The sequence below is a fragment of the Salmo salar genome, chromosome ssa25 (assembly GCF_905237065.1).
Source record: "Salmo salar chromosome ssa25, Ssal_v3.1, whole genome shotgun sequence".
Classification (NCBI taxonomy): domain Eukaryota; kingdom Metazoa; phylum Chordata; class Actinopteri; order Salmoniformes; family Salmonidae; genus Salmo; species Salmo salar.
The window spans coordinates 35,859,082-35,980,977 of NC_059466.1; the positions used below are offsets into that span (position 1 = coordinate 35,859,082).

General features: G+C 43.1%; 6 protein-coding genes, 1 long non-coding RNA gene and 1 other non-coding gene across 12 annotated transcripts; 5 read left to right on the forward strand and 3 right to left on the reverse strand.

The window, feature by feature from the left end:
• Positions 1-16,031: 16,031 nt before the first annotated feature.
• LOC106586673 (ATP-dependent (S)-NAD(P)H-hydrate dehydratase) lies at positions 16,032-24,884 on the forward strand. Of its 3 annotated transcripts, none has more exons than XM_014174193.2 (12): positions 17,324-17,610; positions 19,400-19,487; positions 21,426-21,884; positions 22,085-22,232; positions 22,401-22,446; positions 22,541-22,629; positions 22,723-22,831; positions 22,923-22,973; positions 23,066-23,170; positions 23,244-23,364; positions 23,464-23,584; positions 23,749-24,884. In XM_014174193.2, the coding sequence occupies exons 2-12, from the start codon at positions 19,472-19,474 to the stop codon at positions 23,897-23,899; spliced, it is 1,416 nt and encodes a 471-aa protein (XP_014029668.1). In that variant the 5' UTR covers positions 17,324-17,610; positions 19,400-19,471; the 3' UTR covers positions 23,900-24,884. The 3 variants fall into 3 exon arrangements, with proteins under 3 accessions (XP_014029666.1, XP_014029668.1, XP_014029669.1); XM_014174194.2 differs by having other exon boundaries at positions 17,355-17,610; positions 19,426-19,487; XM_014174191.2 differs by lacking the exon at positions 19,400-19,487 and having other exon boundaries at positions 16,032-17,610.
• On the forward strand, positions 19,497-20,926 carry LOC106586676 (uncharacterized). Its single transcript, XR_001324235.2, has 2 exons — positions 19,497-20,041; positions 20,218-20,926. It is a non-coding gene; the product is annotated as an uncharacterized lncRNA (long non-coding RNA).
• Positions 24,885-25,165: 281 nt separating the features above from the next.
• Positions 25,166-31,147, forward strand: LOC106586674 (inhibitor of growth protein 1). Of its 2 annotated transcripts, none has more exons than XM_014174197.2 (4): positions 25,166-25,443; positions 25,762-25,906; positions 26,306-26,454; positions 30,261-31,147. In XM_014174197.2, the coding sequence occupies exons 2-4, from the start codon at positions 25,768-25,770 to the stop codon at positions 30,888-30,890; spliced, it is 918 nt and encodes a 305-aa protein (XP_014029672.1). In that variant the 5' UTR covers positions 25,166-25,443; positions 25,762-25,767; the 3' UTR covers positions 30,891-31,147. The 2 variants fall into 2 exon arrangements, with proteins under 2 accessions (XP_014029672.1, XP_014029671.1); XM_014174196.2 differs by lacking the exon at positions 25,166-25,443 and adding an exon at positions 25,450-25,604.
• A 645-nt stretch (positions 31,148-31,792) lies between these two features.
• On the reverse strand, positions 31,793-41,708 carry LOC106586675 (ubiquitin-conjugating enzyme E2 A). The gene is made up of 6 exons (XM_014174199.2): positions 41,404-41,708; positions 40,665-40,745; positions 33,334-33,359; positions 33,007-33,096; positions 32,824-32,912; positions 31,793-32,596 (listed from the first exon to the last, which is right to left on the reverse strand). Exons 1-6 carry the CDS (start codon positions 41,445-41,447, stop codon positions 32,468-32,470), a joined length of 459 nt encoding a protein of 152 aa, XP_014029674.1. The 5' UTR covers positions 41,448-41,708; the 3' UTR covers positions 31,793-32,467.
• Positions 41,709-44,885: 3,177 nt separating this feature from the next.
• Positions 44,886-71,065, reverse strand: ankrd10b (ankyrin repeat domain 10b). 2 transcript variants are annotated; one of them, XM_014174200.2, is made up of 6 exons: positions 70,675-71,065; positions 67,981-68,133; positions 65,976-66,067; positions 49,794-50,062; positions 49,038-49,160; positions 44,886-45,718 (listed from the first exon to the last, which is right to left on the reverse strand). In XM_014174200.2, the coding sequence occupies exons 1-6, from the start codon at positions 70,870-70,872 to the stop codon at positions 45,447-45,449; spliced, it is 1,107 nt and encodes a 368-aa protein (XP_014029675.1). In that variant the 5' UTR covers positions 70,873-71,065; the 3' UTR covers positions 44,886-45,446. The 2 variants fall into 2 exon arrangements, with proteins under 2 accessions (XP_014029675.1, XP_014029676.1); XM_014174201.2 differs by lacking the exon at positions 44,886-45,718 and having other exon boundaries at positions 47,331-49,160; positions 70,675-71,062.
• A 1,537-nt stretch (positions 71,066-72,602) lies between these two features.
• On the forward strand, positions 72,603-72,766 carry LOC123730686 (U1 spliceosomal RNA). The gene has a single exon (XR_006762121.1). It is a non-coding gene; the product is annotated as a U1 spliceosomal RNA (small nuclear RNA).
• An 11,981-nt stretch (positions 72,767-84,747) lies between these two features.
• On the reverse strand, positions 84,748-91,243 carry otc (ornithine transcarbamylase). The gene is made up of 10 exons (XM_014174203.2): positions 90,964-91,243; positions 90,603-90,741; positions 90,414-90,495; positions 89,759-89,846; positions 89,505-89,658; positions 87,483-87,605; positions 86,741-86,794; positions 86,459-86,608; positions 86,148-86,285; positions 84,748-85,139 (listed from the first exon to the last, which is right to left on the reverse strand). The coding sequence occupies exons 1-10, from the start codon at positions 91,044-91,046 to the stop codon at positions 85,080-85,082; spliced, it is 1,071 nt and encodes a 356-aa protein (XP_014029678.1). The 5' UTR covers positions 91,047-91,243; the 3' UTR covers positions 84,748-85,079.
• Positions 91,244-94,028: 2,785 nt separating this feature from the next.
• Positions 94,029-119,821, forward strand: LOC106586668 (X-linked retinitis pigmentosa GTPase regulator). The gene is made up of 15 exons (XM_045707435.1): positions 94,029-94,035; positions 94,387-94,512; positions 94,819-94,911; positions 94,996-95,058; positions 95,157-95,315; positions 95,417-95,566; positions 95,680-95,838; positions 100,723-100,878; positions 100,997-101,121; positions 101,199-101,417; positions 102,923-103,424; positions 103,550-103,638; positions 115,278-115,343; positions 115,628-119,234; positions 119,661-119,821. Exons 1-15 carry the CDS (start codon positions 94,029-94,031, stop codon positions 119,819-119,821), a joined length of 5,682 nt encoding a protein of 1,893 aa, XP_045563391.1.
• Positions 119,822-121,896: the final 2,075 nt, after the last annotated feature.

Genomic DNA, 121,896 nt, shown 5'->3' on the forward strand with positions numbered 1-121,896 from the left:
TCTGAGTGTTGGAGTGTGCCTCTGGCTGTCAAAAACAGTAATAAACAAGGAAATGTTGGCGCCTGGTTTGCTTAATTTAAGGGATTTGATGTATAGCATTTACTTTTACTTTGTACTTTTACTCAAGTATGAAAATGGAGCACTTTTTCCACCACCGTACTTAAGTACATTTAAAATCGGATACTTATAGACTTTTACTCAAGTAGTATTTTATTGGGTTACTTTCACTTTTACTTGAGTCGCTTTATATTAAGGTATCTTTACTTTTACTCAAGTATGACAATTGAGTACTTTTTCCACCTCTGGTGGGTGGCATCTAACACACCCTCGGTAGATCAATGCTACGGTACATTGATCGATTGCATTTGCTTGGGCTGAGTTCAGTATGACAGAACGTGTTCAACGTTTAAAGGCCATGTTTCACATTTGTTACGGCCCCTCCTCTGCAGTGCAGGGGCGGTTCCTCCTGCAGGCAGAGGAGGGTCGTTAGTGATTGGAGCTGGCGTGATTGGAGCCACCTGGGCTCAGGGTATTAAAACCTCTCTCTCTCTCTCTCTCTCTCTCTCTCTCTCTCTCTCTCTCTCTCTCTCTCTCTCTCTCTCTCTCTCTCTCTCTCTCTCTCTCTCTCTCTCTCTCTCTCTCTCTCTCTCTCTCTCTCTCTCTCTCTCTCTCTCTCTCTCTCTCTCTCTCTCTCTCTCTCTCTCTCTCTCTCTCTCTCTCTCTCTCTCTCTCTCTCTCTCTCTCTCTCTCTCTCTCTCTCTCTCTCTACCGGTTGTTGATGTCCCCTCATTTTTTTTTTTGCCACAGGCTATGAGCCGGCCTGTAACACATTAGCAACATCGAACAACAATGTATCAATATGATATGAATTTTTTTTTTGGGGGGGGGATTGGAGATAAAATATATTATATGCTGCTGTGTCGCACACCCACCATATAAGCACACAAAAAATAACAAATGGAACATTGTCCTTGCTTGATGTAAACTCAGCAAAAAAAGAAACGTCCTCTCACTGTCAACTGTATTTATTTTCAGCAAACTTAACATGTGTAAATATTTGTATGAACATAACAAGATTCAACACCTGAGACATAAACTGAACAAGTTCCACAGACATGTGACTAACAGAAATTGAATAATGTGTCCCTGAACAAAGGGGGGGTCAAAATCAAAAGTAACAGTCAGTATCTGGTGTGGCCACCAGAAGCATTAAGTACTGCAGTGCATCTCCTCCTCGTGGACTGCACCAGATTTGCCAGTTCTGCTGTGAGATGTTACCCCACTCTTCCACCAAGGCACCTGCAAGTTCCCGGACATTTCTGGGGGGGAATGGCCCTGGCCATCACCCTCCAATCCAACAGGTCCCAGACGTGCTCAATGGGATAGAGATCCGGGCTCTTCGCTGGCCATGGCAGAACACTGACATTCCTGTCTTGCAGGAAATCACGCACAGAACGAGCAGTATGGCTGGTGGCATTGTCATGCTGGAGGGTCAGGTCAGGATGAGCCTGCAGGAAGGGTACTACATGAGGGAGGAGGAGGTCTTCCCTGTAACGCACAGCGTTGAGATTGCCTGCAATGACAACAAGCTCAGGCCGATGATGCTGTGACACACTGCCCCAGACCATGACGGACCCTCCACCTCCAAATCGATCCCGCTCCATAGTGCAGGCCTCGGTGTAACACTCGTTCATTTGACGATAAATGCGAATCCGACCATCACTCCTGGTGAGACAAAATCGAGACTCGTCAGTGAAGAGCACTTTTTTCCAGTCCTATCTGGTCCAGCGACGGTGGGTTTGTGCCCATAGGCGATGTTGTTGCCAGTGATACCTGTCCCGCAGGTATGATGTTCGGATGTACCGATCCTGTGCAGGTGTTGTTACACGTGGTCTGCCACTGCGAGGACGATCAGCTGTCCGTCCGGTCTCCCTGTAGCGCTGTCTTAGGCGTCTCACTGCATGGACATTGCAATTTATTGCCCTGGCCACATCTGCAGTCCTCATGCCTCCTTGCAGCATGCCTAAGGCACGTTCACGCAGATGAGCAGGGACCTGGGCATCTTTCTTTTGGTGTTTTCTAGTCAGTAGAAAGGCCTCTTTAGTGTCCTAAGTTTTCATAACTGTGACCTTAATTGCCAACCATCTGTAAGCTGTTCGTGTCTTAAGTTCGTTACCCTTTACAATGAAGATCTGTGAAGTTATTTGGATTTTTACGAATTATAATTGAAAGACAGGGTCCTGAAAAAGGGACGTTTCTTTTTTTGCTGAGTTTAGAAACAGGTGAACAGTTTTGGAACACTAAGCCCTTGACTGCCTTCACCAGGTGGGCTGTGTTACAAGTGGTTTGCTTTTGACAATAAGTCACCTGACTACAGCCATCTAGTTTTGAACCAAGAAGAAGACCAAGGAGTAGGCAAGAAGGAGTCGGCCGGGATGGGGGAGAAGAATGTTCAGTTGGCCCATTCTGCTAACCGCGGCCTGCTAGCTATCTAGAGCATATTGGACTGTTAGCTGATCCATCGGACAGTTTCTCGGACCACTATACCCATTTTGCCAATTGGACTTGGATCCCTCTGCTGCTTGGAACCCTACTAATTCCACGACTGGTCTATCGACGTCACCACACGAGGCGGCAAAAACAGACTTTTCCCCCATCGCGACGTCCCTCTAAGGCCCTTTTGCTAGCTTGCTAGCTCCGGCCTGCTAACTGCTAGCTTGCTAGCCCCGGCCTGCTAACTGTCTGAATCGCTGTGTCCCCAGCCAGACCAACCACTCACTGGACCCATACGATCACTTGGCTGCGCATGCCTCTCCCTAATATCAATATGCCTTGTCCATTACTGTCCTGGTTAGTGATTACTGTCTCATTTCACTGTAGAGCTCAATATGCCTTAACCAACCATGTTGTTCCACCTCCCACATATGCGATGACATCACCTGGTTTAAACGTCTCCAGAGACTATATCTCTCTCATCATTACTCAATGCCCAGAAACCTGCTCCTTTTACTCTCTGTTCGTTCCCGAACGTGCTAGACGGCCAGTTCTTATAGCCGAAAAGCATGGTAAATGAACGTTACTGAGTGTCAAGCCAGCTAGCTTGGCTGCAATGGATAAAGTCGAGTTGGCTATCTAGCAGCGTTTTACAGCCATACTATCAGTTTTACACTTAGCTAGCTAGATAATGAACTAAACTGTAATTATCATAAACCATTATTATCTATCTAGCTACAGTAGCTAAATATCTGTCAGATGTAAAGCAAGCAGGATCGTGGCATGTCAGAAGCAATGCATGGTACTTAATTAATAAGCTAGCAGTTAGCTGACTACAATCAAATAAGGAGGAACATGTTGTCATGATGGAGTAAGTCACCCATGTGAAGCTAGCCACAATACAGATAAACCACAATAATGGAATTTGCTGTTTGTCTTAGCAATTGTTATGATGAGACGTGGTGCAATAAAATAAGTATCTTTTCTAGTTATAAAGTCATTATGTAATGAAACAGCAGGGAGCAGGTCTCGAACCCTCGACCTCCTAGCCCGAAGTCCAGCGTGCTATCGACTGTACCGCAAAAGCATGCTCAAGCGGCAGAGTCGATATCCGCGTTTATAAACCCAGGGTCGTTACACTATGTATGCCACGTAATTTGTCATAGCCGTTATTACAAAACGGCATGCATACTTTATATAGGATCAATTGTTGTCATTTACAGACATTAATGTAAAATAGGCAAACTGATACATGAATCCTAAATACAGTTTAGATTTTCTTTTGTTAATCTCTGTAGGTTTGTCATCTGATTTCTTGGAGCCTGTTGGAGATAGATGCAACTATACTACAAGGCAGGAGATTTCTCTGCATCCAGGTTGAGGCATGCTACCAGCAGGAACATGGAGCACTCTGTCAGTAAGTCATGATATTGTTTTCCTTTACATTGCATGATACTAGGCAGGAGGCCCTGGGCCAGTGGGATGTCACGTGTGCAGGCTCTCACTACCTCTCTCCATGTGCTACAGAAACAGAATGGTCCTAGGACCTCCAGAGCCTTGACCTGCGACCTCTCCAGAGCACAGAGAAGTAAGCTCCACTCATAATAGTAAACATGATGCACCACGTAAACCTCCTTCACTGTGGCAGTCTGCCTGTGTGATGACATAGCATATTATCCAGAGCCACTGGTTGGATTGGATTTACTGTACTTATGCCAAAACTCATGCTCCCTGTAAAACTTTTCCATAGCCCAGCAGACTTATCAAAACTAACATGCCTATCCGGAAGTGAGTCTGCTGGGCTATGGAACTGTAGAACAGCACATAATAAAACCTGCCACTCTGTTGTCAGCTATAGGCAGACAGTTCCCAGAGGAAGGATACAACTATCAAGGCTTTCAAGGCCACATTTTGTGGATGACCAAATGCAATAGTTTTAAAGAAACTAATTTAAACGTTTTTGTTAGATTACAAAACAATAACTTTTTCATAGCATGTTTGTCACACTAACTTTCACTAACTTCTGTGGTAACTTAAACACAAAGACAACACTTGGAGCTTATGATTCAAAAGGTCTAAAGGAAATGTAAGTCTCATGTCCAGGGTGAATACATATTTATTCATGTATATCAGACATCACACAGGTGTGTCAACTAAAATATATATAAATCCCAGGCAAGATTGAAGAATAGGACAAGTAGACAAAGTGAATATAAGTCAGTGCTTGCGTCTGTAGCTGTTGGTATGAATTTGAGTGGTTACATACAATACATGTTGACAGAATGGCTGTGAGACAGAGGGAGACTTTTGCTGTGCTTCCAGGTAAGGCCCCTGCTTCCGGTACCACTGAAGGCCACAGTCTTCATGCACTGGCCTGTTAGGAAGATGACAATAAATGCATGATGTACCTTTCATCACCAAAGCCATGTTTCAATCCAAGATGGCGTAGCAGTCAGACATCTTTGTCTTTGTCTTGTCCAATGTATATATCTTTTTAGATCCTTTTCTTCGCATTCTTTTTAATATTTTTCCTAAACCTCAACTTCAAAATACTTTCCTGCAAACCACCTCACCCAATGTGGTGTGGATCTGGGGTTTTTTCTAAAGTATTTCTACTTACATCGGAACTCAACTGAAGCTAACTAGCTACCAGCTATCAGTCAGCCAACCACTGCTAGCGCGCATCAGCTAACCTTTAGCTCGGAAAGCTCTCGCCAGTTCGTACAACGCGTTTCAAACCAGAGCATATCGGACCTATTTTTATCTCCATATCCCCGGATTCCTACCGCAAACTCTGAACCTTTTCATCTGGACCATTGAAGCTAGCTAACCGCAACCCGGGTTGACTACTCCTGGCTAACTTTTCCGTCCCGGCGCAAGCACCAATTAGCCTGGAGCTAGCCCATGCTAGGCCAATCTCGCGGCGAGGGCTCCTGGGCTACTCCTGAAGCCCACTCCTCGGCTACAATATCCAGACCCCTTCTACTGCCGGTACGGGGCACGGAACCCCTCCGATCCTTCACGACTGGAAACCCGACATAATCTGCCCGAGGATTCCAACAGGCCCCTCAGGCGCGACATCCCCTGAAGGCCCATTCTGCTAACCGCGGCCTGCTAGCTATCTAGAGCATATTGGACTGTTAGCTGATCCATCGGACAGTTTCTCGGACCACTATACCCATTTTGCCAATTGGACTTGGACCCCACTGCTACTTGGAACCCTACTAATTCCACGACTGGTCTATCGACGTCACCACACGAGGAGGCAAAAACAGACTTTTCCCCCATTGCGACGTCCCTCTAAGGCCCTTTTGCTAGCTCCGGCCTGCTAACTGCTAGCTTGCTAGCTCCGGCCTGCTAACTGCTAGCTTGCTAGCCCCGACCTGCTAACTGTCTGAATCGCTGTGTCCCCAGCCAGACCAACCACTCACTGGACCCATACGATCACTTGGCTGCGCATGCCTCTCCCTAATATCAATATGCCTTGTCCATTACTGTCCTGGTAGGTGATTACTGTCTTATTTCACTGTAGAGCCTCTAGCCCTGCTCAATATGCCTTAACCAACCATGTTGTTCCACCTCCCACATATGCGATGACATCACCTGGTTTAAATGTCTCCAGAGACTATATCTCTCTCATCATTACTCAATGCCTAGGTTTACCTCCAATGTACGCTCTTCCTACCATACCTTTGTCTATACATTATGCCTTGAATCTATGCTATCGTGCCTAGAAACCTGCTCCTTTTACTCTCTGTTCCCGAACGTGCTAGACGGCCAGTTCTTATAGCCTTTAGCCATACCCTTATCCTACTTCTCCTCTGTTCCTCTGGTGATGTAGAGGTTAATCCAGGACCTGCAGTACCTAGCTCCACTCCTACTACCCAGGTGCTCTCATTTGTTGACTTCTGTAACTGTAAAAGCCTTGGTTTCATGCATGTTAACATTAGAAGCCTACTCCCTAAGTTTGCTTTATTCACTGCTTTAGCACATTCTGCCAATCCGGATGTCTTAGCCGTGTCTGAATCCTGGCTTAGGAAAACCACCAAAAACCCTGAAATTTCTATCCCTAACTACAACATTTTCCGACAAGATAGAACTGCCAAAGGGGGTGGTGTTGCAATCTACTGCAGAGATAGCCTGCAGAGTTCTGTCTTACTATCCAGGTCTGTACCAATACAATTTGAGCCTCTACTTCTAAAAATTCACCGTTCCAGAAACATGTCTCTCACCGTTGCCGCTTGCTATAGACCACCCTCTGCCCTGGACACCATATGTGAATTGTGCTGCTAGGTGACCTAAACTGGGACATGCTCAACACCCCGGCCATCCTACAATCTAAGCTTGATGCCCTCAATCTCACACAAATGATCAATGAACCTACTAGGTACAACCCCAAATCCGTAAACAGGGGCACCCTCATAGGATGATATCTAACTAACTCGCTCTCCAAATACACCTCTGCTGTTTTCAACCAAAATCTCAGCGATCACTGCCTCATTGCCTGCATCCGTAATGGGTCTGCGGTCAAACGAACACCCCTCATCACTGTCAAACGCTCCCTAAAACACTTCAGCGAACAGGACTTTGTAATCGACCTGGCCGGGGTATCCTGGAATGACATTTACCTCATCATGTCAGTAGAGGATGCCTGGTTATTCTTTAAAAGTGCCTTCCTCACCATCTTTAAATAAGCATGCCCCATTCAAAAAATGTAGAACTAGGAATAGATATAGCCCTTGGTTCACTCCAGACCTGTCTGCCCTTGACCAGCACAAAAACATCCTGTGGTGTTCTGCATTAGCATCGAATAGCCCCCGTGATATGCAACTTTTCAGGGAAGTTAGGAACCAATATACACAGGCAGTTAGGAAAGCCAAGGCTAGCTTTTTCAAACAGAAATTTGCATCCTGTAGTACAAACTCAAAGAGTTTCTGGAACACTATAAAGTCCATGGAGAATAAGAGCACCTCCTCCCAGCTGCCCACTGCACTGAGGCTAGGAAACACTGTCACTACCGATAAATCCACAATAATTGAGAATTTCAATAAGCATTTTTCTACGGCTGGCCATGCTTTCCACCTGGCTACCCCTACCCCGGTCAACAGCCCTGCACTCCCCACAGCAACTCGCCCAAACCTCCCCCACTTCTCCTTCACCCAAATCCAGACAGCTGATGTTCTGAAAGAGCTGCAAAATCTGGACCCCTACAAGTCAGCCGGGCTAGACAATCTGGACCCTCTCTAAAATTATCTGCCGCAATTGTTGCAACCCCTATTACTAGTCTCTTCAACCTCTTTCGTATCGTCTGAGATTCCCATAGATTGGAAAGCTGCTGCGGTCAACCCCTTCTTCAAAGGGGGAGACACTCTAGACCCAAACTGCTACAGACCTATATCTATTCTACCCTGCCTTTCTAAGGTCTTTCAAGGCCAAGTTAACAAACAGATTACCGACCATTTCGAATCTCACCGTACCTTCTCTGCTATGCAATCTGGTTTCAGAGCTGGTCATGGGTGCACCTCAGCCACGCTCAAGGTCCTAAACGATATCATAACCGCCATCGATATAAGACATTACTGTGCAGCCGTCTTCATCGACCTGGCTAAGGCTTTCGACTCTGTCAATCATAACATTCGTATTGGCAGACTCAACAGCCTTGGTTTCTCAAATGATTGCCTCGCTTGGTTCACCAACTACTTCTCCGATAGAGTTCAGTATGTCAAATCGGAGGGTCTGTTGTCCGGACCTCTGGCAGTCTCTATGGGGGTGCCACAGGGTTCAATTCTCGGGCCGACTCTCTTCTCTGTGTACATCAATGATGTCGCTCTCGCTGCTGGTGATTCTCTGATCCACCTCTATGCAGACGACACCATTCTGTATACCTCTGGCCCTTCTTTGGACACTGTGTTAACTAACCTCCAGATGAGCTTCAATGCCATACAACCCTCCTTCCGTGGCCTCCAACTGCTCTTAAATGCAAGTAAAATGAAATGCATGCACTTCAACCGTTCGCTGCCTGCACCTGCCCGCCCATCCAGCTTCACTACTCTGGACGGTTCTGACTTAGAATATGTGGACAACTACAAATACCTAGGTGTCTGGTTAGACTGTAAACTCTCCTTCCAGACTCACATTAAGCATCTCCAATCCAAAATTAAATCTAGAATCGGCTTCCTATTTCGCAACAAAGCATCCTTCACTCATGCTGCCAAACATACCCTCGTAAAACTGACCATCCTACCGATCCTCGACTTCGGTGATGTCATTTACAAAATAGCCTCCAACACACATCCAATTTGTTGAGTAGTCTATCACAGTGCCATCCATTTTGTCACCAAAGCCCCATATACTACCCACCACTGCGACCTGTATGCTCTCGTTGGCTGGCCCTCGCTTCATACTCGTCGCCAAACCCACTGGCTCCAGGTCATCTACAAGTCTCTGCTAGGTAAAGCCCCGCCTTATCTCAGCTCACTGGTCACCATAGCAGCACCCACCCTTAGCACACGCTCCAGCAGGTATACCTAACTGGTCACCCCCAAAGCCAATTCTTCCTTTGGCTGCCTCTCCTTCCAGTTCTCTGCTGCCAATGACTGGAACGAACTGCAAAAGTCTCTAAAGCTGGAGACTCTTACCTCCCTCCCTCACTAGCTTTAAGCACCAGCTGCCAGAGCAGCTCACAGATCACTGTACCTGTACATAGCTCATCTGTAAATAGCCCATCCAATCTACCTCATCCCCATACTGTATTTATTTATCTTGCTCCTTTGCACCCCAGTATCTCTACTTGCACATTCATCTTCTGCACACCCTACCACTCCAGTTTTTAATTGCTATATTGTAATTACTTCGCCACCATGGCCTATTTATAGCCTTACCTCTCTTATCCTACCTCATTTGCACATGCTGTATATAGATTTTTCTACTGTATTACTGATTGTATGTTTGTTTATTCCATGTGTATGTGTCGCACTGCTTTGCTTTATCTTGGCCAGGTCGCAGTTGCAAATGAGAACTTCTTCTCAACTAGCCTACTTGGTTAAATAAATAAAATAAATGTTAGAATTTCCTGCACATGTTGCTGAACAATTCAACCCTTTTGTTAGTGTTCTTCAGGAAGTGTATAGGGAATGTTGTTCCTACTGTGACTATTAAAACCTACCCAAACCAAGAACAGTGGATAGATGGCAGCATTCAGGCAAAACTGAAAGCGCGAACCACCGCATTTAACCACGGCAAGGTGACTGGGAATATGGTCGAATACAAACAGTGCAATTATTCCCTCCGTAAGGCACTCAAACAGGCAAAATGTCAGTACAGAGACAAAGAGGAATTCAACAGCTCAGACACGAGACCTATGTGGCAGGGTCTACAGACAATCATGTACTACAAAGGAAAAACCAGTCGGTGTCCACGACAAGCTAAACACCTTTGCCTGCTTTGAGGATAACACAGTGCCACTGACACGGCCAGCTACCAAGGACTGTGGGCTCTCCTTCTCCGTGGCCAACGTGAGTAAGACATTTATGCGTGTAATCCCTCACAAGGCTACCGGCCCATGCGGCATCCCTAGCCGCGTCCACAGAGCATGCGCAGACCAGCTGGCTGGAGTGTTTACAGACATATTCAATCTCTCCCTATCCCAGTCTGCTGTCCCCACTTGCTTCAAGATGTTCACCATTGTTCCTGTACCCAAGAAAGCAAAGGTAACTGAACTAAATGATTATCGCTCCGTAGCACTCACTTTTGTCATCATCATGAAGTGCTTTGAGAGGCTAGTTAAGGATCATTTCACCTACACCATACATGACACCCTAGACCCACTTCAATTTGCATACCGCCCCAATACATCCACAGATGATGTAATCACCATTGCACTGCACACTGCCCTATCCAAACTGGACAAGAGGAATACCTATGTAAGAATGCTGTTCATTGACTATAGCTCAGCATTCAACGCCATAGTACTCTCCAAGCTCATCATTAAGCTCGTGGGCCTTGGGTCTAAACCCCGCCCTGTGCAACTGGGTCCTGGACTTCCTGACGGGCCGCCCCCAGGCGGTGAAGGTAGCAAACAACACCTCCACTATGCTGATCCTCAACACAGGAGCCCCACAAGGGTGCGTACTCAGCCCCCTCCTGTGCTCCCTATTCACCCATGTCTGCGTGGCCACGCACACCTCCAACTCGATCATCAAGTTTGCAGATGACACAACAGTAGTAGGCCGGATTACCAACAATGACGAGACAGTCTACAGGGAGGAGGTGAGAACCCTGGCGTAGGGGTGCCAGGAAAATAACCTCTCCCTCAACAAATTGAAGGAGCAAATTCTTATTTACAATGACGGCCTACAGATGTACAATTGAGAGCATCATGTCAGGCTGTATCACCACCTGGTACGGCAACTGCACTGCCCGCAACCGCAAGGCTCTCCAGTGGGTGGTGCGGTCTGCCCAACGGCAAGACCGCGTGTCAACGGCAGACCGCGTGTCCTGAAGGGCACACTGCCTGCCCTTCAGGACACCTACAGCACCCAATGTCACAGGAAGGCCAAAAGATCACCAAGGACATCAACCACCCAAACCACAGCCTGCTCACCCCACTATCATTCAGAAGGCGAGGTCAGTACAGGTGCATCAAAGCTGGGACCGAGATAATCTGTTTTTCAGTCTATCTCAAGGCCATAAGATTGTTAAATAGCCATCACTAGCCGGTTACCACCTGGTTACTCAACCCTGCACCTTATAGGCTGCTGCCCTATGTACATGGACATGGAATCACTGGTCACTTTAAATGGAACGCTGGTCACTTTAATAATGTTTACATACTGTTTTACTCATTTCATATGTATATACTGTACTGTATTTTAGTCAATACCACTCTGACAATGCTCATCCTAATATTTACGTATTTCTTAATTCCATTCTTTTACTTTAGATTTGGTTGTATTGTTAGATATTACTGCACTGTTGGATATAGGAACACAAGCATTTCGCTACACCCGCAATAACATCAGCTAAATAGGCGTATGTGACCAATAGAATTTGATTTGATAGATTGAAATTCACATACAATATTCAGTTCATAAGCATTGACTAATACCTCTAGGGCCTGTATTAGTCAATGATTGATTTAACCAACCTGGAAGACCAGGTGTGTTGAATTTATCCAGTCGCTGATCAATTAGCTGAGTTGGTCAGGGCTGCGTTCAGCACATAAAAACTTAATAGAACATTCAGTTGAACGGAAATGTTGCTGTACTGAACGACCAGTTGAAAAACAGGGAGGGGTGGGGTTGTGGGTTCAAAATGCACCGCTGCCCTTTTAAAATACCTCACTCATTGCTTCAAGCCACACCCTGGCACACCCACCCAACGGAGCAAACGTATCTCAAAGTCTGTTCAAGAACGTTTTGGGAAAGCGTGGCATTCAGTACAAACCGTTCCGCAACGTAGCAAACATTCAAGCGAACTAAAATCCTGCAGTACCTGTGGCACTCCAAGAACAGGGTTGCCGACCCCCTGCTCTAGGGTCCTGTGGTGAAACGACTGCTGTGCAAGGTATTTGGCAACAGCTTTCTTCCAAGGCCCATATTCACAAAGCGTCTGAGTAGGGATAGTTATCTAGGATAACCTCCCCCTTGACAATGTAATTGTACTCAGTGTGAAGGCAAAACTGATCCTAAAATTAGTACTCCTACTCTGAGATTCTTTGTCAATATGGCCCCTGGCCTATCAGCATGCTGGCCTGTCAGCAATGCCACCACCTGAAATACAACAAAAACAAGAATAATGTTAAAGTTGCGTCAATTCAATTCTGGTATCAGAACAAAATAGTCAGCACATAGTAACTTCTGATTTTATTTGTACTTTAATTAATGCAAACACGTGTGTGGTAAATGGGTGGTTCGTATATATACGGTTTCTCTGTGACACCTCGCAGGGCAGACAGAGAAGAGAATGACACATCCTTTGTTTCTCTCTTATATACTCTGACAGAGATAGTTCCCGCTCAATGCTGGCCTGTCAGAGGGGGGAGGAGCGTGGTTTAAACTTGCTCCTCCTATCGTCGGCGTGCAGGCTGGTCCCAGCCTCGTGACGCACCTCCTGTCTCCGGGTGTAGTTCTTCTTGTCTTCAGCAGTTGATTTATCCGTAGTTCATATACTTAATATTGTAGCATAGCTTCCCCAGTATATTATATAAGTTATGCAAACAAATAGCCAGTTCAACCCTAACAATAAGAATGATCTTAGCCAGTAACACATGTAAATGTGCACAAGCCCCATAAACAGCCAAATTATATGAAAACAACAGCCTATTTGCAGTAAAATTATGAGGCGCATTTTTCTTGCCAACTTTAGGTCACACATACATCAATAAACAGGCAGGGGAACAAAGTATGACAAAAATAGTAATCGTCAGTAACTGGCTAGTCTTTAGAATATAGCTACCAATTATGTAGCTAGTTTGTTTTTTTGAAACCTAGCTGGAGTCCACCTTGCTTGTTTGCTTGCTAGCTAGCTAAGGTGAACTCTGTTGGTAGGAGTAAGCTACCGTTAGCTAGCTTTCCACCAGAAGTTTCAAGATAGATGGCTGGTTAATGGAATTTTTTTATCAACTTTAGCAATCAGATGAATAGCTACGAAATATATTTGTTGACCTATGTGTCCCTTGCAGTAGCTGTGTGTGGGTAAAATCACTGGGGAAGCCACCTTGATATGCACTACATGAGCAAAAGTATGTGGACCTGCTCGTCGAACATCTCATTCCAAAATCATGTGCATTAATATGGAGTTGGCCCCGCCTTTGCTGCTATAACAGCTTCCACTCTTCTGGGAAGGCTTTCCACTAGATGTTGGAACATGGCTACGGGGACATGCTTCCATTCAGCTGCAAGAGTGTTAGTGAGGTTGGGCGATTTAAGCCTGGCTCGCAGTCGGTGTTCCAATTCATCCCAAAGGTGTTCGATGGGGTTGAGGTCAGGGCTCTGTGCAGGCCAGTCAAGTTCTTCCACACCGATCTCATCAAACCATTTCTGTATGGTCCTCGCTTTGTGCACGGGGGCATTGTCATGCTGAAACAGGAAAGTGGCTTCCCCAAACTGTTGCCACAAAGTTGGAAGCACAGAATCGTCTAGAATGTCATTGTATGCTGTAGCGTTAAGATTTCCCTACACTGGAACTAAGGGGCCTAGCCCGAACCATGAAAAACAGCCCCTGTCTTGTTAGACTTCAGTGCAGCTTTTGACATTATCGATCACAGTCTGCTGCTGAAAAAACGTATGTGTTATAGCAGGGGGTGTAAAGCCATAATGTGGATAAAGAGTTACTTGTCTAACAGAACACAGAGGGTTCTTTGCTTTTTTCAATCTTTACTAAAGACATGCCACTGGCTTTGAGTAAGGCAAGTGTTCCTATGTATGCGGGTGACTCAACACTATAAATGTCAGCTACTACAGTGACTGAAAGGACTGCAACACTTAACAAAGAGCTGCAGTTAGTTTCGGAATGGGTTGCAAGGAATAAGTTAGTCCTAAATATTTTCTAAACTAAAAGCATTGTATTTGGGACAAATCATTCACTAAACCCTAAACCTCAACTACATCCCGTAATGAATAATGTGGAAATTGAGCAAGTTGAGGTGACTAAACTGCCTGGAGTAACCCTGGAATGTAAACTGTCATGGTCAAAACATACAACAGTAGCTAAGATGGGGAGAAGTCTGTCCATAATAAAGTGCTGCTCTGCCTTAACGACACTATCAACAAGGCATGTCCTACAGGCCCTGGTTTTGTCGCACCTTGACTACTGTTCAGTCGTGTGGTCAGGTGCCACAAAGAGGGACTTGGGAACTTGCAGTTAGCTCAGAACAGGGCAGCATGGCTGGCCCTTAAAAGTACATGGAGAGCTAACATTAATGACATGCATGTCAATCTCTCATGGCTCAAAGTGGAAGAGAGATTGACTTCCTCATTTCTTGTTTTTTGTAAGAGGTGTTGACAAGCTGCAGGTACAGAGCTGTCTGTTTTTAAAATACTAGCAAACAGCTCGGACACACATGCATACCCCACAAGACATGCCACCAGAGGTCTCTTCACAGTCACCAAGTCCAGAACAGACTATGGGAGGCGCACAGTACTAGATAGAGCTATGACTACATGAAACTCTATTCCACATCAGGTAACTAATGCAAGCAATAGAATTAGATTTAAAAAGCAGGTAAAAATACACATTATGGAACAGCGGGACTGTGAAGTAACACAAACAGACACATGCATACACACACACAATAACATACGCACTATACACACACATACACATGGACTTTGCATTGTAGATATCTGGTAGTGGAGTATGGGCCTGAGGGCACACATTTAGTGTGTTGTGAATTCTGTAATGAATGTATTGTAATGTTTTTTAAATTGTATAACTGCCTTAATTTTGCTGGACCCCAGGAAGAGTACCTACTGCCTTGGCAGCAGCTAATAGGGATCCATAATAAATACAAAAAATACCTTGTCACAACAGAACTTATTCCCTCAAACTCATTAAGAAGGAAAGAAATTACACAAATTAACTTTTAACAAGGCACACCTGTTAATTGAAATGCATTCCAGGTGACTACCTCATGAAGCTGGTTGAGAGAATGCCAAGAGTGTGCAAAGCTGTCATCAAGGCAAAGGGTGGCTACTTTGAAGAATCTCAAATCTCAAATATATTTTGATTTGTTTAACACTTTTTTTGTGGGGGGGGGGGTTATTACATGATTCCGTATGTGTTATTTCATAGTTTTGATGTCTTCACTATTATTCTGCAATGTAAAAATAAAGAAAAACCCTGGAATCAGTAGGTGTGTCCAAACTTTTGACTGGTACTTGTATATTCCCCCTCAGGAGACTGAAAAGATTTGGCATGGGTCCCCAGATCCTCTAAAGGTTCTACAGCTGCACCATCGAGAGCATCCTGACTGGTTGCATCACTGCCTGGTATGGCAACTGCTCGGCCTCCGACCGCAAGGCACTACTGAGGGTAGACTGTACGGCCCAGGACATCACTGGGGCCAAGCTTCCTGCCATCCAGGACCTTTATACCAAGCGGTGTCAGAGGAAGGCCCTAAAAATTGTCAAAGACTCCAGCCACCCTAGTCATAGACTATTCTCTCTGCTACCGCACGGCAAGCGGTACCGGAGCGCCAAGTCTAGGTCCAAGAGGCTTCTAAACAACTTCTACCCCCAAGCCATAAGACTCCTGAACATCTAGTCAAATGTCTACCCAGACTATTCACATTGCCCCCTCTCCACACCACTCTATGTTGTCATCTATGCATGGTCATTTCAATTATCTCTACCTACATGTACATACTACCTCAACTAACCGGTGCCCCCGCACATTGACTCTGTACCGGCACCCCAGTATATATTATTTTATTTACTGCTTGTTACATTTTATATCTTATATTATATAGCTCTGGAGGCCTCTAGTGGCTTTCAGGCCATTTTAGCATGAAAAGTGCCATCGAGGGCTTCCACCATTTTAATGTAGTCAACTGGGTGGAATGTCCGACTTTATTGGCTGATCCCTCCCGATAACCCTGTTGGAGTCATGTCCAACGGCTCATCAGGAGAGATCAGCCAATCGTGAAGAAGAAAATTAACTACTTCAAAATGGAGATCGCTGCCAGACCTATAATGACACAGATATAAAGATAAGTCCGTTATCTAGTTCTATGATCCTCTCAACACACTTTCTGTTTTTGTTTGGATCTTTTAGCGCCTCTCGTCCCAGTGAAGCGTCTATTTATCCTATTTTCAGCAGTAACTCACAATTCGTGTCTAAGTAAGAACTGCCAGTGTGTGCGGGCCACCTCTCATTACACGATTTACCTACGGCCTCTAATAGGCTCGCAAGAGGACGACCGAATCATGCAAACTTGGATATTTGGTTGTCTTTTGCCTCTACTGTTGTACTGTTGATTGCTGTAACCTATATGAACGATGACGGTAAAGTGGAAACAACAAATACTGTACTGCTTTTTTATTTCTATTTTTACGTCGCTGTCACTTTTTATACACCACAATCCCTGAAGCGAACTATTTCCTTTAGGACCCAGTGGAGCTCTGCGAGCTAATCCCTGTGATGTAGTACACATGCTGTCCCTGACGGTGGTCTTAGGTCAGTGCTATTCGGAATCGTTGGGATGTCCCTACCTTAAACCCTAACCCTAACTTAAACCCTAACCTTACCTTAACCATTTTGCGTTTCAACTTCAATGGGGGTAGTGACGTCCCAAGGATTCCGGATATCAAGGACCGTTTGTGTTGCGGTACTCGAGTGTATGGTAGGGGCCCATAATCAGTTTTGCAGACACTAATCTCCATTGTATGAAAGTGCACTGTCTGAAAAACAACATCTGGCTGCTGAATGTGCGCCATCCATGTCCAGGTAAAATGTTACCTGGTCGTTATAGCCTTTCTTAATCAGGCTCTGAATGTCGAGGTTTGATACCGGTTCCTGCTGCTAGCTAGCTAGTCTTGTTCACCAGCTGACTTGCCAACCTTTCTTGGTGTTCTGACTGTACTGCGTGCTTTAAAAGATAAGTTACGCATCAGTTGTTCTCGCACCTGATAATTATGCTCGCCAATTCAACACGGGGCTTTCTCTGGTCGGATGTCGAAACCAGAACCTTGCTGAATATCTGGGGGGAGCGGGACATCCAGACGGCGTTGGGCGGAAACTTCCGAAACAGTCATGTCTACCGCGACGTCGCCCGAAGGTTGGGAATTATGGGGTTCGAAAGAACCCCAGAGCAGTGTAGGGTGCGAATCAAAAGCCTGAAAAGGCAGTTTATCCTGGCCAAGGAGGGCAACCTGAGGAACAATGGACAATACCACAAAATCTGCAAGTTCTACGATGCCATGGAGAGGATACTAAGCAGCCGTCCCCAGATTGACCCCCAGGAGTTGTTAGACAGTGGGGCCGTGGGGGATGAGACCGAGGAGGAAGTGGACACAGACCCTCCACAGGACCCATACTTGGAGAGCACAGGGGAATGCTCCTACCCAGAGACCCAAGTGAAGGTCGAATACCCTCCCATCCCTGTGACAGTGGGAAATAGTAAGTACCATTAGTATGGCATGACATTACATTGTTATTATGTTTTATTTTGCAAATACGGGCCTTTTTGTGTCACAGGGTTAGATTTAAGTTACAATGTTAGTTTAGATTTATTATTTCACATCCATTAAGTAGAGACTAAAATTACCTTAACCTATTTTTCAGCTTTCAGTGTTTCATTTTATTTTTGCCCTGTCTCACACTGACTTTTGGCATTCTGCTATGTATTACACTTACAGAAGTCTTGATAATTAGAAAATATTTAATGCACCTGATTAAAAAAAGAGTAAAATAGAAACTATATAAACTCAGTAAAAAAAGAAGCGTCCTCTCACTGTCAACTGCGTTTATTTTCAGCAAAGTTAATGTGTAAATATTTGTATGAACATAACAAGATTCAACAACTGAGACATAAACTGAACAAGTTCCACAGACGTGTCTAACAGAAATTGAATAATGTGTCCCTGAACAAAGGGGGGATCAAAATCAAAAGTAACAGCCAGTATCTGGTGTGGCCACCAGCTGCATTAAGTACTGCAGTGCATCTCCTTCTCGTGGACTGCACCAGATTTGCCAGTTTTTGCTGTGAGATGTTACCCCACTCTTCCACCAAGGCACCTGCAAGTTCCCGGTCATTTCTGGGGGGAATGGCCCTGGTCCCAGATGTGCTCATTTGGGATTGAGATCCAGGCTCTTCACTGGCCATGACAGAACACTGACATTCTTGTCTTGCAGGAAATCACGCACAGAACGAGCAGTATGGCTGGTGGCATTGTCATGCTGGAGGGTCATGTCAGGATGAGCCTGCAGGAAGGGTACTACATGAGGGAGGAGGATGTCTCCCCTTTAACGCACAACATTGAGACTGCCTGCAATGACAACAAGCTCAGTCCGATGATGCTGTGACACACCGCCCCAGACCATGACGGACCCTCCACCTCCAAATCGATCCCGCTCCAGAGTACAGGCCTCGGTGTAACGCTCGTTCCTTAGACGATAAACGCGAATCCGACCATCACCCCTGGTGAGACAAAACCGCAACTCGTCAGTGAAGAGCACTTTTTTCCAGTCCTGTCTGGTCCAGCGATGGTGGGTTTGTGCCCATAGGCGACGTTGTTGCCCTTGATGTCTGGTGAGGACCTGCCTTACAACAGGCCTACAAGCCCTCAGTCCCGCAGGTGGGATGTTCAGATGTACCGATCCAGTGCAGGTGTTATTACATGTGGTCTGCCACTGCGAGGACGATCAGCTGTCCGTCCGGTCTCCCTGTAGCGCTGTCTTAGGCATCTCGCAGCACGGTCATTGCAATTTATTGCCCTGGCCACATCTGCAGTCCTCATGCCTCCTTGCAGCATGCCTATGGCACGTTTACGCAGATGAGCAGGGACCCTGAGCATCTTTCAGTTGGTGTTTTTCAGAGTCAGTTCAAAGCCCTCTTTTTAGTGTCCTAAGTTTTCCTAACTGTGACCTTAATTGCCTACCATCTGTAAGCTGTTAGTGTCTTAACGACCGTTCCACAGGTGCATGTTCATTAATTGTTTATGGTTCATTGAACAAGCATGGTACACAGTGTTTAAACCCTTTACAATGAAGATATTTTGATTTTTTTTATGAATGATCTTTGATAGACAGGGTCTTGAAAAAGGGACGTTTCTTTTTTGCTGAGTTTACATATTAGATGGGCATAAGCCATTTGCTACTTTTAAAAAAAACACTACAGTAGTCTCTAAGTATTGTGTCATTACCACCATGACAAGAAAATTACATGAGTTTTTTTTTTTTTTCTTAGTTTGTGTACTTGGTTATTATGAATAGAGACAGTGGAGCTCATGGAGGGAGATTCAGAGTTTGATGCCAGGAAATGACAGAAAATAAAGGTAAATATGTTTTGAGATATTGTACGTCATTACCAAATTGGCTGTAATTTCATCAAATAATTATTTAGGATACATTGTATGCTTGCTGTTCAACTTCATGCTAGAATCCCTGCTATTTATGACCAAATACTGTAAAAATGTAATTCCCACCACATGTCATTACCACCACATAATGAACTGTGATGGTAAGGACAATGTGGTGGTAATGACTAAATGTATTAGTCATCTCTCCAAAGTTCTCTCCCACCTTCATGAGTTGAATCCATCTGCCACTGTCTTCCATGTTGTAAGTGATGGACCAACCACACAGTACAGATCCAAGAATAATTTATTCTACCTGAGCACAATTGAAGGCTGGACGCAGCTGTGAAGAGAAGTTGATTCCATGGTGGCAAGAGGAATGGACCTTCAGAATGGAAGGGTTCTACGAGGAACTTTCCCAAGAGCAGTCAAATGTGAAGCTATTTTACGTCACAGAGCAAGAGATTGAGAAAATTGATCTCCTGCTTCCAGATCGTATTGAGATGACCCGTGGAACAATGAAAATACACCAGGTAATATGTATAATGTAAAACTATAGATTTGTAATTACAAAATGTAGATCAAATTGTAGATTTTCAAATCACTATCTTTTCATTCTAACATTTAAGTGTTTACTGAAGGTGTTAACAGAATGTGTTAGATTTCCTGTATATTCATCAATTTAAGAAATCTTCTATGTTGTTTACAGATCGTCACTGCCATTCCAGGACAAATCACATGGAGAGTTCTAAGTTGTTGGTGCTCAACTCCACATCTGTGATTGTTTTGGCCCACAGACTGAGATAATTCAACAAACAGAGGCAGACAAAGCACAATCTTCACCTCAACCTGCACAGCACCACAACTATTTCCTAGTGCAAAACTGCCCATTGCAGACATACATGAGAGACTGATTGGAAAGTGGTGTGTTGTGAAATATGATGACGACCCTTACCTTGGTATTATACAAGGTGTTGATGCAGAGAGCAGTGCTCTAGTCAAGACGATGAGTCGTGTGAGAGCAAACAGATTCTTTTGGCCAAGGAGAGAGGAAATTGTATGGTACCAACCAGAGAATGTGCTTGGGCTTGTCCCTGAGCCTCATCCAGTGACCAAATGGCATATGATGCCTGATGGCGCAGTCTGGGAGGACATTTGCTCTCTCGTTAAGCAATAGAGAGCATAATCTTGAGTGAGTCTGAATCAATAGACTGCAGCCAGTGAACAACAATTTGTTTAATGTCACCTAGTGTTTACAACCTTATAGATGTATTTCTGCCTAATGCATTGAATCCAACAATTGTTCTGAAATATGCTTTAAGTTCTTGAGGCATGTAACCTTTTTGTTTTTTGAGGTTTTTAATGTTGTGTTCTATATCTTCAATAAAATGAAACATGTACACCTGTGACGTTCAAAATGTTTAATGGTATTTTTCATCAGTTTTATATGAAATGTAATTTCCACCACACTGTCATTACCACAACGCTAAGTCATTACCATTACGGTACATGTTTTTTAGGAAAATGTGTATTAAATTACTATAGATGATGATTCCCATATGTGAACCTTATATGCTTGTTCTTAAGATAATTCCTAAAATGTCAAATATTAAGATTTTGATGTGGTAAATGCATGTTTCTGAGTATCATCAAGGCATATATGGATAATTTTATGTGGTGGTAATGACATTTCATCTCTGGTATTTGGGGAAACCTATAAAAAAAATATATATTCTTAAATAATATGGTCTCAGCTACTATTTGATCTTGTTTCCAGATAGATTAAAAAAACAGTTTCAAGAGGTTTCATTTTCAAAAACATCCAAAAAGTGCCCGTATTTGTAAAATCAACCATATCTAGTATACCGATACTACCACAGTGGCAGCTCTCAAACTCCATCCACTCCTCGTCAACAGGCACTACAGTCAGACAGATCAGCAGCCAGTCAGCTGGTGGACCGTCCTCCAAGCGGCCCAAGAAGCGGCACGTCGACCTGGCCCTGGACAGTGTGACGAAGCGGCTCCTGGAGCAGAGTGCCGAGGCTGAGCAGAGCTTCTACCAGATGGAGGAGCAGCGTCTGCAGGCCGAGGACCACCGGCGAGAAGCCGAACATGCCCGCGAGCTCCACATGCTCCAGGTGTTGGGACAGATGTTCTCCAGCATCGCCACCAGGAACCCCGTCGCCACAGCTACCGCAAACACAGCAATGCCGCCTGCTCTGAATACCATGGAGTCCAACATGCAGCCCGGTGTGCCCATGTCCGCCTCCGGCCAAATGAGGCGTGGTCGGTCGTGTCACCGCCGAGTCCGCTCGCCCCAGTCCCAGGCTGAGTGGCCCAGCTACCACAGTCAACCACAGTCCAACGCAGGTTTAGGTATTTGCTTCTCTTACTCAGTTGGCCTGTGTTTAACCATGGCCAGCTCTGGTGAGACTGCTTGTCGACAAGAAGGTCAAACAGAACTGAATAAGGCTGAAACAGACCCACAAAGACATCTAGGCTGAACTAAATGCACACACAAGCAGGTAAGCGACAAGTTTTAAGTAAACTCTGAATACTTCTCTCTCCTTTTTCAGTCCTCGAGCGCTCCTTCTCCCTTGGGACAGCAGCACGCCGAGGAATGGATGATATCCTTCCGCTGGTGAAGAATATAGTCCCTCCGCTGACGTCTAAAAAGCACAAAGGCCAAGATGGGCGGATTGGGATTATTGGGGGATGTCAGGAGTAAGTTATCCAAGTGACCCAGCCCCACCTTTAACTTGGATTTCTAAATGAAGGTTTTCTGGAGTATACCCATATTGTGTGAGGTACCAAAGATATTCTAAAATGTTCTTCTTTGTATCCTTCTTTCGTTCCATCCTTCTTTCTAATTATTTTTCTTGTCATGGTAAGGTATACAGGAGCTCCGTACTTTGCTGCTATCTCTGCATTGAAAGTGGTAAGCACAAAGTAGCTTTCTTGGTCCTGTGTCATTTTTTACTCTGGTGGAGACATTGATATGACGACAAAACCTCTGCTGTATCACTTCCCAGGGAGCCGACCTGTCACACGTATTCTGCACTAAAGCTGCAGTGACAGTGATCAAATCCTACAGTCCGGAGCTCATAGTTCATCCTGTGCTGTAAGTTCTGTCTCGGAATGGAAGCCTATTTGTAAGCAGTGTGCATATAATGGATGTCTTTGTTGATGATAACTGTGTTAATATTATCTATAGGGACAGCCCCAATGCAGTGGAGGAGATGGAGAAATGGCTCCCCAGACTCCACTGCCTGGTGGTGGGCCCAGGGCTGGGCAGAGACGAAATGCTGCTGAAAAACGCCAAGGCACATGGGACACTGAACACACACAGTCAATTTTAGTTGACAGTTGACATATTACCAATGTTTTCATGACTCTTTTTTTTTCTCTCTTCAGGAAGTAATTGAGAAGTCCAAAGCAAGAGATATCCCTATTGTTATTGATGCAGTAAGTACTGTACACAAAACATATTTTCACTTTGTTAATAGATTTTAGATTTCTTCACAAAGATGTGCAGTGATTGTGTGTTCCACCAATAGGACGGGCTGTGGCTGGTTGCTCAGCAACCATCAGTCATCCAAGGGTACCAGAAGGGCATCCTCACTCCCAACTACATGGAATTCACCCGGTTGTATGAGGCTATGGTGAGTCTGCCAGTTCAGCTCTGTGTGTGTGTGTGTGTTTATCATTATCCTACTGTCTGTCTGTCTTTTTCAGCACCATGAGCCTCTGGATAGCAGTGACCATCAGAGGAGTGCCATGGAGCTCAGTGTTGCCATGGGCAACCTGACTGTGGTGCTCAAGGGGGAGGAAGACCTTATCACTGACGGCAACAAGGGTTAGTGTCTGTCATGCACACACGCACAGCTACACTTAGACTAAATGCTACATTCACACATATTCCTGTAAAGCTCTGACTGTGTCCTGTGGTGTCCAGTGATCTTGTGCAGACAGGAGGGCAGCGGGCGTAGGTGTGGGGGGCAAGGAGACCTCCTATCTGGCTCTCTGGGAGTGCTGGCACACTGGGCATATACCTCCTCAGCAGACATGACTAAAAGGTACCATATTCATTAACATTATGTGCTTATACACTGACATGGCCAAAATGAATATAGTTCTATGAGAACATTAGAAGGGGCTGCCATTGTTACTTAGTTGGCCTAATTTTACAGTTTATTTGTCATTGCTGTAACTGTAATGTGTTCTCCAATCTCTGCCTCAGTGTGAACCCATCAGTGGTGGCAGCGTTCGGGGCCTGTTCTCTGACCAGACAGTGTAACAGACAGGCCTTTCACAAACATGGCCGAGCCACCACCACCACAGACATGATCCAGGAGATCAGCTCCGCCTTCAAAAAACTATTTGAGAGCTGAGAACGGTCTACAGGGAGGGGTCCAAGATACTCACATACGTACTATACATACACTTACATACATACTGTACATACACTTACATACATGCATACATACTGTACATACACTTATATACATGCATACATACTGTACATACACTTGCATACATGCATACATACTGTACATACACTTACATACATGCATACAGTACATAGACATAACGACACGCTCTTCCATGGGAATCCTGAAAATCCATTCTCTATAATCATTGACATTGGGCCAAAGAGCCCAACTATCAAAACGTTTCAGATCTTTTAGCTGTAGCTAGTCTGTTCCTCCAGACAGGAAAGCTAAGGCCGGGATTCAATCCGTAATTTCCAATTGAGCCGACGTTGCAGTTTATTTTTACCACGATTGCAATTTCCATGAACGCAGTAACATTGCCTTAAAAAGCTGCATTGTTCGAGAACCTGTGATCGTTATTGAATCTCGACCTAAGACTTTGTTTAATCAACAAGAAATAATACAAGAAGTAGGGCTCCAACATATGAAACCACGTCTATTGGTGCTAAATAAACTAGACTTTAATGATTTTTAAATGGATAAAGAAAAGGTGTCTATGAAATATTCCCTCTGCACTGGAGTCTATTTTATTTTCCTCAAAGTGCCTCGTTGGCTTTTAAAAATGTTGACAGCCAGCACTTCAGTATTAAAGGGGCACACAAGGCTGAGCTGAGATGATTATACATCAATATTATCAGACTACCTAACAGACTTCAAACAGTACACATACTATGTAACACATTTAATAATACTTGATGATTTACAGCATAGAATTCTCTGTGATTTCCTTCCAGACAGTTCATCCTATTCCATCATGACATTCCTATCTTTACTGTCATCCAGAATAGAATCTTACAGTGACAGTGTGGCACCGGTGTGGTCTCCTGTTTTTGTCAGAAACATCTTTTACATTGTAAATATTAAAATGTTGATTGAGAGTTCACTTCTTTGTTCTGTCTTCTACCTTCCTCACAGTGTTGCACAGAGTTAGATTATCCAATGTATCAATGATAACTGTCAGCTCAAACAGTGTGAAATGTCTGCGATGGAGAGAAACTTTGTTTACATTTTAAATAATTGCCATTCTGTCATACTGCCACCAGAGGGCGCATACATTGTATTTCCGATATGGCGGGTTATCGCCTTCATAACATCAGAGCAAAACTGGAACTGTATCAAGCTAAGATGTAACATCAAGCATGTCAGGCATCAACCATTTTCACAAGATCTGCATAATTGTAAACTAAATGCATTAAAACAATAAACAAACAGACACAACAGATAAAAAACGTCGTTGCCAAAAAAGTATCTTCACAACAACAACAAAAATCGACACATGTCAAGTTTGTTTCACAGGATGCGCATGCTCAAAATAAACCGGTTTATTTGTTCAACTCAAGTTTACCGTTCTTCACGCTGCAATCAATGCACCGTTAGAATATTCTCCAGTTGGGTTGAATACATTGTATGAGCTTCAGTAAACGGAAAATACAACGTTTCTGGTGAGTAAAAATGGGTCGTTTGCGTGTTCAGACCGTAATCAGTGTGAAGGCTGTAAGCGACGTTACTGCTACTAGCTAGCTAATGGTAGCTGTTAGCTTAGCTTCCTCCTGTTAAACGTTAGATAGCGGAATTAGTTTTCATGGATACAGTAAGGGAAAAGGTCAGCTCAAACGTTAAAGAGATTGCAAATATGTTTTTTTTATTCGTCCAACGTGTACTGTAGGATTATGAGTTTCGGATGTTCTGTGTGCCATAATATTGTAGAAGAAGGATGTTCTGTGTAACAATTGTATTTCTTTTTTTGTGGACATTGACAGACGAGAATGCTAAATCCGGCTAACGGCGACCCGGTCCATGTCGTTACAAATTATGTGGAAGAATATTTGGACTTGGTCGAATCACTGCCTTTCGACCTACAGAGGAGTGTGTCGCTTATGAAGGAAATTGATGCTAAATATCAAGGTAAATCGTTCACGTTTCGTCCACTGACCATCTTTGCTAGCTACCTGCTAGGTAACGTTAATCAACATAGCTAGTTTACATAACTGTTACTAGTCTGTTAACATAGCTAGCTGAAGTTACGCTGTTAGTTTCTAGAAGTAGCTGGTTACTTGCATCCAGATACAAGCTAGCTAGCCTGTGCATCTTTTGATTAAGTTACAATTTGAATAAAAGGTGTCTACTATTCTATGTAAAATTAAAACAATATCCACGTCAAGTTATGTAAATGTATTTAGCTTACTAGCGTAATACACGCTTGTTTAGATCCATAATAAAACTGCCACTCCATCCACTTTACGCAATCTATGGGCCATGTTTGTTACATCTCTTGCATCTTCTTGTTTTTCCCCCCTGTCTCAGATGGCCTGCAAGAGCTGGATGATGCTTATGAGCGCTACAGTCTGGAGTCCGACCCTCTCCAGCGGCATAGACTTCAGCTGGCCATCCAGAGAGCTCTTATCCGCAGCCAGGAGCTGGGAGATGAGAAGATCCAGATTGCTGGGCAGATGGTGCGTGAACGTGGCTGGCTGCCTGTATTATTATTTATGGACAAAGGTGTCTTCCCTTTTTATATGAACTTTGCTTAAACCTCTTTTTCAATTTTCGCCTAAAATGACATACCTAAATCTAACTGCCTGTAGCTCAGGCCCTGAAGCAAAGATATGCATATTATTGATACCATTTGAATGGAAACACTTTGAAGTTTGTGGAAATGTGAAAGGAATGTAGGAGAATATAACACATTAGATCTGGTAAAAGATAATACAAAAGAAAAAAACAACCTTTTTTGGTATTTTTTTCTGTACCGTCTTTGAAATGCAATAGAAAGGGCATAATGAATTATTCTAGCCCAGGCACAATTTTGACTTTGGCCACTAGATGGCAGCACTGTATGTGCAAAGTTTGAGTGATGCAGTGAAATCTTGCATATCTATTCAAATATGCCCAAATGTGCCTTATTGGTTTATTGATACATTTTCAAGTTCATAGTTGTGCACTCTCCTCAAACAATAGCATGGTAATCTTTCACTCTATTAGCCACTGTAAATTGGACAGTGCAGTTAGATTAACAAGAATTTAAACTTTCTGTCCATATCAGATATGTACATGTCCTGGGAATCTTTTTTTGTTTCTTACAACCTCATGCTAATCACGTCAGCCTACGTTAGCTCAACCGTCCCGCGGACAGGACACCAATCCTGAAGAAGTTTGATTTTCCAACTTGAAAAGCAATAATATTGATGGATGAGGCTGTAACAAAGCCCATATTGGTCACTCTCCTTGACCAACTTGCAATACCAGTCAAAAGTTTGGACACTTACTCATTCAAGGGGTTTTCTTTTATTTTTACTATTTTCTGCATTGTAGAATAATAGTGAAGACATCAAAACTATGAAATAACACATCTGGAATCATGTAGTAACCAACAAAGTATTAAACAAATCTAAATATATTTGAGATACTTCAAAGTAGCCACCCTTTGCCTTGATGACAGCTTTGCACATGCTTGGCATTCTCTCAACAGCTTCACCTGGAATGCTTTTCCAACAGTCTTGAAGGAATTCCCACATAAGATGTGCACTTGTTGGCTGCTTTTCCTTAACTCTGCGGTCCAACTCGTCCCAAACCATATCAATTGGGTTGAGGTCCGGTGATTGTAGAGGCCAGGTCATCTGATGCAGCACTCTATCACTCTCCTTGGTGAAATAGCCCTTACATAGCCTGGAGGTGTGTTTTGTTGAAAATAAATGATAGTCCCACTTAGGGCTGAGCGATATGGCCAAAATATTATATCACATATATATATATCAAATTTCAGCACTTATCACTTCTGCATTTCCTGCACTCAGTTGCAGTGGTGGAAAAAGTACCCAATTATCATACTTGATTTAAGTAAAGATGCATTAATCGAAAATTACTCAAGTAAACGTGAGTCTCCCAATTAAAATACTACTTGAGTAAAAGTCTAAAAGTATTTGGTTTTAAATATACTTAAGTATCAAAAGTTAATATTTTATGAATAAAATGTACTTAAGTGTAAAAGTATAAATAATTCAAATTCCTTATATTAAGCAAACCAGATGGCACCATTTCACTTTTTTTTAAATTTTTTACAGATAGCCAGGGTCGCACTCCAACACTCAGACATCATTTACAAACAAATCATTTGTGTGTAGTGAATCCTCCAGATCAGAGGCATTAGATGATCAGGGATGTTCTCTTGACAATAGTGTGAATTGGACCATTTTCCTATCCTGCTAAGCATTCAAAATGTAACAAGCACTTTTAGGTGTCAGGGAAAATGTATGGAGTAAAAATTACAGTATTGTCTTTGGGAATGTAGTAAAATAAAGTACATATACCCCAAAAAAGACTTAAGTAGTACTTGAAAGTGTTTTTACTTAAGTACTTTACAACCTCTGCTCAATTGAGAATTGCCACATAGGGCTGCATGATATGGGCAAATAATCTAAGACTTATTTTTAACCAAACGTTGCAATTGGGATTTGACTTGCGAATTAGAGCAGAACTGCTGGAATCTTGGAAATAGAATGACTATTCTAATTCTATTGTTAGAATATAATAGTGGGCACTTTGAATAGTGTTTTGAGATGACAATTAATTAAAATGCCAGGGAGGAGTTATTGTGACAGGGTAGGAACTAAAGGTTTGATAAGTGTTTCCTAGGGGACCCTGTAAGCTTTGGCTACATTGCATGTTTTCTCTTAGCTACTTCATGTAGCTAACATTCTTGCTTTGCATATTCCTCTTTGATTTAGAAGATGCTGTTGCACAAACAACATGCTGATTTAGGTCTACACTATCACCTGTATTAGCTAGCTACGTTTGCTCTTACTCAGTAGCTATTAGCATTAGCGGCTAACAATTAGTCTCACAAGATTTAGGGCAACTTGCTAAGAAAAGACAAACTAGCTGTTTGCTGACGTAAGAAACAAACTAATAGTGTCATTATAGAACGCTAGTTGATTTATAAGCAAAGTGAAAGCAGCATTGACCATGCAGACTGAACGCAAGTGTCTCGTGGTTGAACGTCGAATGCGCTCCTTCAGTGACGGGGCGTGGAAAGTGGCATGGAGAAAATGGCGGAAAGAGATGACTTAAGTAGCGACGTAAACTATAAAAATTTGACATTACACATGGCGTATCACATTTTAACAAACCAAACATTCAAATACTGGTATAGAAGGTAAAGTAAAAACCCAAACTGGTCCCTGCATCAATACTGGTATATCATAAAATGCTGTATACGCCCTAGTCCCAATAAGTGCAAACCAGATGGGATGGCTTATCGCAGCAGAATGCTATGGAAGCCATGCTGGTTAAGTGTGCCTTGAATTCTAAGTAAATCAGTGTTACCAGCAAAGCACCATCACACCACCTCCTCCATGCTTCACTGTGGGAACCACACATGCGGAAATCATCCATTCACCTACTCTGCATCTCATAAACACACAAGGGTTGGAAACAAGAAATCTCAATTTTGGACTCATCACACCAAAGGACAGATTTCCATCTTGGCCCAAGCAAGTCTCTTATTGGTGTCCTTTTAGTAATTTCTTTGCAGCAATTGACAGTCTCTGAACAGTTGCTGTTGAGATGTGTCTGTTGAACTCTGAAGAATTTATTTGGGCTGCAATTTCTGAGGCTGGTAACTCTAGTGAACTTATCCTCTGCAGCAGAGGTCACTCTGGGTCTTCCTTTCCTGTGGCGGTCCTCATGAGAGACAGTTTCATCATGGCACTTGATGGTTTTTGCAACTGCACTTGAAGAAACTTTAAAAGTTCTTGACATTTTCTGCATTGACTAACCTTCACATCTTAAAGTAATGATGGACTGTCATTTCTCGTTGCTTATTTGAGCTGTTCTTGCCATAATATGGACCTGGTCTTTTTAGCTATATTTGGAAATCTTCTGCGTAACAACCCTATCTTGTCACAACACAACGGATTGGCCGAAATTAACTAACAAGGCACACCTGTTAATTGAAATTCATTCCAGTTAACTACCTCATTAACCTCGTTGAGAGATTGCCAATATTGTCCAAAGCAAAAGGTGGCTACTTTGAAGAATCTCATATATTTTGATTAAAAACTTTTTTGGTTACATGATTCCGTATGTGTTATTTCATAGTTTGTCTTTACTATTATTCTACAATGTAAAAATAAAGAAAAAAACCTGGAATGAGTGGGTGTATCCAAACTTTTGACTGGTACTGTATGTCACCCTTTTGATCAAAACCCACAGTGTGTGATATATATATATATATATATACACTCACTCTGTACTGTTCCAGGTGGAGTTGGTGGAGAACTGTAGCAGACAGGTGGACTGGCATTCTGAGCTCCTCCACGCCTCCAAGGAGAACCCTGATACCCATGTACCCACATCAACTGCCATGACGACCGCAGCCTCCATAGTGCCGTCGGCAGAAACAACTCCGGGCAAAGCAGGTCACCATGACAAGAGGCGTGACAAGGTGACGCTGTGCTCAGTCGGTGGGGGGGACAAGTCTGGCGGGAAACGGTCACGGCGGCAGAAAAGCGGAGAGAATTGGGAGAGCTATGGAAGCATGGGTCATGTTGATGAGGTGGGCATGGGGGTACCCAGAGAGAAGAGGGCCAAAACGTTGTCGTCCAAGAAGAAGAAGAGGTCAAAGGGGAAGTCAGAGAGGGAGGTGTCACCCCTAGATCTGCCCATCGACCCAGACGAGCCCACCTACTGCCTGTGTGAACAGGTATCCTACGGCGAGATGATTGGCTGTGATAACGACGAGTGTCTCATCGAGTGGTTCCACTTCTCCTGTGTGGCGCTGGATCACAAGCCTAAGGGGAAGTGGTTCTGCCCCAAATGCAGGGGCGAGAATGAGAAGACCATGGACAAGGCCCTAGAGAGGGCGAAGAAGGAAAGGGCCTACAACAGGTAGCTTCTCTACCTAGCCCAGTGGACATCGTGGTCATGTTAGGTTAGTTTTGTCTACTCCCAATGCTATTTGGAAAGAGGGACTTATTTTAGTAAATGCTGTACTGGAAGATGGACATCCTGGTTCACGACCACTGGTTTAGAGCAGATACAGCATAATGTAATAGATTATTTTATCAAATAGCCACACCAATGATTGACGCTGCTGTATCATGCATGCAACCATAATGCTCCTCCGAACAAATAAAACATTTCATCCAAGATTGTGCAATACATCTATGAACTTCCTCTGTTGAATTGTCATCACATGTGTATGTACTGATATGTGACTGCCCTTTGCTTGAAGTGCCATTACTGATAGGACTGCCCTAGCAAAATGCATTGGAGATGATCCAGTTGGAAATGTTTGACGGCGTGCGTGATGCCAAATCCCCTTGGCAACGGGCCTGTGTTCGTGAGGACTTTCACTTGACACCGGTAAGGTGAATTAAATGTATCTAGTCCAACGGTAGTATTAAATCAAATGTATTTATGAAAGCCCATTTTACAGAAACCTAGACTAAAACCCCAAACAGTCTTACCAAGGGGTTCTGCAAATGACATCTCCCCCTCTGCTCTTTGCGTACTGTCAGTCAATAGCAAAGCAATAACGTGTCATTTGGTGTTGTGTGTGTACACAATCACTCCATGCGGTTCTGCAATTGTGATTGGTTTTAGATGTGTAGAGTTCTCATTAAGGTTTGCTTCAATATTGTGTGTTGAAAGAGGTTAACAGATGCATGAACTTTGAAGCTAGTTTCACTGATATCACATTATTTGCCACAAATGCTAAATATAGAGTGGATTGATGAATACTGTAGGGAGCACATGGTTTACTGTCGGTGTCCAAGAGAAACAGTACTACAGTAAAGGTAGTTATGCCTTTATTTACAAGTGCTGGAAAAAATGACATGGACAACCAGTGCAAAATCTGTACATAAATCCAGATGTATGTTTTCCTATATACATTGAGGGTACTGAACAACATGAATGCACTCACTGTCATGCATGTAACAGCTCACAACACAGCAAAGACATGGGTTAAGCTTGTGGGTCTGATTCTCAATCAGGGTGTTTAGGATGAACACGGGCAGCAATTGTCCAAAGAAAGGTAGAGCTTGATAGCTCAGATGCTGCTTTGTAAAATGAGCTTGATATAAAGGGGAGCACACCAAAGAAGAAACCTACAAGCTAGGTTATCATAATTGATATTTCTTCCAAACATTAAACAAAATCAGTCCAACTCATTTGTTTCAGTGAAGGGATGAGGCAAGGTAATTGACATCCAAAAATGGTCCTCAATTGAAGAGCGTGGTGGCAAAGGCAAGATTCAGCACATACGTCCCAATAGGCCAAAATGAGAGGGGAAAATACAAAAAAAAGTAAAACAATCACTCCAAGCGTGTCAGAAAAAAAGGTTCTACAAGGGAAGGGAGAGGTAAAGTGCATAAAAGCTTAAAAGAAAAACTAAATGAAGATGTACTCCACTAGAACTCGAGTCACACACAGCTCAGTGCTGGGGACAGAAGGGAGAGGGTGTGGTCAACTGTCCCTCCAGCTTTGTTCTACAATGGCAGACACACGCTTCTCGTACTCCCTCTTGTTTTCCTGGTAAAGCTGGGCCGCCTGACTGTTGGCCGGACTGTTGGGGTTTGGTTCGTCTAGCAGGGACTGGAAGGAGGGAAGGGAGAGAGGGGTGATAGGCCAACAGAGTAGATGAGACAGGCATTCTACAGCACAGGGAGTGTGGCATAACAGTGGGAATATGCACCATGACTTATGGCACTTCAGGATGTTCAGTATGGGAAGTCTAAGGTCTGTTGTGGCTTATCTCTGCTCTGTCGCAGTAGGACTAAATGTTGACAGGAGGATGCATGGAAAACATGAAATTTGTCTACCTGGATAGAGGTAAGAATGGATGATACGTCATAGGTTGGACTCCATCGATTCTGTAGAATGTCCAGACATATACTCCCATCTGCATACACTAAATAAAATGGAAGGGTAAAAATAGTGTTAACCTTTGTAGGCAATACTAATCATTATCAGAATGTTTTGCTACTGTCGTTGTGACAACATACCATTTGGATGAAACATCTTTGACACAAATCGCACTGTGGGGGGTTTGTTGGGGTATTCTTCTGTGAACTCAACAGTGAGCTTAAATGTCCCTGGAACATATAAAAGATGGAGGGAGAATATGAATTAGAACCACGGCTAATATCACGCAACCAAGAATGTTAGAAAACGATTTTGCAATTACAGCTGTTGCATTGTCTGCAATACCGCCGTTAGATAAAACAGGGAGTTGATAAGTAATGTGGAATTTATCAATTCAACAATGTCACACAAACCTTAACTGCAGAGTATGCAAACACAAAGAATGGGGTGTACAGTGCTGTACTCACCATCCTCAAAAGGTGTCCCTTCTGGGCTGTAAAGGGAAATAAATACATTGAAAGTTTGTGTGTGCATGAAATATTAATGTGTCAGTTCCCCATTAACCTGTTAGGGCTAGGGGGCAGCATTTGCACGTCTGGATAAAAAAAATGTACCCGATTTAATCTGGTTACTAATCCTACCCAGTAACTAGAATATGCATATACTTATTATATATGGATAGAAAACACTCTAAAGTTTCTAAAACTGTTTGAATGGTGTCTGTGAGTATAACAGAACTCATTTGGCAGGCAAAACCCTGAGACATTTTCTGACAGGAAGTGGATACCTGATGTGTTGTATTGACTTTAAACCTATCCCATTGAAAAACACAGGGGCTGAGGAATATTTTGGCACTTCCTATTGCTTCCACTAGATGTCACCAGCCTTTACAAAGTGTTTTGAGCCTTCTGGAGGGAGATCTGACCGAACAAGAGCCATGGAACGATGATGTCCCATTAGACACCTGGCGCGCGAGTTCATGTTGGGTACCCTCGTTCCAATACGTTATAAAAGAGTATGCATTCGTCCACCTTGAATATTATTCATGTTCTGGTTAAAAAAGGCCCTAATGATTTATGCTATACAACGTTTGACATGTTTGAACGAACGTAAATATATTTTTTTCCCCTCGTTCATGACGAGAAGTCCGGCTGGCTTAGATCATGTGCTAACAAGACGGAGATTTTTGGACATAAATGATGAGCTTTTTTGAACAAAACTACATTCGTTATGGACCTGTGATACCTGGAAGTGACATCTGATGAAGAGAATCAAAGGTAATGGATTATTTACATAGTATTTTCGATTTTAGATCTCCCCAACATGACGTCTAGTCTGTATCGCAACGCGTATTTTTCTGGGCGCAGTGCTCAGATTATTGCAAAGTGTGATTTCCCAGTAAGGTTATTTTTAAATCTGGCAAGTTGATTGCGTTCAAGAGATGTAAATCTATAATTCTTTAAATGACAATATAATATTTTACCAATGTTTTCTAATTTTAATTATTTAATTTGTGACGCTGACTTGACTGCCGGTTGTTGGAGGGAAACGATTTCCTCAACATCAATGCCATAGTAAAACGCTGTTTTTGGATATAAATATGAACTTCATAGAACTAAAAATGCATGCATTGTCTAACATAATGTCCTAGGAGTGTCATCTGATGGAGATTGTAAAAGGTTAGTGCATCATTTTAGCTGGTTTTATGGTTTTGGTGACCCTGTCTTTGACTTGACAAAACATTACACACAACTCTTGTAAATGTACTGTCCTAACATACTCTAAATTTATGCTTTCGCCGTAAAACCTTTTTGAAATCGTAAAACGTGGTTAGATTAAGGAGATGTTTATCTTTCAAATGGTGTAAAATAGTTGTATTTTTGAAAAATTTGAATTTTGACATTTATTTGGATTCAAATTTGCCGCTCTTGAAATGCACCTGCTGTTGATGGAGTGCACCACGGGTGGCACGCTAGCGTCCCACCTAGCCCATAGAGGTTAAGTTATACGGATGAAGAAGGTACATTACAATGAGCAGATAATTCACTTGAAATTGTTGGCATCATTGGCCTAAAAAGGTCTTGACACGATCTGGCTCTCACAGAATGACCAATAACTAGCAACGGCTGTTTCAGAACCCAAACTCAGCTCTGAAATATTTGCTGATGGAGCATGGTGTTACATAGCCCTTTACCATGTCTCTCACCCAGTTCCATGATATTACACATAAGAGTCATTGGAAGAAGGCGTCTTCTGTAAAGGGGAGTTCTGTTAAGAGCCCTGGCGCTAAGTCTGAACATTAACATGCATCACTTGCGGTACCGTTTTGGGAGCATTAGGACTATCTTTCATATCGGCGAGAAAAACACAAATAGATACACACCTTTATAGGGTTAGAGTTCCCACACCGACATCTCTCCATGTTAGAGCCTGTGTTTACTTAAGACAGAGCGACAACTTGTGGTACTTAGCTATTTAGCATGCGCTGAACACCTGTGTATAACGAAAGGCCACCAGAAACGTGTTGTCACTGAAAAATACGGTCTGCTGCAACTGTGATAAAGTCGGTTAAAACAGTATATGTGTTTGTTTTTTTGCATTTGTGTTAATTGTGATATGAAAGTAAAGGGCTTTATATTTATTGAACCGTATCGCAGTTGTGAATCGATTCACGTTTAAAAATTTGAGTATTTGGCTGTTCTCTGCCAGTCTACTGTTACATCTGAAATGAACACAAGGTCCTTGGATCCTTAGGGATAGGGGGCAGTATTTTCACGGCCGGATGAAAAACGTGCCCAGGAGGTAGGATATGCATATTATTAGTAGATTTGGATAGAAAACACTGAAGTTTCTAAAACTGTTTGAATGATGTCTGAGTATGACAGAACTCATATGGCAGGCAAAAACCTGAGAAAAATCCAACCAGGAAGTGGGAAATCTGAGGTTGTAGTTTTTTCAAGTGATTGCCTTTACAGTATACAGTGACGTAGGGTTCATTTTCCACTTCCTAAAGCTTCCACTAGATGTCAACAGTCTTTAGAACCTTGTTTGAGGATTCTATGGTGAATTTGAAGGGAATAACAGCCCAAGGAAGTAGGTGTCCCATTATAAGGCATGGGTTCAGTCACGCGCAGAGACTTGGGAGCGAGCTAAGTTCATATTCATTCCTAAAGAGAACGGATAGGTCCGGTTGGAATTTTATTGAAGATATACCGTAATTTCTGGACTATTAAGCGCACCTGAATATAAGCTGCACCCACTGAATTAAAAAAATATATATTATTTTGAACATAAATAAGCCGCACATGTCTATAAGCCGCAGGTGCCTACCGGTACATTGAAACAAATTAACTTTACAGGCTTTAACGAAACACGGCTTGTAACAAAAAACAAATTAGCAGTAAGCTTTAGTTGTCTTTTTTCACTGAGTCAATTCCTCACGCTGCTGTTTCCAACGTCTTATTACCGACTCATTAAGACCAAGCTCCCGTGCAGCAGCTCTATTTCCTTTTCCAACAGCCAGATCAATCGCCTTCAACTTGAAAGCTGCATCATATGCATTTCTCCATGTCTTTGCCATGATGATGGTGACAAAATGACTACCGTAATCAGAATGATGGGAAGTTTGAGAGCGCTCGATTTAATCTAAACAGTAAACAAAAAAGTTGTTTGACCTTAACCCATTCGGCAATTTCATTGGTCTAATGAAAGCTTCATGCCGCCAAAAAACTGAGCACGTCACAGAATGTGTTTTTTTGGAAGAAAAAAAATTGAAAGCGGGAAAAATCCATCTATTAGCTGCGTCATTGTTTAAGCCGCGGAGTTCAAAGCGTGGGAAAAAAGTTGCGGCTTATAGTCCAGAATTTACGGTATGTTAAAAACAACCTAAAGATTGATTCTATACATCGTTTGACATGTTTCTACAAACTGTAGTATGACTTTTCGTCTGGACTAAGTAAGCACGTGCGTTGTGGATTTGGATAGTGAACCTAACGCGAACAAAATGGATGTATTTGGACATAAAGATAAACTTTATCGAACATTTATTGTGGAGCTGGGATTCCTGGGAGTGCATTCTGATGAAGATAATCAAAGGTAAGTGAATATTTATAATGTCATTTCTTAGTTTTATTGACTCCAAGATGGCGGGTTTCTGTTTGCTTGTTGTTGGTGTCTTCTGGGCTGTAATCATTATTGCAAATTGTGCTTTCGCCATGAACCTTTTTGAAATCTGACAAAGCGGTTGCATTTAGGAGAAGTGTATCTATAATTCTGTGCATAACACTTGTATATTGATCAAAGTTTATGATGAGTATTTCTGTAATATGTGTGCTCATTCACCGGAAAGTCTGGATGGAAAACATTTCTGAACATTACGCACCAATGTAAAATGGGGTTTTTGGATATAAATGTGAACTTTATCGAGCAAAACATACATGTATTGTGTAACATGAAGTCCTATGAGTGCCATCTGATGAAGATCATCAAAGGTTAGTGCTTAATTTTAGCTGTATTTCTGGTTTTTGTGACATCTCTCCTTGCTAGGAAAATGGCTGTGTGGCTTTTCTTGTTTAGGTGGTGTCCTAACATAATCTAATGTTTTGCTTTTGCCGTAAAGCCTTTTTGAAATCGGACAATGTGGTTAGATTAAGGAGAATCTTATCTTTAAAATGGTGTATAATACTTGTATGTGTGAGAAATTTTAATTGAGATTTTTGCTGTTTTGAATTTGGCGCTCTGCTAGTTCACTGGCTGTTGTCAAATCGATCCCGCTAACGGGATCCGCCTGTTAACCTGTTTGGGATAGGGGGCAGTATTTTCACGGCCGGATAAAAAAACGTACCCGATTTAATCTGGTTACTACTCCTGCCCAGAAACTAGAATATGCATATAATTAGTCGATTTGGATAGAAAACACTCAAGTTTCTAAAACTGTTTGAATGGTGTCTGTGAGTATAACAGAACTCATATGGCAGGCCCAAACCTGAGAAGATTCTATACAGGAAGTGCCCTGTCTGACAATTTGTTCTCCTTCTAGGGCATCTATCAAAAATACAGCATCTCTGCTGTAACGTGACATTTAAGGCTTCCATTGGCTCTAGGAAGGCGCCAGAAAGTGGAATGATAGCTCTCCAGTCTCTGGGCGAAAAACAGCAGGGGTTTTTGTGAGTGGTCCTGCTGAGAACAATGACACTGAGGCGCACGTGCACGAGACGACTCCATTTTTTTCTTTCAGTGTTTGAATGAACACAACGTCGCCCGGTTGGAATATTATCGCTATTTTACGAGAAAAATAGCATAAAAATGTATTTTAAACAGCGTTTGACATGCTTCGAAGTACGGTAATGGAATATTTAGAATTTTTTTGTCACGAAATGCGCCGGCGCGTCACCCTTCGGATAGTGACTTAAACGCACGAACAAAACGGAGCTATTTGGATATAACTATGTATTATTTCGAACCAAAACAACATTTGTTGTTGAAGTAGAAGTCCTGGGAGTGTATTCTGACGAAGAACAGCAAAGGTAATCCACTTTTTCTTATAGTAAATCTGAGTTTGATGAGTGCCAACCTTGGTGGGTGTCAAAATAGCTAGCCGTGATGGCTGGGCTATCTACTCAGAATATTGCAAAATGTGCTTTCACCGAAAAGCTATTTTAAAATCTGACACCGCGATTGCATAAAGGAGTTCTGTATCTATAATTCTTAAAATAATTGTTATGTTTTTTGTGAACGTTTATCGTGAGTAATTTAGTACATTCACCGGATGTTTGCGGTGGGTATGCTAGTTCTGAACATCACATGCTAATGTAAAAAGCTGTTTTTTGATATAAATATGAACTTGATTGAACAAAACATGCATGTATTGTATAACAATGTCCTAGGAGTGTCATCTGATGAAGATCAAAGGTTAGTGCTGCATTTAGCTGTGGTTTTGGTTTTTGTGACATATATGCTTGCTTTGAAAATGGCTGTGTGATTATTTTTGGGAGGGTACTCTCCTGACATAATCTAATGTTTTGCTTTCGTTGTAAAGCCTTTTTGAAATTGGACAATGTGGTTAGATAAAGGAGAGTCTTGTCTTTAAAATGGTGTAAAATAGTCATATGTTTGAGAAATTGAAGTTTTTGCATTTGAGGTATTTGTAATTCACGCCACGCTATACCATTGGATATTGGTGAGGCGTTCCGCTAGCGGAACGTCTGTCCCTAACAGGTTATGGGGTCACTAAGTTAACATGTCTGGGCTAGGGGGCAGTATTTTCACGGCCGGATGAAAAACGTACCCAATTTAAACAGGTTACTTCTCTGGCCCAGAAACTAGAATATGCATATTATTAGGAGATTTGGATGGAAAACACTGAAGTTTCTAAAACTGTTTGAATGGTGTCTGTGAGTATAACTGAACTCATATGGCAGGCAAAAACCTGAGAAAATTCCAAGCAGGAAGTGGAAAGTCTGAGAATTGTAGTTCTTTTGATTTTCTATCGAAGCTACAGTGTCTGTGGGGGACGTTGCACTTCCTAAGGCTTCCATTGACTGTCTAAAGCCTTCAGAAAGTGGTTTGAGCATTTTCACTGGGCAGATAATAGGAGCTCAGTTACTGAGTGGTCTGACTGGCAACAAAGGGATTGGATATGCGCGGTCACGCGAGCACGCCGTTCCTTCTTTTTCTTCCTGAATGAATATGTTATTGTCCGGTTGGAATATTATCGCAATTTTACGTAAAAAAATACCATAAAGATTGATTTTAAACAGCGTTTGACATGCTTCTAAGTAAGGTAATGGAACATTTTGACTTTGTCTCTCGTTCCGCGCTCGCGCGTTATGCCTTTGGATAAGTGATCTGTACGAACAAAACGGAGGTATTTGGTCATAAATATGGATTATTTCGAACAAAAACAACATTTCTTGTGGAAGTAGCAGTCCTGGGAGTGCATTCTGACGAAGATCAGCAAAGGTAAGAGAATATTTCTAATACTAATTCTGAGTTTATGTTGCCCCGAATTTGGCGGGTGTCTGAATAGCTCACAGTGATGGCTGAGCTATGTACTCAGAATATTGAAAAAAAATTGCTTTCTCCGTAAAGCTATTTTAAAATCTTACACAGCGGTTGCATCCAGGGGTAGTCCATCTATAATTCTTTAAATAATTGTTATATATTTTGTCAACGTTTATGATGAGTATTTTTGTAAATTGATGTGCACATTCACCGGACGTTTTGGTGGGAATACATTTTCTGAACATCACGCGCCAATGTAAAATGCTGTTTTTGGATATAAATATGAACTTGATTGAACAAAACATACATGTATTGTGTAACAATGTCCTAGGAGTGTCATCTGATGAAGATCGTCAGAGGTTAGTGCTTCATTTAGCTGTGTTTTATTGACACATGTCCTTGCTTGGAAAATGGCTGTGTGATTATTTTTGTCTATGTACTCTCCTAACATAATCTAATGTTTTGCTTTCGCTGTAAAGCCTTTTTGAAATCGGACAATGTGGTTACATCAAGGAGAAGTGTATATTTAAAATGGTGTAAAATAGTTGTATGTTTGAGAAAGTTGAATTATGACATTTTGTTGTTTTTGAATTTGTCGCCCTGATATTTCACTGGCTGTGTCCCTCAGGTCTAGCGTCCCACCTAGCCCATAGAAGTTAAGGAGTAAAGGTAAAGCTAGGCTCCTCCTTATGAGTAGATCTTTGGCTAGGTGTTAATGTAATATTTCTACTTAACATCTGTGACAGAACAACACAGTCAATGTGCACATCGGACCGGTTGCGCTTCACCTTCTTACCCGAATATGACTGCATTCCACACCATGATGTTGTTTTCGGAAGGGGCACCACTGACGCCAGCCGGAGGGTCTTCTTGTAGCCTATGGGGGTCCGAAGGGGAAAAAAACTTCCACGTTTCAAATTACTTGCTATCTAACTTAAGGACTTGTTAGCCCTATTTTCAAACTGATAGCTGTAGTATATTACAAGTCGAAAAATTACTGAATTAGTGAACTCTTAATTTACTTGCAATATTATCAACCAATGCATCAGCCCTAGATTAGTGTTTAGCTAAAAGTCATTCGTATTCATAAACGTTATGGTTTGATATAAAGTTCAAGGATGTCGCAAAAATATCCCTCGAAATATTAAACCCAACCTGAGTAATTTTATGACGTCTAGTTAATTTAACTCAGTTTCGTTTGCGAGTTAACTATGGTGACTCGCCTTGGAGAACGAGTTGTTTTCTTAGCTAGCCAAGTAACGTTAGCTGGCTAGTCAAGTATTGTAAGCAAGCTAGCTTGCTGACGAAATAAGTCGCTACTGTTTCAGGGTCGACTTTAGCGGCAGACTGTTGTGTAAAACATCCGCTATTTTCAATGCAACATTGCAAATTTGTTCAACTAGATAAAACCCCAAATATCATCAAATAGACGGCTGGATGACTTGGACGCGTTAGCTAGCTAGCCAAGTACCCTTAGCTGACAAGCTAGCTTCAGGCATATCATTAACACCACCCGTGAAAAATGTTCAACTCACCGCTTAAAATCTCTCATCAGTCGTCTTCTTGCAGGAGTAGACATCGTAAACTAAATATATAAAGGCAATACAAATAAATGTACTGTTTTGTTTACACAAAATGTATTTATAATATAGCTAACTGGTTAATGTTGTGTTTACAACAACATTCAGTTCCTTTTTCGCTGTCGCCTCTGAAATCCTATCCTCCTACCCTAGCCGCTAGTGCGTGGTTTATTAGGCGATACCACTTCAGCAAATAGGCGACGTATTTAGTGTATTCTTCTTAAGTAAAACGATACAGAGATAATTTAACTTTTAATGTATTTTTCCTTGAATGTGTTACTTCTTCCTTAAGTATGTGAATTGAATGGCGTATGATGTATCAAAAAACAATGATTAATACGTGTCCAATTACATAGTCTCACCCTATTTTTCTTTTTTTCCTTTAGCTTTGAGATCGTGTTTGACGGGGGGCGGGGTTACAATGACGTGGAATTTGTATAGTGAGGTCAATAAATGTCCAGCAATCAAGGTCGGCCAGGCTTGGGCGACAGGTGACAAACGGGTGTTCTGACACGTGAACAGTAAATGGAGAGATCAGTCGTCTTCTTTCCGGAGTAGCCATCGTAAACTAAATATATAAAGGTAATACAAATAAATGTACTGTTTTGTTCCAGGCTGTATCACAACCGGCCGTGATTGGGAGTCCCATAGGGCGGTGCACAATTGGCCCAGCGTCGTCCGGGTTTGGCCGGTACAGGCCGTCATTGTAAATACTAATTTGTTCTTAACTGACTTGCCTAGTTAAAATTTAAAAACAAGTTAGTGCTTGGCAAAGGAGTAAATCACTTTATACACCCAGCTATTCGGTAGCAGTTCAGTACAACATCATATTATAACTGCCTGCATATTGTTGCATTCTGTTATGCAATCTCACCTGTATTCTTTCTATCCTGCGGTGTGTGATAATAAGTTCTGAACATGTCAGGAGAATCATACCAGTGCCCCACCAAGGGAATTATACTGAACAAAAATAAACGCAACATGCAACAATATCCATCTTTTGTCACAGATAACTTTTTTTTTTAAATGGGGGGGGCGTGGATCAGAAAATCAGTCAGTATCTAATGTGACCACCATTTGCCTCATGTACTGCAAAACATCTCCTTTGCATCCAGTTGGTCAGGCTGTTGATTGTGGCCTGTGGAATGTTGTCACACTCATCTTCAATGGCTGTGCGAAGTTGTGGTACATGTTGATCCAGAGCACCCCCCCCCCCCCCAACAACAACAACAACAAAAAATCACGAACGTGAGTATGCAGGCCATGGAAGAACTGGGACAATTTCAGCTTCCAGGAATTGTGTACAGATTCTTGCGACATGGGGCGTGCATTATCATGCTAAAACATGAGATGATGGCGGTGGATGAATGGCACGACAATAGGACTCAGGGTCTCGTCACAGGATCTCTGTGCATTCAAAATACCATCAATAAAATGCAATTTATTGTCAGTAGCTTATGCCTACCCATACCATAACCCCACGCCACCATGGGGCACTCTGTTCACAACATTGACATCAGAAAACCGCTCGCCCGCACAACGCCATACACATGGTCTGCGGTTGTGTCCCGGTTGGACGTACTGCCAAATTCTCTACAACGAAGTTGGTGACTTATGGTAAAGAAATTAAAATTCAATGCTCTGGTGGACATTCCTGCAGTCAGCATGCCATTTGCGCACACCCTCAAAACTTGAGACATCTGTGGCATTGTGTTGTGACAATACTGCACATTTTAGTGGCCGTTTATTGTCCCCAGCACAAGGTGCACCTGTGTAATGATCATGCTTCCTAAAGATTGTTAAGCCCCCAGGTCCCCCCGTCTCTTCTAAGGGGGAGACACTCTAGACCCAAACTGCTACAGACCTATATCCATCCTGCCCTGCCTTTCTAAAGTCTTCGAAAGCCAAGTGAACAAACAGATCATCGACCATTTCGAATCCCGCCATACCTTCTCCGCTATGCAATCTGGTTTCCGAGCTTGTCATGGGTACACCTCAGCCACGTTCAAGGCCCTAAACAATATCATAACTGCCATCGATAAAAGACAGTACTGTGCAGCCATCTTCATCGACCTGGCCAAGGCTTTCGACTCTGTCAAATCACCGCATTCTTATCGGCAGACTCAACAGCCTTGGTTTCTCTAATGACTGCCTCGCCTGGTTCACGAACTACTTCTCAGATAGAGTTAAGTGTGTCAAATCAGAGGGTCTGTTGTCCGGACCTCTGGCAGTCTCTATGGGGGTGCCACAGGGTTCAATTCTCGGGCCAACTCTTTTCTCCGTATATATCAATGATGTTGCTCTTGCTGCAGGTAATTTGTTGATCCACCTCTACGCAGACAACACCATTCTGAAAACATCTGGCCCTTCTTTGGACACTGTGTTAACAAACCTCCAAATGAGCTTCAACGCCATACAAGAGTCCTTCCGTGGCCTCCAACTGCTCTTAAATGCTAGTAAAACTAAATGCATGCTCTTCAACCGATCGCTGCCCACACCCGCCCGCCCGACTAGCATCACTACTCTGGACGGTTCTGACTTAGAGTAAGTGGACATCTACAAATACCTAGGTGTCAGATTAGACTGTAAACTCTCCTTCCAGACTCACATTAAGCATCTCCAATCCAAAGTTAAATCTAGAATTGGCTTCCTATTTCGCAATAAAGCATCCTTCACTCATGCTGCCAAACATACCCTCGTAAAATGGACTATCCTACCGATCCTTGACTTTGTCAATTACAAAATAGCCTCCAACACTCTACTCAGCAAATTGGATGCAGTCTATCACAGTGCCATCCATTTTGTCACCAAAGCCCTATATACTACCCACCACTGCGACCTGTATGCTCTCGTTGGCTGGTCCTAGCTACATATTCGTCGCCAAACCCACTGGCTCCAGGTCATCTATAAGTCCTTGCTAGGTAAAGCTCCGCCTTATCTCAGCTCACTGGTCACCATAGCAACACCCACCCGTAGCACACGCTCCAGCAGATCCCGTGTGGCTCGCTTGGTAGAGCATGGCACTTGCAATGCCAGGGTTGTGGGTTCGATTCCCATGGGGGACCAGTATGAAAAATGTATGCACTCACTACTGTAAGTCGCTCTGGATAAGAGCGTCTGCTAAATGACTAAAATGTAAATGTAAATTTCACTGGTCATGTCATATGCAATCCAACAGAGGGTCCAGAGCACCCAGGGTCACTTCAGTCTGTACAAAAAGTACATTGAAATTCCAATCCCATGTGTACAATTTGGAAGTTAAATTTCAGTTTACTTGTTGAATAAACAGATCTTCAAATATTCAATCTTTATACGAGGCATAGAGGATAGTAGTTCAATATCCTATCTGTATTTCAATATCATAGCATACTGTATTGTTCCCCATCCATTAGTGCATAGTTACATCTTCTGACAATTAAAGAATAATCACATCTCAATGTGCTTTTAGGTCATTTAATTTTCATCAGGATACAGATGAACGAGGATGACAAAACAAAACCTGCATCATAGTTAAGACATTCTTTAAACAAACAAGGGTTTCAAAGGTTGAGGCATCATTTCATTACTCAGAAAAACCCATCTCATTTGAGACATCTGACATAACACTTTCATTTACATTCAGGCTAGTTTTGACCCAAGGATAACTGAACAAAAAGAGTTTAAAAAACATTTGTATAAGTTGAAAATAAAGAGAATGCCGTATATGCCTTTACTATAGCTTTTTCTTTAGCCACTCAAAAACGACTTTTCACATCACAAAAATGTATCACGAAACAAGTAACTGTTTTACAGAACATTTCATATCCATAAATTGGAAAGTAAACACTCCCTTTTAGGAGAGATGGCCCTTCCCTTTACATAAATAAACAACACAATGACCATATAAAGAAGCAGCCACTCAACTCACTTCATGGTTTTAAGGCGTATGAATGCTTGCTTATATCAAGCGTAAATGACAGGCAAACCGAGGGATGGCCTGACAACGGGATCCTTCCACCTTAGGAGCCGTGGTAGAGGAGCATGGTGCTGAACAGGGCATGGTTATACTGCTGATGGTTGTACTGCTGCTCTGCCTTCACCGATGTCTGGTGTTCCACCTGGCTGCCCGCGTTACCAGTGGCAACCATGTGCTCTGCTGCATCCCTGTAGACGTGGTGGGGGACGATGTCGGCAGGTGCGATGGTAGAGTCACACCCATTCAGGTGTGTTGGGGGGCAGTGCCTGTTTAAGGGGGTCCCCTCACACCCTAACCCTGCTTCTAGAGGGTCACCTGCCATTGGAAATGAGACACCTGGTCAAAATAATTTCAAATACTGTGTTTGCCAGTACGGGGCCACAACTTCATACTCAAAGAGATAAGCAAATATATACAAATTGATTTTGTTTTGCACAACTATTCCCCATAGAGATGAACATTTCAGAAACTGTAAACCTGTGACTCAATCTATGCAGGAATTCAAATCGATGTTGCCAAATGGGTTCCAGAAAATTTTACATAATCTCGGTATCTTTCACACTTGTACTTGATTGCACTGGGTCACATCCTGATTCACTGTACTCTTCCTGGTTATATTGACACACCAATCACTGCTCCTCCTTGGCACACTACCCTAGTTTCTCCCCCTTCCCCACTCCCATTGGTTCAGGCAAGATAAGACGATCAAAGTCCCTTATAAACGTCAACAGACAACAACGTCATAAAACACCACACTTAAGATGGTTTCTATGAGACATTATCATATAGTCCTAGAAACAAGATTTTAACTTGCTGTAATGGGGCATAATCCTAACAGGCTGACTACACCGCTCGCGTTGCGTGCGCGAGCATTGCAAAATAAATTTAGAAATCTATATTATTCAATTATTGCGCCAACGAGCGTCTGCATTGCCAAGGGCTAAAATAGAAGTCAGTTCTATTTCTGACACAGATCGCACTGCAAGTCCTGCCTCTCCCATCTTCTCATTGGTTTATAGAAGCAGGTACCCACGCGCCATCTCATCATTGTTATACCCACGTGGGTGACTGAAAGACGAACGAGGTCGGTGGCGGTAATGGGTTACCGAGGTAAAACCAGTAACCCAACTGTGCATAAATGTATTTTGTCCCCCCACACCAAACGCGATCACGACACGCAGGTTAAAATATCAAAACAAACTCTGAACCAATTACATTAATTTGGGGACAGTTCTAAAAGCATTAAACATTTATGGCAATTTAGCTAGCACTTGCTAGCTAATCTGTCCTATTTAGCTAGCTTGCTGTTGCTAGCTAATTTGTCCTGGAATATAAACATTGTGCATTTCAAGTAAAATAACTCAAGGTCCTCTACTCCGACAATTAATCCACACAAACAGTCAACCGAATCGTTTCTAGGCATCTCTCCTCCTAGGCTTTTTCTTCTCTTGACTTTATATTGCGATTGGCAACTTTCATAAATTAGGTGCATTACCGCTACTGACCTCGTTCGTCTTTCAGTCACCCACGTGTGTATAACCAATGAAGAGATGGCACGTGGGTACCTGCTTCTATAAACCAATGAGATGGGAGAGGCAGGACTTGCAGCGCAATTTGCATCACAAATAGAACTGACTTCTATTTTAGCCCTTGGCAACGCAGACGCTTGTTGGCGCGCGCGAGCAGTGGGTGCAATAATTGAATAATATAGATTTCTACATTTATTTTGCAACGCACTGTGTAGTCAGCCTGTTAGAAACAAACAGCACAACTGAGGGCCTGCCCAGACATGTCAATATCACTAGAGGGTGCCAAACCTCCCAATCATTCAGGGCACTTCAATTGAAAGATTAAATAGATTTCTCTGTGTTCAGACCAATGTTGAGATTCTTTCTCATGTACACAAAAAAAAAACAAAGCCACCATGTTATTCAAAGGAATGAACATTTAATGAGTTTAAAAGTATACAAAACTACTCAGCACTGAGCATCAGAAGCTCTAATAAATGCAATCTACTCGTTAACATTTGTGATTCTGTACAGACTGAATAGTAGTGCAGGGCAGATTCCTTGACAGAACAATTGTCCTTCATGTATGAAGCAGATGGATGGGAGGAGGGATTTTAAGTTTGAACAATATATTTACGAAGGTTCCTTTCTTTTTTTCTCAAAAAACGATTTCCAGCCTTAGGAAAGAGTAGCTTCCCCTTGTTTCGTGAAAATGGTAGCACTACTAATCACTCATCATATCAACATTTAACTTTTGTCATTAGTGAAGTCAGCAAAGCAATAGTACATTATAATACAACAAAACAAGCCAACACTTAGAAAAACAGTCAATATAAACTTACACCATTTTCAACACCACACACACAATAGGTACTAGACTATACAGAAAAGCGTACAAAGTCCTCTCCTAGAAAAGCAGAAAGAAGGGGCACTAGAAGTGTCTAACAGAACCAAAGTCTACAGTCTGCTAGCTAACAGGACAGTGTCAGTTCAAATAGCACCTTGGAAATACCTAAAAGCTCACATAATATAGAAAAGCTGCATAGCGAAGGTTTATGTACTTTATATATTTATGTAAAGATATGCTTTGGCATAAGAGTTCTTGTATAAAAAAAACTAAATAGCTTTATAGCTACAAGACGAGTTAATAAAAAAAATTCTCAGAGGGGGAAATGTAACTAATAAAACAAAATATGCTTCATCTTATTACACTGAGGGCAGGAACATTCTCTAGTGGCCTCTTCATTCTGACATGAGATGGACAAATTCTGTCTTTTGCCCCTTATTGGGCGGAGTGGCGTCACAATGGCACCACTAAATACAGTACTCAGTAAACACATCACTGTCTAACTCATCATCATAAAAAGGGCAGAATTCTGTCATTGCATATTCATGATGCAGAGGGAAACGTCAGTGCAGCCTCAGTGACTTGAACTCTAACCTTCTCCATAAACGGAGGCTTGTTTCAGTACATTGTCCACAAGGTGTGGGCATTTCTACATTAAAGAACTGTAATTATCATTTGACAACGTTATTACAGTTAACATTGTGCAATGTAGGGGAGGTGGAAGGATAATTGTGCAAAACAGAATTCACTCATCCTAAAGGGGCTTTGCCAAAAACACAAGAGATTTTTTAACAAGAATTTTGTGAATCATTCAAAGCTACCGGTAAAACAAAACAAACTCATGTTTCTCTAGCGATTATGGTAGCAAGGCAATGTTTTTCATAACATGTATGTACAATGTGTACAATACAAGTTATTTACACCCATATTTTTTAGAACTGCAAAAGTTTAACATTACCATGCCAAAAACCCAACAATACCATGCCAAAAACACCATGCCAAATAAGTAATGCCATCTGTTGGAAAACATGGCCAGGGGGCCTGGTGGACATTCTACCAAGATATAACCACTAGGAGGGTCAACACTCTTACTCAACACACTAAGGCCTCTACAGGTAGGCGTAGGAGTTAGTGCAGCGACAGGGGATCTGCATGGAGGCCACAGTGAAGATCTCTTGCTCCTTAGCGGCTGGGGTAGACACCTCCACTCCCCCCTGGCCCACCAGGCCTGGCACCGGCGCAGACCCATTCATCCCAAACGCAAAGGGTCCTGGCCCACCTGAGCTCACTGCCGGCGGCGCTGCTGACTCCATACTCTCCTGGTGCATGCTCTCCATCAGTACCTCTCCGACACCGCAGACCAACCCATTTCCGTTCAGCATCCCCAGCGGCAGGCACAGACCTGGTGAGAGCAGTGGATGAGCGTGTTGAACTACCATAAAGAACAGGACTAGATGAGAACACAACATACAGGGCAGAATACCCTACAGTCCCAAAGAGGCCATTCCATCATGCACAGCTGCCTGGGCATAAGGGGAGACTACTATTTAGCATGCTAGAATAATCAACCTTACTAAGTGAGTCCAAAGTCCAATTGTAGGTTTCATTCAGTAATAATCATCCACTGCCCCATTACCTGATACCCTGCAGCGTCAATCAACTTCCTGGCAACCGCTCACAATTCTACTCCAGAGTTTGCAGAAGTCCAATAAAACAAGCCATGCATTTACACATGTCAACATCAGAGCCCTGGCAAGCAGCCACTGGTAAGTCCCCTCCCATCCCCTTCTTCATACTGCTCATTGTAACGCTGCACAACTAAGGGAACAATAATGTATTCAACCAGATTCACAATAGGCCAGCACTCAAAGGTTAATCCTGGTTTTACAACAGGATTTTATGAGGTTTTGACACTTGATGCTTTATCACGTATAATTATGGAAAGTCATGAAAAACATTTATAACCTCCTCCCAGGTTTGATTAGGTTATTTTTTATAAAGTATAAAAAAATGCTAACAAATGCAAAAACCTAACCTTCAGTTCTGGCCTTCTTGATTTGATTGTCTTCCATGTTATCAAACGACCTCTTTCTATTTGGTGCCCCGTTAAGGAGGCTCCGCCCTTGAATGAGAGGGTGGGAGTGGCCTCCGTTCTGGATGGCACCGTTCAGACCAAAGCCATTAAGCTGGGTCAGGTTCTGGTACCGCTGCAGGTTCTGGGCATTGGATAGTATCTCGGCACACTCGCGAAACCCCTGGGCATGGGCCAGGTCAGCAGCGGACAGCCCACTAGCGTTCCTCATACTGTGCAATAAGAGAAGAGAGTGTTAGAGAAACCCACACCCTGCCATAGCCAGGGATCACACACACACACACACACATCTCACATACACAAACACACAGGTCCCTGACTGCCTCTGCTAGCCTATCATCACCATCATCATCTCTTTGAGGGAGAGATGACGACTGATCCTATTAGATCATTTTCCCCCCTTTATTTATTATAATTTAAGGTTTTGGAAATAAAATTAATTTTTAAATGACACGTAAATATGTCCACTGCAAGAGAACATGATAAACAACTGTTATACATACATTTGAATAATGCGTGAATCTCAAAACCCAAATCATTTCCACATCCCAGAAATAGATTGTTCAAAATGTCAAAATATTCCTTAGGTTGATTCCTGGTATCAAACGTCTGAAAGATTGAGCAGAAGAAATGTACGTCCTTGGAGATCATGGACTAGTTCAGTTCAAAGCCATCACAAAGAGGAATTTTTCGGTTTTGGATTGGTGACATCTCAAATTGGCACAAATTTCCAAAGGAAGACATTTCCTTCACATTAAAAGTTATGCAAGGTGGTGTCAATTCTTGACGTTCAGGTACAGCGATGTTGAGCAGGTTTAAAATCATGGTCAAGTCTATTTTCTGTGAAAATGTATGTATGAGAGAATTTAAGAAAAGTGCCTTTGAAACTTTAGGTCTAAAAAAGCTGAATAATGACAATCTTGACAAAGTGAGTAGAAGAGACTGGCAACAGGATCAATGTTCTCTTTCTAAATATGGTCCAACTGCAGGCCACAGGACAGGCTTTCAGAGGTCCTCCAACTCCTCATCGGTTAGGCACATATCAGGGGAAGCGGCCTTTTTCACTACATCCATGATGTCCATGTTTTGATGACAAAGAAAAAAAAAAGAAAAATAAAGGGAAAAGACAGGGAAAGGAAAAGCGAAAGAAGAAGCGAACAGAATGGCAGAGTAATCTTCAAGGAACAAGAATGACCAAAGATGTCTTCGTTCTTCCAGGATAGGAAAGTGAAAAAGACTGAGTTGGAGCTCAGTGCCACTCACTGTTTAAGAAGATTAAAAAATTACATGAAAACAGACATGTCATGGTGTCAAAGTGGCTGGCATCCAATCAGAAGGGCCCAATAAGGTTAAGAAAACACCATACCATCCACGTTGGTATCGCAACAGACAACATCAATACCAATGGGTGATTTGGTCTCAGATTCAGGCGTGTGCATAACAGTCTGTTTAGTCATTTTCTGTTGCCGCTATAAACCTGTAATAAACCTACAGTAGGACTTTATGAATGAGCAAACAGCAATGCAGTGAGCATGATTTCCATAATGCTTCTAGATATGCTATCAATAAGACAAGGATGTCACTGGGTGGGTAACACTTCAGCTTATTAGCGTCACTCTTGCATCAGTGTTTGGGCGGCTCTCGGCTTGGATTTTTAAATCATTGGGTAAAAAATGTGAAAGGGATAAGTGAGTGTCAAAGCAAATGAGTCTAAAATATAGTACTACTCTAACCTGGGTACGAAGCCAAATATAAAGCTATCAAATAGGGCCAGACCAAAAAGACCTGCTTCTAAGTAGGTCATAAACAAGTAAAGAATTTCCAGGTCACTGTTCCTGTCCTGGCACGCGTTGTAGCAGACCAAAAACATTCCCTTGTAAGGATAGAGGTCTGCGCTGCCATGGAACCGGTTCAATTCATTTCCTGGAAGTGTCTAGAAAAATACTCTAAGCAAACGGAGGCCATCAGCTTGACTGTCTGGAAGCCAATTGCCCAAAATTTCTGCTGGCTGGCGGGAGAACAGTTCCACACTTGTCTCTGAGGCTAAACACCATTGGATTCTGCGGCAAAATGATTGTGCAAGACGAACAACCAGGTCTTTGTGAGGGGAAGAGGGTTGAGGCAGGCCTGTGTGTCAAGGAATGAACTTCTATTTGGAAATGAGAAAATGGGAACACTTGACCTTCTGTGGGCAGTGTGTGCCTCTCTTAGATTCCAATGATGCACTAAGAACAAATGAAATCTGAGAAACTACCCCATTGTTTTGTGTTGCTGTACGTGGTCGTAGGATCATCTTATGGATGTACTGTAGAAATATCAATTGTAAATATACATAAAGTGAAAGGTGCAGCAACCCAGTGACATCCAGAAAGTTATATACACACACACTTCAGTTTAGATACGGTTCACTCATTCATAAACTCACTGCTTTGTCTCTCTTACACTCCCTATTACTATCTTAATGTGCAGTCAAACAAAAATACAAACACAACGCACTGTAAATAACGTGCTTGAGATCACATTTCTCTGTTGAATAAAAAAATAAAAAAATCACATGATTAACTTGCATACATATTCCCCCCCTTCTGACCAAGTTTGAAAAAACAAAAATTAACGCTTCCAAGAGATTCTACCTTCAAGCAACAGCTTTGTTTATATAGAATGTTGTTGTGAGCATGTAGACTGACGGGTCTCACTAAGAGGAGTAACAATCATTCAGGGTGCCAGAGAATCTGAGACAACCAGTGTGGGGAACACGATGTGCACAAAGAACAAGACGCCAAAGTATTCTGTTCTGGCTTCTCTGAGAAATATCCTATTTTTGTATAGGTAATCAGGTAACATTTCAACCCAACTCTGCAAGTGAATATGTTGAAGGGAGAAACAGGATATAGTTTATGATCAACCAAACTAAATGATACTATGTAGGTTATATGCAGTGTGTACACACACAGAGACCCATCTTTCAGTCTATTTATATCTGAACTATGACCCAAATAATGAGGCGCTGATGAAAGAATTGTCTCTTATTAGGAAGGGAAAGGTCAGAGTTTAGAAATAATCCCACCAATAATCTCCCATTCTGTCCCACTTTGTTAAGGAGGAACAGTCTACAGCCTAACCCCTAACCTTCTGATCCAATCCCAGGCCTGGACCCACCCCCTGCTGTAACTAACAAAGACCAGATGTCATTAAAATATAGGGATTAAAATAAAAGGTAGAAACTCCACCTCCTTGAATTTGACTGATTTATTATGGATAAATTACACCGACTAAAGATCCTTTTAAGTTTTTTTTATAAAGAAAAATAGCGAAGAGTTAAACTGCGAAAAAGTGTTCTTGTTTACATCAATAGTATTTTTTTTTAGAGCACATGGGCTTTAAGAAATCATGGAAATAAGATTTCAATACAATAATTTCTAACCTTTATTTAACTAGGCAAGTCAGTTAAGAACAAATTCTTATTTACAATGACCAAACCCGGACAACGCTGGCCAAACCCGGACAACGCTGGACCAAGTGTGTCGCCCTATGGGACTCCCAATCACGGCCGGATGTGATACAGCCTGAATTCAAACCAGGGTGTCTGTAGTGACGCTTCTAGCACTGAGATGCAGTGCCTTAGACTGCTGCGCCACTCGGGAGCCATAATTTGACCATAATGTGTAATCAGATCCTGGAGTAACCGATAGGATAGCATACACCCAAAAGTACCAATGGCTGGGGTTAGACAGGTAGCCCAATACTGATATTTTTTCCCCACTAATTGGTATTTTGACCAGTCAGTTCAGATCTTTTCACATTAGATCTTTTTCAGATCTGTTGGTCAAAAGACCAGTTAGTAAAAAGAGAGATTACAATAGGGCTGCCTGTGGAAACATATCCAAAGTGACAGGTTGCTCCTCAGACTACCTTATGACGTTACATTAATGAGTGACATGTGATGCGTAACGCTTTACCCATACACTTTTACCTGTACTATCATAATGGCCAAGCTTTCATCACCCCACACAGATCCTGTCAGTTATTGAGTGAAGAAAATAATGGAGCACTCAACATGATGTTATGAACAGACTGTAGCCCCCACCAATCTTCATTGAATATAACAGGGAAAGGTCTGAAAATAAAGGAAACACTAGAGTAAATGCCGGTACAAAGTATATTGTACACTAAGCATGTGTGGTTCCAGAGTTAAATAAGTAATTAACGTCCCATCATGTTTAGGGTCATGTATAAAAAGGCTGGGTAGGCCCCCATAGGATGACAATGTCCCCATCCACAGGGCACGAGTGGTCACAATGGTTTGATGAGCATGAAAACCATATGTCATGGCTGTCTCAGTCAACCCAATTGAACAGATTCTGGAGCGACGCCTGAGACAGCGTTTTCCTCCACCAACAAAACACCAAATGATGGAATTTCTCGTGGAAGAATGGTGTCACATCCCTCCAATAGAGTTCCAGACACTTGTATAATCTATGCCAAGGTGCATTGAAGCTGTTCTGGCTCGTGGTGGCCCAACGCCCTATTACGACACTTTATGTTGGCGTTTCCTTTATTTTTACCTGTATATGAAGTATATTAAAACATTTTCAGATAAACCACACGTTTACATAGTTTTTTCCCCTCAAATTTGATTACATTACATTCTGCATAATATGTAGAATAAATGTGACTGAAACACATGAAAGTAGTCAGAAAAAGAAGCCAACTACCAACATTTCTGGGAAACATTCTGTGATGCTCCTTTGTACACAAAGTGGTCCCCATTGCAAGGATGTCACCGTTTATCCTTTAACTACTCAGCCAACTGACATTTACTCCTGAGGTGCTGACCTGTTGCACCCTCTACAACCACTGTCATTGTTATTATTTGACCCTGCTGGTCATCTATGAACATTTGAACATCTTGGCCATGTACTTTTATAATCTCTACCTGGCACAGCCAGAAGAGGACTGGCCACCCCTCAGAGCCTGGTTCCTCTCTAGGTTTATTCCTAGGTTCCTGCCGTTCTAGGGAGTTTTTCCTAGCCACCGTGCGTCTACATCTGCATTGCTTGCTGTTTGGGGTTTTAGGCTGGGTTATTGTATAGCACTAACATCGGTTGATGTAAAAAGGGCTTTATAAATACATTTGATTGATTATCATTATGATGCCATGACAACGACAAAGGAGTTGGCTATAGCAGAAACAGACTGGCATCCAGTCTGAAAAACCCTCAGTGAGACTTTAATTGAAGTGTTGATGATAAATGTCCATTCACCAAAGGCAATTGAGGCATTGTGACCACCCCTTAAGTAAACTGTCACTACAACTTCATTAATGAACCCTCAAACTGAATATCAGCTACATACATGACCTCCAGCTACTGAAATACAACTGCTGAGACAGAGGGAAAATATATTTCACTGCCAATTTGACTTTAATGTTTCAATTAATTATTGCACTTGAATGAGTTGGTAGACGACATTAGAATCTCAGCATTATTAGATGTATTCATCAATTGGCATGTCAGTAATGGCCTTTGACTCAAACCCAGTAATGGACATCTAATCTAAACCCTCAACTTTGGATCCTCAGCTGGAGTTCTGTTGTTTCATTCTTAATTATGGAGATGGAGTAGGTTTTTCTTCTTCTTCTTGTCCCTCTCCAACTCTTATCAAAATCTCCAAGCGTCTCCATAGTAACCCTTCTATTTTGGCAACACTGTGCTCAGAATGCTGTTAAAGCTTGATAATAATGGTGTATTTCCCTTCACAGGATCCAAGCCCCACTGTAGTCTCTATTTTCTGTTACTCTTTCTGCATGTGTTGTCTTGTCTTTAAATAGGTCAATAAGCAATAGGAAATACCCCAGTCTCCTGTGAATTATATTTGGAGACAGGTCCCAAAAACATTGTTCCAGCACAATAAAAGGCATGTTTTGATTTGTATGCAGTTAGCCTATGTTCCTTTTCATGTACTGATTAAATACAACATGGCAAGATTGTTTTAGAAGTTTTGACTCAAACATCTACAGTAATCCATTAATAAACTATGGCTAGTAAGTCAAGAAGACAATGTATTTTGTGCATTTGAATCAGATCTCACGTCCCTGAATATTGTAAAGGTGCCTAGCGTTAAGACGGAATGTCCAATAAAAACACTTAGTTAAGTGGGTTTTTAATCCTGCAGTTTTCTTTTTGTTGCTTTTTTTCTGTCCCTGGTGTAACGCATCACATACCTCAGCAGGGGAGCCTATCGAATGACATGTCAGAGTCGGCATGGACAACGACAGGCTAATTGCTGTCTTGCTCAGGGAAAATCCTTTAGATAAGGGAGGCCTTGCATTTCCCCTCTTCCATCTCCAAACCTCTCACCACATCCCAGCACCTCTGCTCCCATTTGGTTCCTCTAGTGCAGCGGTTCCCAACCTTTTCTCTTACAGGGATGACTAAATCACCATCAAAAGCTTGAGTTTAATCATTTTTTCAACATAACATTTAGTGAATTTTAGCAATCAATGTAACAAATTAAAAGGCCTATTATTAATTTGCATTGTGAAAAGTAATGTAAAATTGCTTATAATACCACTAATACCCCCAACTGTTATAAATATGGAAGATATTTATTTTATTGCACAAAACCTGCTGTACACTGCTGCAGACCGCAGGTTGGAAACCAGTGCTCTAGTGACAAAGTAATCAATCCACTTAGATGTTTTGCTTTGCTGAAAAGTTTGATGAATCTATGGTTCAGGTCAGGTAGAGAGGGGGAAATTAAGGCCATCCTTATTTTAACCTCAACACACCCCATAATGATATCTACAATAATAAACAAAATCATAATGTCCTGTCAGTGAGACCCGTCATCTGTGTGTGAAATGCTGAAGAATGATACAGTACCTTGAAGAATCAGCCTGTTGGATTTGAAATGATCATGACCATGTCCGAATCTGAACAGTAAGTAAGGAAGCGTTAATTTCTCTTTTTAAATGCCTGGTATGCTTTGCTTTTGAGTTCTGAGCACACAGCCACTGTCTTCTGTTGCTAGCCTATCACCTTCAAGAGAGATCCTAAAATCATGCTGACCTGTGACTGATTAAAGCTCACTACTCATAAATGGGTCCTACGGTTAGTTTACAAACAGAAACAAACAAATAAATACAGGAACAGGTAATATTAAGCAAAGCATGCAGGTCTAAACATGTCTAAAGAAATTTACTTTTAAAAATATTCATAAATGTCCTAGCATTAAAACCAATCACCGCAAGAAATACCTCAACAGTTTGCCAGTGTGTAGATAGGAAGCGATAGTGAGAACACTCAATGCCACAACAGTACGGCTATCCCAGGGAACGGGGCAGACTCTGCAGTGTCTATTCTCCCCCTTTTCTAGGATTACTTGAAAAAATCAAGTCATTTCGAATTCAATGGCTGCAAAACATTGAGACGTGGAGGTTTCTGAGTCTTATTTGTTAACAGTACAAAAGAAGAAGAGATCATAAGATTTTTCTGGAGTATTTCTTTCTTAATGCCACTTTCATAAGGGAAAAGGTGACAGAAGATCAGATAATTAAAACAGATCTTATGGTATCATAGGGTTAATACTGAAGGTGACATTCAAAAACAGAACAGTTTCTCTTCTACGCAGCAGAAATAGTATAGGCCCTATAAAAGGTATAATATGACAGTTAAGAACCATTATGACAGAATTGTTAGCATTATACAGTTAAATAGTTCAGGCACTGTTTGACCCTAGAGACTGTGCTACTCTGAACTATTCACTACCCTACCCGGGAGGATTTATCAACTACCTATGCTGAGCTTTCCCCCTAGAGGAGCTCATTGTAAAATCCTGAATGTGCTTGAGGCTCATGACAAGAAATCCAAAAGGAGAACGCAAAAGTGAAATAAAATATTGTGTTAAACATCAAAACGATCTATGCATGTTTTTAGGTATTCGAGGTTGACTGAATGTTTGTCAAAATTGAAATGGATGACTATTTGAGTGAAACTAACTAATATAAATTTATATTTTAAGCATATATTTATACATTTTAATGAACTAGAATGTTTGACCTGAAATTCCCTGAACAGAATGCTGCCGCCACTTGCTGCTCTTCTGCATGTATTGACGAAGATCTCAGATCGATGATACCAAGAGATTAGGTCAATTGCCAAATGTCATCTGGAAAAAGGGCAGTAGTGTGTTAACGGGGAAATAAAAGGCCTGAATCAAAAACGATAGAATACAACCAAGTCTGCAGGCTGAGATGTTTGCGCCGGATTATTCAAGATGATCAGGGCACAAGAAAAGCACGTGTCCAGAATAACAAGCTACGGTTTTAATGTACTGCCACTATCGAACCCCCCCCCCAAAAAATAGGTCATAGTCTTGCTATGTTGAACTTGAGTCTTGAGATGCAGAAAACACTATGCTAGATGGTTGAGCTACTCTTCATTATGATAATCATGTTTCAGGCTCGTTGAGATGGTTCGGGGACAAACAAGGACACATTCCATGGCTTCAGAAAATGTCCATGGTCTGCATATTTGGGTCTATCTTAAAGAGAAGTCATTCTAGCTGCTCTTCATGTTGTGGTTTGAGAAGCTGAATAGGCTTGGCCTCTGAAGTAAATAGTGTAGCACAATGCAGCGGTATTGGTCAGTTAAATGGTAAGTCAGACTGGAAACAGAGGGGGAGCAGACAAGAGCTCAAATCAGATGGAAGCGAGAAATCTCCCTCATTTTTTCTGGTTCGTAGACCAGACCTAGCTGCTATCACATTGGTGTCTATGGGAGAACCACCCGTTAAGTAGACCAGAAATGTGAGAGAGAGAAAAAAATTCTATGGTAAACTGCCTGAGTTGGACATTTAATTTATTCACCATCTTCGCTCAAAATGGCCAAGGAGAAGGTCAATCTAAGGTCAGGTGAAAGTCACAGCAAAGATCAGGAGGGGTTCCTCTTGAGGGGCGAGAAGCAGGAAGGGGAAAGAGTACTGGAGTAAAGTGGCAAAGCAGAAAAAGCACAGCGCAACAGCAGCCATGACAGCGACTTCTGTGATTGGTCAAGGTTCAAATGTCCTCTTCAGAAGTGAGAGCTCTGTTCATGAGACGCAGAGAGAAGTATGGTACAATAAATATCTATTAACAATTTGTGTAGCAGCAGCAACAATGTAGCTATATCCCCAAATGGGGGACAAGTTTGACCAAGGAATATCAGATCAAATCCCTATTTGATTAAGAACAAAAAGGAAGTTATAGTATTAGTTCACCCATATTAGTTCTAATTATTTTGAAATACATTTCAAGATTGAGATGTTTTTGGCTCAACGACTGAATGCGTCACAGTGAAGGGAAAAGGGATGGACCGTTTAGGTAGACAGGAACATTTAAAAAAAAATCTCAGAATTGAATCCTCCTGGTGGAACTGTGCCATGCAACACATTAATGACAGAGGGCGTTGCTAATGGTGGCGCTTGGCATGGACGCCTTCCATCAATACAGCATCAAAACAAGGGAGTGTGCAATCATCTGATAGTTACACCAGATAACAGCTTAGACAAAGTATTTTGAGAGTAACAACTTTAAAATGGTTGGGTGCATTTGAAAGTTCAAAATGTAATGTACTATTCAATATCATGATAAACGTACAGTTGGCAACAGTAAGAAAATGCAATATTTATGCATATGATTCATACTGTAGGCTGTTCAATTGTATTTGCCGCCGGTCAAAATAAGTCTGTTTACATGCGGCTTAATCTTACAAAAATAAAACAAATTTCCTTTGTCAGCAGTTAATTTAAATTTAAAAAAGCTCCCCTCAAACAAACATTCATCTGGCTGGTGTAGACATAACTTCCAGAATTCAAAGGAAGCAGTCGTGTAAACCTGGCACCAGTCTGTGTGGGAACGTCTGCGTGCAACTGAGAGCTACGTTTACAGTAGAATTAGAGCTGGTGGGTGAACGGTAGGCCCAATAACACAGCCTAATGTTGTTTGTAGAGGTTATTTAAAGCTGAATGCATTTATGTAGCATTGCCATTTATAATAAATGTAAGTTTTCAAAAGGGCTTTAGTAATGTTCTATTTCAAACTAATACGCACATTTTATTTAGCCTGCATGCTTCAATGGGTCAATAGCACTAAAAAGGATAAACATGACTATTAGACTAGCGCATCGACGCCGTCTCCTCTACGTGGACATTGCCACCCATCTGATCAAGTTCAAATGAAGTGTTCAGCATTCTCTGATGATTCACAACATAAGCGAGAGAGCTTGCATACATGGCCAAAAGTATGTGGACAAGTGCTCATCGAATATGGAGTTGGTCCCCCTTTGCTGCTATAACAGCCTCCACTCCTCTGGGAAGGCTTTCCACTAGATGTTGGAACATTGCTGCAGGTCTTGCTTCCATTCAGCCACAAGAGCATTAGTGAGGTCATGCACAGATGTTGGGCGATTAGGCCTGGCTTCCAATCGGCGTTCCAATTCATTCCAAAGGTGTTCGATGGGGTTGAGGTCAGGGCTCTGTGCAGGCCAGTCAAGTTCTTCCACACCGATCGACAAACCATTTCTGTATGGCCCTCGCTTCGTGCACGGAGGCATTGTCATGCTGAAACAAGAAATGGCCTTCCCAAAACTGTTGCCACAAAGTTGGAAGCACAGAATCGTCTACAATGTCATTGTATGCTGTAGCGTTAAGATTTCCCTTCACAGGCCTCCCGAGTGGCGCAACGGTCTAAGGCACTGCAGTGCAGTGCTTGACGCGTCACTACAGCCCCGGGTTCGATCCCAGGCTTTGTCAAAGCCGGATGTGACTGGGAGACCCATGAGCTCGCGCACAATTGGCCCAGCATCGTCCGGGTCAGGGAAGGGTTTGGCCAGCTGGGATTTCCTTGTCCCATCACGATCTAGTGACTCCTTGTGGCGGGCCAGGCACCTGCAAGCTGACTCGGTTGCCAGCTGGACGGTGTTTCCTCCTGCACATTGGTGTGGCTGGCTTCCGGGTTAAACTAGCAGTGTGTCAAGAAGCAGCGCGGCTTGGCAGGGTCGTGTTTCGGAGGACGCATGGCCCTCGACCTTCGCCTCCCCAGAGTCCGTAGGGAGTTGCAGCAATGGGACAAGACTAACTACCAATTGGCTATCACAAAATTGGGGAGAAACGGGGGTAAAAGTACAACAAAAAAGAAAAAAAATAATACTTCCCTTCAACACAACTAAGGGGCCTTGCCCAAACCATGAAGAACAGCCCCAGATCATTATTCCTCATCCAAACTTTACAGTTGGCACTATGCATTCAGGCAGGTAGCGTTCTCCTGGCAGCCGCCAAACCCAGATTCATCCGTCAGACTGTCAGATGGTGAAGCGCGATTCATCACTCCAGAGAACACGTTTCCACTGCTCCAGAGTAATGGTGGCGAGCTTTACACCATTCCAGCAGACGCTTGGCATTGCGCATGGTGATCTTAGGCTTGTAACCGTTATTGTGCCGACATTGCTTATAGAGGCAGTTTGGAACTCGTAGTGTTGCTGCAACCGAGCACAGATGATTTTTACATGCGCTTCAGCACTCGGCAGTCCTGTTCTGTGAGCTTGTGTGGCCTACCACTTCGCAGCTGAGCCGCTGTTGCTCCTAGATGTTTCCACTTCACAATAACAGCACTTACAGTTGACCGGGGCAGCTCTAGCAGGGCAGAAACTTGACGAACTGACTTGTTGAAAAGGTGGCATCCTATGATGGTGCCATGTTGAAAGTTACTGAGCTCCTCCATACAAGCCATTCTACTGCAAATGTTTGTCTATGGAGATTGCATGGCTGTGTACTCAATTTTATACACCTGTCAGCAACGGGTGTGGCTGAAATAGCCGAAACCAATAATTTGAAGGGGTGTCCACATATACTTTTGGCCATGTAGTGTATTTTTTGCTCTTAATAGCATCGATATGCTAGATTTACTTAAACTATAGCTACCTTTAACACAGGACGAAAACTAAAGGCTATAACCTGAGCCATACATGTAAATCAATGGTCAAATGGGTTTCCATTTCAGTTTTATCAGCTCCATCTCTGGGAACTGAGCAGATGTGGAAGTAACCACGGAGCACAGGAGAAAATGGGTCCATCCAAAACCTGCGGAGATTAGTATTTTTACACCCTTTATAGTTTCTCTTTCAGAAGCCAAAATAAAAGCTAGTTTCACGTTGATTAGCCTACATTTTACAATCAGTTTGCTATTGGTTAAACCCTTGGGCCCTTTGAAGCACCATAGGTCAATGGAAGCATGCAGGGGACAAAACTACTGCTTGGTAATAACGAGACGAGGCTAACATTAATATATATTTAAGGTTGTGATTCATTTTATTTTCACCTATAATTTCTTAGGTCACTTTCTAGACGGGCAATATTTTTGAATTTGAGAATGTATTGTAAACAAAAAAGAATCTAATGCCATGAGCCTCCTGTCTGGTTTGCTTTCTCTGTTACTATAGAATGCTGGGCCATCAGAAACAGAACATGAGCTACAGCTGTCAAAGAAAACATGGTGACATCAAACAGTAACTCAAACAGCTGTACAATAGCATTTCTAGGACCTTTAGGGAAAAACAGTCATAAACAACTTTCAAAATAGTTCAGTGGCTGGTAACCAAATGCACATTTCATCAGAAGAATGAACATAATGTAGATGTTACCCCCCCCCCCCCCAACACCAGTGATTTTAAATGAAATTGACATACCAAGTTTTATTTTAGTTTTCTACCTGGGTTAACTATTACTATAACAATATTGTCTACATTTGTTGGCATTCGGGTTTATGTGTCGTTCAAAGACAAGCAAAACTATAGGCTCATTTAAGTAATACAACGTTTGGTTAGGTCGCAACTCTCTACTTGATGAGAATTATAAGAATTGTCATAATGCCTGCCAGAAACTAAAATACACTTCACCTCAATGCAGTATGGCATAACTCACTGCATGTCAGCTTAAATAAGGAGCAGAGTAGCTTATGACCACCTGCAATAAGAGATGTTACATTTCACTAGTTCAGGGATGTAGGCCTCCAACTCAAACCCTAAAGCGCTGCAGTGTCCTGCTGGTTTCTGTTTCTCCCTGGCAATACATGTCGTTTAGTTTCTTCCTAATCAGAAAGGTTCTAGTAACAGTTATATCGTAAACCCAGGCAGTGTTAAAATAACACATGGCATATAAACTCACTGGTAGTTTCTGGTGTGTGTTCGGGTTATGAATGACGGACAGCTGAAAATGTATACCGGTTGTCCCACAGATGAGACGAAGAGGATTTAAAAAACAACTATTTCTGCCTCAAATTCCCTTGACAGAATTAAACTATGAATGTTTGTGTGCAATTTGTCCTCGATCCAGAAAAACATAAATCAAAAATAAAATTATATATAGCAACTCATTCAAAATCTGCTGTGAAATAATTAGATCCCTGTCAAACAGACCATCTCTGCTGGCTGCTGTCAACAATGCGTCTTGTCCATGCAAACAGATGTGTTCTTGTCAAGGTTTTAAAACTACTCTTGTAGTAGGATTCTAGTATTGCCGTCTACCTAAACACGATGGCACTTGGTCATACAATGAGGAACATCCTAAAACTGTTGGAAGAGCCATATTTGCAGGGCATGGTAGTAGCCTTTACTAAATACATGTACTAACTTTTCACTATCTGTGTGTGACTAGTATAAATAATATCAATCAATGCAGTTTGCCTCAGGCAGCGTCTAACCTACAGAATAATTGACAGCAGAACAAATGCAGGCCTATATTAAAAATCCATCCGTTTTAAAAGGACAAAAAAAAAAGTTCTCCCTATGAGAGACTGTCCATTTTACATCCGTCATCTGTGGGACAGCGCAGGTACAGTCTACCCTCCCCATGAGATTCATCTCTGTTGACGTTTGGTGAGGCACTTTCTGTTTCAGACAACAATCAACCCATTTACTTGTAAGGAGATAAAGTAGCTGGCACTGAGAACGTTTAGGAGCACATCCACAGTATGGGGAGCAGAGCCTCTCCTGTATCCATTCTAATCACCTCAAACACACCTTTTAAGTCTTGCAAGTGAGTATGTAATCTTCACTTCATACTGCAATTCCTCAGGTATATCAAATAGCACTCAATCAAAAGACAACAAACAGGACTGGCTGGTTGTATGTTTCTGAATGTGTCCATTTAGAAGTCAGAGTCTCTGGAAAACATACTGAGGGCGTGAGGGATTAACAACTGTTGGCGTCAACAATAACTTTCTTTTATGGTTCCTTCTAGAGTTACACAAACCTAAAATACTGCTGAACCACAAAAACAGCTGTCTAGGGTGAGGTGTGTAGTTCACATCAGGTAAACCACTCACCAGCTACCTGGAACCTTGGCCACCGGAGCTGACTGGCTGGTGTAGTTTCACTACAAATCTGCGTGTTTGCCAAATCACCAAACAAGCTTTTAGAAAATGGCAACAGCTTCCATCCTTGGTTCAGATCATGGCAGCCATTGCACGGCATATCATTTTCTTCTCCATTACAAGGCTGGGAATCTCTCCTATTTATTTAAAATTTGAACTTATCTACTGACATTTTGAAAAGGGCAAGAACAGAGGAGGGAATTTAAGATAATTCATACTAATTCAGTAGGTCTCTCTTTGCTCCCTGTCCATCTCTCTGTCTGTATGCATCGTGACAAGCCCTTTTGTAGTGATGGGAGACTATGGCTGGCTACCTACAGATAATATTAACTTCCTCTCAACTATGTCTTCATTTATTTCCAATGGTGAGAAAGGACTGGATAGGTGACAAGTTCATTATGCGGTGTTTCTGCCACATTGCCTAATTTTTAACCGTTCCAATCCTTTCACATCGTTTGGGTCAAAGAAAATAAGATGAGGAGTGAGGGCAGAAACTCATTAAGGGATGATGGGTTTTCAGTGTCATCTCCAAGCAAGTAAAAAGGATGTTTTGTTCAGATTTACCAGGAATCAGCCCTTTCCCCTCTCTGCGTTCATTCAAGGAGGAAATGTGCATTTGGTCAGCCGCTACAACTATAGAAATACACTTACCAAATCAACATGTGAACAAAGAAGACAAAGGCTCTCAATTATACAAATCATAATCTACAGTTTAAACATAACATCCAAATAACATTTTCAATATGGTAAAGCTCACGGGTCACATTTGCAGGAGAACTCCATCAAAACTTGTTTTCCTGTAAAGGCACAGCTCCATGTTCAGATAGTGCCTAGTGCTGAAGAGTGAGGTTCTCTCAGACCAGTTTAAAGAGTAGGGTCTCAAACACCTGACTAGGTCCTGGAAAGGGACTGGGTATGCATGCTTTTGTTTCAGCCCTGAGTGCACACACTCAGTGCACCTAATCATGCTCCAAACAGAATACCATGATTAGTTGAGTCAGGTATGACTACAGGTCTGGAGCAAAAGCTTGCACCACAAGTAACTCTCCAGGAATAGTTAGAATCCCTTGGTGTAGGTAGTGTTGTGACTTCAGATGGCCCAAACAGAGGCACAGCCAAGGAGAGTGGAGCAACATGATGGGATTCAGATTGAAGTTAACATGAATCTTTTATTGTTTCTTCATTTATCTGGAAATGTGTATCTCTCCAATGAAATGAATGGTTCTGCTGTCCTGTCTGGTTGCTACAGTAACAGGACTTACACTGAGGTGGACATCTCAGCAACAACTTTTCATAGCCGCAATTCCTGAGTAACTACTGACTAAGGACATAACTCATGAAATGACCTTCTAACAAAGTGTAAGTACAGGCAGCTATAGCGCTTACCATTGTTAAAGTTTTGAAAATAAAAAGTTAAACATGGTATATCTATGCATGCAGTTACTAGCTTGATACAGGGTAACTACAGGGGTTATTCCACTGGTTGTGTAGTAATTCTACTTCCTTATCAGTCTAGAGAACCCAAGACCCATACAACAACAACAACAACATAGACCAATTTCCACCGTTTGAACATGGAGCACAGTGTCAAGCGTACCAGAAAGTACAGGTTGTTTGAGTTGATGGAGTCCTCCTGTAAACGTTGTAGATATGGGAGATGTTGGATGTTACAGTGAGTGGAAGACCGAGCACACAGGGGGTGCAGTAGCTCGACTTACTCAGCTTTCGCCCCCTGAATCAGGAGAGCGTTGACACAGTCCAGACTGCCTGCACGGGCAGCCTTATGGATAGGAGTCTCACCAACATAGTCCTGAGAGAGAGACAGGAGATACACAGACAGAAATAAACATGTTACACCGTATTTACACAAACTGAATGAGTTGCTCACATTGGTTTCTAGTGCGGCAATAATACGCAGCCGGTTAGCCTCACTCCCCCTCTCCCACACCAGGATAGAGTGCTCCAGGGGCAGACCCTGAACTCTTCACCCCAGCTACACAGCGGGCCACAGGCTGAGAGAAAGAGAGGGGGAGGGAGGAAGGTGGTAGAGAGGGAGGGCGGTGGCAAGGTAGTAAGAGCATTTTTCAAAATAGATCCCTCCTTCAGAAGAGAGAAAGTGAGGGAGGTGCTGGAGGAGACAGATTTTTTCAAAACAAAATCCCTCCTCCATCCATAGCCATATTTGTCCACACCCAGGGAATGTAGGGTGGCTCTATTAAAACCACACAAGGGAGGGAGGGGTTAAAGGGCAAATGCAGCTGTTTTTATCTCAATATCAAATCATTTCTGGGGAAAAATGTAAAAGGAGCTTACTGTGATTTATTTAAACATAATAATACATTTTTAAAAAATGTATAATGGTCACAGAAACAAAAATAGCTTCTTAGCAAAGAGCAATTTTCAAGCAAGAAATTTTGCTAGGACTGTCCGGGGAGGAGTGTGGAAATAAAAAAAAAAACACAGGAATATCACCTTTTTGACTGCATTGGGCCTTTAAAAGAGGGTGATGTGTTTAATGCAGGGGAAACTGGATGGCTAATTTTTAAACGTGTTGGATCAGGGACATTTTAAATGTAGGCTGTATTAGAAAAAACAGGGATGTGTTGCAGCAAGCCAAGAGGAGATGCAGCTAAGTGTTGTGTAATCGTGACCTACTAATCTGATTTCTCTGAGCGGTGCAGTGAAGCATCAGAGATGGTCAGTGAAGTGTGTGTACACAAGACAGGAGCAGAAACAAAAGAGCATGACAGAAGAACACACACATTCTCACACGTTGACGTCAAGTCTAAATGCAAACCCTATTGGCTTTTCACATGTAGATAAGCGTACGTGCACACATGCACACCAACTAGTGGCCTGGGGCTCAGACAGGCTTTTCAGTCTTTAATCCAACAACATGAGGGCAGAAGCAGGCTGTCTGGGGCTCTTCAAACGCAGCGTTGAACGGGTATTAAGGATTCAATAACGACGATAACCTCAAAACAGAATCTCTTGCAAGTGCCTTGGTATTTTTCCTCTCAACCGCCACATTGAATTTATTTTTGTGTAAACAGGCACTAGTCCAGAGGGGTCAAGGGTCAGGTCGAGTGGCCCAAAGCCAGGATGATCCCTCTGATAGGATCAGTCTGAGCTCAGCCTCACTCTCTCACACACACACACACACACACACACACACACACACACACACACGTCATTTTCACTAGGTCTGCCCCCCTTTCCTCTACATACGGACATGCGTCAGGGTTTCCGTTAGGAAAATGTGGTGCCGGACATTTGACCAGCAACATTTTCATTTAACGGACCTATATGCATTGGTTTTTTTCTTGCGCTGTCTGACAGATTTTCCAGTCAAAGGCTCTGTATCTGTATGCTGTACATGTGTGATAAATAAGATACATAATAAATATACTGTGTACACACGCCAATTTAATTCCACTAAAGTATGCTAATTAACATATAGACCGATAACCAGGACCAGTCAAATGCATTTCAATCAACTGAAATCAACTAAAATCAATGAATAGGCTAAAAAACATTTTACAATGGGATTTCTTCTCCCGGACAATTGGCCACAAGCATTTTATTTAATGGCTTTTCTATTAAATAAAGATTGGACAAAAGCCGGCTATTACCTGTTAACGGAAACCCTGCTGTGTGTGTGCGCACATAGACGTGTGTGTTTTGGTAAGTGTGTGTGTGTGTGTCCATCCATGTGCACTGTACCTGTCTGTTGATGTCAGCACCAGCTTGCAGCAGCCACAGCAGGCACTCTGGGTGGCCCCCAAATGCAGCGATGTGAGTGGGCGTCTGAGCAAACCTCGTGGTCACCGAGTTGACCCCACAGCCCACCTGCACCAGACGCATCACACACTCCAACTGTGTGTGTGAGAGAGAAATTAATTGTATTACTAAATACCAATACAGTAATAGAAAACACTCTGCTGTGTCTGTCCTGCCTTGATGAGGTAATCCACAGTCCTTCAAGCAAAACATTATAGTGTAACAATAAATCAAAAGACAAAGGCCTACAGTATGACTACTTCCTGTAATCAAATCCCGCCCTAGGGTTATTTTTACAGCCAGTACAATCACACCCAGTTAACCACCACCAGAGTAATATAATAATGCATCAATTCTAACTAGCCTAGATGAGGTTTCCCAAATTCAGTCCTGGGACCCCCCTGGGTGCACGTTTTGTTTTTTCCCTAGCACTACACAGCAGATAAAAATCAACCAACGATCAAAGGCAAAGTTTAGATTGGGAAGTTAGCTGGTAAGTTAACTGGCTAGACTATCTAAAACATTTGAGCAGACATGGGCTTATTTAGGTACTGTCAGTGACTGACATAAGAGAAAGTGCTGATGCACACCCACATTTTGAAATTGCACCTTGTTTATTCTACTATTCTACCTATCAACAGTAAGTTTAGACCCCACTGAGTTTCTAAACACACACACACATATATATATACAGTACCAGTCAAAAGTTTGGACACAAGTACTCATTCAAGGGTTTCTATTTTCTACATTGTAGAATAATAGTGAGGACATCAAAACTATGAAATAACACATATGGAATCATGTAGTAACCAAAAAAGTGTTAAAATCGAAATATATTTTATATGTTAGATTCTTCAACAACAACTGCTCGGAGGAGACTGCGTGAAATCGGGCCTTCGTGGTCTAATGGCTGAAAAGAAACCACTACTAAAGGACACCAATAAGAAGAAGAGACTTGTTTGGGCCAAGAAACATGAGCAATGGACATTAGACTGGTGAAAATCTGTCCTTTGGTCTGCTATATCAGCATGGCTACCACAGCATTCTGCAGAGATACGCCATCCCATCTGGTTTGCGCTTAGTGGGACTATCATTTGTTTTTCAACAGGACAATGACCCAACACATCTCCAGGCTGTGTAAAGGCTATTTGACCAAGAAGGAGAGTGATGAGTGCTGCATCAGATGACCTGGCCTCCACAATCACCCGAACTCAACACAATTGAGATGGTTTGGGATGAGTTGGACCGCAGAGTGAAGGAAAAGCAGCCAACAAGGGCTCAGCATGTGTGGGATTTGAACTCCTTCAAGACTGTTGGAAAAGCATTCCAGGTGAAGCTGGTTGAGAGAATGCCAAGAATGTGCAAAGCTGTCATCAAGGCTACTTTGAAGAATCTCAAATATATTTAGAATTGTTTAACACTGTTGGTTACTACAAGATTCCATTATTTCATAGTTTTGATGTCTTCACTATTATTCCACAATGTAGATAGATCCACACACACACACACACACACACCTTTATTGGATCCGAGGGCATTCCAAAAGGGGGCCCACAGGCCGATGATTACGCATCCCTGCCCCATGCAAATACAATCTCAAGGCTGACCCTCAGATTGGCTTGAACAAACGTGTTTTCCTCCAGCAGTGCTGTAGCAGTGTCTGATGTAGCAGGACATTTAACACAGCGGTGTAACCTGGACGTTGGCCATGCTCAATATAGTGTCGGTGTGAGTTCCTCTTTTATGATCAACACAAGTAAGACAACTGCTTCTCACAAACACAAAATGCCTTGTGGTCAGTCATTAAGTGAGGCAGACCATGCCTGTGCTATTTTTAAAACCCAGCTGTTTCATCTAAACATCCCTAATTCCCATCAGGATACAGTAACTCAGGGTGAATCATGTTCACCCAGCAGCACAGAGGAGACAGAGTCAATGGCTGATTGGATTTTAGAACCTATGCCTGGGGCTGAGATAGGCACACATCACTAACCAGGCAGGGACATGGACAGGGGGTGCTGTTCTCTGTTTGTTTGACATAGACGTTACAATTGATACAGTGTCGCTATTGTTGTTGTACTTTACTCTGCTCTCTCAAAATGCATTAGTATTTAGTCAGTGATGAGGCTGATTTAAAACCATGCACACATCGTCCTTCAGTCGACTTGTTTACTATGTTTACGTAAACACTTCCGCATGGGAAGGATCCCCGCGTGTTTATAAACTGCCTTTTTGGCGCGTTGCAGGTTATTGGTTCCCACCGCAACCAATAAACAATCGAGCCCGCCACAGATATAACAAATATTTGCCGTCGACGGCTGAACGATATTCGTTGATTGCTTGATGGAGTCTAGTCAGTCAGGCCATTACACTTTCTTCTGAGCTGGAGGCACACGTCTGTTCATTTTCAACAGTCCCAATGTCAAATTTCACATTACATTAGCCTATATAGAGAAAGAGTAGCCTACAAAGTACATGTTTCAAACCATTTCCTGGCAACAATTAATCAAATTATGGTACGTTAGCTAGCTTCGTGAATGTGTATCATTCAGTGTCAGCCTGTCTACTGAAAGTGGCTGGAGGCCTTGCCTCTTTTCGCTATAATTTCATTGTAAACAAAATAATAAATCATTTTACCTTTCCGAAATGAGCAGCCCAATGTATGGGTGTCCAGCCGTAGAAAGAGTCCTCCACTGCTAGGTCCGCCGGGTTTGAGGTACACTGAAGAAGCGAGCACAACGCACCGATATCTCCATCCCTGCACGCCCGGTGGAGTGGGAAGCGAACGTTCAGAACCTCCTCGCTTGAGAATCCCGACTCGATGCCCACCGACATTATCAAACGAATATAAAACACTATTTTTGCGAGAAAATAACTAGAAACGCCGTCGTCTGTTTCCAAATGTAGTGATTGTGGTAATGTTTCTTTGGGTGCCTTTTCGTGAAGGCACACGCCAACCTGCCTGCTTGCTGCTGCTAACAATGAACACACAAATGGAGAGCGATGACGTTCCAACCAACGCACTCAGAAATGAATCTTCTTGAGGCGAGTTGCAAATTCAGGAATGGACCTTTGTTCGCACGACCCACCACTAAATTCACGAGTACGATGCATTTTCAAAAGTTACAGTTAGCAACAGCAAGAGGGACTGACACAATTATAAGTAGGGGCTTTCATGTGGAACTGTCTCCAACGTTGCTTATTGGCCTACTTTCACTGATAATTTTAAACTTCTGTTCAAAAATTGTCCTACTATTAATTGTTTTCCAACCACATCTGAATTTACTTTATGATGAAAAGCAGAGTGGATTTGTCATACATACATTCATAGAATTGAAATAATACAAAATTCAACTGATACAAAAACGTATTAGACATTGGTATGATGTACTGCCACATTGTAAACCGTTTATATATATTTTTACAAAAATAGGCAACCCTTTTGGGTTTAGTTATTTATATATATTATTATTATTATTTTGTACAATTAGTAATTATAACATCTCGCGTGAGTAAAAAGACTACTTAGGCCAATGAGTGCACCCACCTGATGAAGGGGGATAGTTGAGAACTTAAAAGTGTTCTTCTATTTAGTTTGGATAAAGAGCTTTAATCTGCATGATAACAATTAGCCAAATGGTTGTATGTAGTCTAATGCATTTGTGGATGTGGTGGACAATTTAGGTGTACCCTACTTGTGGCCTGGCTATATCGACCTACCTGCAAAAACGTAAAGTGAGTGATGTGCATGGTTTATGCATAAATACATGTAACAGTTACTGCTAAGAAAAACGTTTATCCCGCGTACTATTACTGTAATTTAGCCCAGCCTCCTACTCTGTCTTGTTGTGGAGGAAGTAGTAGGCTACTGTGTCTCCACTGGGCTATGGGTCCTCTTCCCCATATCTGGGGGTCGCTACTAGCTTCCACATTCACAAAGTCAAAATGATGGCTAAACCCCACCTTTTTCTAAAATTACCTTCTTTAAATTTGATTTCAAATCTTAACCACAACCACATTGCTAACCGTATGCCTAACCTTCAATGAAGACCAACATTTTTACGATATAGACCATTTTGATTGTGTGGCTGTGGAATCTGGTGGAAACCGTATCTAGGGGCTGTATGCACATTGCCACCCTGTGGTCGATGGTCTAATTGCTACATGTTTTACTGAGCGCAGAACACAAGCGCAAGGAAACTACTATGCTTACAATGCCTGAATTGCTACGAAACATATATATTTGGTGTCATTCGTTTGGCTATGTGCACAAACGTAATTTCAGAATTTGGTACATCACCTTGTGATATTGTGATATTAGACAGCCGTTTAGATATTAAAAGGTAAACGTATCAATAATGTATACCGTGTTGCATCATGGGAAAAAACGCGATACTAATATAATCTCATAAACAAAATGAATCTCATTTGCACCGCTCATTCCACAACTGCATTCATAAATGTCACGAACCCCCTGGTCGATATGATGCGTTATTATCAGGATCCAAAGTGGTAACCGTTAGCCGATAACATTTGTACTGAAATCAGTAGCTCTTCACCAACCTATAAATCCCTGGCTAGGGCGATACCGTGATCAAAAAGACGGTTCACGCAGGGCGAGGATCAGCCATTGCACTCCGGCTGTACTGACCCCTGAGATTTTCCCAAATGTGGAATTCTCGATTGCATAATTTCTGGTAATGGGGGACTCCGTTCGCACTCTCACCTGATGAGTTTGTCAAATAAAATGTTATTGTCGGTGAGTGAGTACCTTATGTGACGCTACTTAAATCCTGAGTGTATCAATTCAAGGGGCTTTATTGGCATGGGAAACACATGTTAACATTGCCAAAGCAAGTGAAGTAGATAATATACGAAAGTGAAATGAACAATAAACATTACACTCACAGAAGTTCCAAAAGAATTAAGACATTTTCTTGTGGCAACAGGTCACAAATCTTGCTGCTGTGATGGAACACTGTGGTATTTCACCCAGAAAGATATGGGAGTTTATCAAAATCGGGTTTGTTTTCAAATTCTTTGTGGATCTGTGAATCTGGGGAAAATATGTGTCTCTAATATAGTCATACATTGGGCAGGAGTTTATTTTTATTTTTTTATTATTTCATCTTTATTTAACCAGGTAGGCCAGTTGAGAACAAGTTCTCATTTACAACTGCGACCTGGCCAAGATAAAGCAAAGCAGTGCGACACAAACAACAACACAGAGTTACACATGGAATAAACAAACATACACAAAAATAACACAATATAAAAAAATCTATATACAGTGTGTGCAAATGAGGTAAGATTAGGGAGGTAAGGCAACAAATAGGCCATAGTGGTGATTTAGCAATTAAACCGCGGAGTGATAGATGTGCAGAAGATGAATGTGGAAGTAGAGATACTGGGGTGCAAAGGAGCAAAATAAATAAATAACAATATGGGGATGAGGCAGTTGGATGGGCTATTTACAGATGAGCTATGTACAGGTGCAGTGATCTGTGAGCTACTCTAACAGCTGGTGCTTAAAGTTAGTGAGGGAGAAATGAGTCTCCAGCTTCAGTGATTTTTGCAATTTGTTCCAGTCATTGGCAGCAGAGAACTGTAAGGAAAGGCGACCAAAGGAGGAATTGTCTTTGGGGGTGACCAGTGAAATATACCTGCTGGAGCACGTGCTACGGGTGGGTGCTGCTATGGTGAGCAGTGAGCTGAGATAAGGTGGGGCTTTACCTAGCAAAGACTTATAGATGACCTGGACTCAGTGGGTTTGGCGACAAATATGACGAGAGAGTTCCAGCCAACGAGAGCATACAGGTCGCAGTGGTGGGTAGTATATGGGGCTTTGGTGACAAAACGGATGACACTGTTGTCATGACGTTGCCCTCTGGGTTTTCTATGCACCATCCCCCGACCTCTATACTTCTGACACAAGGCTGTGTGAAGGCGGTCGTAAATTCCAAAGGGAATGTCCTGCCTAACAGGCCACAGTAAAGAGACAGTGTGTTTTCATGGAGAGAACAAAGGATTCTTCCACCTCACAGAATTGGAGAACCGAACGACATTTTTGTTCTGGAGAAGGTATAAAAGATCAGTGAAGAATCCAGCTACGAACTGGTCCGCTTGGTACAATTTTATGAAACCCATGAGAGACAATATTGCCATATTACCATAATAATGTTTATATAATAGCCTCAGCTATGGGACTTACATCTAAATGGTTGTATCAAATGGATTAATAAGGATAAAGCTATTTGGAATATGTTGAGATGCTATGTACTGATGTTAATGTGAGAGAATTGTATTTCTGTTCAAAAGTTTAACTAAGTCATCGGCACGCCCCCAGGGACACAGACAGGACAAGGTGTCATGTGACAGGCTTTTCTATGTTCAGTATAAAACCCCCACCCAGAATTTCTTTCACCAGACCAGCTTACCTCAGAAGAGAGAGCCAAGGTTTGACCATGCATCCCTCTACTGAAGTTTAACCATACCACGTGGTTAAACATTTAGACTATCGATACCGACAGAATAATAACAAGTCTTTGATATTAATTACTAGTCTGCAGCTAGAAATCCGGTATCATTGAACGCGAAGACCGACGAAACATCCATTCTATAACGACATTAATGAATGTCGCTTTGAAAGATCCATCCTAACCGAGAGAGAGAGAGAACGTGGATAAAACTCTCCAACAGGACAAAAACTCTCCAACAAGGATCCCGACGACACACTGAGCGTAAATATATATTGATTGCAATTGTTCCCGAATGAGTGAGCGTTCACGTGCAAAGGATTCGCATATCAATTGTTAATATTTATCAACTCTGTTGTGCCTTCTACGCTGACCCCCCCACTACTCTTTTGTTTAACAAGCCGCCATGCCGGTTTAGCCCACTAGGGCACATTACTCTACCAATTCTTTGTAACGATAACTACTGTTTGTATGCTTTCTGTGAATTACTTAGTTTAGTAAATAAATCATTTTAAGACAATTGATGTATGGATGACTTAGTGAAGACTGGGTTCGTGCAGATAACAATTTATGACGTTTGGAATGAGACTGGACGAGGTAAAGAATACACCATTTAAACCAGAAGATAATCGGTCAGATAATATAATATAATATATAATGTTGTAATATAGGAAAGTTATATTAGGAAAATTATAACTTTGTAATCCCCGTCCCGTGTGGCTCAGTTGGTAGAGCATGGTGTTTGCAACGCCAGGGTTGTGGGTTTGATTCCCACGGGGGGCCAGTACGAACAAAAAAAATGTAATCTGAATATTTTCCTTGGTGCCCCAATCTCCTAGTTAATTACAGTTAAATGATTAATCAGTTTAATCGCGTAATAATAATTGCAGGGAGTTATTTGATAAACATGTCTTTAGTTTAATGGTGCCCCAAAGACACGACACTGTGATAGACTGCATCCAATTTGCTGAGTAGAGTGTTGAAGGCTATTTTGTAAATGACATCGCCGAAGTCAAGGATTGGTAGGATAGTCAGTTTTACAAGGGTATGTTTGGCAGCATGAGTGAAGGATGCTTTGTTGCGAAATAGGAAGCCAATTATAGATTTCATTTTGGATTGCTTAATGCGAGTCTGGAAGGAGAGTTTACAGTCTAACCAGACACCTAGGTATTTGTAGTTGTCCACATATTCTAAGTCAGAACCGTCCAGAGTAGTGATGCTGGACGGGCGGGCAGGTGTGGGCAGCGATCGGTTAAAGAGCATGCATTTAGTTTTACTTGCATTTAAGAGCAGTTGGAGGCCACGGAAGGAGAGTTGTATGGCATTGAAACTCGTCTGGAGGTTAGTTAACACAGTGTCCAATGAAGGGCCAGAAGTATACAGAATGGGGTCGTCTGCGTAGAGGTGGATCAGAGAATCACCAGCAGCAAGAGCGACATCATTGATGTATACAGAGAAAAGAGTTGGCCTGAGAATTGAACCCTGTGGCACCACCATAGAGACTGCTAGAGGTCCGGACAACAGGCCCTCTGATTTGACACACTGAACTCTGTCTGAGAAGTGACCAGACGAGGCAGCCATTTGAGAAACCAAGGCTGTTGAGTCTGCCAATAAGAATGTGGTGAATGACAGAGTTGAAAGCCTTGGCCAGGTTGATGAATACGGCTGCACAGTATTGTCTTATATCGATGGCAGTTATGATTTCGTTTAGGACATTGAGCATGGCTGAGGTGCACTCATGACCAGCTGTGAAACCAGATTGCATAGCGGAGAAGGTACGGTAGGATTCCAAATGGTCGGTGATATGTTTGTTAACTTGGCTTTCGAAGACCTTAGAAAGGCAGGGTAGAATAGATATAGGTCTGTAACAGTTTGGGTCTAGAGTATCTCCCCCTTTGAAGAGGGGGATGACCGCGGCAGCTTTCCAATCTTTGGGGATCTCAGACGATACGAAAGAGAGGTTGAGCAGGCTAGTAATAGGGGTTGCAACAATTGCAGCAGATCATTTTAGAAAGAGAGGGTCCAGATTGTCTAGCCCAGCTGATTTGTAGGGGTCCAGATTTTGCAGCTCTTTCAGAAAATCAGCTAACTGGATTTGGGTGAAGGAGAAATGGGGGAGGTTTGGGCAAGATGCTGTGGGGGGTGCAGGGCTGTTGACCGGGGTAGGAGTTGCCAGGTGGAAAGCATGGCAAGCCGTAGAAAAATGCTTATTGAAATTTTTCAATTATCGTGGATTTATCGGTGGTGGCAGTGTTTCCTAGCCTCAGTGCAGTGGGCAGCTGGGAGGAGATGCTCTTATTCTCCATGGACTTTACAGTGTCCCAGAACTTTTTGGAGTTTGTGCGACAGGTTAGGAAGTGCATCTCAGTTTCTACCTCATTTTGTGGGCAATGTGCACATAGTCTGTCTTCTCTTGAGAGCCAGGTCTGCCTACGGCGGCCTTTCTCAATAGCAAGGCTATGCTCACTGAGTCTGTACATAGTCAAACCTTTCCTTAAGTTTGGGTCAGTCACAGTGGTCAGGTATTCTGTCACTGTGTACTCTCTGTTTAGGGCCAAATAGCCTTCTAGGTTGCTCTCTTTTTTTGTTAATTCTTTCCAATGTATCTTTTAGTTTTCTCATGATTCGGTTGGGTCTAATTGTGTTGCTGTCCTGGGGCTCTGTGGGGTCTGTTTGTGTTTATGAACAGAGCCCCAGGGCCAGCTTGCCTATGGGACTCTTCTCCAGGTTCATCTCTCTGTAGGTGATGGCTTTGTTATGGAAGGTTTGGGAATTGCTTCCTTTTAGGTGGTTGTAGAATTTAAAGGCTCTTTTCTGGATTTTGATAATTAGCAGGTATCGGCCTAATTCTGCTCTGCATGCATTATTTGGTGTTCTACGTTGTACACAGAGGATATTCTTGCAGAATTCTGCATGCAGAATCTCAATTTGGTGTTTATCCCATTTTGTGAGTTCTTGTTTGGTGATCGGACCCCAGACCTCACAACCATGAAGAGCAATGGGTTCTATAACTGATTCAAGTATTTCTAGCCAAATCCTAATTTGTATGTCAAATTTTATGTTCCTTTTGATGGCATAGAATGCCCTTCTTGCCTTGTGTCTCAGGTCATTCACAGCTTTGTGGAAGTTACCTGTGGCACTGATGTTTAGGCCAAGGTATGTATTGTTTTTAGTGTGCTCTAGGGCAACGGTGTCTAGATGGAATATGTATTTGTGGTCCTGGCGACTGGACCTTTTTTGGAACACCATTATTTTGGTCTTACTGAGATTTACTGTCAGGGCCCAGGTCTGGCAGAATCTGTGCAAAAGATCTAGGTGCTGCTGTAGGCCTTGGTTAGTGACAGAAGCACCAGATCATCAGCAAACAGTAGACATTTGACTTCAGATTCTAGTAGAATGAGGCCAGGTGCTGCACACTTTTCTAGTGCCCTTGCCAATTCGTTGATATATATGTTGAAGAGGGTAGGGCTTAAGCTGCATCCCTGTTTCACCCCATGGCCCTGTGGGAAGAAATGTGTGTTTTTTGCCTATTTTAACTGCACACTTGTTTGTGTACATAGATTTTATAATTGTTTATGTTTTTCCCCCAACACCACTTTCCATCAATTTGTATTGCAGACCCTAATGCCAAATTGAGTTGAAGGCTTTTTTTAAATCAACAAAGAATGAGAAGACTTTGCCTTTGTTTTGGTTTGTTTGTTTGTCAATTAGGGTGTGCAGGGTGAATACGTGGTCTGTCGTACAATAATTTGGTAAAAAGCCAATTTGACATTTGCTCAGTACATTGTTTTCACTGAGGAAATGTACAAGTCTGCTGTTAATGAAAGTGCAGAGGATTTTCCCAAGGCTGCTGTTGACGCATATCCCACAGTCAAATTTGGGGTCAAATTTGTCTCCACTTTTATGGATTGGAGTGATCAGTCCTTGGTTCCAAATATTGGGGAAGATGCCAGAGCTAAGGATGATGTTAAAGAGTTTTAGTATATCCAATTGGAATTTGTTGTCTATATATTTCATCATTTCATTTAGGATACCATCAACACCACAGGCCTTTTTGGGTTGGAGGGTTTTTATTTTGTCCTGTAGTTCATTCAATGTAATTGGAGAATCCAGTGGGTTCTGGTAGTCTTTAATAGTTGATTCTAAGATTCGCATTTGATCATGTATATCTTTTTGCTGTTTGTTCTTTGTTATAGAGCCAAAAAGATTGGAGAAGTGGTTTACCTATACATCTCCATTTTGGATAGATAATTCTTTGTGTTGTTGTTTGTTTAGTGTTTTCCAATTTTCCCAGAAGTGGTTAGAGCTTATGGATTCTTCAATTACATTGAGGTGATCGATGACGTGCCGTTCCTTATTTTACCGTAATGTATTTCTGTATTGTTTAGTGATTCACCATAGTGAAGGCGTAGATTCAGGTTTTCCGGGTCTCTATGTTTTTGGTTGGACAGGTTTCTCAATTTCTTTGTTTGATTTTTGCATTCTTCATCAAACCATTTGTCATTGTTTCTCATTTTCTTCAGTTTTCTATTTGAGATTTTTAGATTTGATAGGGAAGCTGAGAGGTCAAATATACTGTTAAGATTTTCTACTGCCAAGTTTACACCTTCACTATTACAGTGGAACATTTTGTCCAGGAAGTTGTCTAAAAGGGATTGAATTTGTTGTTGCCTAATTGTTTTTTGGTAGGTTTCCAAACGACAATATGTCTTAGTATTACTCAGTTTCTTTGTCTTTGATGTCTCATGATTGAGTATTGCTCTGTTCAAGTAGACTGTGATTTTGCTGTGGTCTGATAGGGGTGTAAGTGGGCTGACTGTGAACGCTCTGAGAGACTCTGGGTTGAGGTCAGTGATAAAGTAGTCTACAGTACTACTGCCAAGAGATGAGCTATATGTGTACCATTAACTATGTACATACCCAGCGTGCGACAGAGCTGCAGGAGTTGTGACTTGTTTTTGTTGGTTATGATGTCATAGTTGTGCCTAGGGGGGCATATGGGGGAGGGAATGCTGTCACCTCCAGGCAGGTGTTTGTCCCCCTGTGTGCTGCGGGTGTCAGGTTCTTGTCCAGTTCTGGCATTTAGGTCGCCACAGACCAGTACATGTCACTGGGCCTGGAAATGATTGATTTCCCCCTCCAGGATGGAGAAGCTGTCTTCATTAAAGTATGGGGATTCTAGTCAGGGGATATAAACTCAGCAAAAAAAATAAACGTCCTCTCTCTTTCAACTGCATTATTTTCAGCAAACTTAACATGTGTAAATATTTGTATGAACATAAGATTCAACAACTGAGACATAAACTGAACAAGTTCCACAGACATGTGACTAACAGCAATGGAATAATGTGCCCCTGAACAAAGGGGGGGTCAAAATCAAAAGTAACAGTCAGTATCTGGTGTGGCCACCAGCTGTATTAAGTACTGCAGTGCATCTCCTCCTCATGGGCTGCACCAGATTTGCCAGTTCTTGCTGTGAGATGTTATCCCACTCTTCCACCAAGTCACCTGCCAGTTCCCGGACATTTCTGGGGGGAATGGCCCTTGACCTCACCCTCCAATCCAACAGGTCCCAGACGTGCTCAATAGGATTGAGATCCAGGCTCTTTGCTGGCCATGGCATAACACTGACATTCCTGTCTTGCAGGAAATCACACACAGAATGAGCAGTATGGCTGGTGGCATTGTCATGCTGGAGGGTCATGTCAGGATGAGTCTGCAGGAAGGGTACCAGATGAGGGAGGAGGATGTCTTCCCTGTAACGCACAGAGTTGAGATTGCCTGCAATGACAACAAGAACAGACTTTCCCCCATCGCGACGTCCCTCTAAGGCCCTTATACAAGCTTGCTAGCTCCGGCCTGCTAACTGATAGCTTGCCAGCCCCGGCCTGATAACTGTCTGAATCGCAGTGTCCCCAGCCAGCCCAACTACTCACTGGACACATACGATCACTTGGCTACGCATGCCTCTCCCTAATATCAATATGCCTTGTCCATTACTGTCCTGGTCAGTGATTACTGTCTCATTTCACTGTAGAGCCTATAGCCCTGCTCAATATGCCTTAACCAACCATGTTGTTCCACCTCCTACATATGCGATGACATCACCTGGTTTAAACGTCTCCAGAGACTATATCTCTCTCATCATTACTCAATGCCTAGGTTTACCTCCAATGTACTCTCTTCCTACCATACCTTTGTCTGTACATTATGCCTTGAATCTATGCTATCGTGCCCAGAAACCTGCTCCTTTTACTCTCTGTTCCCGAACGTGCTAGATGGCCAGATCTTATAGCCTTTAGCCATACCCTTATCCTAATTCTCCTCTGTTCCTCTGGTGATGTAGAGGTTAATCCAGGACCTGCAGTGCCTAGCTCCACTCCTACTGGACACCAGAGTTTAGACACACTGTGTTTGAGAAAACGTTTTTTTTTCTTGTATTTATTTCCCATTTGAGTCCATAAGGAGTACAATCTGTGTCTTGTGTATGTCCTCAGTGGGTGTGGGGGGGGTTGTCAGGAGGGCTATCAGGGTGGCTGACAGGGGGGGGTGCTCAGAGGGGGTCAGATCCCCTGGGCTTGGGGTTCTTCATTTGTCTGCTGTGATGTTAACGCTATGGTCAGGGTCTGGTGTGGACTGTTCTGCTGTGATGTCAAGACTTTTGTTGGGAGCTGAGAAGGGCTGGTCTGCTGGCTTCTCTGCAGGGGTGACCACCTCTCTAGTGGGTTGTTCTGTCACACGCCATCCCCCTCATCCTCTCCTCCAGCAGTCTGATCCTCTCCTCTAGTGCTCAGTTCTTCTCCTGCTCTTGCTTTTTATATTGAAGTTTTCTCACCACAGTCCAGAGTGCAGATATGTCTCTCTCCACCTCCAGCTCTCCGGGTCTGGTTAAGGGGGTGTTATTGTGCTGGACTGTTGTCTGGGTCGGTGCTGACTGGAGTGTAATCACCTGCTGTTCCAGCTCCACCTGCCATTTCCTCCAGCTGGGTAAATGTATCCTTCATTTCAATGAGGGAGTAGTACTCTGTGCTGGGAGGTTGACTTTCTGCTTGGGGTTGCTCGTCTGTGGGGTTATATAATGAAGAGGTCTGGTCTGACCCGCTCGGGGTATCTTTCTCAAAGGAGAGCTTCTCCTGCTGGGCTAATTCTTTGATTAGGTGAAGGTCCAGCTGAAACTGTTTGGGGTTGCCCTGTACCATTACTGTTCCAGACTTATAGAGATATATATTAGCTGACTCAGAGTCCTCGTTGTCTAGTATCCTGAGTTTTCAACCCTCGTTAACACCCCCTCTCTTAACTGAGGGGTAGTGTGCTAATATAGCACTGTGCCATGCCAGGGGATGGTCTGATTAATATAGCACTGTGCCATGCCAGGGGATGGTCTGGTTAATATAGCACTGTACCATGCCAGGGGATGGTCTGATTAATATAGCACTGTGCCATGCCAGGGGATGGTCTGGTTAATATAGCACTGTGCCATGCCAGGGGATGGTCTGGTTAATATAGCACTGTGCCATGCCAGGGGATGGTCTGGTTAATATAGCACTGTGCCATGCCAGGGGATGGTCTGGTTAATATAGCACTGTGCCATGCCAGGGGATGGTCTGGTTAATAAAGCACTGTGCCATGCCAGGGGATGGTCTGGTTAATATAGCACTGTGCCATGCCAGGGGATGGTCTGGTTAATATAGCACTGTGCCATGCCAGGGGATGGTCTGGTTAATATAGCACTGTGCCATGCCAGGGGATGGTCTGGTTAATAAAGCACTGTGCCATGCCAGGGGATGGTCTGGTTAATATAGCACTGTGCCATGCCAGGGGATGGTCTGGTTAATATAGCACTGTACCATGCCAGGGGATGGTCTGGTTAATATAGCACTGTGCCATGCCAGGGGATGGTCTGGTTAATATAGCACTGTACCATGCCAGGGGATGGTCTGGTTAATATAGCACTGTGCCATGCCAGGGGATGGTCTGGTTAATATAGCACTGTACCATGCCAGGGGATGGTCTGGTTAATATAGCACTGTGCCATGCCAGGGGATGGTCTGGTTAATATAGCACTGTGCCATGCCAGGGGATGGTCTGGTTAATATAGCACTGTGCCATGCCAGGGGATGGTCTGGTTAATATAGCACTGTGCCATGCCAGGGGATGGTCTGGTTAATATAGCACTGTGCCATGCCAGGGGATGGTCTGGTTAATATAGCACTGTGCCATGCCAGGGGATGGTCTGGTTAATATAGCACTGTGCCATGCCAGGGGATGGTTTGTGTGGAAGATGAGGTTGTTGATGTTCCCATTTTTATAATAGTCAGCAAAAAGTGTCTCTTGATTTTCCATAAGGAGCTTCATTTTGTGATCTTTTCTTGCCTTCTCATTCTTTACATACACAGGGTACTGTATTTAATTACCTCTGAACAGCAGGAGGCAGCTTCTAAGGCCTCTCCATTTGGTTTGAGCAGACTGTGCGACTCTCCTGCCATTGTTGGGCTGAAGGACTTTGACACCTCTCACCTGACACATCAGTGCTAATTGAAGTTGTATCAAGCTTGGCAGCCTTAATTTAGCGTTCAGTCCTTATAAAGTAATTGAATGTATTTTTCTTCTTGGCTTTAGGAAATAAAATAGAGCTTCAGACTAAACATTACTCACTCAGTACCAGGTTGGATGGTGTTCTCAGGTTTCTGTTGTTTTACAGAGCATTTGCTGTAAAGTGTTGGAATAATAATCTTTGGTAGTTGTAAGCCTTCCAGGTGATTCCGTAATTCCGTCCAAAATCAGGTTGTAGGTTTTGAGTTTTGATTTGGAGTGAAGGTTATGTTGTGGAGGGTAGCATCATGTATATGTTCCTGACAATAAATCCACGTTTATCTAACTCCAAATCTATCTTCTTTGTTTTTTTTATCTCACTCCTGTAGAAGTTAGGGGGTGTAGTGCTCTCTGAACCAAATGTTTCCATTGCTCTTTATGGAACACAGTAAACTGGAGAATATACACATTTTAATCAAAGACGGTGGGGTACACTGAGTATACCAAACATTAAGAACATATTCCTAACATTAAATGGCACCCCAGGATTTAACAAGTAACATCAATAAGGGACCATAGCTTTCACCTGATCAGTCTTGTCATGGAAAGAGCAGGCGTTCTTAATGTTTTGTATACTCATTGTATATGCTGACTTCACCTCTTCCTCTCTGGGTTCATTCAGCAGATAGCCACAAAGGGGAATGGGTCAAATACATTGGGGTTGCATTATTATTATTGTGCTTTTGATATTAGCTTGTTCTATATGCAATGTAATATACATATGTTGTTAGGCCGTGTCTAGACTTGACAGTTCATGCAGATTTTGTACTCTGATAATGGAGTTCTGATCATGACATTCCGAAAACACCTTGTGTCTACTTTTAAATGTGTCCACATTGTGTCTGTTCCCGGACTATATTCAAATGAAAGTATGCATTCTACAAACGATGGAACAGGAAAAATACAACACAACAGTAGTCGATGACAGAAGCTAACTTCTGTTGCTAAGTAACCAGCGAACCTCTAGCTAGCCAGCAAGCTAACATAGCAAGCATTGCTAAAGGGACTGCAAACGAGTTAGCATAAAATAGTTTTAGTTAGCACAAAAAAAACAGGTTTCCTAAATATTAGCTGGCTGGCTAGCATTTATGAGGCAAGCAAACACACGCTAGGAACATGTTTCAAAATACAAATACAAAAATCAAACTTGTTTCTGGAGACTTGTGGGAATAGTGCTGATGATGTCGCCCACTGTATGCGCTTTCGGTAGCCTGATTGCGTCCAGACTGAGGAGAAATCCACACACAATGCATCCCTTGACCACTTCTTAAAGTGGTCAGACAGATCTAAACACAAAGCGACTGACTTGTGCGTCTAGACCCGTCTTTTCAAATCGAGCTTCGTATTCTGATAGCAGAAGTCGTGTAGACATGACTTTTGTTGCAAATGGTGTGCTAAATTTCCTACATTCTACAAACGTTATTTGTGCATGACATTGTAATTCTGTTTATTTGGATGCAACCTGTATGTGGAAGGATACATTTAATATTCCCAGCCAAATCTGAGCAGGGTAACGTTAGGTGCACATGCTAGCTATCTCTGTGGTGCACCACATGGAATGCAGCATTTCCCCAAAGACTTGGTCAAATTTGCAGTTGTTGGTAAACTAAGAAAGTAGTGTTATAAGGACAGAAAACGCCTGTTCATATTGAGGCACTTTTATTTGTTTGTAACCACAAAATCAATTCCATAACATCTTAAACAAACTAGAATTGTGTATACAAATCACATGTCCAATACAAAGAAACAAGCTTTTATTCTCTCAGATTCAGACCTGGTTCAAATACATTTGTAAAATACTTTCATGCATTAAGTGCACATTTTAAGTTTGCACTTTTAAAACTGGCTCCAATGTACCTGGCAGGCTCCAATGTACCCGGCAGACTACAAAGTCAATCAAGTACTTGACCGAGCGCTGTTTTGTAGTATTACAAAACTGTAAACTTAGGATACCTTTGGCAAGTAGGGATAGAGTTAGAATCTGGGCATGGGGATCTGGGGGGAGTAGTCAGTCAGCAGAGAGACCATCAGACCCTGCAGAGATGGAGAGAAATAAATAATTAAAGAGAGCATGAGGCACAAATAAAAGAAGAGAAAGAATCTCTCCTTGAGAATAAAGAGGTCAAATTTGAATGGGGTGAGGGCCACAAAAAAGATCTGAACCCATCACGGGGCCGCAGTGGCTGGTGGGTCTGTGTATCCACATCCATATTACATTTATTTTTGAACCTTTATTTAACTAGGCAAGTCAGTTAAGAACAAATTGTTATTTACAATGACAGCCTACCGGGGAACAGTAGTGCCCCTGAACAACTGCCTTATTCAGGGGCAGAACGACAGATTTGTACCTCGTCAGCTTGGGGATTCGATTCAGCAACCTTTCAGTTACTGGCCCAACGCTCTAACCACTAGAATACCTGCCGCCCCTATATCCACACATGCAGTCAGAGCCGCCCCTAGCCTTTTGGGGGCCCTAAGTCATTTTTTGTTGGGGGCCCCCCCCCCATCTTGTGAGCAAAACAATTTGACAGCCCCGCTCTTGACAGCAGAGATTTAAAAAACTGTTAAGTTAATTTCCTACACATGGGACATAGAGAAAATATTGCAGTCTTAAAGCAAGTTGTAATTCTACACATTTTGCCATGGGGCGGATAGAAAAATGTGCAGTTTTAAAGCCAATTTCCTGCAATTCTACACATTTTGCTTTTAATAGGATATCTGAGTGAGAGTGACTAACAAAATCAATGGGGGCCCTCGGTCAGTAATTCGACCATGATTACTACAAGTTTAGATAGTCTAGCCAGCTAACTTACCAATCAAAAAATGTTTAACTGACATGGGCTTATTGAGTGACTGACATAAGAGAAAAACTGCTGATGCACAACCACATTTCTAAATTGCATCTGTTGTATTCTACTATTCTAACTCAACAGTAAGTTGAGACCCCGACTGAGTTCCTAAAAAGGCAACTTTAACTTCATTCAAATACTACTATTAGTCCACATTTAACTATATATTGTTACTGTATACAGCTTAGTTTACCATGATAGTCCACTTCCTGTTCTCAGCCTCAGGGAAGACAAGTGAGCGAGGGGAGTAGAACACCTGGTCGTCTACCTCTTCTTGTTTCCGTGGAAGACAGTGAAGGAAGGTCCAGTCTGGCTTCGCCACACTTCCTGTCTGGGGTGGACATAACCAGGAGAAATGATGATTGATTCATTCCAAATCTACCCCTAACCCCTAGGCACATACATAAAGGGATTAGAGGTAGGGGGGCTGCCTGGGGAGGGTTAGTATTCAGCAAGAGAATACTCATCAATTGATTCACTATTTGAGTCTATTGTTGTATGTACCTGCATGGTGATCTGGTAGCCAAGGAAGTCCTTGATCCTCTGTTTCTTCTCCTCCTCCTGGCCCATGCTGACCCAGGTGTCTGTCACCAGGACGTTACTGCCTCGAGCTGCCTCCACTGGGTCAGAGGTCAGGAGAAACTGGGTCCCATGCTGACACATAGCAGACAAAATGAAGGACATTGTGCTATTGGTATTGACACCATTAGTATGGATCAGAATAATAATAACCAGGTAATACAATCCTAATAAAGAGTCTGACGCCATAAGTCTAGAAATTCTCACCTGTTTGGAGAGTCTCTGTGCCTCCTGAATGATGCTGCTGTCTGGGTCATAACCCTGAGAGGGAGGCAGGGCAGAGTGATGGGGTTAGTTAGAGCTCAACTACCAGTACTATTCAGAGTGATGGGGTTAGTTAGAGCTCCACTACCAGTACTATACAGAGTGATGGGGTTAGTTAGAGCTCCACTACCAGTACTATACAGAGTGATGGGGTTAGTTAGAGCTCAACTACCAGTACTATACAGAGTGATGGGGTTAGTTAGAGCTCAACTACCAGTACTATACAGAGTGATGGGGTTAGTTAGAGCTCCACTACCAGTACTATACAGAGTGATGGGGTTAGTTAGAGCTCCAGTACTATACAGAGTGATGGGGTTAGTTAGAGCTCCAGTACTATACAGAGTGATGGGGTTAGTTAGAGCTCCACTACCAGTACTATACAGAGTGATGGGGTTAGTTAGAGCTCCACTACCAGTACTATACAGAGTGATGGGGTAGTTAGAGCTCCACTACCAGTACTATACAGAGTGATGGGGTTAGTTAGAGCTCCACTACCAGTACTATACAGAGTGATGGGGTTAGTTAGAGCTCCACTACCAGTACTATACAGGTCATAACCCTGAGAGTGAAGATACAGAGAGCTCCAGTACACGTCACAGGCCACAACACACAGTGGCTTGGCCACTAACAATAAACTGATATATAAAGGAGGAAAAGGGAGCGATGGGTAGGGGAGAATCTGTACCTTGGGCGTGGCGACTCTAAGATGGACACCCAGTTTGGCTGCGGTCATCATGAAGGAGTGCAGCACGTTGTTTCCGTCTCCGATCCAGCTTACAGTCAGCCCACTCAACGAACCATAATGCTCCTGTAAAACACAGAGCGGCGCCATTTTGAATCTGGCACAGTCGGAAAAGGCTATACAGACACTCCTGACCTGCAAAACGGTATTTACAGAATTGGTTAGAATTAGGTTGGGGTTAAAGGGCCAATGCAGTTGTTTTTATCTCAATATCAAATCATTTCTGGGTAACAATTAAGTACCTTACTGTGAATTTTTTATCAATTAAAATGGTAAAAAATAAACTATAATAGCTTAATCCCCCATCAGGGGCCTCCCAGGTGGGGGGCCTCCCGGGTGGCGCAGTGGTCTAAAACACTGCATCGCAGTGCTAGCTGTGCCACCAGAGATTCTGAGTTTGAGTCCAGACTGTTGCAGCCGGTCGCGACCGGGAGGCCCATGGGGCGGCGCACAATTGCCCAGCGTTGTCCGGGTTAGGGGAGGGTTTGGCTGGCAGGGACGTCCTTGTCTCATCGCACACTAGCGACTCCTATGGCGGGCCGGGCGCAGTGCACGCTGACCAGGTCGCCAGGTGTACGGTGTTTCCTTCGACACATTGGTGCGGCTGGCTTCCGGGTTATAGATGGGCATTGTGTCAAGAAGCAGTGCGGCTAGGTTGTGTTGTGTTTCGGAGGACGCATGGCTCTCGACCTTCACTTCTCCCGAGTCCGTACGGGAGTTGCAGCGATGAGACAAGACTAACTACTACCAATTGGATATCGCAAAATTGGGGAGAAAAAAAGGGGGTAAAAATAAATAAATAATAATAATCCCCCATCACTCACACACGCATTACTGTCAAATTCAACACAAAAAAACAATATCTTTGGGCTACACTGTACATTATTACATTGTACACTTTCTGCCTGTGGACATCTGTTCTACAATGTGCCAGCAGAGCATGATACCCTTTGTTGGCATAATTGATCTCTTTCAGGCAGAGAGTACACCTGGCATACCCCTTTTATCCACTGTATTGAAAAAGTGAGAAACAGGGAAAGTGTGTGGTGTTCCTTTCACCTCTAGTGGCATCCAGCTTAAACCAGGTCCAGCTCCAGCTACACTTGATCCCTGAATCCACTTGTTTAACAAGCAACTCCTCATTTTCACCTAATTTTCTCATTCTGAAAATTAACCACATACTGTAGAGAACTTTAGTTCACATATAGTAGTTAGTTCGTTAGCTAGTTAACGTTTCACAGATTGCCAGGGTCCAGTAAGCAACTAACGCGTTATAACTTGAGGAACGGCAAGGAGTCGAATTGGTTAGGTTACTAACGTTAGCTCATCTGATGTTGTAACGTTAGCTGTCTGACTTTATGAGCCAGCTCATTTTCACACCATAAACTAACTTATTTGATCAGTTAAGTTGGCTAATGTTGCTCAACATTTCTCTGGCTAGCTAACGGAGAATTCGATCAGCTAGCAAGATACTTAACAATGCTAACAATACTTGTTCCACCACACTTTCTCCCTCACCTCAAACTTTTCAAATGCCAGTTGTTTTTCGGTTACAGCTTATGAAGTACGCTTCACCTTTTCATCCCATCTCCGTGGTCAGGCTTCTCACCTACTTTACCTGTTCGTTATCGTTCAGGGGACGCGCTGCTGTAAATTAACTGGCAAACTGCTATTCCTCTCTCAGCTCTTTCCAGAGCGCGTGCTGATGCTGTAACTAGTAAATTGGTTGTCTCTTCTCTCTCCAGTCGCGTGCTGCATTCTGCTGTTATGTGAACGATTAGCTGAGCCTTGGATCCAGCCAGTATTGCTCCAAACATGGATCACTCTTTCGCATCCAGCCAGTAGTCATCCAAAGCCCCCCCCCCCAAAAAAAGGTTTCTCCTCCGATCTACACGAATCCCTTCAAAATGGCAAATATCACCGAAAGGTGACAAGTTTTCATCCCAGTTTGTTAGGCTTCAGTACCTGCAGGGTGAGGAAGTCTGCGAGGATCTGGATGGGGTGGTAGAGGTCAGACAGGCCGTTGATGATGGGGATGGAGGCATCCTTCACCAGCTCCTCCAGAGTAGTATGGCTGTACACCCGTGCCAGGACTATGTCTGACAGCCCAGAGAGAACCCTGCACACACACATTATAAAGTTTTATTTCAATGGTGATGATAAACTGGTGTCGTCAAGGAGCAAAAAGTTGGCCATTTCTGTGGCCTTGGCTGACTGACCTGGCTGTGTCTGTGCTGCTCTCGTTCACTCCCAGGTGGATGTCCTGAGACGTGAGGAAACAGGGGTGTCCTCCCAGCAGAGAAAAACCTGCAGGAAGTACACGTTATAACGGGCTTATTCAAACACACAAAATGTTACTATTGCTGATAGAAAGTAATTGCATATTCCACATGGAAGACAGTTGTGTCCATTCATCATGCATTTCTATCTGCAATGCAATGTTCCTCTTTACAAAACAGGGGAAAACTATGTGGTTGAGATAGATACAAATGTGAGGATAGCAAGGTGAAATAGTAGGGAGAAGTGAGTCTAACTGAGTTAAATTTGCCACAAATGGAGGGAGAGTGTCTTTTCAGCAGTTTTATTGTGTTCTGCATTAGTCCTGATTCCTGACCCATTGTGACCCCATGAAAGAATGCAACTGAACTTTCCAATGCACCCACACATTTAAAATCACAGCACAAAAGCTATGTGGGAACTTGTATTTGCTGTATCTTAAATATCCACAATGATGTAAGAGGCTTTTGAAATTACTTTTAATTGAACCACTCCCTATGCATGACCCAACATGAGTGGCGTAGCTATTTTGGTATTTCTCTACTCCAAAAGCGTAGATAGACCATACCCTGACCCTGACACAAATGTAACTCACACCTGTTTCTGTGGACATTCTAGTTCTGGTGCTCCTCTTCTCAAATATCATGGCAATCGACTTCCCTTGAAGAAGAGGAAGGTACTGCAAATAGAAGTGACCGTTATCTCACTTGAACTCGATCAGCAGTGCATTATAAATCTTCCATTTGAAACTAAAACTTGTGTTAGTGACATGGATCCTGACTGTACCTGTTTTTCATGTTTGATCCTGTGCTTTAGGTCACCTGCCACCCATAGAAGATGTTTTATCTCATCTGAGCTGAAGTCTTTTAAAGTCAGGAAACTGCGACCCTTGAGGTTGACCGGACCCAGAGCTAGTGCTCCAATGCTGCAAATGACAAGAAGATAAAAATAGACAGACTCCCCATTCAAAAATGTGCATTTACAAATCTCAAAAACACAACAAATACAGTGTGGCACTCTGAATGTTAAACGATGGATATAGATTGTACTGTAAACTACTTTGCCTGACAGCTGAGCTCACTTTGACACTACCAATTAATCCGCGTGCTAGCTAGCCAACGTTCCTGACTAACGTTACTTCTCTTACCTAAAATCCCTAGCATGGATACTTTGGAGAGTCTTCAGTCCATAGAACACTGAATTCTTCATGGCAAGTATTTTTGTTGTCATGACTGATTAAAATACTATAATTGTATAAATTGATATCTGAAAGAAAATAAAGTTGAATGAAAAAAGTGAAAACAGCATGTATGTGTTGTTGCCTGCATCCACTCTGAGTAGAGAGGGTGGGGTTTCGTCTCACCAAATATCGCACGTAGATTGGTAGGTTGACTTTTCTTCTTCTCCGGATTGGTGCTGATTACTGTCGGGTGTGAGGGCACTCCTCCTTCACCGCTTTATGCACACTCACGTCACTACGTGTTTGTTGTGAACAACAACGTGAGCAACAATAATTGAATCTGCGGTTTGCCTTCAAAATAAAAGCCGACTTGAAATTGACGCAAACTGATGAAAATAGTGGAATCATGCCACAATTGGACTAGACTAGGTAATGCTAAACAAGGTTGGAATGTCGTTATATAAATTAAACAAAATAAATTAATGAGTTAATTTTACCCACCAAAAAAACAGTTGAAGTCGCACTGTGGATGTATAGACTTCAGAATTGCATTTGGAGCATACTTATATTGTCAAAGACCCCAGCCACCCCAGTCATAGACTGTTCTCTCTACTACCGCATGGCAAGTGGTACCGGAGTGCCAAGTCTAGGACAAAAAGGCTTCTCAACAGTTTTTACCCCCAAGCCATAAGACTCCTGAACAGGTAATCAAATGGCTACCCAGACTATTTGCATTGTGTGCCCCCCCCCCAACCCCTCCTTTTACGCTGCTGCTACTCTCTGTTTATCATATGTGCATAGTCACTTTAACTATACATTCATGTACATACTACCTCAATTGGGCCGACCAACCAGTGCTCCCGCACATTGGCTACCCAGACTATCTGCATTGTGTCCCACCCCGCCAATCCCTCTTTTATGCTACTGCTACTCTCTGTTCATCATATATACATAGTCACTTTAACCATATCTACATGTACATACTACCTCAATCAGCCTGACTAACCGGTGTCTGTATGGAGCCTCGCTACTTTTATAGCCTCGTTATAGCCTCCTCGCTACTTTTATAGCCTCGCTACTTTTATAGCCTGTCTTTTTACTGTTGTTTTATTTCTTTACCTACCTATTGTTCACCTAATACCTTTTTTGCACTATTGGTTAGAGCCTGTAAGTAAGCATTTCACTGTAAGGTCTACACTTGTTGTATTCAGCGCACGTGACAAATAAACTTTGATTTGATATTGCAATGTACAGAATTACTTATAGATCTTGGGTCCATGAAATGTGGTATCAGCATACTCAGTGACACCAACAGAACACAACTGTCCCACAATAAGCGGTACGACGCTAATATTTGTGAAAACTCGTCACAGTTGTGTTCTGTGAGTGTCTGCTCACATGAAAACATACTACTGTTTACTATAGAATTCTACTGTACTTACTATAGAATTCTATAGTAAACTGTAGTATACTGTAAAATACTATACTACACACTGTAGTATCACTCGATCATGTGTAGTACGTACCAGAGAATGTTGTAGTATACTATAGAATACTATAGTAAATTCTACAGTATTAGCCCCCCAAAAAAGACTGAAGTAAATACTACAGTAATGTCCGCAAAAACGGACTTTTTTAACTATACTAAATACTACAGTTTTCATTTCCATATACCCTGCCCATTCCCCTCCCCCATGCTGCAATTTGTGCCATACATAAGTGAGAAACCTACATGCCAACTATATTTCCTACCACACCTACGGGTTACAGGAAGAGGATAGGCACTGTGATAGAAGCTTACATTTTAGCAACATCAAATCTGGTTTGACTGCACTTTAAATCCATTAAAGTTTGTTTACATGAAGTTGAGATAAATAAATCAAGGAGAACTCCATCACCCCCTTCCCCTTGTACTTTGCCAAACCTGACCTTCACCAGACCGATACATGGAGAAGAGGGATAGAAGAGGGGATGAAGCCCTGAGATGTCCCTACCAGTCCCAAAGATTGTCGTTGTCAAGAAGAGATCAACTACTGACGACATCCTGAGGCTGACAAAAAAAGAGGTAATGGTGGCTGTCTTCTTGGACATTGAAAAGGCGTTCGATAAGAAGTGGCACAATAGGCTCATCTATAAGCTATAGGATACGAACCTGAAACTCCCCACTCAGATGGTCACTCTTTTAAACAGCTTTTTAAATCAGCGGGAGACCGCTGTGAGGGTGGGAGAAGCCACATCATTCAGGTTCTCTCCAGAGGCGGGAGAACCCCAAGGCTCCGCCGTCTGTCCTCTACTGTTTTTAATATACATCTGTGATATTTATTTCCCCCACCCAAGAGACGGACAAGTGGCCCAGATCGCAGTCGATCTCTGTTATTGGGCCTCCTCCAAAAACATTGTCCATGCTGGAAAGAAGCTACAGAAGAGCATAACAGAGATGGAGAACTGGGTTAAATCTGTGGACGGTCAAGCTCAATCCCCTGAAGACACAGTGCGTCCTCTTCTCCAGGCACCCCAAAATAACCAAGTAAGTGCACCTTAAACTGTATGGAAAGGCACTCCAGCCAAGTTCCTTGGGGTAACATTCTAAGAAAACATGTCCTGGAGTGCCCACATAGAGTGTCTGGAGAAGGAGGGAAGGAAGCACCTGAACCACCTGAGGGTACTCTGCAAAAGAAAAGGAGGAACATTCATAAAATACAGAAATCTGGCCTGTATGGTGCATTTTTCATCATATGTATTTTGAAAGTTACATATCTTCAAAACTTGATTACTGACATGCAAAACATTTGGGACTATAACAACAATGGATTAATTAAACAAATATCAAAATATAGTTTTCCTTTAATACAATTGTGGCGTGATTCCACAATTTTTTATCAGTTTGCATCAGTTTCAATGGGAGACGATTATTTTGAAGGCAAACCGCCGATTCCGCTATTGTTGCTCACACTGGTCACGTCCAGTGCCGTAGACCGGCGCTCAGCTTCTGAAATCCGCTGATTGTTTCTGCCGAGGAATGTGACTGGCACATGCGAGGTGAGCCGACACCAGGGAAGAGATGACCGGGCAGACGGAACATGAAATACCTGGTTAGGAAACCTGTGTCCGAATCGCTTTTTTGAAGCATATGGCTGTTATTTAGCTCAATAGTTGCTATACTAGCACTAGACAGTAATTCATGGTAGGGACCATTAGTTAACCTGTTGCTATTTCTGGCTTGCAGCGACCTAAATACGTGATAACCGGTTGGCATTAGGATTTACCTACTGCTGTGAAGCCTAGTAGTGAAATCATGTAGTGCAAAATTATAGCACCTGATATTTCCTCAAACTCCTATGAAATGTCATAGTTTCTCTTCTGTCTTAAAGTTTTTTTTTACCCTAACAGAAACAGGAGCAATCTTCACTTTTGGGAAGAGCAAGTTTGCTGATAATGTGCCCAGTAAATTCTGGCTGAAGAATGACCATCCAGAAGAAATCTCGTGTGGGGGTGATCACACTGCTGTCGTAACAGGTGATCAATAATGTAACTTACACTCTCCCATATGACTGGCTGACTTGGGGACACTGTATAAAACGATCAATACATAGCTCGTTTGTTGTTTATAAAATGCTGGTAAATCATTATCAATGGTTCATTATCAGTTGATTAATGGACCTGTAATCAAACAGTGTTATGAACAAAATGCCTTTTACTTCAAGACATGTATAGTATTTACTTGTTCAAAGACACAAAGAAATACATAAAAACAGTATAATTATGTTTAATAGCAGTTTATGAAAAATAAGTGGAGCCTACTGAGTCTTCTCCTATGTGTAGGCCATAGCAGGCTGTTCATGTTTGGAAGTAATACCTGCGGTCAGCTAGGACTGGGGTTAAACATCAACGTCAACAAGCCCACTGCTGTGAAAGGTCAGTCCATCATGTACAAGGATTATGTTCCACTCACATTTTGTCAAAGTTTTGTAACGTTAAAACACGTTTTTTTTTCTTTAGTGTTGAAGACTGAAAAAGTGAAGTTTGCAGCATGTGGAAGAGACCACACAATTGTGTGCACATGTAAAAGAACCAAGTTATTTTACTCTACATTACTATAGAACATGTTAAGAATATGTGCCATTACAATGACTGATGAGGCTTTCACCCATGTTTCTCAGGGAGTGGGCGTGTTTATGGTGCTGGCAGTAACCAGGAGGGGCAGCTTGGTTTGGGACACTGTGATGACACAAACACCTTCCACCTGATTCGTCCCTTCTCTGACCACGCACCAATCAAAATGCTTGCTGCTGGCTGCAACACCTCAGCTGCTCTGACAGGTAACGATGACAACAGACAGACTGTCTGTCTACTGTGTGTGTCTGTCTGTTGGTCAGTCTTCTCTGTCAGTATCTGTGCTGTGTTGTATATGTGTTGGCAGAGGATGGCAGGCTGTTCATGTGGGGTGATAACTCGGTTGGCCAGATCGGTCTGGGGGCAGAGAGCTACGCCTCAGAGCCTAGAGAGGTGATGGTGGGGCAGTCAGTGGCCTGGGTGTCCTGTGGATACCACCACTCAGCGTTCGTCACAGGTAACACACACAGGGTTCATTTAAATTGAGGAGCTGAACCTTATGCATACCATTAACCTGTTGTCCTATAATAATTCGGCTGGGTTACTGTGGCTGGTTTGGGCTTGTTCCAGTGGACGGGGACCTCTACACGTTTGGGGAGAGTCGGAACGGAAGGCTGGGTCTATTCCCTGACCAGCTGGCCAATCACAGAGTCCCTCAGCAGGTGGAAGGCATCCAGGACCCAGTCATCCAAGTGTCCTGTGGAGGGGAGCACACAGTGGCACTCACAAGTAAATACCTCTGGGAAATACTATTAATACTAACTCATAGATACAGTACTGTTAATACAATTAAACAGTCTGTCTACTGTTTCCAGTTTGTGACTGTCTCCCCTTCCTCTATACCTCTCCATCTCTCTCTTTCTCTCTTCCTCTATATCTCTCTATCTCTCTCTTTCTCTCTCCTCCTCTATACCTCTATCTCTCTCTTTCTCTCTCTTCCTCTATACCTCTCTCTCACTCTTTCTCTCTCTTCCTCTATACCTCTCTATCTCTCTCTTTCTCTCTCTTCCTCTATACCTCTATCTCTCTCTTTCTCTCTCTTCCTCTATACCTCTCTATCTCTCTCTTCCTCTATACCTCTCTATCTATCTCTTTCTCTTTGTTCCTCTATACCTCTCTCTCACTCTTTCTCTCTCTTCCTCTATACCTCTCTATCTCTCTCTTCCTCTATACCTCTCTATCTCTCTCTTTCTCTCTCTTCCTCTATACCTCTCTATCTCTCTCTTTCTCTCTCTTCCTCTATACCTCTCTATCTCTCTATTTCTCTCTCTTCCTCTATACCTCTTTCTCTCTCTTCCTCTATACCTCTCTCTCTCTCTTTCTCTCTCTTCCTCTATACCTCTCTATCTCTCTCTTTCTCTCTCTTCCTCTATACCTCTCTATCTCTCTCTTTCTCTCTCTTCCTCTATACCTCTCTATCTCTCTCTTTCTCTCTCTTCCTCTATACCTCTTTATATACTGCTCTATCTATCTCTCTCTCTCTTTCTTGTTTCCTCTATACCGCTCTATCTATCTCTCTCTATAGCTCTCTCTCTCCATACCTCTCTATCTATATCTATACATCTCTATCTCTCTCTCTCTTGCTTCCTCTATACCTCTCTATCTCTCTCTCTCTCTTGCTTCCTCTCTCTCTCTCTCTCTTGCTTCCTCTATACCATTCTATCTCTCTCTTGCTTCCTCTATACCTCTCTCTCTCTCTTGCTTCCTCTATACCTCTCTATCTCTCAATTCAATTCAATTGACTTTATTGACATGGCAAGTTCATTATTACTTACATTGTCAAAGTATACATATAGAAAAAAAATCTCTCTATATATAAAATATATATATATATTCATATATAAATAAATGGTGGGACCACCAGCAATAATAGTAGTAGTGGACATGGGGTTACCATTAACAACAACTACAACAACAATATTAATCAGAACAACAATACATTAAAGCGATGGTAGTAGACCAGTGTCAACAAGACTGAGAAGACACATGACCAGGTATGAAAGACTAAACTAAACAAGATGGGAAATATTATCGACATTACATTGCACTTTTCACTGGCTGTCCCTCAGGTTGTTGCAGGGGGACACATATTTGGCTGCTAAAATTTTCTGAGTGCTGTCCTGAGGCTCTATGGGGTTGGTTTGGGTTTGTGAACTGAGCCTCAGAACCAGCTGGCTGAGGGGACTCTTCTCTGGTTTTATCTCTTGACGTTGTAGAGCTGTGTGATGGAATGTTTTGGGGTCACTTGTTTTTAGATGGTTGTAAAATTTGATGGCTCTTTTTTCTATTTGAATGAGAAAGGGGTATTGGCCCAATTCTGCTCTACATGCGTTATTTTGAGTTTTTCTTTGCACTTTCAATACAGTCTTGCAAAACTCTGCATGCAGTATTTCAATTGGATGTTTGTCCCATTTGGTGAATTCATTATTAGAGAGTGGACCCCATACTTCACTGCCATACAGAGCAATTGGTTCTATAACCGATTGGAATATTTTGAGCCAGATTCTAATTGGAATTTCGATTTTGATGTTCCTTTTAATGGCATAGAATGCTCTTCTTGCTCTGTCTCTCAGCTCATTCACAGCCATGTGAAAGCTACCTGTGTTGCTGATATTTAGTCCTAGATATGTGTAGTTTTTGGTGTGTTCTAATAGAACTGTGTTCAAATAGAATTTATTTTTGTCATCCTGATTTCCGGACCTTTTTTGGAATATCAGAGACCAGGTCTGATAGAACCTGTGAAGACGATCTAGGTGCTGCTGTAACCCCTCTTTAGTGGGAGACAGCAGCACCAGGTCATCTGTCTACAGCAGACCCTCTTTAGTGGGAGACAGCAGCACCAGGTCATCTCTCTACAGCAGACCCTCTTTAGTGGGAGACAGCAGCACCAGGTCATCTGTCTACAGCAGACCCTCTTTAGTGGGAGACAGCAGCACCAGGTCATCTGTCTACAGCAGACCCTCTTTAGTGGGAGACAGCAGCACCAGGCCATCTGTCTACAGCAGACCCTCTTTAGTGGGAGACAGCAACACCAGGTCATCTGTCTACAGCAGACCCTCTTTAGTGGGAGACAGCAGCACCAGGTCATCTGTCTACAGCAGACCCTCTTTAGTGGGAGACAGCAGCACCAGGCCATCTGTCTACCGCAGACCCTCTTTAGTGGGAGACAGCAGCACCAGGTCATCTGTCTACAGCAGACCCTCTTTAGTGGGAGACAGCAGCACCAGGCCATCTGTCTACAGCAGACCCTCTTTAGTGGGAGACAGCAGCACCAGGTCATCTGTCTACAGCAGACCCTCTTTAGTGGGAGACAGCAGCACCAGGCCATCTGTCTACAGCAGACCCTCTTTAGTGGGAGACAGCAGCACCAGGTCATCTGTCTACAGCAGACCCTCTTTAGTGGGAGACAGCAGCACCAGGTCATCTGTCTACAGCAGACCCTCTTTAGTGGGAGACAGCAGCACCAGGTCATCTGTCTACAGCAGACCCTCTTTAGTGGGAGACAGCAGCACCAGGTCATCTGTCTACAGCAGACCCTCTTTAGTGGGAGACAGCAGCACCAGGCCATCTGTCTACCGCAGACCCTCTTTAGTGGGAGACAGCAGCACCAGGTCATCTGTCTACAGCAGACCCTCTTTAGTGGGAGACAGCAGCACCAGGCCATCTGTCTACAGCAGACCCTCTTTAGTGGGAGACAGCAGCACCAGGTCATCTGTCTACAGCAGACCCTCTTTAGTGGGAGACAGCAGCACCAGGCCATCTGTCTACAGCAGACCCTCTTTAGTGGGAGACAGCAACACCAGGTCATCTGTCTACAGCAGACCCTCTTTAGTGGGAGACAGCAGCACCAGGTCATCTGTCTACAGCAGACCCTCTTTAGTGGGAGACAGCAGCACCAGGTCATCTGTCTACAGCAGACCCTCTTTAGTGGGAGACAGCAGCACCAGGCCATCTGTCTACCGCAGACCCTCTTTAGTGGGAGACAGCAGCACCAGGTCATCTGTCTACAGCAGACCCTCTTTAGTGGGAGACAGCAGCACCAGGCCATCTGTCTACAGCAGACCCTCTTTAGTGGGAGACAGCAGCACCAGGTCATCTGCGTACAGCAGACCCTCTTTAGTGGGAGACAGCAGCACCAGGTCATCTCTCTACAGCAGACCCTCTTTAGTGGGAGACAGCAGCACCAGGCCATCTCTCTACAGCAGACCCTCTTTAGTGGGAGACAGCAGCACCAGGTCATCTGTCTACCGCAGACCCTCTTTAGTGGGAGACAGCAGCACCAGGTCATCTCTCTACAGCAGACCCTCTTTAGTGGGAGACAGCAGCACCAGGTCATCTCTCTACAGCAGACCCTCTTTAGTGGGAGACAGCAGCACCAGGCCATCTGTCTACAGCAGACCCTCTTTAGTGGGAGACAGCAGCACCAGGCCATCTGTCTACAGCAGACCCTCTTTAGTGGGAGACAGCAGCACCAGGCCATCTGTCTACAGCAGACCCTCTTTAGTGGGAGACAGCAGCACCAGGCCATCTGCGTACAGCAGACACTTGATTTCAGTGTTGTGTATGGTGATACCAGGTGCTTCCGATTCTTTAATGTTTTTGCCAATTCATTAATGTAGATGTTAAATGGTGTTGGACTTACTGGGCAGCCCTGTTTCACTCCCCGTCCCTGAGAGAAGAAGTCTGTTTGCTTGTTGCCAATTTGAACCGCACATTTGTTTTTAGTGTACATTGATTTAATAACATCATATGTTTTCCCTCCAATACCACTTTCTATTAGTTTATAAAAAAGACCTTCGTGCCAAATTTAATGAAATGCTTTCTTGAAATCTACAAAACACGAGTAGATTTTGCCTTTGTTTTGGTTTACTTGTTTGTCAATTAGAGTGTGGAGGGTGTAAATGTGGTCTGTTGTACGATCATTTTTTAGAAATCCAATCGGGCTTCTGCTCAGGATGTTGTGTTCATCAATGAAATGGTGTAGTCTGCTATTTATAATAATGCAGAGAATTTCCCCCAAGTTGCTGTTAACGCAAATTCCTCTGTAATTATTTGGGTCAAATTTGTCTCCATTTTTATAGATTGGTGTGATCAATCCCTGGTTCCAAATATCGGGGGAAAATACCTGCAGTGAGGATAATGTTGAAGCGTTTGAGTATAGCCAATTTGAATTTGTGGTGTGTATATTTGATCATTTCATTTAAAATACCATCAGCACCACAGGCCTTTTAGGGTTGGAGAGTGCATAGTTTTTCCAATATTCTTCTTCTGTAATTGGGGTATCCACAGGATTCTGATAGTCTTTGACTGCTGATTCAAGGATTTGTAATTTTTCTTGAAAATCTTTTTGTTCTGGGCTCTTTGCTATATTGCTGTAGAGGTTTGCAAAGCGATTTCTCCACATATCCCCATTTTGCATAGCCAATTCCTCCTGATGAGATTTGTTTCATTTATTCCAATTCTCCCAGAAGTGGTTTGATTCTATGGATTCCTCAATTCCATCCAGCTGTTCCTTTTTGGTTCTTAGGGTGTGTTTGTATTGCTTCAGTGTTTCCCCCTATTGAAGGCGTATATCTCTCTCTCTTTCTCTCTTGCTTCCTCTCCGTGTTCCAGAGGAGGATGTGTACACGTTTGGGCGGGGTCAGCATGGTCAGCTGGGCCATGGGACCTTCCTATTCGAAGCACCTCTGCCCAAAGCACTGGTCCACTTCCGGAACGGCAGAGTCAGTCACGTCACCTGTGGAGAGAACCACACCGCTGTGATCACAGGCAAGCTTCTATTCTACTGTAATCTATTCTACTAAGTATACACTGTTGAATAGAAGTTGTCATTCAGACATTTGAAACCTGAGCATGTTCCATTGAGACCCCATGTCTCACCCTCCAGACAGTGGGATTCTGTACACCTTTGGGGATGGTCGCCATGGTAAACTAGGACTGGGGGAAGAGAACTTCACCAACCAGTTCAGACCAACACTGTGCCCACGCTTCCTCAAATACAGTGTCCAGTCAGTGAGTCAAGCTGTGTGGGTTTGTGTGTGAGTGTGTTTGTGTTTGTGCATGTTCTAATACTGTGCATGTGTGTTCAGGTGGCAGGTGGCAGCTCTCACATGCTGGTGCTGGCTATGCCCAGACGCCCAGAGGTTGAGGAAGTGGTGATAGAGGAAGATGATGTCACAGAGACCATTCTGGAGACTCTGGAGACCTACACTGAGCTGCTGTTGATGGACCCCTCCCTCCTGATGTCCAACCCACCGACCGCACCTCCTCTCTGGACCCTGTCTGCTAGGGCCCGCCGCAGGGAGAGGGTGAGCACTGGGCCACAGCATCAGAACGTTTCAGAAAGGAGAACCGGAGTGTTGATTACAAGGAGTGACAGAGTTGTGGTGTTTGGTTGCCTTCACTAGGGAGCAGTGTTGCATCACATTTCTGCAGAGATACTGTATATAATGATGAGATGGTCTGCGCCCAGCAATAGAAGTCGTTATCGTGAATGCGTAAAGGCAGGTGGGTGGATGCGAGATCAGGAGGGACATTCTAGCCAATGAAAGGGCAGATATGTGTGTGAACAAACAGACACAACTCCAATATAAAATATATTTTCTCAAAGCTGCCGAGATGCCACGTTTGGCCACTTATTTAAGTAACAATCTAAACATTACTAAACTTCTATTCGATCAAATAAGTCTCACGTGGCAAATTAACAATCATATTTCTTGTTGACCAAATCTGACACTTTCTCTTAGCCTTTGATACCAAAAATCCCCACTTGGTCTGCTTATAGCTGTATTCTCACATGGACAGATTTTGACTGGAGTGGAGCCTCTCGCTTCACCTCTTCCTCTCTGGTAATGGTCATGTGTAGTAGCCTACTTTGTGTGTACCAGTCTCAATCACTTCACTTTAGTACTAATATGGCCTGAGGGAGCAACTGAGCCCTTATGCAGCCATTATTCAGTACTGAACAAAAATAATAATGCAACATGTAAAGTGTTGGTCCCATATTTCATGAGCTGAAATAAAAGATCCCAGAAATGTTCCATACTCACATAAAGCTTGTTTCTCTCCAATTTTGTTCACAAATGTGTTTACATCCCTGTTAGTGAGCATTTCTCTTTTGCCAAGATAATCCATCCATCTGACAGGTGTGGCATATCAAGAAGCTGATTAAACAGCATGATCATTACACAGGTGCACCTTGTGCTGGGGACAATAAAAGGCCACTCTAAAATGTGCAGTTTTGTCACACGACACAATGCCGCAGATGTCTCAAGTTTTGAGGGAGCGTGCAATTGGCATGCTGAAGAAAGGAATGTCCACCAGAGCTGTTGCCAGAGAATTGAACATTCATTTCTCTACCATAAGCCGCCTCCAACTCGTTATAGAGAATTTGGCAGTACGTCCAACCGGCCTCACAACCACAGACCACATGTAACCACGCCAGCCCAGGACCTCCACATCAAGCTTCTTCACCTGCTGGATCGTCTGAGACCAGCCACCCGGACAGCTGATGAAACGGAGGATTATTTTGGTCTGTAATAAGCACTTTTGTGGGGAAAAACTAATTCTGATTGGCTGGGCCTGGCTCCCCAGTGGGTGGGTTTGGTTACTAAGTGGGTGTGCTAATGCCCTGCCAGGCCCACCATGGCTGCACCCCTGTCCAGTCATGTGAAATCTATAGATTAGGGCCTAATGAATTTATTTAAATTGACTGATTTCCTTATATGAACTGTAACTCAGTAAAATTGTTGAAATTGTTGCATGTTGCGTTTATATTTTTGTTCAGTTTACTTATCTGTATGGTCTGTTTCAGGAGTGTTCTCCAGAGCAGTTTGGCCAGATGTTCCGTAACCTTCCTCCTCTGATGTCTGGCTTCTTCAACACCTCCCTTCCCGTGTCCAGGAACATCCGCATCTCCAGAACACCATGTAAAGACCCCTCCACCTCCTCACTGTCCTCCAATCCCTCCCCAAACAACGCCCCCAGTCCCTCTCTGTCACTCAAACCCAGAGGTAAACCCCCTTTAACACCATCACGGTCACCCCAATTCACATTCCCAGACCCTCCCTGCCCTTCACTCTCCTCAAAGTCCAGCCCTAAGAAGAAGAAGCCCACCCCGTCAAAATCACCAAAATCCACATGTAAAGAACCCATTAGCCCCTCACAGTCCTTCAAATCCATGCCTAAACTCATCCCCGACCCCACACTGACCCCTAAAAGCCCATTTAAAAAGCCCACAGATTACAACCAATACCCCAAAACGCTGTCTAAGGGGCACCCAAGCCCTTCTCGGAGTCCCACCTCACCACAGACAGGTACAGTAGTTGAATCCTACAATGCTGTCTCACCTTTTTCGCAAAACTATATGGCCACATGCTGTAGGCATAACTGCAACCCATATTCTATGACCTATCCCAGTGTTCTCTGTGTGTTTTTACAGAGAGGAACGAGGACACAGTGACAGAAGCCCCCGAGAGCCTGATGCTCATTGAGAATATGGAGGATGAAAAGGACACGTTATCAAACTTGGTGAGTACAGCGGCTTTATTCTAAAATATTATAATGTGTACTACACTGCCTTTAGAACGTATTCATGCCCCTTGACTTATTCCAGTTTGTTGTGTTTCAGCCTGAATTCAAAATGGATTAAATATATATTTTATCACCCATCTACACACAATACCCCATAATGACAAAGTGAAAACATAAGTATTTATACCTCTGAGTCAATACATGTTAGAATCACCTTTGACAGCGATTACAGCTGTATCTTTCTGGGTAAGTCTCAAAGAGCTTTACTCACCTGGATTGTACAATATTTGCACAATATTATTTTTTAAATTCTTCAAGCTCTGTCAAGTTGGTTGTTGATTATTGCTAGACAGCCATTTTTAAGTCTTGCCATAGATTTAAGCCGATTTAAGTCAAAACTGTAACTAGGCCACTCAGGAACATTCAATGTCGTCTTGGTAAGCAGTGTAGATTTGGCTTTGTGTCGTAGGTTATTGTCCTGCTGAAAGGTGAATTTGTGTCCCAGTATCTGTTGGAAAGCAGACTGAACCAGGTTTTCCTCTAGGATTTGGCCTGTGCTTAGCTCTATTCCGTTTCTTTTTATTAAAAAAAAAACTCCATAGTCCTTGCCGATGACAAGCATATCCATAACATGATGCAGCCACCACCATGCTTGAAAATATGAAGAGTGGCACTCAGTGATGTGTTGTGTTGGATTTGCCCCAAACAGAATGCTTTGTATTCAGAACATAAAGTTTTTGCCACTTTTGCGGTTTTACTTTAGTGCCTTATTGCAAACAAGATACATGTTTTGGAATATTTTTTTATTCTGTACACTGTCATTTAGGTTAGTATTTTAGACTAACTACAATGTTTTTGATTTATCCTCAGTTTTGTCCTATCACAAGGTAGCCTAGTGGTTAAAGTGTTGGACTAGTAACCGGAAGGTTGCAAGATTGAATCCCCGAGCTGACAAGGTAAAAATCTGTCGTTCTGCCCCTGAACAAGGCAGTTAACCCATTGTTCCTAGGCTGTCATTGAAAATTAGAATTTGTTCTTAACTGACTTGCCTAGTTAAATAAAATAAACAGCCTTTAAACTCTGTAACTGTTTTGAAGTCACCATTGGCCTCATGGTGAAATCCATGAGTGGTTTCCTACCTCTCCGGCAACTGAGTTAGGAAGGATGCCTGTATCTTTGTAATGACTGGGTGTATTGATACACCATCCAAAGTGTAATTAATAACGTCACCATGCTCAAAGGAATATTCAATGTCTGCTTTAAAAAAAAAAATATATATATATATATATATAAAATCATCTATCAATCAGATCCCTTCTTAGCGCGACATTGGAAAAATCTCCCAGGTCTTTGCTGTGTTTGAAATTCAGTGTTCGACTAAGGGACCTAACAGATAATGTTAGTCAGAGAGCAGGTGCAGAAGGTGAGTTTAATACAGAACAGATACAAAAGCACAAACATGGGAAGCATACTGAACGTAAGAGACAATCAATAACACCTAAGGACTGATGAACACAGAGGGCTAAATAAAGGGGACGTAATGAAGTCCAGGTGTGCGTAATGATGGGTTGCCAGGACCGGTGGTTAGTAAACCGGCGATGTCGAGCGGTGGAGCGGGAGTAGATGTGAAAGATAATCGTATGTGTGGGGTACAGCGATGAGGTAGTCATTCAAAGATCATGTTAAATACTGTTATGGCACACAGAGTCCATGCAACATATTATGTGACTTGTTAAGCACATTTTTGATCCTGAACTTATTTAGGCTTGCCTCAAAGGGTTGAATAGTTATTGACTTTTTATTAATTTGTCAACATTTCTAAAAACATAATTCCATTCTGACACTATGATATTGTCTGTAGGCCAGTGACACAACATCTCAGTTTAATCTATTTAAATTCAAGCTGTAACGCAACAAAATGTGGAAAAAGTCAAGGGGTATGAGTACTTTCTGAAGGCCCTGTATGTGTTATAGATCTGTTTGTGTATTAGGTTTGATGTCTTGCTATTGTCAGGTATGTGGGCTCCATGTCTTTGGCCTGGGATCAGAATGGCTCATTACTTTGGTCTAGGTTTTAAAGTTACAGTAGCTTCCCCAAAAATATCAGGTTTTCTAGAAATCTTGGTTGGAGGATTCCGGATTCCTGCTTATTCTAATCAAATCACATTTTACTTGTCACATGCGCCTTACCGTGAAATGACCTTACCGTGAAATGCTTACTTACAAGACCTTAAACAATAATGCAGTTAAAAAAATAGTTAAGAATTTTTTTTTTATATATATATATATACACTGCTCAAATAAATAAAGGGAACACTAAAATAACACATCCTAGATCTGAATGAATGAAATAATCTTATTAAATACTTTTTTCTTTACATAGTTGAATGTGCTGACAACAAAATCACACAAAAATAATCAATGGAAATCCAATTTATCAACCCATGGAGGTCTGGATTTGGAGTCACACTCAAAATTAAAGTGTAAAACCACACTACAGGCTGATCCAACTTTGATGTAATGTCCTTAAAACAAGTCAAAATGAGGCTCGGTAGTGTGTGTGGCCTCCGCGTGCCTGTATGACCTCCCTACAACGCCTGGGCATGCTCCTGATGAGGTGGTGGATGGTCTCCTGAGGGATCTCCTCCCAGACCTGGACTAAAGCATCCGCCAACTCCTGGACAGTCTGTGGTGTGGCGTTGGTGGATGGAGCGAGACATGATGTCCCAGATGTGCTCAATTGGATTCAGGTCTGGGGAACGGGCGGGCCAGTCCATAGCATCAATGCCTTCCTCTTGCAGGAACTGCTGACACACTCCAGCCACATAAGGTCTAGCATTGTCTTGCATTAGGAGGAACCCAGTGCCAACCGCACCAGCATATGGTCTCACAAGGGGTCTGAGGATCTCATCTCGGTACCTAATGGCAGTCAGGCTACCTCTGTCGAGCACATGGAGGGCTGTGCGGCCCCCCAAAGAAATGCCACCCCACACCATGACTGACCCACCGCCAAACCGGTCATGCTGGAGGATGTTGCAGGCAGCAGAACTTTCTCCACGGCGTCTCCAGACTCTGTCACATGTGCTCAGTGTGAACCTGCTTTCATCTGTGAAGAGCACAGGGCGCCAGTGGCGAATTTGCCAATCTTGGTGTTCTCTGGCAAATGCCAAACGTACTGCACGGTGTTGGGCTGTAAGCACAACCCCCACCTGTGGACGTCGGGCCCTCATACCACCCTCATGGAGTCTGTTTCTGACCGTTTGAGCAGACACATGCACATTTGTGGCCTGCTGGAGGTCATTTTGCAGGGCTCTGGCAGTGCTTCTCCTGCTCCTCCTTGCACATAGGCGGAGGTAGCGGTCCTGCTGCTGGGTTGTTGCCCTCCTACGGCCTCCTCCATGTCTCCTGATGTACTGGCCTGTCTCCTGGTAGCGCCTCCATGCTCTGGACACTACGCTGACAGACACAGCAAACCTTCTTGTCACAGCTCGCATTGATTGGCCATCCTGGATGAGCTGCACTACCTGAGCCACTTGTGTGGGTTGTAGACTCCGTCTCATGCTACCACTAGAGTGAAAGTATCGCCAGCATTCAAAAGTGACCAAAACATCAGCCAGGAAGCATAGGAACTGAGAAGTGGTCTGTGGTCACCACCTGCAGAACCACTCCTTTATTGGGGGTGTCTTGCTAATTGCCTATAATTTCCACCTGTTGTCTATTCCATTTCCACAACAGCATGTGAAATTTATTGTCAATCAGTGTTGCTTCCTAAGTGGACAGTTTGATTTCACAGAAGTGTGATTGACTTGGAGTTACATTGTGTTGTTTAAGCGTTCCCTTTATTTTTTTGAGCAGTATATATATATATACATATACATATATATATATATACACTGCTCAAAAAATATATATATACACTGCCCCAAAGGTGCGGACTCCGGCCACAAAACCTGAACCTATAGGGGAGGAGGGCGACTCTGGCTGCGCCGGAGTACAGGCGGGCGACTCTGGCTGCGCCGGATTCCCCAGGCTGGGGAGACCCACTGGAGGCGTGGTCCGTGGAGGAGGCACAGGACAGACCAGGCTGGGGAGACTTGCAGGAGGCCTGGCTCTGGGCGCAGGCACAGGACTCACCAGGCTGGGGCGACATGCAGAAGGCCTGGCTCTGGGAGCAGGCACAGGACTCACCAGGCTGGGGAGACTTGCAGGAGGCCTGGCTCTGGGCGCAGGCACAGGATTCACCAGCCTGGGGAGACATGCAGGAGGCCTGGCTCTGGGCGCCGGCACAGGACTCACCAGGCTGGGGAGACTTGCAGGAGGCCTGGTTCTGGGAGCAGGCACAAGACGTGCAGGGCTGGGGAGGTGCACAGGAGGCCTGGTGCGTGGGGCTGGCACAGTCTTCACCAGACGGCTAGTACGCACCTCAGGACGAGTATGGAGAGCTGACTCAGGTGACATCAATTCGAGGAGGGTGAATGTCGTGCCTCATGCACCAACACAGCAGCTCTCTCATAGCTCTCTCCTCCAATCTCCCCATCAACTCCTTCACTGTCTCTGCTTCGCTCCCTTCGCTCACCTCCAACTTCACCCCGACTGGCTCTGGTTCCATCCTCGGCACCGCCGACCTTCCCGTGTGCCCCCCCCCCAAAAAAAAATCTTGGGGCTGCCTCTCCTCCTCTTGCCGTGCCAGCCGATCCTCCCAGAAACGCTGTTCTGCCTTCGCTGCCTCTATCTCCTCCGGCGGGCGGCGGTATTCTCCAGCCTGTCTCCAGGGTCCCTTTCCGTCCAGTATATCTTCCCAAGTCCAGGAGTCCTAAACCCTCTGCTCCTCCTTACCACGCTGTAGGTGGGTAGTTCTGTAACGGCTGTTGAATGGAGTAGACCAAGGCGCAGTGTGGTTAGTGCTCATCTTTGTAATTTAACCTGTTGAGGACAGACGTTCCGCTAGCAGAACCCCGTTCCGCCTGCGGAACCCCTAGCCAACAGCCAATGGCATTGCACGGCGTGAAATACAAAACCAACTAAAATACCACAATTCAATTTTCTCTAACAATCAACTATTTTACACCATTTTAAAGATAAGACTCTCGTTAATCTAACCACATTGTCCAATTTCAAAAAGGCTTTACAGCGAAAGCAAAACATTAGATTATGTTAGGAGAGTACATAGACAGAAATAATCACACAGCCATTTTCCAAGCAAGCATATATGTCACATAAATCAAAACCACAGCTAAATGCAGCACTAACCTTTGATGATCTTCATCAGATGACACTCCTAGGACATTATGTTATACAATACATGCATGTTTTGTTCAATCAAATTCATATTTATATCAAAAACCAGCTTTTTACATTAGCATGTGATGTTCAGAACTAGCATACCCACCGAAAACTGCCGGTGAATTTACTAAATTACTCATGATAAACGTTGACAAAATACATAACAATTATTTTAAGAATTATAGATACAGAACTCCTTTATGCAATCGCTATGTCCGATTTTAAAATAGCTTTTCGGTGAAAGCACATTTTGCAATATTCTGAGTACATAGCTCGGCCATCACGGCTAGCTATTTTGACATCCGCCAAATTCGGGGTCACCTAAACTCAGAATTACTATTACAAAAATTGGATTACCTTTGCTGTTCTTCATCAGAATGCACTCCCAGGACTTCTACTTCAACAACAAATGTTGTTTTGGTTCCAAATAATCCATAGTTATATCCAAATACCTCCATTTTGTTCGTGCGATCAGGTCACTATCCGAAGGGTAACGCGCAAGTGCATTTCGTGACAAAAAAAAAAAAATATTCCATTACCGTACTTCGAAGCATGTCAAACGCTGTTTAAAATAAATTTTTATGCTATTTTTCTCGTAAAATAGTGATAATATTCCAACCGGGCAACGTTGTATTCATTCAAAGAGAGAAAGAAAAACATGGCGAGTTCTCGTGACCGCACATCTCCAGTCTCACTGTCCCCCCTAGAGACAGCAGACACCCCATTCCACTTTCTGGTGGCTTTAGTGAGCCAATGGAAGCCTTAGAAAGTGTCACGTTACAGCACAGATGCTGTATTTTCGATAGAGATGCAACAGAAGGACAACAAATTGTCAGACATTCTGTCAGACTCTCTGACCATTTCTTGGCCTTCTACACTCTCTTTATCGAAAACAGAGGATCTCTGCTGTAACGTGACACTTTCTAAGGCTCCCATAGGCTCTCAGAAGGCGCCAGTACGTTGAATGATGACTTTGCAGCCCATGGCTGAAAAACAGTAGCGCATTTGGATAGTGGTCGATCTGAGAACAATGAGACGGGAGCGCGCGGCACGTGAAGAGGCCATTTTACATTTTCAGTCTTTGAACGAAAAAGACGTCTCCCGGTCGGAATATTATCGCTATTTTACGAGAAAAATCGCATAACAATTAATTTTAAACAGCGTTTGACATGCTTCGAAGTATGGTAATGGAATATTTTGAAATTTTTTGTCACGATACGCGTCCGCGCGTCACCGTTCGGATAGTGTCTTGAACGCAAGAACAAAACAGAGGATATTTGAACATAACTATGGATTATTTTGAACCAAAACAACATTTGTGGATGAAGTAGAAGTCCTGGGAGTGCATTCTGACAAAGAACAGCAAAGGTAATCCAATTTTTCTTATAGTAATTCTGAGTTTAGTGAACGCCAAACTTGGTGGGTCTCAAATTAGCTAGCCCGTGATGGCGAGCTATCTACTCAGAATATTGCAAAATGTGCTTTTGCCGAAAAGCTATTTTAAAATCTGACACCGCGATTGCATAAAGGAGTTCTGTATCTATAATTCTTAAAATAATTGTTATGTTTTTTGTGAACGTTTATCGTGAGTCATTTAGTAAATTCACCGGAAGTGTTCGGTGGGAATGCTAGTTCTGAACGTCACATGCTAATGTAAAAAGCTAGTTTTTGATATAAATATGAACTTGATTGAACAAAACATGCATGTATTGTATAACATATTGTCCTAGGAGTGTCATCTGATGAAGATCATCAAAGGTTAGTGCGCATTTAGCTGTGGGTGTGAAAAATGGGTGTGTGATTATTTGTGTCTATGTACTCTCCTGACATAATCTAATGTTTTGTTTTCGTTGTAAAGCCTTTTTGAAATCGGACAATGTGGTTAGATTAACGAGAGTCTTGTCTTTAAAATGGTGTAAAATAGTCATATGTTTGAGAAATTGAAGTAATAGCATTTGTAAGGTATTTGTATTTCGCGCCACTCGGTTCCACTGGCTGTTGACTAGGTGGGACGATTTCGTCCCACATACCCTAGAGAGGTTAACAAGAAATTTGTGAAGTGGTTGAAAAACAAGTTTTAATGACTCCAACCGAAGTGTATGTAAACTTCCAACTTCAACTGTACATGACATGATGACGCCACGTAAAATGTTGCACTACACGTGCAACACAGCATTCTTAACCTAGCCCACAATGTCTGCTGTGTGGATCGAGCATTCAACAAGTCAAACATAACATTTCAGCGAGACAACTCTAAGGCGAAATCCATTAACGCCAAGATAATGGAATTCTTTGCCCTTGACAATCAACCGTTCTCTGTCATCGGTGATGTTGGCTTTCACCGACACTGGTACACACTACCAAGTGCGCCATTTTTCAGATGTTGCCCTACCGGAGTTACACAGTAATAGCGTCACTGCTATTAACTTCACGACTGACATTTGGACCAGCGATATCAGCCCAATGAGCATGCTGAGTCTGACAGCACAGTGGGTCGTCGAGGATTTCGTACTGAGGAAAGTCGTATTGCATGCTCATGAATATGATGGTTGTCATACTGCTGCTGCCATTTCAATGGTATTTGAGAACATGTTTGAAACTTGGAAATATGAACACACTAGCTAGCTCCATTCGAACAACTGACTGGAGAAATAAGCTCATCAACTGTGCCTGCGCAGACGTGATACCCTCTGTCATGGCATTGAAACGTCTGCTCAACTAAACCGCCGACAGGCTGTGAACAAGCGATTCGGTGGCATTCTCTCTTTACTGTGTCGCCACCGTGCTCGACGCTATGTACAAGGGCTGCTACTTCGATGCAGACAAGAGACAGGGTTTACGTGAAATGTTACATACACAGCTAGACAAAATGGAAACTGACACAGTGACAGTGCACACGGAGGCCACGGACAGACAGAGCTGAAACTTCACTGCTTGACATGTATGTGTCACGCCCTGACCTTAGAGAGACGTTTTATTTCTCTATTTGGTTAGGTCAGGGTGTGATGTGGGGTGGGCATTCTATGTTGTTTATTTCTTTGTTTTTGGCCGAGTATGGTTCCTAATCAGAGGCAGCTGTCTATCGTTGTCTCTGATTGGGAACCATACTTAGGCAGCCCTTTTCCCACCTGTGATTGTGGGATCTTGTTTTTGTGTAGCTGCCTGTGAGCAGCCCAGAACGTCACATTTCGTTTTTCTCCTGTTTTGTTGTTTGGTGAGTTTCATCTTCATTAAAAGATGTGGAATTCCATGCACGCTGCACCTTGGTTTATTTATGATCGGGAGTTTGAAGATAGCGAACGTGACAGTATGATGAAATCCTGGATGAATGAAAAGACTGAACAAATGAACAATGAAACAGCACAGCAAGTAAGTGAAAGAAATAGGTTTTGATTATGTTTTGATAAATGCCAACAAAATGCCAACAAAACCCTTTTGGTCAGTGTGGTGTGTGTGTGTGTGTGTAACCTTTATTTAACTAGGCAAGTCAGTTAAGAACAAATTCTTATTTACAATTACGGCCTACCCTAGGCCAAACCCGGACGACGCTGGGCCAATTGTGCGCCGCCCTATGGGACTCCCAATCACGGCCGGATGTGATACAGTCTGGAATCGAACCAGGGACTATAGTGACGCCTCTTGCACTGAGATGCCTTAGACCGCTATGTTCACGTGTGTGTGTGTGTGTGTGTGTGTGTTAACTATTTAACTGTACTAGAATGCTTAAAAGGCAGCAAAACATTTAAATATCGGTATCAGGGTTTTTTGGGAAGGAAAATATTGGAAATCGGTATCGGTCAAAAATGACATATCGGTGCATCACTAGTTGCCATACCAGGTGGTGATGCAACCGGTCAGGAGGCTCTCGATGGTGCAGCTGTAGAACTTTTGAGGATCTGGGGACCTATGCCAAATATTTTCAGTCTCCTGAGGGGGAAAAGGTGTTGCCGTGCCCTCTTCACGACTTTCTTGGTATGTTTGGACCATGTTAGTTTGTTGGTGATGTGGACTCTCAACCTGCTCCACTGCAGCCCCGTCGATGTGAATGGGGGTGTGTTTGGCCCTCCTTTTCCTGTAGTCCACGATCATCTCCTTTGTCTTGCCTCGTTGAGGGAGAGGTTGTTGTCCTGTAACCACACTGCCAGGTCTCTGACCTCCTCCCTATAGGCTGTCTCATCGTTGTCAGTGATCAGGTCTACCACCGTTGTGTCGTCAGCAAACTTAATGATGGTGTTGGAGTCGGGCTCAACCACGCAGTCGTCTGTCTCTCCGTCTGTCTCTCCGTCTGTCTCTCCATCTCTCCATCTGTCTCTCTCCGTCTGTCTCTCTCCGGCTGTCTCCGTCTCTCTCCATCTGTCTCTCTCCGTCTGTCTCTGCGTCTGTCTCTCTGTCTCTCCGTCTGCCTCTCCGTCTGTCTCTGCGTCTGTCTCTGTGTCTGTCTCTGCGTCTGTCTCTGCGTCTGTCTCTCCGTCTGTCTCTGCGTCTGTCTCTGCGTCTCTCCGTCTGTCTCTCTGTCTGTCTCTGCGTCTGTCTCTCCGTCTGTCTCTGCGTCTGTCTCTGCGTCTCTCCGTCTGTCTCTCTGTCTGTCTCTGCGTCTGTCTCTCCGTCTGTCTCTGCGTCTGTCTCTGCGTCTGTCTCTGCGTCTGTCTCTGCGTCTGTCTCTCCGTCTGTCTCTGCGTCTGTCTCTGCGTCTGTCTCTGCGTCTGTCTCTCTGTCTGTCTCTCCGTCTGTCTCTGCGTCTGTCTCTCCGTCTGTCTCTGCGTCTGTCTCTCCGTCTGTCTCTCCGTCTGTCTCTGCGTCTGTCTCTGCGTCTGTCTCTGCGTCTCTCCGTCTGTCTCTCCCTCTGTCTCTCCGTCTGTCTCTCCGTCTGTCTCTGCGTCTGTCTCTGCGTCTGTCTCTGCGTCTGTCTCTCCGTCTGTCTCTCCGTCTGTCTCTGCGTCTGTCTCTCCGTCTGTCTCTCCGTCTGTCTCTGCGTCTGTCTCTGCGTCTCTCCGTCTCTCCGTCTGTCTCTCCATCTGCCTCTCCGTCTGTCTCTCTGTCTCTGTGTCTGTCTCTCTGTCTCTGTGTCTGTCTCTCTGTCTCTGCGTCTGTCTCTCTGTCTCTGCGTCTGTCTCTCTGTCTCTGCGTCTGTCTCTCTGTCTCTGCGTCTGTCTCTGCGTCTGTCTCTGCGTCTGTCTCTCTGTCTCTGCGTCTGTCTCTCTGTCTCTGCGTCTGTCTCTCTGTCTCTGCGTCTGTCTCTGCGTCTGTCTCTGCGTCTGTCTCCTGCTCATTTGCTTTTCCAAGAAAACATGTCATAAATCTCCTGTTGCAGCTTCAGCGTTAGAGATGCCAATAAACAAATGGGTTTGAGCTTAATCGCTGTCCCTGCCGCCATTCTTCTCATCAACATACACACATGTAATTATACACACATACACACACACACACACACACACACACAGCTCCTCCTGGCTCATAGCTAATCCGTAGTCTTGACGTGACTGGGATGTCGACACACTTCACGCCCATCTTTCCATGACTCCTGCTGAGGGAGACTGTGAGGGAGTTTCCTGTGTTCGGAGGACAAGAGTATTTCGCTACACACACCCTAACACTGCTTTTACTGATACATGCACAACGTTTTCAACATCTTCATCGTGGTCTTCATCGGCCCACTCTTGTTTCAGCACACAGTGAAACCCAGCAGTGTGAACAACCGACATGGAGGAGAGAGAGCAGCTAGAAAAACACATGATGCTGGGAAGACCAGGCATTTATTTTTGTTGTGCTGCGTCTCCCATGCACTTTAGGTCATTCTATACACAGAACCTCTAGAGTGTGTTGTGTGCTATGAGCCTGTGTGTATACTGTACGTGGATACGTGTTTAATCCATTCCATAGAGAGTCTCTGAAGTATAATATGTGAGGAGTTTGGCACCCGATGATGAAGGTGGATGTGTTAATGGACTGAATGGAAAGGCTTCTAATAAAGGTTGCCGTGGCAATGAGCGAATCGGTCTGCTTTTGCATAACACCTCAATACCCTCTCATTAACTTGGATTATGATTTATTTCCAGCAGGGATGGGGGGGAAAATAGATGGATTTCATCGTCACGTGTCGTAGTTCTTCCTACCAGTTTCTGCTTTTTATTCTGTTATGCAGTTATTATACAGGCTCATGTTTGCCTGCAGGAAAGCTGACTACCCATACTTGTTTACATTCCTGATGGAAGGAAGGTTCTGGCTTTTGTGTTGTAACCCTTTATAGTTGTTTCATGTAAGAGCTTGTATGTAGGTTATTAACGTATCTCAACATAGTTAAATGAGATGTTGAGTTTGGTTGTGAGACTTGTGTCCCGTTCCTTTTGAGGCAGGCATCACTATCGAGAGGAGATTCTGGCGATGAGACTGGGACTACATCTGCAGAGCAGAAGGATAAGGTATGTTAGCGTATTTACTATGAGGGACAGGAAAGAAGGACTGGCATCTACATGTCTGTCTTCCTTTCTCCTTTATTTCACTGTACATTTGGCTCCTTTATTCTGCTTTACACTTTACTGTATACTCTTCATGTTTCAAATCCTTCTCTCTTTCTACCTTACCCTCTGAATATTCTCTCTTTGCAAAACGTTACCCTCCTCTCTCTTTCTTTTATTTGTCTTTCTCTCTCTGCCACTTCCTCTCTTTTTCTCTCTGTCTCCTTGTCTCTTTCTCATCTCTCCAGGGACATAAAAAGGCTAGGGCTCTTTGGAGATCTGTGAAGGAGGCAGAGAGGAAGGTTGAACAAACCCTGATCAACAGGAAGGAGGAGCTACCTTCCCATAAAGCCCTTCCCACTGAGCTCCAGAGAAGTTCCAGTTTGAGTTCGTTGAAGGCAGAGGCCATTCCCACAAAGAGTTCCAAACCACTAAAGACCCCTCAGAACCCCCAAACCCCAGCCAGGGGCAAGGAGAACATCACTTTGACAACAGAAAAGGCTGGCCTTAAAGTGAAAACCAGTAAACTAGAGAGCAATCTTCAAAGCACAGGTAAAGCAGGGTCTAAGCTAAGTACACCTGCAAGGAAACAAAGCAAGTTATCTGAATCAAAACCTAGCACTCCTAAACACAGTCAGGTCCAGATATCTGTGTCTAAACCCAGCACTCCAAAGCATGATCAAAGCAAGTTGTCTGAGGTGAATAAAGGTACAGAGATGAAAGGTAAAGGCCCTGTAAAGATCAGAAGTAAGGAGGCAAAGGAAGATACTAAAACTATTGAAGTTCAAAATAAACCACTTCAAGAGGTCAAGTCCGCTTCAGTTAAAGGTAAACAATTAGAGGTCAAATCCACCCCTGTGAAAAGTAACATTCAAGAGGCCAAATCCTCTACAGTCAAAGTTAAAGGTAAACCTGTGGAAAAGGAGCCAATTCCAATTAAAACTGTGGCTGAAAGCACTCCTTTGAATGTAAAGAGGATTCCTAAGGAGGTAGTAGATAAGAACAAACCATCTGAAGGTAAAAGCACTCCAATAAAGGGACAAAGGAAGGCAAAAGAGGTGAATGAACAAAAGACTGGAGAGTCTATTACTCTCAAAGAGTCAGGGACAACAGAGGGGAACAAAATGGCAGTTAAAGATAAAGGCAAAGTCACAGAAACAAAAAGTGCACCCACCAAAACAAAAAATGTGCCTAAACCTGAAGAGGTTAAAGCTAAATTGACTGAGTTGAATGGAACCCCGGTGAAAGTGAAAAGCAAGCCAACAGAGGTTTCCAGCCAACCAATCTTAGTAGAACCTACCTCAAAGGCCAAAGCACCATCTGCATCACTGTCATTATCAGATGCAATGCCTCAAAATACTTGGGATAAGAAGTCAGTGAAGTCTGAGCTTAGAGAGCCACTGGCTGTCTCACAGGTCAAAGATAGAGTGGCGGTCCCAGGGGAAGATACCATTGGTGAATCCCAGGAGGGGGAGCCTGGCTGGGGAGGATTTCTCAGCGATGCAGCCTCTCTCCTTCCAGCCGTGGGGGTGGCAGGCGTAGCCATGGGGGTCTTGAGTGAGGCGGTGACAAGTGTGAGGGGGTTTCAGTCAGAGAGTGACACAGCCACCTCTATTCCTCCTCGGCGGTCCAGCCGGGTAGAGAGGTTCACCAAACAGAGCGCCATCACCCAGCCTTCCTCCTCCTCCTCCTCTTCAACATCAGATCCCAGTGCAGTAGCGCAAAGAAACAGGACCGCCATACGCATCAGTGTTCTTGGGAATTCTGATCAGGAAGCAGGGAGCAGGAGTTCTGAGAAGAACCCAGACAACACAGAGGCTGCTAGTGACAGGTCAGGAGGTCAGGCCGAGGTTGATGACGATGAAAACACTAGTAGAGGTCAAAGGTCAGAGGCTGAGAATGATGAACATGAAGATTTCACAAAGAGACAGGGAGAGGAGGATGACAGGAGTAGTAAGGGTCTGGAAGAAGAGGAGGATGACAGAAGTAGTAAGGGTCTGGAAGAAGAGGAGGAGGAGGATGATAGGAGTAGTAAGGGTCTGGAAGAAGAGGAGGAGGATGACAGGAGTAGTAAGGGTCTGGAAGAAGAGGAGGGGGAGGATGACATGAGTAGTAAGGGTCTGGAAGAGAGCAGTGAACAGAACGAAGGGGGAGAAGCAGAAGACAGTGATTCTGTGGCCAGCAGAGAAGGAGAGGAGGATAGAGAAGAGAAGAGTGAAGAGAGCCAGGGCGCGGAGGGGGAGGAGAGCAAAGAGAGTGATTCTGAGGGGACAGGAGAGGGTGAGGAGAGCAAAGAGAGTGATTCTGAGGGGACAGGAGAGGGTGAGGAGAGCAAAGAGAGTGATTCTGAGGGGACAGGAGAGGGTGAGGAGAGCAAAGAGAGTGATTCTGAGGGGACAGGAGAGGGGGAGGAGAGCAAAGAGAGTGATTCTGAGGGGACAGGAGAGGGTGAGGAGAGCAAAGAGAGTGATTCTGAGGGGACAGGAGAGGGTGAGGAGAGCAAAGAGAGTGATTCTGAGGGGACAGGAGAGGGGGAGGAGAGCAAAGAGAGTGATTCTGAGGGGACAGGAGAGGGTGAGGAGAGCAAAGAGAGTGATTCTGAGGCAAGCCTAGAGGAGGAGGGAGAGGAGAAAAGTGAAGAGAGTGATGGGGAAGGAGAAGAGGGAGAGAGTGGTTCTGGGACAAGTGGAGAGGGGGAAGAGGAGGATAAGAGTGAAGAAGAGTCCAGTGATGAAGAGAGTGGGGATGAAAACAAAGAGGACAAGGAGGAGGGTGGTGATGAATCAGGAAGTGAGGCTGAGAGCAAGAGTGAGGGATCAGCAGAAGAGGAGGAAGATGAACAAGCAGAAGAATCAGAGAGTGAAGAAAGTAAAGCTACCGAGTCAGGAGAGGAGGAAGGAGAGGGAGAGAGTGGAACAGATGAGGAAGGAGAGGGAGAGGGTAAGGAAGGTTGTGAAAGTGAAGAAGAGGAGGCAAGTGTAAGTGAGGAGGAGGAAGAAGAAGAGGATGACGATGAGGAAAATGGTGCAGAAAGTGGAGAAGGTGAGGGCAATGTAGGAGAAGAAGAGGAAGCAGTTGATGGTGAGGAAGAAGAGGATGAAAATGAAGGTGAAGAGGAGAACGGTGAAGTCGAAGAGGGTGAGGAGGAAGAGGAGGGAGGAGAGGATGATGAGGCAGAGGATGAAGATGCTAGTGGAGAGGAGGAACTTGAAGATGAAAAAAGTGAGGAAGAGGAGGGCGAAGAAGAAGATGAGGGGGAAGAAGAAGATGATAAAGGAGAAGGGGAGGAGGGAGAAGGGGAGGAAGAGGGTGAAGGGGAAGAAGAGGAAGAAAGTAAAGATCAGGAAGAAGGAGAAGAGAATAATGAAGAGGAGAAAGGAGATGATGAGGGTGAGAAGGAAGGAGAGGAAGATGGTGAAAAACAGGAAGATGAGAAAGAGGAAATCGAAGTGGATGAAGAGAGAGTGGAGGAAGCGAACAAACAAGAAGAGGAAAGGGAGAAGGAAGAGGAGGAAGAGAAGGAAGAAAAAAAAGATAGACAGGAAGTAGATGGAAAAGACACAGAGGGAGAGGAGGCTGGAGAAAAGGGGGAAGAGAAGGGAGATGAAAAAGAAGGGAAAGAAAATAAAGAAATTGATGGTGAATTAGAAGAAGCTGCTGCAGGGGAACAGAAAGGGGAGATGAAGGTGGAGGAAACGGGAGAGGAAGAAGGTGAAGAGGAAGGAGAAGAAGAAGTGGAGGAAGAAAAATATATTAAAGAAGAACAAGTTGAGGAAGAAGAAGATGAGAAAGATAGTAAAGAAGAAGAAGAGGAGGGGGAAGAGGAGGAAGAAGATGAGGAGGAAGATAAAGATAGTAAAGAAGGAGAAGATGAGGAGGGAGAGGAAGGGAAAGATAGTAAAGAAGGAGAAGAGGAGGAAGAAGATGAAGAGGAAGATAAAGATAGTAAAGAAGGAGAAGAGGAGGAGGAAGAGGAGGAAGAAGATGAGGTGGAAGATAAAGATAGTAAAGAAGAAGAAGAGGAGGAGGGAGAGGAAGGGAAAGATAGTAAAGAAGGAGAAGAGGAGGAAGAAGATGAAGATAAAGATAGTAAAGAAGGAGAAGAGGAGGAGGGAGAGGAAGGGAAAGATAGTATAGAAGAAGAAGAGGAGGGAGAGGTAGAGGAGGAAGAACAGGAAGAGGAGGAGGAAGAACAGGAAGAGGAGGAGGAAGAAGAGGAGGAAGAGATAAAATATGCAAAAGGGAAAAAGAAAGGCTCACAAAGCGTACCACCTAAAGCAGCTCCCCCCAGCAGGAAAGGGATGGAAGATCCCCCGAGGGAGAAACCCAAACCAGCAGCCCGTACCAAACAGATGACCACAGGGGGAAAACAGGCCAAAAGTACCCAAGAATCCCAACAGTTCTGGAATAATGTCTTACCCCAGTACCTGGAGCTGAAGTGAAACATTCTGGACCTCAATGGTTCCAAATCCTTTATGGGTCAGAACCCAAACCTGCCTGTTAAGTGGCTGGAAGGATTCTGGACCTGAGAAACCTGAGTCATAAGACTAACACAGTACAGGTGTTTGAGAACCTCTGTGTGTGGATGTGTGCTTGTACTTTCTATTGTGTCACTTATCCACAGTTGTGACCCCCCCCCCAAAAAAAAGAATAATTATATGTATTTATCTTTGCACAAACTGTATCTTTTTATTCTCATGAATGCATAGTTTGTTCTTGTGCCCCTAATATTGAATGCCTTGACCTGACTGTTGGAAAAATGGGATACAGTATATGACCTTTGGCATAGATCATGAGGTATTAGAGGTAACATCTTGTCATTTAGCCTGCCTGACGCAAACAGGGCTGAGCAGATGTCAATAGTATTTCTTAGATATATTTATTTCTTAAATAAATATCATCTCATGTGTAGTCCATTGCCAAAACACCTCTTACACACAACATTCCTCCATATTTTAAATACAGGCACTCATACGGCATGTCCCTGTGAAAAATTATTTTTATTTCATCAATACCTATGCATATCATTTACACAGTATGTGTGCTGTAAGGTAATTCACTGAGTGTACTCATACACTATACTGAACTGAATTGTAATATGTAAATATTTTTATAAAATAAAGAGCAATTGAGATAACTTCACAGGACTCATGAGTTAGGATTAAAAATGTATTCTTTAAAGAATCCACTGTGTGATGTATTCTAGGAAAATATATACTGTAGTAAAATAAATAAAATACAGTAAAATATATATACTAAGATATTTAAATATATGGCCAATATATCACGGCTAAGGGGTGTTCTTAGGGACGACGCAACGCGGAATGCCTGGATACAACCTTTAGCCATGGTATATTGGCCATATATCACAAACCCCAGAGGTGCCTTATTGCTATTATAAACTGGTTATCAATGTAATTAGAGCAGTAAAAAGTTATGTTTTGTCATACCCGTGCTATACAGTCTGTTGTAACGCAGCTGTCAGCCAATCAGTATTCAGGGCTCAAACCTAGTTTATAAATATACAGTGATTTCGGAAGGTATTCAGACCCCTTGATCTTTTCCCTATTTTGTTAGGTTACAGCCTTATTCTAAAATTGCTGAAATAGTTTTTTTCCTCATCAATCTGCACACAATACCCCATAATGACAAAGCAATAACAGGTTTTTAGAAATGTTTGCTAATTTATTAAAAATCAATAAATGTAAATATCACATTTACATAAGTATTCAGACCCTTTACTCAGTACTTTGTTGAAGCACCTCTTGCGTTGTCTTGGCTGTGTGCTTAGGGTCATTGTCCTGTTGGAAGGTGACCCTTTGCCCCAGTCTGAGGTCCTGAGCTCTCTGGAGCAGGTTTTCATCAAGGATCTCTGTGTACTTTGCTCCGTTCATCTTTGCCTCAATCCTGACTAGTCTCCCAGTCTCTGCCACTGAAAAACATCCTCACTGCATGATTCTGCCACCAATATGCTTCACCGTAGGGATGGTGCCAGGTTTCCTCCAGATGTGATGCTTGGCATTCAGGCCAAAGAGTTCAATCTTGGTTTCATCAGAACAGAGAATTTCGTTTCTCATGGCCTGAGAGTATTTAGGTGCCTTTTGGCAATCTCCAAGCGGGCTGTCATGTGCATTTTACTGAGGAGTGGCTTCTGTCTGGCCACTCTTCCGTAAAGGCCTGATTGGTGGAGTGCTGCAGAGATGGTTGTCCTTCTGGAAAAACTTCTACCATTTTATAATGATGGAGGCCACTGTGTTCTTGATGACCTTCAATGCTGCAGAAATGTTTTAGTACCCTTCCCCAGATCTGTGCCTCAACACAATCCTGTCTCGGAGCTCTACGGACAATTTCTTCGACCTCATGGCTTGGTTTTTGCTCTGACATGCACTGTCAACTGTGGGAACTTATATAGACAGGTGTGTGCCTTTCCAAATCATGTCCAATCAATTTAATTTACCACAGGTAGTCTCCAATCAATTGTAGAAACATCTCAAGGATGATCAATGGAAACAGGATG

Excerpts from the sequence above, each read along its gene's own strand:
- LOC106586675 (XM_014174199.2), bottom strand. The coding sequence starts at position 41,447 with ATGTCTACTCCTGCAAGAAGACGACTGATGAGAGATTTTAAGCG. Across the intron at positions 40,746-41,403 it reads CTGATGAGAGATTTTAAGCG|GCTACAAGAAGACCCTCCGG; the intron begins GTGAGTTGAACA and ends GGACCCCCATAG. Across the intron at positions 33,360-40,664 it reads TGGAATGCAGTCATATTCGG|CCCAGAAGGGACACCTTTTG; the intron begins GTAAGAAGGTGA and ends TTCCCTTTACAG.
- LOC106586668 (XM_045707435.1), top strand. Across the intron at positions 95,839-100,722 it reads GCACACAGTGGCACTCACAA|AGGAGGATGTGTACACGTTT; the intron begins GTAAATACCTCT and ends TCCGTGTTCCAG. Across the intron at positions 101,122-101,198 it reads TCAAATACAGTGTCCAGTCA|GTGGCAGGTGGCAGCTCTCA; the intron begins GTGAGTCAAGCT and ends ATGTGTGTTCAG.
- ankrd10b (XM_014174200.2), bottom strand. The coding sequence starts at position 70,872 with ATGTCGGTGGGCATCGAGTCGGGATTCTCAAGCGAGGAGGTTCTGAAC. Across the intron at positions 50,063-65,975 it reads ATTCAGGGGGCGAAAGCTGA|TATGAGGAACGCTAGTGGGC; the intron begins GTAAGTCGAGCT and ends CTTATTGCACAG. Across the intron at positions 49,161-49,793 it reads CAAGAAGGCCAGAACTGAAG|GTCTGTGCCTGCCGCTGGGG; the intron begins GTTAGGTTTTTG and ends TGCTCTCACCAG.
- LOC106586674 (XM_014174196.2), top strand. The coding sequence starts at position 25,584 with ATGGATACAGTAAGGGAAAAG. Across the intron at positions 25,605-25,761 it reads TGGATACAGTAAGGGAAAAG|ACGAGAATGCTAAATCCGGC; the intron begins GTCAGCTCAAAC and ends GGACATTGACAG. Across the intron at positions 26,455-30,260 it reads TCCAGATTGCTGGGCAGATG|GTGGAGTTGGTGGAGAACTG; the intron begins GTGCGTGAACGT and ends GTACTGTTCCAG.
- otc (XM_014174203.2), bottom strand. The coding sequence starts at position 91,046 with ATGACAACAAAAATACTTGCCATGAAGAATTCAGTGTTCTATGGACTG. Across the intron at positions 89,659-89,758 it reads AGCAGCACAGACACAGCCAG|GGTTCTCTCTGGGCTGTCAG; the intron begins GTCAGTCAGCCA and ends GTGTGTGTGCAG. Across the intron at positions 86,609-86,740 it reads CACAGAGACTCTCCAAACAG|CATGGGACCCAGTTTCTCCT; the intron begins GTGAGAATTTCT and ends GCTATGTGTCAG.
- LOC106586673 (XM_014174191.2), top strand. The coding sequence starts at position 17,127 with ATGCTCGCCAATTCAACACGGGGCTTTCTCTGGTCGGATGTCGAAACC. Across the intron at positions 17,611-21,425 it reads CCCTGTGACAGTGGGAAATA|GCACTACAGTCAGACAGATC; the intron begins GTAAGTACCATT and ends CCTCGTCAACAG. Across the intron at positions 22,233-22,400 it reads ATTATTGGGGGATGTCAGGA|GTATACAGGAGCTCCGTACT; the intron begins GTAAGTTATCCA and ends TGTCATGGTAAG.